At 40.1% G+C, this 144,179-nt stretch overlaps 4 protein-coding genes across 8 annotated transcripts; 2 read left to right on the forward strand and 2 right to left on the reverse strand.

Annotated features, from left to right (window-relative positions):
- Positions 1-34,714: 34,714 nt before the first annotated feature.
- On the forward strand, positions 34,715-99,866 carry hdac7a (histone deacetylase 7a). 4 transcript variants are annotated; one of them, XM_084366028.1, is made up of 26 exons: positions 34,715-35,017; positions 53,474-53,542; positions 75,542-75,732; positions 75,909-75,999; positions 76,615-76,735; positions 76,975-77,075; positions 77,591-77,713; positions 77,955-78,064; positions 78,751-78,852; positions 79,358-79,529; positions 80,092-80,297; positions 82,682-82,882; positions 83,699-83,924; positions 84,500-84,633; positions 85,041-85,161; positions 85,626-85,675; positions 86,295-86,402; positions 87,730-87,785; positions 88,220-88,307; positions 88,495-88,614; positions 88,734-88,831; positions 95,055-95,173; positions 95,608-95,741; positions 96,278-96,359; positions 96,500-96,638; positions 96,741-99,866. In XM_084366028.1, the coding sequence occupies exons 1-26, from the start codon at positions 34,999-35,001 to the stop codon at positions 96,781-96,783; spliced, it is 3,024 nt and encodes a 1,007-aa protein (XP_084222154.1). In that variant the 5' UTR covers positions 34,715-34,998; the 3' UTR covers positions 96,784-99,866. The 4 variants fall into 4 exon arrangements, with proteins under 4 accessions (XP_084222154.1, XP_084222155.1, XP_084222156.1 ...); XM_084366030.1 differs by lacking the exon at positions 34,715-35,017 and adding an exon at positions 51,743-52,353; XM_084366029.1 differs by lacking the exon at positions 53,474-53,542.
- Positions 99,867-106,022: 6,156 nt separating this feature from the next.
- On the reverse strand, positions 106,023-106,841 carry LOC311264934 (twist-related protein 2-like; the record flags this gene model as incomplete). Its single annotated transcript, XM_084366158.1, has 1 exon — positions 106,023-106,841. The coding sequence occupies exon 1, from the start codon at positions 106,668-106,670 to the stop codon at positions 106,023-106,025; it is 648 nt and encodes a 215-aa protein (XP_084222284.1). The 5' UTR covers positions 106,671-106,841.
- Positions 106,842-116,376: 9,535 nt separating this feature from the next.
- LOC311264773 (uncharacterized protein) lies at positions 116,377-136,196 on the reverse strand (the record flags this gene model as incomplete). Its single annotated transcript, XM_084365872.1, has 8 exons — positions 135,895-136,196; positions 135,544-135,796; positions 133,841-133,895; positions 133,550-133,581; positions 131,276-131,506; positions 119,810-119,945; positions 117,535-117,545; positions 116,377-116,435 (listed from the first exon to the last, which is right to left on the reverse strand). Exons 2-8 carry the CDS (start codon positions 135,560-135,562, stop codon positions 116,377-116,379), a joined length of 543 nt encoding a protein of 180 aa, XP_084221998.1. The 5' UTR covers positions 135,563-135,796; positions 135,895-136,196.
- Positions 136,197-140,738: 4,542 nt separating this feature from the next.
- On the forward strand, positions 140,739-143,207 carry LOC311265523 (uncharacterized protein; the record flags this gene model as incomplete). 2 transcript variants are annotated; one of them, XM_084367270.1, is made up of 5 exons in its annotated part: positions 140,739-140,872; positions 141,367-141,495; positions 141,923-142,021; positions 142,516-142,686; positions 142,878-143,207. In XM_084367270.1, exons 1-5 carry the CDS (start codon positions 140,864-140,866, stop codon positions 143,205-143,207), a joined length of 738 nt encoding a protein of 245 aa, XP_084223396.1. In that variant the 5' UTR covers positions 140,739-140,863. The 2 variants fall into 2 exon arrangements, with proteins under 2 accessions (XP_084223396.1, XP_084223397.1); XM_084367271.1 differs by lacking the exon at positions 141,923-142,021.
- Between the last annotated feature and the right edge of the window lie 972 nt (positions 143,208-144,179).

Here is a 144,179-nt window from a genome sequence, read left to right on the forward strand (position 1 = left end):
CTTAATTCAGATCTGCACCCAAACTTCTGGCCAGGGTCCCATCCTCCATCCAAGTTTCATGAAAATCCAGTCTGTAGTTTTTGTGTAATCCTGCTGACAAACAAACCAACAAATGGACAGGAGGAAAAAAAAACCTCCTTAGAGGAGGTAATAAAAATTGTTTGCAGTAATTTGAAATCATTTTTGTTTGGAGTAGTTTTTTCCCCCCAGGATCGACACATTCTGGAATTTAAATGTCTTTTTTTTTCTGTGAGCACCACGAGTGAAATGCCTTTCATCTCCGTTGTATTTGTCTAACATTGTGAAAATGTTGAAGAGAAAGAAAAAAAAGGCCACAAGTTACAAAAAAGAAAAGGAACGACAGAACATACACACAATGCATTAATGTATCCTCAGTTTAGTTTATTGCCTCTAGTATCCATCACAGACCCTCAGGCTGTCCCTTTGTTTTTAATCATATAGTTGAACATAGCATTTGAACAATTACACTCAGTGAAATAGTGTTTGAATATTGTGCACATACTTGCGTTTGGTCAGTGGAGGGTGCTAACACGCTACTGTGGTCATGAACATGAGCGGAGAAACTTGAAGAATAGGTCACTGTTTGAGTGTGTGTGTGTGTGTGTGTGTGTGTGGATGCATGTGCATACAAAAGAAAGTACACAATTGCCCTAATTTCCTATTTTAAATGGCTTCTTTAAAAGTCACAATTTAAAAGGTTTAAGATGATTCTTTATCTGTCCCATATTTCTGCTTTGACAGGATGTGGATTTATGAGTACAGACCAATAAAATGTCACATTTTCTAAAGACAGGTTGGTCATATTTGATGAGAACAAAATTGCTCAATTATATCCATGCAATGGATTTTTGAAAAAAAATGTTCTTGTGTAATACTGGATACTTTTAAAAGCACTTCAGGCTTTTAGAAATACATCAAATTAAACAATCTAAGAGGGACAAACTTCTTGTAGGCTGTTCTGCTTTTAACTAAAATACGAGTTAAAGCTGTGACTTTCTGGGGGGAATTATCAATTGATACATAAAAGTTTTGTCACATTTAATTTTGCTAAACATTTAATGGCTCCTTTTATATTACAGCAGATCTGTTGGGAAGCCTTCTTTCAATGTATACTTTCTACTAAATGAGGTGTGTTGTTGGGCAGTTTTGTTGTCATCATATACAACGACCTCGCTTGAAACATAAAATTCCATTAAAGATAAAATTTCAAAAATACACCGTCTTTTTCTGCAATATTTCAGATTATAACAATATTAAAGGGGCACTGTGTAGTTTTGGAGAAGAAATTCAAAGTCAGAATTTTAATATTAACAATGTTAATTAGTTAATAATACAAACTCAGGGACATTTATATTTTCCATAAGTGAATAAACAAGCTGTTCTCAGAGGAAAATAAGCTCCCCAGATCACTGTTTGAAGCTAGAAAGGTGGCAGGGTCCGCCAAATATAAAAAAAGTAAAACAGTATAAAACTGCGATGTCCTTTAAGGTCAGTTTGTTTATTTAGTTCGTGTAGGCATAAACAAAATTAGATCTTTCTCTTCTGTTTAAAACATCTCCTTTAAAACTACGTACTGCACCTTTAAACTTTTTAACGATCCAGTAGTTCTGTACAAATCACTATTATTTGACTCAGAAACAGAAAAAGTGATACTCCCTGTTTCTAAAGGATGTAACATTCACTTTCCTCCTGATGGTTTGTTGGTTTTCTTTCCCCCCTTCTAGTGATAAGACAGCAGCTGCGGTACGATAAAAGCAAAGAGAAGACGACAGCCTGTTTGACATGATGTATACAGCACAAGATCGATGGAGCTCAGCATGTAATAACTCAACAAGAGCTGGGAAAAGTGTAAGAATCATTTCAGAGCTCTCTTTGATTGCAGACAAATGTGACACTTCCTGATTTACACATTTTCTGACGAACCCCACCCGGCGAGCAGGATGAAACAAACGGCCGAGAGTTATGTGCAGACCCTTACATGACCCAGGGCTGGTCGGCAGGAGGATGACAGAGTGCCTGGCCTGTCTGTGATGAGAGTCATCCAAACAACATTAGGACAATTTCCTCCATGTGACCCTGCTGGAGACGCCTCACATGCAGATCTTGGGACTTCTTGGAAAGACAGACAAACAAGGAGGGATGGTAAGAAAGAAGAAGAGGAGGAGAGACGTCCTTGATTGACTAATGGAGTTTTTAGAAAGCTGATGTAATTACTGAGTAGCTTTAAATTTGACCACTCTCATGACAAAAATGGTAAAAATGTTTTGCCTGCTCTGAGTTTAGTGAGTGTGCTCCTTTGTTTATGTTAATGACACAGCTCCTCATGCTTGGATGACTGTGTTCTCATGCTTGAAATAAACTTCGGCGAGGCTGCCGTCAACACTTCCACTATATTCCACCCATTGTGGTTCCCATAATGACTGCTTCTCCCATATTAAGTTCTCCAACCGCCGACCAGATGCTAATGGCTCACGCTGCTCTGTGTTGATTGACTATTATCTCACTGGCTTTCACGGCTCGTATAAACAGAGTTACAGTTGGGATGAGGCACTGAAAGCAAGCGTCTGAAGTGTTACTAGTCACATTCCTGTGTAATTAGTGCACGCAGTGGTGTCGGGAAACTGCTCTGACGACGATGGTACGCAACGCTGCAGCAAATCAGGACTTGATGAAGTCTGACTGAAGTCATTTTAAGAGACACATGAGAGACGTGAGTGATGTTTCATTCAGCTATTATTGTTGTTATAAGTTGTTTGCCTTTTTTCAAAAGGGAGGGGCACATGTTGAATGCCAGCACCAATGCTGGGATTCAAGATCTTTGAATTTGACCATTTTAATACCAAAATCACAGAATTTCTGTTTTTGTCAGGTTTGAAAAACCAACAAAACCTGATTGAGACACCAACGCTTTCCTCTGAAATCCAAAATATTACTTATTAGTTAAAGGACGAGACTGGAGTGATTCTGTGTTTCTCTTCTTTTTGGTAACTCCCAGGAAGTGACCAAAACCAACATTATCTGCACTCACATGGACCCTAATGTTCCTCTAATAATCAGAATAACAGCCCAGTCGGAATAAAAATGCCTCATGTAAACAACTTAATCTGAAGAAACTGACCCAATTCGGCTCAATCTGAATGACTTTTCAATCAGATGGAGAGGGGTGGTGTCAGGGCTGGGTTAAACAGACCGATTACCGTCTGCAAAATGTATTTTTGATATTTGGTACACAAACAAAATTACTTAGATGCCACAATATTATTATTATACTCATTAATTGAGTTATATTTTAGCTTATCTCTTCATATTTCACAATGCTAAGGTTGTGTGTTAGTCAAACCAATAAATGAATATATAAACATTGAAACAATGTCTCAAATTGGAGATTCTTTCAGATGTTGGAAATATTGTTAAAATGCATGGTGAACAATATTTAAAGTAGGCAGTTCTTTTCTCCTCTGTCTGGGCCCCCAAGTGGCAATAATGCCCTAGACATGTGTCTGTGTCTGGATCCTGCCAAGGATCAGTAGGGAAATATTAGCGTGGGGCTAACATTAGCTGACATTGCTACCGGGAGTGACAGAAACATGGCGGTATCAAAACCAAACAGTCTGTGGCTGATAGGAAGTTTTTTATATAAAGTTATATATTGTTCCCGGGACACCATACTAATATCACATTATAATGCTCCTGCAGAGCTGAATGATCTTAGCTTTAAAGGTATAGTTGGTAATCCTGTTCAGAAACACTTTTTGTTATACTGGGTGAAATGGTCTTCCCACCCTGGGAGTAGTCCATACATAATGTGTTCAGAAAAAGGAACGAAAAAAATCAGACCTCTGTGGCAGCTGCAGGCCTGTAAAAACTCTGACCAATCCCTCTCTCGGTCCGAGTTGAAAGAACCAATCAGATGCCTTCATGTCTCGTCCTGCCTGCACCCCCCTCTGTCCCCCCCTCCTCCCTGCGCGCACTCATCACGTGTCACCGTTGCCGGATATATTCAGCACACTGCATATGGAGTTAGCAGGAGATACACACTCCAGGTCAGAAGGTGGCGGTAATGCACACCTAACAGTTGTTTGCCAACAGCCATAAAACAGCAGAAGAAGAAGAGTTACAGTTAGCAGGAGAGAACAATGGCAGAGGAAATGCAGCTAAAGTAGCACTTCCAGAAGTGATGCAGAGGTTGCTGTCTTTCTGTTGGACAGGTAATTAGTTGTTTTGCTTTGGGGGGATTTGTTATTTTCATGAAATATGTAACGTTAGCCAACTTAGCTACTTTTGTAGCTTGTATTAGCCCAGTGCTAACGGCTCTCCTCTGCCCTGCTGACGGACTGTCTGATGCGCGTTCAAGTTTGTGGGGGCGGGGCTTTGGACGGAGCCCTGACGGGAAGGGGAGAAGGGGGTGGAGCCACATTCAAATCTTGCTAGCTCTCCAACATTACCAACTATACCTTTAAGCACTCTTGAACATGCATAATGCTTTATAACAATAATCATAACTAATTACTAGACCAATGTCAATAATGCATTGTAAATAACAGTGTAATGGATTACATTGCAGTAATCCATTCATGGTATGTTAGTCCCGGTTAAAAATGTTTTTATATAATTTTACAGTGTTTTGTGTGTTGTTTTTGCATTGACTTAATCCAGGGTGACTAGATGAGAATGTGTGAAATTCAGGGCAGGGGAGTTGGGGTAGGTGTGGTCATGTGGCGACAGTGGGCGTGGCCTCCATTACATTACATTCAATGTTAACGAACAGTTAAACATATAGAAGTCCAAAGGTAATGCCAGAATTGATCATTTATGTTCATTAAGTCAACTGGCTGTCATCAGGACAAATAAACACAATGACTGTGTTGTATGCAACTGTGTGTGAATCATTATCCGTTAAATAATTTAATTTAATTTAATCAGTGCAGCGCCTACTGGATCCGTCAGGGCGAAGCTTGTCAGATCCTTCCTTCTCCACAGCAGCCCACTCGCAGCTTTACCCTACATGGCAACAAATATATAAGATTATATAAATAACTAAAAACTGCAGCAGCCATAAGTGACAGACTTTTACATTTTAAAAGGTAACCCTTCAGTCCCTGTTGTAGCCAATGGAGCACAAGAACAGTGCCCGTCTATGGAAATACTAAAGAATGTCTTATTATTTAATGTTTTATTAGACTATAACCAATCAATCAACTTGGATCTAGTCGAATTATCGGGACAAACAGGATTCAGGATTTAGGATGAAGGCTTGTAATTTGGGACTGTCCGACATTTTTCAGGATGTCTGGTCACCCTAACTTAATCACATTGTCTCCACTCTACATGAAGCAAACAGTGACCACTTATAACAGAGTTACTTATAACCAGCTTATAGTCTGTTTGTTTGTTGAAATATTGATACTTGACCTTATAAATATTCTAAAATGATTTATAAGTCGTATTTTCAATATTGATGATTAAGTATAACTAGACACACTGGAACACATTATAATAATGTTTTTAATTTATATAGACACTGGCATCATTATGAGTTATGATAATTGTGATTGTGAGTACTTATAACTATTATTATACAGCATTATAGGCCATTATAACACATTATAAGTCATTTCATATTGCATTAAAAATGCATTATAGACACAGACTTCATAGAAAGTGTTACCAAGAACTTAAAAATGTTATATTTCAAACAGATCAGATGCCTCACAGCGGGTCGAACCACTTTGTGCATGTCAAGAAATGTATACTGTGATTACATGCTCTGGGGCATGTTAACACACATCTTAGTGGAGCACTTTATTTAGCATCCATGCAAACAGATGGAATCTCCATGAAACCACAGTTTATGTGTTCGTCCGTCTCTCAGTGCTTTCTGTCTCCCCTGTCCTTTCTGTGCCATGCAGCCAAGTCCTAAAAAGGCATATGTCTTTACAAGTCCCAAAATCTAATATCTCATTCATAGAAAAGGCTCAGTAATCTCCTTAAACAGCTGGCCACCCAGCTTCACTCTGTCAGGAGTAAACACTGCTTTTGTTGGTGACTACTTCCAGCAGCGGATTAAGACACACTTGTATTTCTGGCCCCAGGACGCTGTATGTAGAACCCGTCCAAGCCCAGAAGGGAGTCACCTCCAGCATTTCTTACTTGTCTCATTTTCACATCAACATTTCCCAGAGGAGGAGGAGTGTTTTAGTGAATAAGATTCTTGTCCCTGCAGCCAAGCGTCCGACATCCACAGCTGCGGCTGCAGACAAATGGAGAAGGAGTTGTGTCGTCAGTATTACATTTATATTCACACTTCCCATTTCTCACACTTAATCAGGCTTATGCTCACATCTTTACATGATAAATGTAAGACAGTGTAACATACAGCAACCCCCCTGCTTCACACACACACACACACACACACACACACACACACACACACACACACACACACACACACACACGAACACACACACACACACATGACCAGATCCAACACTTCTTTACTGTACATGTTAATAAAGATCCAGATCTCTTTGGATGTTTGTCTGTGTCAAAATGTAACCACAAGTGTAACCAGCTGAGCAGATGTCAGTTGTTATCTGCTTCAGATGCAGCTGGGTTTCTATTTTCATCGTATAAACCTAGAACAAATGTTAAACTCTCTCTCCACAGCAGTAAAAACGTGGAAGTAGCCGTATGATTCCAAATTTCCAGAGCTCCCATTTAAAAACAAAAAAAAGCCCCAGGATTTCAGTAAGGTGATGAGTGTTCATGTTATCTGTTTCCCCTTTCAGGTGTGGTGAAATAAAACAACATGCAACATTTCTTTTATAACTTTATGACCTTTTTTTGTGTGTCTTTAACACTTTGTTTCCCCTTAAAGTTTCACCTCACAGCTGCATTGTATTTTGGAGGCAGTGGAACAATCTGTAAACACAAAACATATTATCACCTTATAAAGAAGGTTGTGTGAATATTTTGGTTTTGTTTTTTAAATTTCCGTAAACAGCAGCAACAACATGGTGATGATAATCTGGTCGGCATCTTCACCTTAAAAAGTCCCAGTCCATCAACTTTGACTGTGTGCGAGCACCATGCATCAATGACGTAAACACACAGTCCACCCCAGTCCTGCGCTCTGTCGGCCTGGAACACAGTCCACCTTTCAATTTCAACAGCTTGATCCGGGATGTTGGGGTGGAGCCAGGTCTCTGCAGAGATGTGGGCACAACAGTCTGGACCAGACATTGGCCAGGAGCAGCCTCAACTCCACGCTGGATTAGCATGGCTCCCATCCTGGTTCTTTGCCCTCTCCTCCGTAGGCAGTGATTGTCTTCAGCTCTGCTGCTCTTATTCCGAAACCAGCACTCATCTGAAACCTGCACTCTCTTCTCCAGTGCTAATAAATGTATTTGTCATTGGTAATGTTGCAAAATGTGGAGGAGCTACTGGCTGCTGCATGTGTGGCTGTTGCCTCTGCCGTTTCAGAGCGCAGTGGTGCCATTGTCGTGTTGGCGTCTATAAGACCCTTGAGAATGAACCAAACAGTAAAGGTAAACGATAACAATAAGCTAATGAAATGATGTTAAAATGCTCTGTACAGCGAAGGGGAATTGCAGATCTGACCTGTTGTTAACATGAAATTATTGGCTAATGCAGCTTTCAGTAGCTGAAAAATCTGCTTCTGCTTTTGGGAATTCAAATAAAGATCTGTGTGTTTGGACAGTTGTTGGCTGTGCAACATGTCCTGGTTTTGATAGACACCCTGGTGGAGTTATGATGGTTTTTGTTTGACATTTGTATTTTACATCTTTAAGAAATCATTTTTTTCTGCTGTACATGAATATACAGTATGTTCCTCCGTTGCTACATGCCAATTGCTCCACTTCTAAACTGCTTCCTTCTTTCAATAACCTGAATAGGGGACTCATCACAACGTTAGGAATCTGAAACTGGAAGTGAGGCGGTGAACTGTACTTTGACCTTGCTGTCTTTATTTGGAACTGAAGACGGGAAAGTAGAGGAAGAGAAAGAGAAAGAAAACAAGATGGAAGGAAACAAAGCTGAAAAGGAAGAGAGTCTAGGAAGATGATAAAAAGGAGAGGGGGATCGTGGAGGGGAAAAGAGACAGACAGAGAGGGAGATGGAGGAGGTGTCGGGTGAAAACAGGAGGGTGGGGTAGTTTTAAAACAAGGAGGATCATGGGGTTACAGAGAGAGAGAGGGGGGGGCGAGAGAGGTTGCGGTAACATTGCTGACGCACATGTGAAACACGGAGGGGAGGGAGGCATGGAAAGGAATCTCTGGCAGGGATCACCAAACCTCGAGACGAGGTCAGAAAGCCACTGGCGACATGACGAACACACACGCACACACGCACACACACACTAGAGTAATAATAACAGTAAATAGTAGTTTAATAGGTGATAATCAATGATGGGGTTATGATCATGAAGCCAAGGGGAGCGAGGGAACAGAGTGGTGAGCCCAAAACGCCCCCCTCTCTCTCGCTCTCTCTCTCTCACACACACACACACACACACACACCTTATTTTTAATAAAAAGTAGAGTGAGGGTTTGTTTCTGTGGGACAGCCCTCTATCAGCACTCCTCTGTGTGTTGATGTGTGTGTGTTTACAGCTACATGCACTCTGACATTAGCCAGTGTGTTGAATGGATTATGTTCTGGCTGTTTGTTTGACAGTCTGACCGAGCCTTTCTATTGTGCAGCTTTCCACTATAAATGTCACACGCACACTGTTTTATGTTGTATATGTTTTCTGATTTGTCCGATAGCATGTGCACACATGTACAGATGCATTTGTGTGTGTGTCTCTGTGTGTGTGTGTGCCTCTCTGTGTCTGTGATGCTTGCGTGACCCCTCGAGTGTTTTTATTTTTGCACAGGGATGTGAATACATGCATCTGTGTGTTTGCGTGTGCACTCTCCCTGCAAGTGAGACAGATAGACGGGCTCATCGGTATGTATACAGGCTGCGTATGTGTGTGTGTGTGTGTGTGTGTGTGTGTGCGGTTGCATGCTTATGTGAACATGTGTGTGTGTGTTCTGGCCAGTCGGAGCGTGGGAATGTGGTGAAGGATTTCTGTGGTATTTTTAATGTTTGTTATTAAATATTACCACAAGGGACCATGACCAAACCCCAGACACTCCTCCTCCTCCTCCTCCTCCTCCTTCTTTCTCTCCTCCTCCTCCTCAAATAACAATGAAACCAAAAAGACTCACCAGTCGGTTTAAATAAATCCGACACTTCAGAAAAAGGCCAAACAAACTAAGTCAGAACCAAAGTACGGCAGGGTGAAAAAGTCAAAATAACCAGGGTAACCCAAGAAGACAAGCCGAGAAGTAAAGCAGCAGCAGGTGGAGACGTCAGGGTGGGAATGATGAACAACAGGTCTGTTCACTCACAGGTTATAAAGGAGAGATGGAGCCATGTCATCATAGGTGTCTTATTGAGACTGAAGGTGAAGGTGTGAACAAATCGCTCAACACAGAGTTATGAAGGAGGACGTAATTCTTGTTCCAGAAGTAAATTTAAATTAATTTCCCCATAATGTAACATAACTCACACACACAGTTGAAGTAGCTCTTTTCAGTCATCAGTACAAAAGATGAACAACTGACTGAGAAAGTATCTTTTTTTCTTTTTATGACAAACCTATTAATAAGGTGCATTTTAACAAGAGACAAACATGCTGTTATGTGCAGCAGTGGACAGAAACTGAAACTGAAGAGAAAACTGATTTTACAACGCCCAGCATAATTAGTGCACCTTTGAATCGCTCCCGCTCTGATTTGCACCTCTAACCGGCCTCTTCTCCATGACAACAGAAGGGAATTGCTAATGGGTATTGTAGTATTCATATCCGTCTGCCGTGCCAAACTAAAGGACAAAACACGACCCGGCCAGGAAGTTGAAATAATAAAAAAAATACATGTATTAAGAGAGCTGGATACGATGTCTCTTCTCAGCCTTGCTGCCAATTTGTCCCAATATTCACTGGGTTACTGCAAAGAAAAAAAATCTGATATGGACTTCAGCTAATCGCCTGCTGGCTTTAGCTTCAAATGTAGTGAATAAATGTCTTTTCTCTAAATTCTCTTTTCTCACTTTTTTTTGTCTTTTTTTAGTCTTTTTTACCCAATGACTTTGTTTTTTGGTAATTAGTGTAACAGTGTCATACAGCTGCTAGCATGCACATGGTTGGTCTTGTTTCATGTAGTCTGTTATTTATTTTCAGCACATAAATCCACCATAAAACTATATTCCTACTATATTCCCACAAACTGGCGACTATGGAGACTGTTGATGCTGACGAAACACACCAGATACCACCTGATACCAACGGCTGAAGTACTATCGGCTCACAAAACTTGTTTGAAGCTGGAACCAACAGTCAGAATTCTTACGCAGACAAAAAAAATAAAAATTCGACCTGACAAACATTGTAAAATTATTCATCATGATGATGTTTTTAAGGAAAAGTGATACTTTTAGTCCTTTCTACACGCTCTGTAGATGTATTATGTTCCAAAATTCAATTTTTCCATAATTTATTATCTTACATTTCATCGCATGACAGTCTACTAGCTTCAGTCCCATGAATCACAGAGGGAGTGGAAGTCGGCTGAGAACCAGACTGATGTTGTGCTGGTCAGGTTGTAGTCATAAAAACAGGACTGGGAGTGCTGAGACGCAGCCGAAGCAGCTTTTACAGCGATAAGCAGAATAAGCAGTGAGAGTGTTTATCTGATCCTCCCTGCTCCACACTGCTGATGGCTCTACAAGATACCAACAATGTTGTAAAAGTACATTGTTGCATCACTCCAGCTGATCACCATCTCCTCGCTCTTGTCTTCGTCTATCCATCCCATAATGTGCTCGATCATTTACCAGAAGTTCACCAAGAACATCAGAGACACTGAGAATGATGATGAATATTCTCATGTGCACTTGACTGCCTCTTACAGTATGTCCCACCTACTCTGGAGTCATACATAAAAAGGAATAAAGCTTTCCTCATGATGATGAACATCTTACATTGAAGAGTTCATGATAATAAAACGGTCATGTAAACCATTTCAAAGCGCAGCACCTCATTCCTCAGACTGCAGTTTGGCTCGTCTGGCCTCAGGCTACATTGTGCTCTCTTGTCAGGGAAGAGAAGTTCAAGTTTTGGGTGGAGCCGACAGATGGAGGGATTCATACCATACAGTAAACATTTTTTTTTCCCTGCTTAACCAAATGCAGAAGTCATTATTTTCCCTTTTCCTCAGCAGAGTGCTTCCATCCTCAAACTCTCACACCATTGAAATTCAGTTTCCAGACGCTCTTTTTTTCTTTCTCTTTCTATGGTATGGTATCTTCAATCAGAAATCCAACCCAGCTCTTCCTCTTGTCCTAAACGCTTGGTATGTGTATCGCTGCGGCGAAGCATGTGGTTGATTTCCTGCCGAGGCAGATATACAGCAGATCAGAGGTCATATAAACAGGAATTCAGAAATACTCTGCAGGAGGGCCTATTTTTAGTCGAATATGAGCGCTGCCTTTTTCCTTCTGTTTTCCAGACACGGCTGATGGAAATCTTCCAATGACATGAGGCATCCTTTATTGTTTGGCACGGTTGCGATGCTTTTTTGTAGCATTGATAGGGGGCCTTCTGTGCCATTGTGTGGTCAAATAGTTCCTTTTCATCCCCATGTCCTGGTTTCTTTTTAACTTAACCCATAGGAAACCATGGTGACACGCTTGTGACAAACACTTGAAATGTCCTAAGATGGGTCTGGGTTCTTCTGGGTTAAAGGAGCACTGTGTAGCTTTGTGTGATAAGTGATTTTTTTTATTTATGCCTGAACAAAAAAAATAATATAATTCTGAGTTTGTATTATTACCCCATTAATATTGTAGATATTAAAATGAATTTCTTCTCCAAAACTACACAGTGCTCCTTTAATGTCAAGATATTTGAAGCATGTCTTCAGAGAAGTTCCAAAAATACCTTTTTAAGATCATTTTTATGCTGCACTCCCAAGTGTACTTTTCCAGTGTGTGTTCACCATGTTGACTCATGTCACAAACTTTCGACAGGAGTCCTCACTTTCCCCCATCAGCCCCTGTTTTCCTTCTCATGTCATCCATCTGTTTCCAACTTTCTCCATTCCACTGTTTGTTCTCCTCATCTCCGACTCACTGCCTCTCAGCTATCTTTCTTCTTCTTCTTCTTCTTCTTCTTTTTTTGTTGTGAGGAGCATGTGAGAGAGCGCAATCACGGAGACTCCAAGCTTTTCCGCACAAGCAGCCAAATTTATCCTCGTGGTTTTCCGCATGTTTATTTTGGGTTCTCTTGAGGGACGACATATCTGCGGGAAAACCAAACGGCCCGGAGCGGGTGCTTTCCCTCAGGGGATCATCACGGCGGCGCAGGGTAAAAATAGGAAAGTCTTTTTTGGGGAATGGAATTAAGGATTGGTGAGCATCTCCCGAGGGTCCCGCTCTCTGAAGGCTGGGACAGGACGGGAGAGATCATCACTCATTCAATCCTTTGTTTGTTTGTTTGTTTTATTCCTCCATTTCCATTCTGCAGAGCATGTGAAAACAACAATTTGGGTCTTGTTTTAGACACAATAGAAAAGCACCACAGCAGCCGGTCGCCATTTTTAATATCACTGTAATTTCTCCAAACAATTAGCACCGATGATTACTTTGCCCAAAACACTTTTTTAACAGATTAAACAAATCACTCCTCGTCTCCGCCTCCTGCCGCTGTATGTAAATCTGCTCCTCGGGGATAATTAATCTCTGTCATCTCTTTCTAAAACTCTTCTCCACTCTCCCTCCTGCTTTCCTTTCAGCTGAACTCGATGGCTGTCACTGTAGGATGTGTGTGTGGGTTGGGAGGAATTCTGGGATAGGAAAAAGCCTCCTCCGCTCTGACTTCTTGGTTTGACCTGTGTTTAACATGATGTCTGCTACGGCAATCTGCTACTACTACTACCGCTGCTGCTGCTGCTGCATTCATGGAAACAGTTCCTGTGCAGGGTGGGCGACCTGCTCAGATTGCATCAAGGGGGATGGTGGGCGAGTAAATTGTTTTCTTCACCCAGAGTCTGACTGCAGCTAACCTGCAGAAGTCTTTATAATATTTGACTTTGCTGATACTGGCCTCCATCCAGAGCTGTCGTCGATATTTTGTGGAGGTTCTTCCCTGTGAAACCTTTGACCTTTGAATTCGTTCTTCGCTTAAAGGCAGTGATGTGAGTTTTCCAACCAGTGAATGAGCATGAAAGCTCGCCTTGCCATGAAGATGTCAACACACCAGAGAGGAATGTTAGTGCTTTCAGTGGAGTTGTTTTGTGCCTCGTGTTGGTCTAAATCCTGCAGTTGAACCTTGAATATTTGCAAATATTCACCATAAAAATCATCAAATCTTTATTATTGATTATTTGTGTCAATTAAACAGTGATGACAATTTATTAACCTTGTAATTCAAATTACAATGATATGAAGAGTTGACACAGGCTCAGGTTTGGAATATGTATTCAAATATATATTCAGTAATCAATTTGTAATGTATTATTGAATATATCAAAGGTTTTTTTCTTTATTTTGACAAATATACAAATAATTGCCATTTTTCATATTAAGTAAGAAGAAATACCATATATTTACCAAAAACATTATCTAGTAATATATGCAAAATATTTGTATGTAATACTGTTTATCTTTAAATACATTTCAGTAATTATTTGTATTTTGTAATATATTCTCGTAGCAATGACAATATATTGTCATGCATTGAAATAAAATTAGATATTTTTTAACATATTATATTTTTCAGTATATGTCAATATTTGCGTGTTACTTGTCATTTCCAAGCATGTTCCTGTTTGGAGCATGCACATGACTTTCAGGCTCATTGCTGAGCTTTTATTTTGAAAAATCATCTAAAATCCAAACCTAAAAAACCCAAAAATGTCATTATTAAATGTGCACTATGTAGTTTTGGGGAAGAAATGTTAATCGGAAGAGAAAGAGCTTCACTGACTGATTTTTTTTTTAGGCCTAAACAAACTAAATGAACAAACTCTCTTTGTTCTCATCACTGAATAAACCAAATAAACAAATTCAAAATGTTAAGAATGACAAATTCTGAGTTTGAATTTCTTCTTTTAAACTTCATAGTGCCACTTTAAAGAGGTACTCTGCAGATATTACATATATCAGTCAGTTTTCTAGTCATGACAAGTACTACTTTTATACTTATACTATTTTATTATGTATTATGTGGTTCTGCAGGACATTTGGAGAAGAAGAGAAAAAAAAGAAAGTCCAATGATGTCATAGTGTGGGCATCAGGATAAACTGAGGTTGTCTCAATATATAGCCTATGTGAGAAACTAGGGATTTAAAATAAGTGAGCATTTACCAGGCAGCAGCTCGGGCCTAATGGATGGCTGCTATTAAGGTGCATTAGGGAAATGTGCAGCACTGCTGAAGTTTGACGTATATTAGGGACAAAGTCAATATTAATGCTGTCCTGAAAACCATTTTTAGGAAGAATTTCACAATGTGTCCGTATACAGTTTCCAAGACAAATATAATGTCTTTATACATACAAGCATAATAGGTTTCAACTACAAAAGTCAATCCAAATTTCAAGAAGAGCAGGAGACATGCATTCCGTTCACAACTAGCATGTTTCTTTAAATAAGATGATTGTTGGAGGACCTGAGAAAGAAATGAGGAAACAATCATAAGTCTCAGACAAAAACCTATTATTTCACATGGTTTATCGGTCTTTTGGCCCAATTTGGGTGCGGCCGACACAACGTCTCCTTCCTCTTCAAAAATAAAAAATAATTAAAAAATAACAAGTAAAATCCCCAAAGTATTCAAATACAAATATACAAATAATGATTTAATATTTCAGGTCAGACTTTGTCAGGATAGGTTCAGCTTTGATAATGAAGTTGTCCCTGAACCTACGCTGTAAATTCTAAAAGTTGGCTTTACTTTAAAAAAGTCAGGAAACTGATTTCATCAGAATTAGACAAAAAAAACGTTCTTTTTTTTTTTTTAGTAAAGTCACTTTGTCAGATTGTATTCAACATGCAATACTAAAGTGCTGGAACACTCTTAACATATATAAGCAAAACCCAGGCATGGGGACCAGTCAGTCACTATCTATTGCATAAGAAAAGTGGTAACAACAGCAGTGTATTTTCTTCATTCTTTATAGGGTTGAATCTAAAATGACAAATCATCATCAAAGTGTGATGGTGAAACAGCTCAAATCTGCTCTTTTCAGTGACAATAGTATTAAAGTGATCATGTCCAGTCTCATCTCGCCTTGTCTTGTAATTGACACTCCTAATTGCGTGGGCTGATGTCTGAGCAGACATTTAGTTGGAAGCAAAAAGGGGATGTCTGTGGTTGGTAGCTGTTCTGTTGCCATCAGCAGTTACTGGTGTGAGGCAGAGTGGAGATATTTGGTGAACTGGGGCAGAAGTGTGATACATTAAAAAAAAAAACCTCAGAAAACAGCAGTTTAAGAGTAGAAACCACAGGAACATAACATTACTTTTATGATGAACAACAGCTGTATATGACTGAAATATAGTATCGTATCACGACTGCCATCTCTCACTTTTCTTTAGCATGTTGCCTGCAAGCCACTTTATGTCCACGTCAGCACTGACCACAGCTTTCTTCACTCAGCCGGTCACTTGGGTGTGGCTAGGACTGAGCAGGCTGCTGTCACTGTGACTAATAAGAAACATGTGCACGTACACAAATATCAACAAATGTACAGACGGTTATATGTTGCACAAGAACACTGGCTCTTGGGCTCAGGCGTGCACAAGTCTTTAAAGAGGAGGCAGCGCAGTGCATTCATTTGAGTGTTTGCAGGAGAAATTCATATTCAAAACATCGTTTGGATTCTGTTTGATATACAAAGTGGTTGTGTGAAGGCTGCGGCAGTGATTGGAACCAGAAACAAGGAGAGCATAGAATCACAACACCTAGAATGAAGACGCAGATGTTCATTAAAGACTTTATATGGTATTAGAGGAGCATAATAAGCACAATGTGAGTCAACATGGCTGCTAATAATGACGTTATTGTACTTAAAGTAAAATAAGTGGTTAAAATGACCCATAAATTATGTTGTTTGACTTCTTATCAGATATTCTATTGTCATTTTGTCAAATTAAAGCTGCTGTACGTGATATTTTTCTATTAAAATAGGTGTTAAATAACTCCATATACCAACAGTGATCACTGTTATAGAGTGTTTGGTCTGTAACACATGTCTCTCCTCCTGCTCATGCAGTGAAAGAGAAAAGACATGATTGGTATCCCTGCCCCCTTTATCCAATCAGGACAGAGGACTCCATAAAGAGGCGGTCCTGTCTGCTCATGAACGTGCAGAGAGCAGGATCCTCCTGTTTGCTGCTGTTTCTGGTGATTACTGCTGCGCTTTCATTTGGAGACGTAGAGAGGAGGGAGGAGGTTGCTAACTGTAGAACGGACAGTAAGTTAGCTAAAATGACAACAAAGCTTAGAGCAGCTATAATAATTAGTGCACCGGTGGAAAAAAGGTCAGACAAGACAAGAAAACAATCTTTCTGACGGTTGAATTATCTGAGAGGTGATTGATACTATCCTCGTTCTGTCCAATATGAAGCTGGAGCAAGGAGAAAGTTAGCTTAGCTTAGCACAAAGCCTCTTTCTAAAGGTCAAAAGCCAATAAATAGTCTAACAAACAACAACATCTGTCAGTGAATGAGTATAGAGCTGGTCGGCATTCTTAACCTTTGGACAGAGCCAGAGGAGCTGTCTTTATGCTAAGCTAAGCTAACTAGGTGCTGGTCCCTTTCATGGTTTGGGTTTTTTGGTTTGTTAACTTCCTGTTTTATTCTGTAGTTATATCCTCTTGTGTCTTGTTGCCACTTTCTACTTCCTTCTCACCTGTGATCCCAGTGCTCTGTTTCCCTCCTGTGCTCCTTCCCAGTCTGATTTCCCCACACCAGTCTCACATCAGCCTCATTAGCACTGCCCTTCTTCAGTGTCTCTCGACCTGCACCTCATCGCCTCATTATTTGAGTTTGTATTCAAGCCTGTGTTGTTCCCTCACTCGTGGTTGGTGTGTCTTTATTCATACTTGTGTCAGTCCAGCTCTTCCTGTGCTCGTGTGCCTGTTCCCCTGCTCCTGTGTCCTTGTGTTCCTTATTTGTTCCTTGTGTCTCTCCTCAGTTTGTCAGTTTTTGTATTACTTTTGCATTTTTTTCTCCTCTGTTTTTTCCCTCTGTGTGTCTTGCATTTGCGTCCTTTTGTGTAAATTGAGAAAGTTCCAGTTTCATATTTACTTGACGGACGTGTGACTGATCAGTCTACTCATCTAACTCTCAGAAAGAAAGTGAGTAAGCGTACTCCCCAAAATGTGAAACTATTCCTTTAACGCAGAATGTTAACCAACAGGAATCAAATACTGGAGCCAGCCAGACTGTCTTTTCTGAAATTATGAAAGACATGAAACATGACATCCAGTGATTCATTACCTAACACAATGCATGACCTAGAAGGGAGACCAAACATTAGTTATCACATTGAAGTTTTGATTTTTACCCAAACATATACGAAAATAAACTAAAAACCAAAGTGAAAACAATATGATGCGGCAAATACTATAAAGTGAAACCAATCCCATAAAAAGTGTAATGGTAGAGTCGCAGAGACAATAAGCAAAACTGGCTGACTGTCACTAAAATGTCATTGAACTGAATCTCCAAGATACTATTGACTCCCTCAAGAAAATGGCGGTCAGGTCACCAGATAAACGTTTGATATTGTACCTTTGGTGTTGTGGTGGTGGCATGTCAGCGTAACATAACCGCTAGGCGAGACAGCTGCAAAGTGAGAGTCCAGCGTTTAAGATGGTATTTCAACATTTGTAAGCAAGCAAGCAATCATTTGGACATTCTCCATCTGTGTTAGTGGCAACAAAAAATGTATCTTTGATGATACGTGGGGACAATTTGCAGCCAAAAACTGGAATTTCCAGCCATGTCAGTGCAATAAAACTTGGTATTTTTGCAAAGACAATTTGCAGCAGTGTATGTGACGACAGGTAAGCTAAAACATTTTGTTTTCCTAACCCTAACCAAGTGGTTTTGTGCCTCAACCTAACCAGAGCATAAGCACAGTGCTGTCACAACTTAAAGGTGATAATCAAACATAACGAAACATAAAGTTGCCACATCAAGAGACTTAGTTTCAACATCAAACATATGTTTTCAACACATCTGTGGTTTTACATTGCAAACATGTATTCTGTCGATCGGGTTGGGATAAGGCCATGAAGCAGCTTCTCCACGTATAGCCTTCACAAAATAAGTCCTTTTTCACGGAACACATTTTGACATGTCGCAGCAGGAAAAGCACAGTTGTAAATAATAAAATGGACGATGGCAGAAACTCGTGGCGTTGTTTGTGCTGACTCACTGTCACACTGTTTTGACATGCTGGCACACTTTGATACAACAGAACCATTGTTAATGTTATTAGTAACACCTGGGAAATTCCTGCGATGAGTCAATGTGTCTGCTGTAGAAAGGCCGGTGGTGCAGATGAACTGAACTTGACAAAATTAGTCCAACAGGCACCACTGGGTCCCCATGCCGAATTCCATGTGGTGGCATTGAGTCAAATGTGAACAGTACCCAGCCCTACATATAGAGACACGTTTCTCTGTTCTTTGTTCAATCAGGAAAACACACTTGAGATTTGGATGACAGGCTGGAGTCGGTTGGGTCAAGTTGGTTGGATTTTTTTAAGCTTATGGAAAATATGATTTGAAGATCAACATAACGTGTATTCATAGTTTCTCCACTCACTGAATTGTTTGTTTAGCTGTTTTCATCATCTATAATTGACTCTGTCATTTAAACCTCTAAACAGAGTGGAGAGCATTCCTGGAGTTCCTTTTTTTTTACAGGTCAGGAGAAGGTCTCCGCCCTCCGACCTGGTCAGAGGATTAATGTGTTTTTAAAAGCTGCTTGTCACCTCAGATACTGAAGTCACCGGAACTACTGCTGGACAGATGTGACGACGGATATCATACCAATGATGATTTACCTTTAAATCTTTAACGAACCTCTCGATCAACTTAGACTGCAGCCTTTCAGAGAGACAGTGTAGTATCAATCAATCCTACAATCAGTTTATGAAATGCATCAAAGACCCGGAGGTGGTTTTGGGCTTCACTGGTCTAAAAGTACCTGGATCCCACAGTGAGTCCTGGTCTAGAGGACTTTAAATCTGTGTGTGTGTGTGTGTGTGTGTGTGTGTGTGCAGCCACAGAGTCAAGGTCCCCCATCAAAGAGGAAATGACTTCACGAAACCGTGAGGCCTCTGCAGTGCCCGGGGGGAGGGCTGGTATGCACACACACACACACACACACACACACACACATACACACACACACGCACCTGCAAAGATATGCAAGCATGCATGAATGTGCACAGCAGGCTGCCACACACAAATGCACAATTGCACGCGTAAAAGACACAAGCAAACAAAACAAGGCACACATGAAGGCACTTTAAACAGACGCACACACACACACACACACACACACACTCCGACCTGTCACCTCCCAGGTCGGGTGCTGAGTGTGTTATTTATTTTAGCCAGCCTGTGTGAGAGTTAAAAATGGAATGTTTCAGCTACATAAAACACTTCCTGTTTTGACGACTCCCTCACTGAGCTGTTCCCTCAGCTAAATAGTCCCAGAGCACCACGTAATGACAGTCTGACACACAGGAAGAATGTGTGTGTGTGTGTGTGTGTGTGTGTGTGTATTTGGGTCTAAATAAACTGTGTACGTTGACACAAGGTCCTCTTCTTGTATGCGTTAGTGCACATTCTCTCCACAGTGGTTGATAAGCTTGTTGTCCTTATTTGCATGGCGTGTCTGCCTTCACTTTGTGTGTGTGTGTGTACGTGTGTGTGTGTGTGTAACCAAAATAACAGGAAGAAAACATTGTGCTTCATTTGAAGTGTACCTCAGGGCGGACACTTTTATGTTACCGGACTATCATTTCCACTGCATTTACATTCAGCAGACACTCTTAAAATAGCACCTCCAGATTTTTCAGTATTTTTTGGGAAATTATATTTTCTCAACCTTCAGGTCAGGGCCCACATTTGGGCTGCACGTCCCACTGTTGCTGGACGCCCGAATGAGTCTCTTGGGTCAATAAAACAACACTGAGATGTACTGTAGATAGCCTTTACATTTTTTAGTGAAATGTATAATTAAGAGAGAGTTTATAACCCCCTGCAAGCCCTGGAGGTTCTGCAAAGGAAAACTGAAACTGCTCTTGTTTGCTGGTGCTGAAGAAACTCCTCATAAGACACTTTCTCTTTCTTTGATTTGTCTCCATTTTGTAAGTGGCAGTTTACTGACAGGGGGGTTATTGAAGCAACCCTGAACGTCCATCTGCTCCTTTCCAGCTGCAGATTGGCCACTTGTGCTGGCAAATCCCAGCTGTGAATGAATACGGCTCTATGAACGTCAGGGATGGGTGCTGGAAAGACATTAAAGATACAGTTAAAAAGAGATTTTAAAGTCATGGAAACAGCATGAATTAACTGCAGTTCAAAGTTTGTGGTTAAACAATGGTTTCTGACCCAGAGCTGCTATTATAAATTGCGATTAATCTAAGAATCGCCAACTGTTTTGATGATCGGTTCATAGTTTTTCGTCAGTTTTGGAGCACGAATGCCAACAGCAGTATATGCACACAGTCACAGCTTCTCAAATGTGGATGCTTTACTTTGGCCTGTGTAACAGTATATTGTATATCTTTGCGTTTTGACCAGCTGCTGTAAGTATTGTCTTTGTTCGAGCTAACCTCCTGTCCATTTTGCAGTTAGCAATCCCCTCCCTCCTCTTTACATGATGAACATGGAGCAGTTATCAGCCGTCATGGCAGCAAACAGGAAGATCCTGCTCTCCGCTTGTTCCCTGGGCAGACAGGACCGCCTCCTTATGGAGTTCTCCTTGCTGATTGGACAAAGTGGGCAGGGATACCAGAAAGTTTATTTTCTCTTTCACTGCATGAGCAGGAGGAGGAGAGACATGGGTTACTGACCAAACACTTTAACAATAATTACTGTTGGGATATAGAGCAAATTAACACATATTTAACTAGAAAATGATCACTTACAGACGCTTTAATTGAATTAAACGATCTGAACTCACTTTGGGCTCTGGTGGGCAATTAAACAGGGCATGCTTCATGATTCTTTGACATTTTATAGACAAAGCAGTTAATCAAACATCAGACTAAATAACATGTAGATTTCTTGATAATGAAAAATAACCATCAATTATCAGATAGAAAATAGTTGCAGCCCTGATCTCACCACAAGGCTCATTTATAAGCTGTTCTAGAGCACATGATCTTCATCACATCCTCGTAAACAGATGGAGTTTGTCTGGTTGTCATGGACTTGTAGACGTACAAATAACATTTTTCCTTAGCACTTTAAAGAGCTGCTTGGAGCCATTTTATGTTTTTATTTTCCTGTGGTTTTCTATTGTTTTAAAACAAGTCCAGTCCAAGTTTAGGAGAATGCTGCGACGCTGTTTTGCTGTGACGCTCCAGAAATGTTATGCGGACTACAAAACTTCACCCGCCTTTCCATCAGCACGGGGGTGAGTAAATAATGACTGAATTTTCCATTTTGGGTGAACTTTTCCTTCTCTTCCTTTCTCTTCTATGTTGGCCTGAAAGCTGAGGTTCAAAGTTCATTCTTGACCTTGGAGGTGACACTTGAGGAAACAATCAATCTGTTCTGGAGCTTTTGATTCACATTAAAGGTGCAATATGTAAGAATCGGCCACCGATCGGAATTTATACAAACAGGGGGCAGCATATAACCAAAGTTACTGGTTTTTGTAGCTGCTATTAGCAAGTTAGCTCACTTAGCCGTGCATCTAGAGGTCTGGACTGGAAGCTCATAGCACCAGAGTAGTGCTGGTGATATTCCTGCAACACAATACGTAGACTTTGTAGCGTCAATACTGTTACAGTATATCTTCAGATTGTGTTGATGTCAGTTCATTTTTGAATGTTTTCAACTTAAAATTCTTACATACACATTTATTATTAAAATAGGTATTAAATAACTATCCCAACAGTAATCACTGTTATAGAGTGTTTGCTCAGTAACTCATGTCTCTCCTCCTCCTGCTCATGCAGTAAAAGAGAAAATAAATTAGCTGGTATCCCTGCACACTTCAATCAGGACAGAGAACTCCATAAAGAGGCAGTCCTGTCTGCTTGTGAACGTGCAGAGAGCAGGATCCTCCTGTCTGGTGATCACCGCTCCACGTTCATGTGGTGATGTGGAGAGGAGGGAGAGGATTGCTAACAGGTGGAGCTGTTTCAAGCTGACGTGGTTGAGAAGTGCTTGAAGTTCCATAAAGATCGGGCAACTGCAGCTGCTGACGAAGGTCATACAGAGAACTGTTTTCCGAAATCAGGTCTCACGAGGCAAACTGGAAGGGGCGTGACTTCAACTCTCTATAATCTGCTCCAGAATAACTGCTAAATCTACTGAATCACAGCAGCATCGATCACATTTTGTTTGATGCAACAGCAAATTAACAAGCACAATAAATGTAGAAGATGAGAGGGTACCAAGCTAAAAGTTCTCCAGCTTGCACCTTGAGACATTGTTCTTTTCGCCTGAAGATTTATTCATCTTGCAAACCTCCTTTGTGTAAGATTTCCATTCCACAGATATGATTAAAAACAGATAATCATTTAATGGAAGAAGTCCCACATCCAGATGTGTGATCATGTGATTTTTGGCGAGATCCCTCCTGTTCTCGTTTAAATCACTCACAGGGAAAATATGAACTCCTGCAGAGACGAGCGAGCTGCTGCAGATTACATCTTTTACACGTGTGACACTGTTGACTTCTGGCTCAGTGAAGGTACAGGTGTTTCCGACAACAAAGTGTCTGATCACAGAGACACACACACACACTGCCTTTAAACCACGAGCCCACCACCAAGACAAACCAACATATAGACACTTACTATAGAGCTTTTCATGTATAGAGTCCGTGATGCTGCTGCTGATGTTATCTGCACACACACACACAAACACTACATGCAAGAAAACACAAGAATCTCTCTTTCCGTCACATTTGTCTCTCTCACCCACAACTCTATCTTTATCTTCACACACGCACACACAAACACACACCTCGCTTGACAACAGTTTGGCTCTCTCGACCCCTACACACTCGCCCACACACACAAACACACACTCCTCCTTCCCTTTCCCTCCGTTGTCTCTAATCCCTGCAGCTGTTGCTCTTACTCACACTGCTGCCTCCTCCAGACAAAACCTCATCTGTGTGTGTAGAAATGTGTGTGTGCGTGTGTGTGTGTGAGAGAGAGAGAGAGCTACAGATAGGAAAAGCTAGATTCTGAATGAAGGAGGTGGGGGAGACGTGAATGAGAGGATGGGAGATGGAGAGGCAGGAGGAAAAATCCCCTTCCAGTTTCCCCCTGAGAGAGCCTCCGTCCTCCCTTTCTCCCAGACCCATTGTGTTCCCTCTTCACCTCCTTCCTCCGTCCATCCATCTCCACATCCTCGGCAAATCCGTGCTCGGCATTCGGATATCGCAAATCTATCAGCCCCATCTGGCTTCGTCAAGTAGAGAGTTGGCTGTGTGTAAATAGTATCTAAATATATAACAGGGATATTATGTCTCTGAAAAGACGGCTGTGGTTTGGATGGAGTTCATTTCTGTCTTGCTCTGAGTGAACAGGCTGATAAAGTAGATATGTTTCTAAATTAAGATACATGGACACAGGAAATGTTTTGTTTTTAGCTCAATTTACTATTTTGGTCATTTTTATCGTCTCAATTATTTCTTTTGGCTCAATACCAGAACACTAAGTATCTGTTTTTATTCACTGCTGGCCAGTTTGAAGGTTCAGTAACACAGCATGTCACAGCCACTACAGTCCAGATCATTAAATTGCCAGTATCTTTTTTGGCTGGTGGGAGATCTTTGGAAACCCCCTCACCCCACACCTTTCCCATGTTGGAATTGGGTTGGCTGGGTCCAACGGCTTCTTTAACTTTCCAACTAGCAATCAGAACCAAGATTTTCTCCCTCTCAAACATTCATTTTTCACTTGTTACACAATTATTTCTGTCACTTTTCTTGTGTACAGTGCAACACTATGACAACCTTCCAGGAGAGACAGTCTGAAAATGGGTGTCTCCATATTTTACAATTCATTTTGTCTTTTTCTTTAATATGACAACACGCTTCAGGTGTGGCCACATACTTGAGTCCAACACATTGTCTGGACTGGTTCTTTTCAACAATAGATATGATAGTAAGAACTACTGAGCCTGTAAAACCAGTTAAATAAAGTTCTCAGTGGTGGTGGAAGTCGAGAAAATGACCTTGATGATGTGTTTGAGACCATACTTACAACAAAAAGTTTGCATTACGAACTGAGGTCATGAAGCTTGAAGATGTGGCATCAGCTGACTGAGAGGGTTGGTAAGTTAGCTGCATTATGGGAAATGTATAATCCATTATTTTTGGATCTTGATCAAGAGGCAACCTCCGGGGCTAAAAATGAAGCCAACGTGGAAGTAGCAAAAAATGCAGTACTTTGAACGGCCACTTGAGGCTGTCTCCAAAAGAGAGTCAATCGCCAAGAGACCCCGTGTTGAAAGTGCCAATCTTTACAGCAGAAATAAACATGTTTACAGCAACTGTAAATTGGGTGAATTTTTATATAACTCACTCATTTAAATTATATTAAGGCTTCAAGGATTCTTTGAGTGACAGCCTTCATGCAGCCTTCCTCAGTTCCACCCACACTCCACTCCACCTCTATGGCCATTTTTGGATTAGGCGGGAGCTTGGCAGAGTCAAGCACTACCAAGATGCTGACGGCCGGAGCATTTTATCATATTAGACGTGTGCAAAATTTGAGGAAATTCCCTCAAGGCGTTCGATCATAATATGACTAAATCAGCCAGACCAAATCTGGAGGTGGCTTGCTAGCTTAACCAATCTCAGCGACAGCTACAAGTAGAGTAGTAGCTGTTGTTAGCAATTCTTTCCTCATAAAAAGTGATTCAGAAATGAATGATGCTTATTGCATTATTAGTCCACCAGCTCTTCCTACATAATATGATACTGAGATTCCATCCCGATGTGGCCACGCTCAAGCTAGAACATTTCCTAATATCAGGTATAAATGTAATTGCCTATGATCAGATGTCCAGATAATACACCCAGATACAGATCATATTAGTGTAAAAGGGGCCTGCTGCTTCGCCTCTGACAGTCTTTTTTAAATCTGTCTCTCACGTCCCCCAACTTTATGAAGGTTCCCCTCGGTCCACTATCCTCAAAATCATTTCGAAAGTGCAGAGTCTTACCAACATTAAGACCAGAAATGAAACAACTCTAGTCATTATTTAGCCACAAGTTGATGCTTGTATTCACCACCTCTGTTTCCAGCTGGTGAAAGTGACTAAAATCTACTCTTCAGCCCATTTTTCAGGTGGTACAATGGCTTCCAGGCTCATTGCATAACACTCTGCCTCTGTATAAATCACCCACCGGTGCTGCCACTGTATCCACAGAGCTGCTGTATAACAAGTGTGTCATTTTAATGGACTATATCAAATGTGCTTGTCATATCCAGATGTCTAAATTCACAAATGCTATCGCACGGTAGACCCTAAATTACACATACATCAGTCCGTGCACATGCTACGGCACACTTTAATGCTCATTTCCTCATCACAGGGATCATAGGCTGGTTGACACGCTTGTTTATACTCAGCCATCAGTCACTGTTTGATCTCTTAAATAGGATATTAGTGACCTTTTCATTCATGTATAGGTTAATTTCCCTTCTTCTTCATTATGTTCTTCTCTGACAGAGGACATTTTATGTTCATTCAGTAATTTCCAACACTGTTTTATGACTCTGTTGCTGTTCTAAACAGCTGTAATGTGCTGGACAGAATAAACTGTCTTCACTGCCTCCATGACACTTGTGTACATCACTGGCAGCATCACGTACACACTGATGTTTGGATGAAACCAGGGTTTATTTACATTCACGTTAGGGCGTAACAACAAGCTGTTAAACACACTGAAATATGACTGTGCGGGCTGTGTACTCGAACAATGTGCTGTTGTTAGGGGCTGATTCATATCTGTGTTTTTTTATCAGATGGGTTGTCAGATCATCTTTCTGTTACACAACTGGTGCACAAACGGTGATGTCGCTTTTGCTTAAAGAACAGCACATTGTTCTTTGAACCTGGATTTGTGAATATCAACAACGTCTCCTGAGAGACAGCTCTGTCTTGATGATGTCATCGAGAAGTAAGCCCTGGATCCGCCTCATTAGGTGTGTATGAAGGAGTGCACGGCGGCTTTTGTTGCCACAGCGACAGCACCCATGGGTGATTTGGACAAATCCTCTCCTTCATAATTCACACTGTCAGTCAAATATTCAGTCGGTGGTGCAGCAGCTTTATATTGTTGATGACCTCATATGTGCTATAGGTTCTGTGTGTGTGTGTGTGTGTGTGTGTGTGTGTGTGTGCCCCATGTGGTTCACTAGTGAAGAAAAAGACATGACCCGTGTAGGAAGGCTGCTGCCTGAGAAGCCAGAACCACACCACTTAACCTCTGCATAACACACACACACACACACACACACACACACACACACACACACACAGGGTCCTCACCACATCCATTCACCGTAAATTCCCCGAACATATGGACGACATAAATTCAAACAGACCTATAAATTCTTGAGCAACACATTTCATTTTTTTCTGCAGAATTCTTCTGACTCCTCTGGGTTTGATGCTGGTTTTTATAAGAAGTTAAAACCATAATTCTCCCCGAAAAGAGAGCTGGCACGTTAAATCGAGCGTGATATTGACGAGCCGTGCACTCTGACACCGGGGGTTCAAACAGCTCTGTTACATTTTTGATAAGAAGTGAGAAGCGTGGGCTCAGATTTTGTGCTTAAGAAGAAAAACATGCTGGTGAAATGTTATTTTTGTGGATGATTATGTTCTTGATGTTTTCATTCTCCACGAAACAAAAAATGAACTGTGCAGATGTCGTATCAAAAGCTCAGTTGACAAGCACTGCATTGAAAAAATATTAGAACATTAAATGTGTGGACGTAAATACTAAAGAAACAAAGGTTAGAAATTCATAACAATTCACCTCGCCAACGTTTTAGAGGCCCCGCTTCCTAAATTATGCAGTCTTTCAGCAACTGCTAATAAAACAAGATGACAAAACAATGTGTGTTGCAGCGTGTTGGGTAGGAAGTGAGTGAGTGAGTGCTGGGAAGTCGGGGAGTATTGCATGTCACCTAACACTAACATTCTTTAAGTAGGTCAAGTAGAGAAGTGATTCCCAGCCTTTTCCATAAACCTCCTGATGTAATGCTGACCCACAAAACAGCAGCAGCTGCTGGGATCAGGGGTCTGGACCCCATCTTATCCCCTCCTTCCTCCTTCCTCCTCCTGCTCCACCTCCTCTTTGTCCTGCTGCTCCTTTCCTTTCTTTCCTTTCCTTTCCTTTCCTTTCCTTGTATTGGTTTTACACCCACATCATTACATCATTTTTTGTCTCCACATGCTATTAACTTAATCCCAACCAAGTAGTTTTAGTTGCCTAATCTAAACCATTTCCATAACCGCAGCTGTTCGCTTGTCTAAACTTGAAAGTTACCTGCAACGTTTCCTGACAAACAAACATGGATTGGTTTAACTTCATCAGTCTACTCATGCAGAGTGAGTCAATAGTCTGGGCGGACTTGTGTTGACTGAAGCTATTAACTTTTGGTTGTTTGGAACATCTTGATTTTTAGGTTTACATAACTGGACCACACTGTTTACATGTGGGTCTCATTGCAGTGGCTCATAGAGGAAGTTCCCACCCCTTCATTTGGTCAATAAACTGAGTCCCAGGTGTCCACCAGGCAACAGGTGAAGAACTTGATCGCTCTCAGAGCTTCACTGAAAGATCATTTTGCTTCCAACAAAAAAACACAACGTTAGCATTTGTTTGGAGTTGTGCTTCTGCCCGACTGGCGAATGATAATCCAACTTTAACTCTCCATTAGCCACGCTATGTACAAACTCCTGAGGGAAATATCTGGCAGTTTAGTTGCATACTTTAGCGTAGTTTAGCACACAGCAGGTTTATTAATATTTTTTACTGAACACCAATACCTGCCACTGGAAATGTGGCTGACGCAACAGATGAGAGTGAACCAGAGCAGAGAAGTAAAACCAAAGTTTGACTTGAAAGCCTCCAAAACGCTCTGTTGTCCCGAGGCAGTAATTGTGGCAAGTAATTATTTATGCATCTAACAGAAGGATTCATTTGTAGTCAGATTTTTTTGGCCATTTGCTGAATGTAAATCCATTTCTCACTCTGCTCTCTCTTTAGCTGTTAAATGCTCCACCTATAGTCACTAATTGTGTCATTCTGTAGTTAATGATGCTAGGCAGGGTAGTGTACAGTGGGTTCATCAGTCCGTTTCCTCCCCAGCCACATGCTGCTGTCAATGATGTTAATGAGGCAGGGAAGAAAAACCAAAACAATGAGTAACAGAGGCTTAAAAGCTTCACAGAGTTAAAGGGACCCGTGGAGTAAGATGATAATTCTTCATGGGTTTCTCAGTACAAGTGACCCTTTTGACGTTAAACACACTGTAGTCATTTCATCCATTGTTCATATAGAGTTATTGAATAGTGCAGCTTTAATTTTGTGTCTCAGGCAGCATGTGCTCCCAGGCTGCATATTTGTTTTATTGTTCAGGATGATTTTGTTATTGAAGTCTCTCTCATCCTTTCCCTCAGATCCTGATGAGAGACAAGAGGGGTTAATAAGAAGTTGATACGATCACCTGAATCGTCTTCTCTTATCTATGGTTTTCCCCAGCAGTGGAAATTCTAACTGACCGATTGAAAGCTAGTTATCAACTCAATCTCCGTTTCTGCAAAAACACAGATAAGTAAAAATTTTGTTTCTTTATGTTGCATCTCTACAGATCTTTACAGTTAATTTTCGATGTGTCTGTTGTCACAATGCTTATTCTCTGGTTAGATTTAGGCACAAAAAGCACTTAGTAAGGGTTAGGAAAACGTTATGCTTTTGCTTAAAATAGTTTGCCTGCTTTGTTGCCTGTAACTTCACCACCATCCCCTGCACCTCCAGATATGAAAGCCAGGTGATAAACATGCAATGTGAGCGTGATATGACAATATGGTACGTAGCCACTGACACGTATGGATGTATAGGTGGTTTGCAGAAATGTTAACTGCTAACAATTTAATCCTGGTGACTGGGCTGCTAGTTATGGGCTTTTTTCCAAATATCTTTACCTGCTATGGGAACATACATTTCTTGCTGCATCTGATTAGATTAACTTGAATCTCATTGTAAAACTGTACATAATCTTATCTGTGACTTGGATGAACAGACATTCTCATTACTATCTGCATTACCATGTAGTGAATTTCCTTTTAAAGGGAAATGAATGATTAATCTTCCTAGTTGTGGATAATCTGAAAGGCTCTAAATTTACTGTCTGAAGGTCGTCGTGGTGTTTGGGGAATCCTGTGATTGACAAGACGGTCCATTGTCTGTGAATTGTTCTGAGTGTTCGGCCTCTGTATCTTGTATTTCTCTTCCTGACAGCGGGACTGATTAGTGAGACTGAGCAGACGAGGCCCGTAACCAAAACAGAGGAGGGGAGTTGGAAACACACAACACAGCGAGCTCGCTCACTAATCAGTGTGTACAAGCATCACACCCACATCTGGAGTCATCTTTCCGTGTGTGTGTGTGAGCGGGAGACAGCGAGTGTGAACAGGAGTTAGTCAGAGAGACCGTCAGAAAGGTGTGTGACGGTTTGTGTGTATGTGTGCGGTTAGGACAAAGATTCATGTGTCTGTGGTTTGTTGATTTTGCACAGAAGTCAGAGGGGTTGCCGGTTTAATTCCTGCTAATGACGTCAACAAAGGCAACATGTAACCTCTTTGAACTTCAAGAGGAAGTGAAAAGAAACATTAAACATTATGTGTGTGCGTGTGTGCGTGTGTAGATACATAGCTACCCACCCCTCCAAAGGGACCTCGCCCTCGTATTCAGTCATTTTAATGACAAACATATTCTCTGCTTTTGGACACACACACACACACACACACACACACACACACACACACACTTTCGTTCTCTTTTTCAACACACACTCATTCACACACACGCATGAGGACACACACTCCGTATGTTTTCCATGCATTTGACAGTGATGCACAGCATTGTTTTATTTGGCCAAAATGAGACTCAGATGTGTTGAGCGGGTCTGATAAACAACCTGCAGCAAGCCAGCCGCTTCATCAGGCTGCGTTTCACTGAATCAGTGGAAAAGCCTGCAGATCTGACCTCTTGCCTCAAATTAAAGCAAGGTTTTTTATTGAAATATTTCATCCCCTGGATCCAAATGAGACTCCAGTGTCTCACTGTGGGACCCACGGTTACATATTGCTAACTTGTGTTCTTGTGGGACCTGCCAGATGCAGGCCGGCAAAATATTTTGGGTTCGTAGGTCCAGTTCAAGGAACCTGGGAGGGGAACAAAGTCAGCCCAACAACTGATTCTCATCATATAAACTAATATAGCTCTGCATTCTGCACCTCCACCCTGATTTGAGTGATTTTGACTCATCACGCATTGTTTTCTTTGGGGGCTGTCAGACAAACCTCCACAGAGAGAAAAAAGGCTCAGCCTTAATTAGTGTTTAGCGCTTTAGCAACTGGACTGTAAAGCTATGAATTAAAAGTGTTGATGTAATGTAAAAAATAGATGATGTTGGATGACCTTCACTCCCAGCTCATATGGCTATTCAATACACTCCGTACTTAACTTGTCACAGGAGAGCTTGCGTAAATATAACCGCGAGAGCTCCTTCAGCGTAACACAAAGTGATCGGTCTTAATGTCAAACAGCAAACCAAAACATGCTCCGTCTTTTTCTATTGAAGCAAAAAAAAAACGCACAACATCTCACTGCGCTGCAGTTAAATCTGTACTGTGTCATCGTGCTGTTAGAGTAATATTTATAGACTTTAAACTCTTTTGGCAACAACAATGAATCTCTGGCACGTGCACCATACTTGTGCAACAGTAGACTTCATTGTAACTGAACAATACGTGCAGGACATTTACAGCTGAATAGCGTTTTGAACTGCATGTCAAGCTACAGCCTGCACTGAAACTCATCAGAACCTTAAAAATAAATTACATTTTGTTTTAGGTTGGCCACATTGCGTCAACGCAGGAGAAATATAGTTTTTCTCCAAGATAAGTGAAAGTTGATGTTGGCTGTGTTGCATTTCCTGCTTTGTTTTACATCCTAGCAGTCGTCTTTATCCCCGTCTTTCACTAGTGAATTATTACATCTCATAGCGCCACCAACCACCAAATGTCAATGAAATGCATGCATGAAAATGCAATGAGACTCTCCTTTCATTTTGTAGCTAATCTTTGTCAGCATCAGTTGTTTGTTCAAACTGAACTCAAACTAAACTGACAAGGACCACAATGGGCTACATGAGCCTTGGCAGAAAAGTCATGATATTATCGAGCTGAAAAACCTTGTACTGAGGTCAAGGAGCGTGGCTTGGTTACTTTGATACAGAGGACTGCCTTTTCTTTGCTTATCATTTCCAACATTTGTGTTATTTCACCGCAATTTTTTCCCAACCACAACCTAGACTTAATTGTCTCAAAAACTACTGAAAGGGTTGCCATGAACTTTCTAGCTAGTGTGGCTTTAGACTCCAAATCAAACTAACTTTTTCATTTTTGTGCATGAATTTAAAAACTATAGACATAAGATCTGAAAACAAATTAATCTTCTTTTTTAATGGGTTTTGCAAGAAACTGACAAACCCTCATTAGTGTTGTTTATGGGGCAATAACATTGTAGAGTACTTATTAAGCATCATTGAATCTCTTAAAGCAACATTATGTAACAATTTTAACAGCTTCATGTGGTGGTTGGGAGAATGGTGTCACTGCCATTCCCACACCACGCCTTGAACACCTGTTTTTGCACTATGTAACTTGTGTGGAATGATATGATCTCCTGCATAGCACTAAGTCAGATATCGCCAACTATGTTGGCGAAACTGGAACATATTTAATGGAGAAAATGTTTTCTGATGTTTTTCCTGCTGCTCTGCCCCCGTTCGCTGTAATTTCCTGATGAATAACAGCTTTTCTTATTGTTTAATTAACCACTGTAGCTGCCATTAGCTAGTTAGCTGTGCAGCTAGCTGACTCTGCCTTGACCACACTAGGAGCTCGGAGCACCAGGGGATTGTTGGTCTTCACATCACTAGCACAGGAGCTTTGTACAACCAGGATCAGTTGGTTTCAAGGCCTGAAGCGGACAATGCTGGCGAGGTGCAGTGCTGGAATGGACACCAGAGCTGGAGTCGGGTATGCGGGCTCAGCAGCCTCTATAGATGTCATGACAGAGTCAAAGAGACCAAAAAGGGAGTTAATGGAGGAAACTAAGAAGACAAAAATAGACAGTGATCGAGTGGGAGGCTGGACTTGAGCTAATTTGAGATGGACTTAGAGTCATATGTGAGAGCTTTGTGGAAAAAAAAGGCTGCAAGACAGATGCTGAGGTAGACCTGTTACTGTTGGACAGTAAGTAATGTTAGCTGGAGTGCTAGTGGTTGGGATGTTTCACTTGCTTGATGTAAGTAACATAATTATAACAAATGCACTTAGACAGCTGTCCAAGTCATAAAAAATACCGATTCTTGCATAATGCTGCTTTAAATCATTTTATCATTTGGGTGATCTGACATGCTGCTAACCCTAACCCTTCACCTTTTCCAGCTGAGATGGTCCCTCTCCACCTTACATCTTCTTTAATTGGTCTTCTTCTACTCCATCATACTACTGCAAGTCACAAACTCTTCAAAGTCCCTTTGAAGGTCCAATTTGTAAGATAGTTGATTGTTGAGTCAGAACTCATCAAATACTGACAAAACTCGACCTACCCGACATGCCCGACCTACCAACCCAAAGCATCAGTATTTGACGAGTTGGGAGTGAGACTCACCAATCAAATGTCTTACAAAGTGGACCTTTAAGTCAATGTTTAACGAGTAGAGAGGAGTATGGGGGTTAATTGGATCAAACAGCACCATCAGAAAAAGAATCAGGGTAAGAGTTGATTTGGCACGATTTGATGCAATCTGATGCCTTTGTCTTATGTGACTCATGTTTTGGCTCCAGTCCAGTAGGTGAAGATTTACTCCCAACACAGAACAGCTAAAGATCTCAAGAACTGGACTAATAAATAAGGTATTGATCAACAACTCCATCAACCCCCCACAGATTATTGAAGCTCGTTTTTGTGCAAGCAGCTTGTTCCCTTCAACAACTGCTTAATCAGTTCCTCCTTATGCACTCACACACACTCACACACACACAAAGATTGACCCCGGGGGGAGGAAATTGAATTAGCAGGGTGTAATGCAGCTCCTTGTGTGTGTAATCAGAGCAGGCTCGGAATACAGGGCCATTGTAAGTCAATGTGGTCGGAGTCGGAGAGCCAGCGACCGCTGGGGGAAGCTGCCCTTATCACTAGATATGATTACAGCCGGGGGAATGTGTGTGTGTGTGTGTGTCTGTGTGTGTGGTGGTGTGGGTGAGATTTGTGTGGGAGTCATGGCTGACTGATTTCAATGGGAATGTGCGTCTACATGCTTGTGATGGAGCGAGCGTGTGAGAGTCATTTCTAAAAACTTTGGAACGGTGACGAGTGCAAAGAAGCTCAACGCACAAAAATAACACTGACATTTCCGACATTCATCGCCAGACACCCAGCCGATCTTTCTGGATTTGGGGTTTTTATATCTTGTGCTGACAACAACAACAACAACAAAAAAGCCCTTTCTGCTCGTTGTTTCCACTATCATTGTTCTTGGCGGGCTGCAGGCTGTGTTTTCCACGGTGGATGTCATTGTTTTTCACTGTCTGTTAATTATTTTTGTGCTGGTATTTTGCCTCCTCCTGATATAGTGTTTCCTGCTATTGTCTTATTCTACCAGGCTGGCTGACTCTGGACTTAAGCCAGCCAGTCCCTCCTACCTTAAAATACACACACACACACACACACACACACACACACACACACACACACACACACACACACACACACACACACACACACACACACACACACTCACTCACTCACACACACACACACACACACACACACACTCACTCACTCACTCACTCACTCACTCACACACACACACACACACACACACACACACACGCACACACAATCATGACCATGAAAACACACACACACACACACACACACACACACACACACACACTGCATGATCTCCCTCTGCTCTCCCTTCCTCTTCTTGGCACTTGAGAGAAAACACAAGAAGTCAGTGATACGGCAGACCAACTGTGTGTGAGTGTGTGTGTGTGTGTGTGTATGTGTGTGAGGGAGGGAGAGAGAGAGTCCGCCAGTCAGTTCAGAGGGGTTAATCTCTCTCTCTCTCTCTCTCGTACTCTCTCTCTACCTCGATCTCTCCCTCCCTCCCTCTGTTGCCTTTTGTTGCGGCCCCTCACTTTCTCAACACTTGGACAGAGGGAACTGATACTCTGCCTGTGAGTGAGTGTGTGTGTGTGTGTATGTGTGTGTGTGTAGTTTGGGTGTCCTCACCACTCTCGAGATCTCTCTGGACTGAACTGTACGTGAACATGACTGACGGGACTTTCTAACGCGCTCCTCATGCTGAATGTTCACACCACAGACTGGTAAGGCAGCGGTTTGCTCGGGAAAGTTGTCTAATTTCAAAAGGAGTGTGGAGATGAGTGTGTGTGAAAATGCCACTTTGTGTGTGTGTGTGTGTGTGTGTGCGCGCATGTGGGAAACACTTGTCTGGAATGCAACAGGTCATTTGTAAATCTGGGTTTTTCTTTATTTGTGTGAGCTGAGATTTCTTGTTTCTTTGAGCGATGTGAAGATGTGAAACGCTTCTCTGCCCCTTGCTGTCTTTCTCCTTTCCTCCGCTCCCCATTCCCCCTCTTCTGCCCGGCCCAAGTTACTCAAGTTACCGGCTTCCTCCTGTTGTTATGAGCCCCGTGGTTTCTATGCAGCACTCTGAGGGCGCTCCCACGCTCTCCCAAAGAGAAAGAAAGGAAGGAAAACAGCGATAACCATTTCAGAGCCACAAAAGAAGTGGGAGAAGCATGCTTGGTTTTGCCCCACGTCCCCTTCTCGGCACCTTCGCGCACGCTTTTGTCCCTTTAAAACTAAGCAACTCGGGGGAAAAATGTCCCTGTCTTTTGCATGGCTGGTTGGCAACTTTTTTTTTGTTTTGTTTTCTGGACAAAAGTTTTCTCTTTTCTTCGGAGGTGGTGGGGTGGCCGAGGTGGTGAGAAAATTGGAAACAGAACCACCCACAGTGGAAGTGAGTCAGCCCAGCATTTAGTGGTATGTTGACTTTGGAAATGGCAAGGATTGGAGGGGGGGCTGGTGCAAGGGGGGACAGATGAAATTGTCAGAAGAGGAACAAACAAAAAGTGTCAATTTGTTCATACTTGCTGCTGAGGGTCCCTGCAAAGTGGGAGGTGGAGTTGCGTCAAAGGAAAGAAGAAGAGATTGACAGAGAGGAGAGGAGAGAGGAGGTGGAAGCCAGAGGCTGTTTATAAAGGGAGGGAGCGGCTTGTGTCCATCTGGGACAATCCCAAGTGCTGAAAGCTTCCCCACCCTGATCCCAAACATCTCCCCCCCTCTCTCCCTCTGTCTTTCTCGTTGTCTCTCCACTGCTCCTTCACAATAAGGTGCACGCGGGTACATTTTGGTTGCAACCTGCAAAATGCATCCAACCTGATGCATTCTTCTTCTTCTGCGGACACATCCTTTCATTTTCTTGTCCTGACAATCTGTGTCACTCTCTGACTCTTTGCTCCTCTCTCCTTGCCTGAACTTTATCTGCCAGCATGCTGCATGCAGTTGCTCCTAACAACATGAAAAACTCCACAAGGAGTGTGGGGACGCTCCTCTTTTCCATGTCCACGTCCACGTCCACGTCCACTATAGTTTCTTTAGTTCTTAATCGCCTGCAACATAAACATAAACAGATAGCTGCCTACAGTTGTTTATGCTCCCTTTAAAAATCTGCAGTCTTTACTTTTAAAGGGGCAGTATGTAGTTTTGGAGAAGAAATTAAAACTCAGAATTTTAATATTTACAATATTAATGAAGTAATAATTAAAACTCAGAAATATTTATTTTTTCCATTTGTGAATAAACAAGCTGTTCTCAGAGGAAAATAAGGTCCCAGAACACTGTTTGAAGCTAGAAAGGTGGCAGGGTCCGCCAAATATAAACGAAGTAACACAGTATGAAATTGTGTTGTCCATTCAGTTTATTCAGTCATGAAAACAAAGTGAGTTAGTTAATTCATCTCTTCTTATTAAAATTCCTCCTCAAAACTACAAAGTGCAGCGAGGATGTAAATTCATATCAAATAAACACATTTGCAGAAAATCAACATTATATTTGTGTTTTTAGGTTTATCCTGCATGACACAGGATTGTACTACATAGTGTACCAGTGACCGAAACAGTTAGATTAAATGCATTTTAAGAGAGACTTGTTAACTTTCATCATTGTTAGGGGATCTTTCTGTATCCTGCTGATTGAGTAACATCCTGTCTGATAACATGTCAAAATAAAATGCCCCATAAAATTGCTTCAGATAGCTTGTTATCCCGGATGACATTGGCCGAATGTTAGTTTTGGGAAAAAATGCTCCAAAGCATAACAATCAACTAAATGTCTTATTTTCTATAATATTTAAATATACCATTGGCAACATGTATATAATAATGCATGTGGCAGAGATGGTAAGTTTTAATTTTAACACTTTTTGTCGCTTTTTGCACTTCTCCACAAAGTCCGGGCATTTATCCGGTATGACATTTTGACTATAAAGTCTTATAATTCTGTAACTTTTTATAATACCCTCAATATATTTTTATATGATTTCATAAACATACATCAATAGATTCAATACAAGTGTTTTTTAGAAGCATTCTCATTATTTTTACTTTATAAAGGGGTTTTGGACATCAAAATGCACGTTGCATCATTTGGCCATTTTTGTGTAATGTAAACAATCCTACTGACCTGCAGCTAAGTGTTAATGATGTGACACAGCTGAAGAAAGAAGTAATTGGTGGTTTTACATTGACTGCTGCAATGTATATGTTGCAAGACGCCATTGGTTTCTACATATGCATATCAAATGCTGTCTATTGCAGTTCAGTGGCTAATATAAACCAGCCAAATGCTATTGTATTCTCCCAGAGGAGAGATGACGGCAGCCAAACAGCTCAGCTCACATAAAAATATCATTAACTAAATCTTTTATATCATTGGAAATGCAGTAAAAGCCCGCTGGAGACGTTTTACACATGTTCTCCTCCTCATCATCGTCTTCCTCCTGTCATCATTTACTGCTTTCTTAGCATTTTCTGCCAGAAACAAAAAAACAAAAAACAAAGAAAAACAGAATAACTGGTGGACACAGCCTCTCCCTTTGTCTAGCCTGCTGTCCACCCCCGTCTCCTTCTCCTCTTCCTCTGCCTTCCTCTCTCCGGACTGCGCTGCCTGTGTATCCAGCGATAAGGGGACAGCGACGGTAGCACTTCCTCTGGTCACAGGAAGCAGGAAGTGTTGATTTCCAATGCAGCCTCTCTGGGCAAACTCTGCTCTCGGTCCGCTGGGATCCTCATCACTTACACACCAGCTCGAAGTTTGGATGCAGACAAAGACATGCATGTGTTCTGTGTGTGTGTGTGTGTGTGTGTGTGTGTGTGTGTGTGTGTGTGTGTCACCTGTCTGCAGACAATGACTCCACTATATCTTTGCTTCCTGATGGTTTTCATGGGAAAGCACCTGGGAAGCAGCCCACTCTGTGCATCTTTGACCTCAGGGTTGGCTCGCAGGTCACAGGATGATTGGCTAATTATTCCTCTAATCACAGCAAATGTTTTGTTATCTCCCTCTTTGGCCACGCAGGTCGGGGGTGGCGCTGTTGAGCTTAAAAAAACACAAACAACCATTCATCAGTTAATGGATTCCAGTTATACTGCAGAGTGGGAGGGCTGGGAGAGAAAGGGAGGGAGGCTGACATTAAGAGAAAGTGGGGGGTGACAAAGAGTAGGCCGTCTGAGGGCAGGAGCCTCCATCTAATGCTGTTGTTTTTAGCCTAAATGAGAGCCTTACTCCTGTTTGTAGTCAAATCAAGATTTCCTTGTGTTTGGTTTTCAAGTTTGTACGGCCAAAGCAGTGACATCATCACTTGTGCTCGGTATCCTGAAACAGGGAAAAATATGGCAGAACACACCAGAAGTACAAGAAGAGAAAATGGCACTTCATTCAGGAAACAATGTTGCCAACAAGTAATTTCAGGCTCATTGACAGATTTATTTCTCTTGTCCAAGATAGTATTAGAAGCGTATTCGTTTTCAGGACATGACGCACACGAAGTGCACCATGTCCAGAAAAACAAGTGGATTTATGGTGGATGGATCATTGTTTAAAATAAAAGGGATTTAGGAAAGAAGCCTGTCAGAGAGAACAGGGAGGAACAGGGTTGCAAAGAGAGCAACAAAGAGCATATACGGCAGTTTTCTAAACACACATCGTCTCCGGTCTGTTTCACATGTGTGGTTTCTACGCTGAACAGCCTTAGTACAGTGGAAGAGGAGTCAGTGGCCGCTATCTAAATGAATATGGAGAGAGCCATAACTTCACTTTTAATAGTCGCCTGGACATTAAAACTGCATTTATAGAATCACCGGTCAAATCTGATTAAAAAACGCTTAAAAAGTTAAATGACTTGACACAGTTTCACGCTTGAATTTCTTTTATGGCTCAGTCCAGAGTGCCATAATGTGACACCCTCAGCTCATCCCACCAGAGAACTTGGAGTAATGCAAATTTAATGTCTAATGTTTGAATAACCTCACTTTTTCTTGGTAATCGTGTGCACTAGCGTTATATCCTGCTGTCCCAGGCCTATTAGAAGTCCGTCCGCAGACGCACAGAATCGGTTGAAACACATCAGTGCAACAACAGGATTGGCTGATATGTCTCCGATTCAGCCGTTTTAAAGCAGAAGAATGGCTTTTGGTCGAAAGGGGTGGAAATGTGTCATACAAACACCATCTCTGGCATTACTGACATTTCTTTTCCATATGCTTAAAGTGGTTTGTCTCTGCTCTTATAACGTCTCTGGTGACAAGAAAACAGATATAGGTGTGAAAAAATAGGGTGCGGTGTCACTGACTAACCAGATTCAAAATGTTGCTATGTAACTAAAACTAAACTCCAACTAAAAGCCCAAAAGCCAAAGAAATTCAATTTGCTATAATGTTAAAGGTGCATTATGAATTAATTCTAGTTGAAAAAATTCAGAAAATGACATGAAAATTATCAACACTGTGTGAAAAATAACAGTTATGATGTTAGGAAGTCTCTGTATTGCATTGCAGAGATATCTACTGAAATTAGCTACATATAGCGGTTACTCTGGTGATATGCTTCCCCCTGTTTGTTTTCTTTATGGATTTAATAGGTTGCCGATATTTACATATTGCATTTTACATTAAGACAAGGAAAGGCGTTGAACCATCAAACGTTTAACACTTTTACTTGAAAAGTAACTGATTCATTTGTAATCAAGATATTTGAAAAGTTAAGGTGTCTTTTTTAGAAGAACTGGACTTTATGACTGGTCCTTAAATTCAGTGGACGGCATATTGTGTTTCTGGCTATGTTCGACTTTAAGTAAGGGTAATGGACTTTTGGGGCTGTCGCAGTGCGGCAAATGCTTTGAGACAGAGAAACAAATATAGAGGATCTGAGGAGGGAGAAGAAGGCTGGCAGCAGGTTGAGTGGGAACAAGGAAAGGAACAAAGAGGAAAAGGGAGGAGGGCGAATTAAAGTGACACCTGTGAGTGTGACTGAGGACTTAGGAAGGAGAGAAAGCAAAGTTGAGAGAATACGAAGGGATTTGGGCGATTAGGAAACGTTGGAGATGTTGAGCCTAAACTATGAGCGGGTCAGGAGGTCAAGAGGGGTGAGGAGGTCAGAGTGGGCCCAGCGGCTCTACTTAGAACAGGATATCCTGCGAGGAAAACCCATCTGTCTCTCTGTCCCTCTCGCTCGGTCTGTGTCTTAAGTTCCCACAGTGGAGAGGAGAGGTGTAGCCTTTCACTGAGAACACCAGAGAAAACACAAGTTCCCGACTGAGAAGCTTCACGTACATCAATCATCGGCGGCAGAGACAGATAGCGGCAATGCACATCTGATGTGCCTTATCATGAGAGTGTATAAAGTGTTATAGTGTGGGATGATAACTGTGAGTTTTCCATCCTGTGCTGATGTTTGTTGCTGTTTTCATCCACTCACTGCAACAGCCAAGATAAATTTCCCTGCAGGGACCGAAAGTTTATCTTACTGTATCTTATCTTAGCCAGACAGACAGTGTGTGAAAAATATGAAACATCCCATTTATTTTTGAAATGTACTTAGTCTTCATGTTAATATCAGCATAACTGAGCCTGGAAAAATACTGCCATCCAGCTGTGGTACTGAGTGCTGGAGAGCACAGAGGTGCCTTCTGACAGGGTATCTAAGGCCACAAGAATTTCCTTTAACTTTCCTTTTCTTTTGGCCCCGTGACAACAACAACATTCAAACTCAAGTGTCACCAAACAATTACACCACGATGGCAGAAAAATGTCAAGCTCTTCTAAGAAAACCCTGCTGTGGTCTGTCAATCTTGTCTAATAACAGGAAACAACCCAAAACACACGATTTTGGTTTTGTTGCTTCAAAGCTGCAGACGTCTGACAGCCAATGTCTTTGTCACGTGTCGAGCGAGCGGCGTACAGTAAAGGGCCCAAAGCAGAACCACCAACAAACAACGTCCCAGTGTATACACTGATAACCAGATTAGCATTGCTGCATCTCTGCAGAGGATTAAACAGGATCCATAAGATGATCAGTGATTGGTCTTACCCCTGACTTACTTGAGGTCGCTGTAGAAAAGCAAACAGTTCTGTCATTTGAAGGCCAACACACATCACACAGTGTTTTTTATGGACTCAGAAGCTCATTAGGTGAGTGACTAGTGATGCCTCATTGTTCCATCAGATGACTCAGAAGGTGTTTCGTTCCAGCTGCAGTCATATTTTCTATGCACACTTTCAGATGATGTCTGAATCCATAGCACCCATGGTTTTTAATGGTTATATTTTGTATTTGTCGTGTACTCTGAATGCAATGTCTTCATTGTTTTTGTCTGTACGGATTGATTTGGTTGCAAATGAGTTCCCCCATGCACTTGGGATTAATAAAGATGCGTAATCTAATCCAAACGACATGATCTTCTAAAATAAATATTAAAATTATGACAGAAAATGAACAGCTGAAGCAAAGAGATTTCATGTTTTTGATTTGCTCATGGCAAGCGAACATCATCATACAAGGATACTTCCAGTTTATTACAATTAAGGTTTTATTGACATGATTTTTGCTGTCATTCATCCCTGTGAAGCTCCTGCAGCTGCTCTCTATTAGTTCTCTAATATTTTGTTTACATTCTCTTGGATTTTGTTTCCCATGGTGCGCAATTTCATCTGATACAAGGTTATTGAATAGGGAAAATACAGGTCTCAGAGCTAACGGTCAGTTAGCCAGCGAGTTAGACTCCATTAATCGCAGCTATTCCATTGAGATAAACTGAATCAAGGCTGCAAACACATCTTTTTTCCACTCACTATTATCTCTCCTTATTTGACTGACTGGGAACTCAAATCACTGACCGTTTTTCTCTCGTTAACAAGTAGGTTACCACCACAAACCTGTTACGGTTACTCAGAGGGATTCTGCTGGAATAAACTGAATTGTTTTAAATTCATTGCTGAAATCTGGGAATGCTGCTACATTGCGGGAAAGAACTCGGCCAGGACGAGAAACACAAGCAGTCAGATCATCACACAGATTGTAAGCAAACCTCCAAACTTATTAAGATGAGAAAACAAAGATTAAAACTATAATTACTCCCTAAACTGTCCTCTGCAAACATCCATCACAGTTTACAGACTGATTTCCTTCTCTAACTCTGATCCACCATACTTGCCACAGTTGTGTTGTACATCCAAATAAAGTGTTCCAGAAAATCTGTCTAAACTGCTGGCTTGTTTACAACCTGATTGGTCATCTGATCGCACATTTTTGCACCATCAGACTTTGTTGTAGGGATCTTGACACATTCCCAGAGCTCAACAATTACTCGAGCGAAAAAAATGTCCTGAATCTTAAAGGTATGATGGGCGAAACTATGAAAAATAAGGGCCAACTTGTAACAAATCAGAATTATCCTTCAAGCAAACACTCTGTTGAGGTAAACTAGCTCAGGTTGACACTGCCGAAGAAACAAGTCCACGCCAACATGCTTTGCTTATTTAACCAAGACTGCAATTACATTTGTTTAAAAATCTCTAACCTTGCAGGATGACAGGTTTCTAAAAATGTGAAGTAAACATGCTACTTGTGAGTCCATGTGAATTTTAGTTCACAAGCACTGCTCCATTTGTAATTGGGCATACTGAAGCTAAACAGAAGTCACCACCACGGTTTGGACCAAAACAAAATATCTGTGGGTGTGACAGCATCCTAAAAATGTGAAAAAGGTGCAGGAGAATCTGGCCTCATACAGATTTAGCGTGCCAGCTCGATCTAACTTCGTTCTGACACGAGAAAAACCAGAAACAACATTATTACTTCTGTAATTTTCAACGATATTCTGAAGGAGTGTCTGACTTCCCTTCTCGGCTCGATGTGTCAGACAAACTTGAGCCTACTAATGTTTTCCTCCTGTGAGAAGCTTTATGTTTCCCCCTTGTGCAACAGTTACGCCAAAGTAGTCATTACTCTCCCCATACACTCAATCACATACTCACTCTGATATTCTCACATTCGAGTGCGCTGCTAAGTGGGTGATATTTTCCGTACGGGAACATTAGCTTATTTTTTTCCTACCGATGGTCTGCAGTGACAAAAGCGAGAGACCGAGAGAGAAAGAGAGAAAAAAGAGAAAGAGTGAGGGATTGAAAGCGAGAGATAGGGGAACGAGAGTGCAGAGCTATTTTTGGCCCGTCTGGGTGTTTTCCTACACACACACTCACGCTTCTCAGCCTTGTTGTTGTTCAGAATGGTGGGTGTTAAGAGGGTGAGTTTTGATTTGATTTGACTCTGTGTTTTGAGGGTTCGTCTGTGTATGTGTGTGTGCGCATTCGTGTGTTGATATCCCTGGGATTTTCCTGCGGTTGCTATGGTTTCTTGCTGTGTTTTGAACAACTTGCCATAACTCCAAACATCCTTAGGGTGTGAAGGATCCTCAGCCCTTCATTATGCACTCTGCGTGTGCTTTGGCTGGGGTTGACCTCACTTCACTCTCGATTTAACCAGATCAAATGTCCAAACAACCATCTTCAAATCTTTCTTTTATCTCCGTCTTTGCTGTGGCGTTTCTGCACGACACTTCCCAGAGATCTCCTGTCAGTCAAACAGTCTTTGGTGGCACCGGTTGCTTGGATTTGTCTGCTTCTGTTTCTGTGCAGCTCATATTCATTTTCAATGCAGTGCAATGCGTGCTTGTGGAGAAAAAAAGTCACATTTCTTCTTCATTATACCTCTCAACACGGGTTAGTGATGACACCGATGCTCTGTTGTGGAAAATGTCTGTCAGCGATCCATTGTGTTTCTGCGGACTGTACATGTCACCAAGTCTTTCGATGTGCCGAGTCTTTTCAGACACTCGCTCCGTCGCTCTGTTCTCACAGACACATACATACCGTGGAAACATTTTGTACAGGCTTGTGTCTTTAAATAGTGTACAGTTTGTAAGGGAATAAATGATCGTGCCATCTTTGAGTTTCCTTTTATGTTTCCGCGGTATATACGGTATAATAAATATGCGTGTGTTTGGATTAATGTGTTTAGGCATACCATGTGTGCAACTTTTTCATTTATGCTAAAATGTATCCGCGTTATCTTTAAACCCCCACACAACTGATACAATGGTAATATTTCTAGGGCATGACGGAATTTTCTTTATGGTTTGTTTCGGACTTATCTTAAAATACAATATCCTAAGACTAATTAGACTATTAGGACTAATACAATCGATTCATCTAATTTAAAAGGTGTTTAAATTAAAAATGAGTGTGAATAACAAACCACTCCAAATACATACAAGTAACCAATTTGGGCTACAAAGCTACTTTAACCATATTGGAATTATAGGTGAACCCTCCTGAGTTGAAAGAGTCAGGTTTTCCTGTTCTTCCCACTATGACATGAGGTTAATGCAGCATTAATCATCTGTTTTTTGTGTCAATATGTCCTACTACTATTAATAATTACATTAAAATATACATAATGAATTTATCTACAGTTTGCTTTTAATATGTACTTTAAACAAATGTTTGCAGTGTACTTTCCTGCAAACCACAGATATGTTGAAACTTAACATTTCTTGATGTTGCAACTTTACAGTTCTCAGTGGTGACAATACTGTGCTTTTTTTTTAAAGATTCTTTTTTTTTTTAAAAAAGCCTTTATTGAGATAGAGCAGCCCGGAGAGATGACAAGAAATAGGTTGGTATGCGGCAAATGACCACAGGTTGGAGTTGAACCTAGGCTGCTGCTGAGGACTTCAACCTCTACACATGGGGCTGTGCTCTACCAACTGAGCTATCAGATTGCCTAAACAATGCTGTGCTTCTGGTCTGGTTAGGTATTGGCACAAAAATCAGTTGGGTTGGGAAAAGATCATATTTCGCTTACCTGCACACAAACACTGCTGGAAATTGTCTCGAGGTTTCATCTTAATCATCCTGTTTTGTTGCCACATACTAATACTAATATGTTCTGATGTCTCGGGCTTGGCAGCCACCTTGCTGTCACGCCACCACCACCACCTCATATACATGTCATGCATGGAGTTATGACACAAGTTTTAAAAATGTCGATATGACGCGCATGAAAGGCATCTGTGGTTTGCAGAAACGTAAAATGCCAATGTCTTTTTCTAGCGACAGAGCTGAATTTAAATGTTTAATAAAGACACCACTTTGCATGAATTCCAGTAAAGTTACAGTCAAAGTAGGTGTCAGTTACTGTTACTCAGATATGATAGCTAGGCTACTTACAGTACCTAATGAACTGGCATATTTTTCAGTCACAGATACTGCAGAGGACAGGAAGGGGTGGGGTAGGTTCAGCTTTGGCTAACTGCTAGCTTAAACTTGATACAGCTCTCTTGCTTTAGTTGTGCTGTGCAGTAGAAGTGATGGAGAGTGTCGTTACTGCAAATTTGACTGTTTTCAATGAAATTATACATTCCTACGACAAAATAATGTTTTATATGGTAAAACAAATGCCAAATAGTATACTTCTGGCTCTAACTCAATTGGTAATTACTACTTTTTGCCGTTGTAGGGCCAAACTGTGAGCATGTCTTCAAAGAGCTCCATCTGTGTTGGCGAAATCTGTAATTTTCTTCAATCCTGCATATTTGCTGCTTTAAATAACTTCCGTGTTATCTTCCATGAAGCAGGACCGTCACACATGATTTGAGCGTGTACGTGCCAATGTGCAAAGTCTCTGTATTCCTGTATCTCATGATCGTCAACTGACCGCCACAAGACTGAGGCAGACTACTGAAATAGCTGTCATACATATTTTCTGTAGAATGTTGCAGGTGTGAAATAACTGGCACTGAGATTTACTGGCAAAGAGAAACTTTGAAAGGAAACCCAGCTGCATTGAGAAAAGTTTTGGGCGTATTTCAGTCCTGTAGCTGACCACACCCTGATTCTCTCTCGCAAGCACACACACACACACACACACACACGTAAACACAACTACTTACACACAAACACACGGTTGTGTGCATATATGAATATCGGTATGCACAAAAACAAAAACACACAAATAGAGCTCGAGCTTTTCCTCCCAAATATTTTCCAGCCTTATTATTTTCATCCTCTTTGTTCTTGTGTTTACTCAGCCCACTAAAGATAATAAGTCTTTTCCTCAGTGTCTACCCTGCCTTCATCTTCCTGTCTCCCTCTTTCTATCTTCATCTCGCTCCGGATTCCCCTGCTCTCCTCCCTCCTCCTCCTCCTCCTCCTCCTCCACCTCCTTCTCCTTCTTGGCTTTTTCTTTCCTTCACATCATCATCTCTGTTTCTCCCCCTCTCCCCTGCTCCTTCCTTCTTTTTCTTATGCAGCATTCCTCGCATTCCTCTTGGCTTCTTAGGGGGAAGGACCCCGCTGGCAGACCGAGGCCAAACATTATTACAGTGCTCTCAGCCTCTCTCTCTCTCTGTTTCTCTCATCCCATCTCTCTCCCTCTCTTCCTCCTCACTCACTTTATCTTTCTAATCCCCTCCCTTGTTCTTTCTCTCCCTCATTTCTTCCCTCTAAAACCTCTATCCCCGCTAATAACATTTTACAGATAGTGGCTGCTTGTACTTTAACTGTGTTAAAACAGCTTACTGAGACCACTGTGTTTCATAATTAGTGGAAATAAGGGTCATACCCTTCTCTGTTACGTAAAACAGGCTCATTCATGTTTATACAAGCGCATGTGCTGTGTTTTTTAACAACGACACACTGTCTGCACATGGGAGATAAAGTACCAGACACACAAATGTTCGCAGAAGAGATTAAACACACACTCTTGCACTCACAAAGACTTTTTTCTTTATTAAAGTGAGTGTGTTTACCGGTATCTCTCAGTGTGTCTGCGTGTGTTTGAACGTGTCCTAAATTAAGTTTCATTTGACAGTAGATTTCCGCTCGATGAGCCTAAATTGTGTTCAGATTCCTGTTTTTATGACCTCATTATGTTGCGCACAGAGATACTGCGTCACTAAGGAGAATTGAAACAACACACACAGATTGTAAATGAAAGCCGTACGCCAGCTGCTTTAGTTTTATGTGCAGTGTACTGAAATAGAGACAATTTGACAGAAACGGAAAAAAGATTAATGGTTGGATACATGATATGATGTTCTCCAGTTGATATCAGGAATGAATGTGTGTCTGTATGTGTCATGGGTAGGCCTGGGTATCATTTGAAAATGTACTGTTTACGTAAATTTGGAAAAGTGTTGCTACGATACCTGTTTTGACACAGATATGAAATTCTTTTTAACCGCTTACTTCGGGAAATATAGGCGTATGTTTCTCCAAAACATTTCTCTTTTTTCACTGAACAAAATGACCTATATTCACTTGCCTGCCTGAGTAAAATGGTCTTTGTGTAACTTAACAGCTCTCTTTATTTGGTTAAACAGACACAAAAGTACTGAAGGTCACCAAAAAGTGCACCAAAACCCCAGCGTTTTCCCTCGAACATGTTTCATTTCAGTTGAGTTTTGCAGACTCTGTTGTATGATGTGAACGATGGCTTCTTGTGTCAAATGTTGTGTCGTAGCAGGAGCACATTTCTGCAGATGGGAGGCAACTATGTAGCACACATTTGACCACATCCTGCCCCATGTAGTACTGACAAAAAAGCTACAGTACATACGTCAGAGTGACTGTTTTTAACTGTGTCGTTTCAGTATAATTTAAATCAAAGTTTTGACTCATCATCTTTGTGAAATCTGATGTTGATTCCAAGATTTTTGCACCGAAGCACTGACCACACATGCTGATATTTGTTTTTTCATAATTTATTTTGACTTTGTTGAGTTGCATACTCATAAAATCATTTTAAAAGCATTTTGTTTTGTTTATAATCTACAGTCTACAAGTATTCAGAGCAGAACTAGTTTTCTTTTTCTTTTCTCCGTAAAAGGAAAACTCTTTTTAGATGAAAAAGATGTTTTTTGTGGAAAATACTAACTGACCAGTGCTGGACTGTGTGAGTGTGTGTGCGTGTGCTTGTGCATGTGTGTGTGAGTGTGTGTATTCCTCTCTCCCTGTGGGCGGTTGCCTGCTGAGCAGCTTTTCTGTCACCCTGTGGTTTTGTTATTTTCAGCTCGAAACCGGATGTGATTCAGACTGCATGGTAGATTGTGTAATTGAATGGTATAACCACACACATGTGCACATAGACACATACGCGTATGCACTTGGACACACAGTTTTTTGCCAACGCACATAGACACATACATTCACAAACGCACATAACACAGAAAAAAATCAAACACACACAGCCGCAGTTATGAAGGTCTATACGCCCACACACCGAGGGTTTCTGGGAACGTTGCTGGGTCCCCCCCTGTTCACAGAGGCACCCGAGGGTGAGCGAGCGGACGATGGAGCACCACCAGCAGTAGACACGCGCTTCTTGGTTTCAGTATTGGTCTGAAGCACCAGTTGTTGACCTGGCTGACACTGAGATCGGAAAAATGGATAAAACACAAACACGCTTGTGCTCTGTGGAAACAAAAGGACGGTTGAAAGTGGGGAAAAACACTGAGAAGTGCTAGTGAAACTCATTAAATGTCAGTTTCTACCTGAGAACATTTTAAAACCGTACTATGCAGATAGAGTTAATTTAAAAAAACAAAACAAGGACAGGGAAGAGTGGTGGACAATAAAAAGTACCTACGTCTCTCAATTACGCAAAAATAGATATGCTATTGGGAATAAGGCAGTAATTATGACTAATTACTGTAGCTCTTATTGTTGTAATTTTTTTATTCTAATGTTTCACTGAGAATTATCATTTTGAGATTAAAATCTGCATTAATTCAAGTATTGGTTTTGTGGTGCAGGACGTGCATTGATTTTTATGATGATACAGACTTTCTGATGGAACAGAGAAAGGACCGAAGATGTATATCTTGCTGACCACACTTCAGCATATGTGGCGTGACGTTTGAAGAATCTCACAGTATGAGTGGCTGCTAACAGCACACAGCCTCTTGATTCTAGGAAGACTCTGGACGAGAAAAAACGACAAGGCGATGGTCCCTGCGTCATGTAGGCTACCACAGAAACGTATGTGTGTGCTTTGGCTTACACAGACAGGATTCTCTACTTCCTCCCTACATGTGCTCGGGGTGTTCTAGAAAACAGCGAGTTAATATGTGAAGCTGCAATGACACAAAGCTGGTGAGATTACATTGTGTGTTACAGCAGGTGTGCTTTACAAAATGTTTCAACCTCCAGTCTTACAATGAGGAAAACATCAATATACCCGCTAATCAAATTAATAATAATAAACTATACATTTACAACTATGATGTCAATTATGACTTGACCTTGTTAAGGATTATATCAGCTGACAAATGTGGCAAAGGCTGCGTTACCTTTCACCACATCCCTGGTTTTACAGTAACTGTTGGTAAATCTTTACCTCAAAGCTTCCTCCTTTGTCTCTGAAGACTCTCAGACATTCTGTAGTAAAGTATCTTTAGAACAGGTTATGTCTTTATATGGTCATGCATTAAGTTTACTGTACTCATAGTTATCAGGGTATTAATATGACATGAAACAATAATTAAGTGTTCATAACACTGTAACTTTTATTGACTCTGACATATTATGCTAATTTTCATCTGTTTTAGCTCCTGTCTCTTTAAGGCCCCCCTAACCAGTCTCCTCTAATTGGTCAGGTCACACATGCCTGACCTAGCACCACAAACAACAACAGAGCAGCTGTGCTAAATCAATTCTTACTCAGTTAGCCGTGCATCTAGCAGTCCAGACTGTGAACTAGGAGCAGTGGGGGAATGTTGGTGTTGACACTGCTAGCAAGGGAGCATATTACATAATCTCCTACGATGTATGAGAAATTTAAGTCACAGTTTTAATCTCACAGATTACAACTCTATTGTGGCTCGGTTCAGGGCTTACAGTGAATGACATGTACAGTAGCGAGTAACAATAAATGACATTGTGATTGGGCCCACGGAAACTATTCCAAACATTTCCTCATGAGAGGCCTTTCAACAGGCTTTGTTCTACTGCTGGTGAGGATGTGAAAACAATGTTGAGGAGTGTGTATTATGATGTAACTTAGTGCGGTTGTTAGTGACATGTTGTACAAGTTGATCTTATCTAGTGGAAGCATGCAAGTTTTGATATTGTTAAAAAGAATATTGCAGTGGTGTTGAATGTACTGAAAGAATTTTAAAGGAGACATTTTCTGCTTTTTCCTCGTTTTCCTTGTTTCCTCGTCTTGAAAGTTGAAAAGCCCAAAGTCTGCGCCAACTGGAGCTCCTCTCTCCCACAGAAAACACTGCTCCTGAAGTGCCTGAAACACCTCTTCATTAGTCCTGCCTTTGATTCAGTGACTTCTCGACATCACACTACTGTCACAATCTGACACATTTGTATAATTTATGCCTATATTCAGAGTAGAGGTGAAGCTAAATGGAAGTTGAAAACATGACAGAGCCGACCAGACTAACGGTAAGCAGTGCTGGCTCAGGCATGTGTGAGCTGACCAATCAGAGCAGACTGGGTATTTGGGAATGGGGCCTTAAAGAGACAGGAGTGAAAGCAAAACGTCTCAGACAGAGGGGGAATACAGAAAACTGACGTAGTTTTTGAGCAAAAAGTATGTAAACCTATTCTAGTAACCCAAAGTCAAATTATGAACCTGAAAAATTTGCATTATGTCTCCTTTAAAATTGTCCAAACATCAAATACAATTTTAAAGCTCCCCGAGTTTAACTTATGTTATCAGTCAACAGGGTGTGTTAAAGCATCCATTTTGCAGTTCACTTGTTGATTTTGTTTAGTGAAAGCCTTTAATTGTTCTGTAACTTATCCGTATATTTGATGTATTTGGGGCACTGTTTGAGATAGCTGCTGTGATAGGCACCGAATCGTGCTCATGGGCAGGAAATCAAATTTAAAAAGGAAACCAAATTAGGTTCAAATGAGGACTTTTGTTTCATGAGAATGCGGTTTTGTGCAGAAACTTTTATCACATTCTCGTGGACCCCAACCAAAATAATATTTTTAAAATGGTTTCATCTGCTAGTCATTAGCTCAGTTGGTACATGACTGAAATCTGAGGTTTCCTTGTCCTGACCTGCATTACAGACAGAAACCCAGATAAGGGGGAGAAAGATCTGAATACATTAGAAAAGACTATCCAGTGCTCATACTTGCTGTGTGTTATGTCCTGTAGAAGCTCAGGAACTATTACAATGGACAAATAGTTGCAGTTTATTACAAAGCAGACCATTGCAAGTGAGTACTGTGTGTGTGTGTGTGTGTGTGTGTGTGTGTGTGTCACATGTTGGTCTGTTGCTGCTGTTTCATCCTGACTGACAGAATAAACATACTGACTGAAACACCGAGTAGACTATTTGTAATTATTTGAAACATTTACTCATGAAAACGTTAAAATAGAAAATATCAGCAGAGACATGTGGAGCACTCGAAGCAAAAAAATAAAAATGGGAAGTTCTCAAGTATGAGAAAAGTGAAATTAAACTGGCTCACATCTCTGTGGAGGGTGTCAGGCCCATCAGAAGCTCATCACTCTACAGCAGCCCTGGTTTGGAGGTTTTTGACAGCAGATGGAGCCACAGTGTTACGGCCTATTATTTTAATTGACACAAGTCCTCACACTGGGGGAACAAAGTTAGGACTGTTGACCAAGTTATAAGGAGCCGAGCGCGGATTGGCTGCAGTGTGCACCCAATGGGAGTCAGTCAGTGCGGGAAAACAATAGTCCTGAAGGTCCGCGTGAAGTCAAAGCTATTTTTGGTGGGACCCGCCTCGCTGGCTATTTCTGTCAGCAGGAGAGCAGAGCTGAGCTGAGCGGAGCGGAGCGGAGGGGAGGGGGCAGGACTGTAGGGGCAGGACTTTTTCTTTTCTGCAACTTGCCTCCGATAAGACTCTCTTCTTACCCTCCTCCTCCTCTGTACCGTGCAGCGCTGACAACACCGGCGGCGCTCACCATCACCTCCCGTCGGCTCCTCGCTCTGCTGGATGCCCGAGGATTTGTTTAGCTGGATTATCTTCACACGTTTGGACCGTCTCGAGAGGCTTTTTTAAGGTGTTAACCGGTTGTGTCTGACAAGGTAGGAAGCGCTGCTGGTGACAGGGCCTGACGAGGGAACAGCTGGGGAGTTCGTGCAATGTGCCGGACCTGTGAAATGTGCTGTCGGAGATATGGCTGGTTAGCTACCTGCGCAGGTGTTTTATTAGCCGCTTTAATTGCTCACCAGCGCTTTAAAGTGAAGTGCGTCAGAAAATAACAACTGTTAACTGGAGAAAACTCCACATAGAGTTACTTTAACTTTCTTGTAGCGACAGAAACGTGTTTGCAACTGTCTTAAAGTCATGTTTTAGTTATTATTTAGCATAGACACGCTATTACTGGAAGGATATTAGCCTTTAAACAGCCTATAGCCGGTAGATAAAAGTGTGACGAAGTATGATAAACTCACTGTAATGATACAGAACTGAAAATCTTTTCCTTTCTGTTTGTCTTTTTTAGGCCAATAAAGACAATGTCTAGTTGAAGCTGTTTGAGGTCTGTGAGTCTCAAACATGTAATTTTCTTATCAGACATTTCTCAGATATTCATCACGTTTACTTTTGGCCCTTGTGTTTGTTTTTTGCTGCTGAGCAGATGTTGACCAGCATCATAATTCAACAGCAACAGGTCTCTCTCTCTCTCTCTCTCTCTCTCTCTCTCTCACACACACACACACACACACACACACACAACTTGCCTCTTCTCTTATTTTGCCTTATTTGTCCCATTTGTGTGCGTGTTTCATTTCTGCAGGCCCAACCTGCCGCTGCCATACACACTCTCTGATCTTTTCTGATCTAGATCTGGGTTAAATATTAGACATAACAGGTGGGGGTTACATCACAGAGCAGCTCAGCTTGTGCCCAGCCACACCCATCAGGTGGCTAACTCTGCTAATACAGACCTTTAAGGAGCATTAAGTCATGTATGACTTCTATCTTCCTCTGTTGGCTGCCAGCAGGAATTACAACAACTCCTCCGGGGCAGTTTATGGTGTGCTGCAGTTGACATTTTTCACAATAAAACAGGAGAATTTTAGACGAGCAGCAACATTTTGATGTTGTTTGGTGCTCATGAGCTGCCACCAGTCAATATAATTTTGTCCACATTGTGTACATGAGCTGCATTTTGCTCATTTATTTTCCTGTTTGTCTCCACAGATGGAATCAGCACCTCTGGTAACATCATAAAGACAGAGAGGAAGGACGACATATTTTTCACAGTGGCAGGTACAACTTTTAACCTCTCTAGAAACTTCACTAAATACCAGCTGTAACTTGAAAAGCAGTTATGTTGTGAGCATGTAATACTTCACTTAAACCTGTTAAAGCTGCGCCACATCCGTCAGCGATGAAACATTCATGTGGAAAAATGCTGCCAGTCTGCTCAGGACTACATTTTGTCATCTTTACAGCTTTTTTTTACGGCATACACACACATTACACGGCTTGGGTGACAGCAGTTTTTCCAGCGCAGAATGATCTAAGCTGTTTGGTTCTCAGAAAAAAGTGCAGTAAAGTACAACACAGGTGTTGGCCTAGTTTGAAACACATACTCGGTTCGCTGTGTTTTGCATGTGTGGGTTTGCTGCAGGTCATGTAGAAGTGTAGTTTGTCATGTGTCATAAAGTCCTACAAAGATGTGTGAATGTTAAATTTAACTTACAATAATCAAGCTGTGAATTATATGTTTATAAAACCTTAATCCAGTCCTGAGTTCTAATTAGTATTTCAATTTCATCTCCATAGTTGTGTCATTCCCTTTTAAGCAGAGCAAATCCTTGAAACAATCCAAACAAACATCTGGAATAGTTGAATTAGTTGATCAATCAGTTAGTTGATCAAAAGAACGTGAGTGGCCAACTATTTTGATAAATGAGTAATCATTGCAGTCATTTTTCAAACAAAAATGACATTTGCTGCGTCCAGCTTCTTAAATATAAGGATTTTCTGCTTTTCTTTGTCGTGTGATAGTAAATGAAGAGTCTTTGGGTTTTGGCATGTTGGATGAAATTGTGATGAGCATTTTTCACAATGTTTTGACACGTCATGTGTGTGAAGATTAATCAATTAATCTTAAAAATAAAATAATTGGCAAGTTAATTGGTAATGAAAGTTATGGTTACTTGCAGCCCTAATCACCAATTATGCAAATATTTTACTTACAAATTTAAGTTGCAGTTTTTTTTCTTTTGTTACATAATTGCTGCATTTTCATTGTGAATGTGGTCATGGTTAGACAGTGAAAATCTCCCCTTTGACTGCTCGTGTGATACAGGATGTGAACCAGTCCTAACCCTTATATGCTTATTTCTCTGCCTTGAGAAAAATCGATGACTACAATGAGTTACCTTTCCTCATGATAACCATAAGTTTCCATCATGACAGCAGTTACAACTCTTTATGGTAAAACTTATCTCTGTTCTCATGATGTAAGGAACTTTAGAAAGTTCGCAGCACCTCAGCTTGGTCAGTGCTGACTCACATGGGAAACACTCAAAGCTTTCTTCCTCAACCCGAGATCAAAATGTATTTGATCCGCTGCTCCACCCATCAGAAACGAGTCACCCGGCTGTGTCTTTGTGTCCTGCCTTTTGGTTTAGATTAGCGTTCTCCGCTGTGAAGCATGCCTGTGTGATCACACTGTGTAGGATTACAATGCATGACTCTCTGAATGGAAGCTGGCTCTTGCTGTGCCAGGCTCCGCTGACTGTATGCTAACCAAGGACTCGCTATGTGCCCTGTGTGTGTGTGTGTGTGTGTGTGTGTGTGTGTGTGTGTTTGTGTGTGTGTGCCTGCCTGCGGAAAAACCCGGTGAGGTCATGGCAATGGCTGTAGGGTTTGGTTACATGTGTGTTGTCCACACAGGGCAACTGACACTGGCTTTCTTGCCTTTGTCTTCCTCTCTAATCTCCATCTCCTCACTCTTTCTCTCTCTCTCACAGACACGCACACATACATACATATAAAAAACCCCACATTAAACCATTTTCACTGCTGAGTGCCCTGATGCCAGGCGTCTCTGAAGTTGTAGGCTGCTTAGCAGTCTAAGGTGGTAGCAGACTGTGCCAGATGTGTATAACACGTGAAACCACCATTTTAAAAGCCTCTAGAGCTGAAACAGCCCTTTAAACTACACATGACTGCTATAATAGACCTGCAGGCCAACAGGATTACTTCCCATTTATACTGTAGTAAGTTCTTCTGTTGTAACCTTACCATGCCTTTTTGACACACAGAGAAAATAAATCAACAGATAAAAACACTGTCTACCTGAAGATGACTTAATCTTCTTTATCTCCTATTGCAGTTACATGAAGAGGACGCAGTTATACACTAGTTATGAATCTTTTTATAGTACCATGAAAACTCTAATCACCAAGACCTTCAACACCGTAGTCACATTCCTGTCCTTCCTCCTGCAGCAAATACAAATCATACATATATGGACAGAATATAAATATATAAATATTGTGTGTGGAGTAAATTCCTTGGTCAATAAAATGGTTCTTATCAAGAAGGAATTAATTCTGTGGTCACACGCACGCTTGTTATCTTTGTATTCCATCCACATTCTGTGTCACAGTTTTAACAAGTCACAAGATGGAATTTTCAAATCTTGTTTTCCTCATAACAAGTGAAGAGAGTCAGAAAATAACTTTTGTTTTCAGTGTTTTTATTTGAATCAGCAGATGTTACATTGAAACAAGCCACTTCTATAATTTCCACAAAAAATAAATGAAAATGATTTGATATAATACTGTTCTTCGAACAAATTCACTGTACAGGCAGATTTTCTTCTGGACTTCAGGACTTGCTTTTTCAGGCATGGACACATTCAGCAGGCCCACACTCTCTCTCTACTTCTTTCTGTTTTTCCCCTCTAAATGTTTCTTTCATTCTGGCCTCTCCGGTTCACTAAACTGAGTAGGGAGACACTTCAGGGACAGATAACAACAGGCATTATTGTAATAGCTGCAGTGGAGATCACATATCCTCTTCCTGGTCCTTGTTTTCCAAATACTCTGGTCAGCTGATCTGGGCGCTTTTCTTCCTTTTATCAGTGGTTTCTGCTGAGCTGATGGAGGAAGAATAAGTTACAGTAGATACAGTGGAAATGGTGGAAGTGAAGAAAACATTTATTTAGGGCTGCAACTAATTATTAATTGTATTCTAAAATAATCTGTTGAGTTTATACTCAATTCATTGATTAATCATTAGGTCCATAAAAAGTAATAAGATAGTAACAAAAAAACCAAAACATCACTTTTCCCAAAGCCCAATTTTCATGTCCAGCCAGCGGTCCAAAACTCAAAAGATATTCAGTTTATTATCATAAGAAAACCATCAAATATTCACAATTAAAAGGGTAAACCAGTAAATTTTTGGCTGTTTTTGTTTTGTAAAACAACATTAACAGAAATAAATAAACAATTGATTAACAATCAGTTATTAAAATGGTTGCTCGTTAATTTTATGGCATTCAATCAATTAATTTAGAATAAACATGTAGCGAAATTATTTTAAAAAAACGATTGCCATGTTATTGTCCTTTTTTGTTTTATGTTAATATACAAGTAAATGCTTTCATATATTATACATTTATAGAAAAAATGTCTGATGACAAAAAAAAAAATTGTAACAGCATCAATGCAGAATGTGTGAATGAGCTCCTGTTGAATGAACTCCTGTGGTTTAATGCGCTTACTTTTGTCACTAATCTTCCTCACTTCTATGTATGTCTGAGTAACCTGAGCTCACTTTAACATTTAATCAACAGGTTTAGAGTTCATTGCCTACAGAGGTAATATATCACTAAACAACATACCAGAATGGTAACACTGCTGCAGCTACTACACTATTTATCCAACACTAAATTGTTCTTCATCTTGAAATCTCCAGTGTGTGTAGCGTTTTTGTTCCAAAACAGTAAGAAGTCATTAAATCTCAGCAGGTCCTGCCCAAAAACTGATGGACTTACTAACAACTATATTAACCTCTGCAGATATATTGTGGTCATTTTGAACTCTGGGGTCCCTTAAAGCCACTCTGCAGTGCAGACACAGCAGTCGTAGTAGTAACGATAGTAATAGTAGACGGCAAAGAAGGAGGCGGCTATTTTTGACCTGCTGAACAAATGGCTCGATTGTCCTGCCTTTAGGAACGTGAAATCACTTGATATGTCAGGGGTAATGTTATATAATACCCTCCAAGGGGCCCCATAATGCTGTGTGTGTGTCTGTGTGTGTGTGTCTGTGTGCGCAGTTTTCTCCCTTTCATGTCTGTGAATTGTGTGAGTCTATGTATTTTTCTGTTTCTCTGTATCAGCCCGAACATATTTGGTGTAAATGGGACAGAGAGGCTGTGTCTGAGTGTATGTGGTGTGGCCTGAGGTAACATTGTCCTTAATGTTTTATTAGTGTGTCAAATCAATTCATGTTGTATTAACCTTTGAGCTAAAGGCTCCTTGCTGTGGTCAGCTGGGTAATTGGTCTCTTATTGGCCTCCAGCCGCAGCCTGTATCTCCCTCAGGACGTCTCTCTCCCTCTCTCGCTCTCTCTCTCTCTCTCTCTCTCTCTCTCTCTGGCTCATATACACAAGCACATACACGTAAACACACTTAATCCTATTGAAATTTACTAAAGTCGATGGAATTATTTTTGTAAGGATTTACTCCTGTGGCATTTGGAGGGAATTAAAACCTTTTTAACCTCAGTCACACCCACCGCTCCAGACCAGAAGCCTTGGATCTACAAAAGCATTTTTGAGCCTCAGTGATTTGTGTTTTACCGTTTGCTTCTATCACAAAGCTTTTTTTCAAGGCACTCTGACCAAACCTTACTCATTTAGTGAGTTCCAGGTTCCTTTATAAAAATATTATATGTTCAACAAACATCTGTCAAATTAAAAATCCTGCTCATCATTTAATTCAACTTTGAAGTTGTGTTCCATATGTAGCTCTGTCAGGAATGCTGATCATCTTGCGCATAGAGGATGTGACAGTCTGATATGTGATATCTGATAAAAAGCCAACACCGGCCACACACATCAGTCTAGCCCTCATCACAAGTTTCCCGAACCGGACTCTGCTCTGTACTTCGATATTGTCCAACCTAAAGCGCAGCACAGAGTAATGGACGGCTCACATTCACTCCAGATCACCGAGGTGGCTGACACTGACCTCAGATCAGATAGCCTGTTGTTATAGCGCACATGTAATAGGATCTCCTCCCATCTGGATGGACCCCTGACTTTACATCTGACTGAGAGTGTTTGTGTGCATGTGTTTGTGTGTGTGATGAATGGTCTCCAGTGGCATTTACAGATTCAGGCTAATTTCAACAACTCAATGAAGCGGAGGAAGACTGAGACACAATGCATGTTTATTTAATGTGCGTCTGTGTTTGAGTCTGTCTGTGGATGTGTGGACATGATGGGGTGTTGTGCGTGTGTGTGTGTGTGTATTGGAGACGCCCTTTTAAGATGCGCGTATAGTTGGTGCAGAACACAGGAGAATACTGAAGAGAGCAAAAGTGAGAACAGTTGGGGAGTAGATGTTGCACAGTCAATTGACAATTGGCAAATCACAGATGTGCTCTGAGGAATCCAAGGAGTCCAATATCACAAGGGGGAAGTGCACTAGATGCACAATGATATGCATGCAGTGATTTATAACAGGCTGTCTTTGTAAACACACTGCCCACTATAGATTGACAAGCGTGAGGGTTTTTTTTATGTTTCCCTATTGGTGATGAAAAAAATATATTAACTCCTGTCATGACACAGCCAAAGTTTACACTTGGCATATGCCTAACTAATGTCTGCCAATATTCAAACCAGTCACACTGAATGATTTGTTGTGTTTGTGGTCTGAGAGACTTGATAAACCAGGTCAGGTAGTTGTGTAGTCTGGGTTAGTGTTATTTCTGCTGCTGACTGCCAATTCTCACTGGAAACAGAGGGAAGTAGAGTAGAGTGAAGGGCAAGTAGCAATTATTGTCATTTAGTGTGTTGTTATACATACATACATCTCTATAAAAATTAATGTAGTAATAAATGGCCATCACATTTTCAAACTGCTTGTTTTGTTCAGCCAGCATTCAAAACCTCAAAAAGATATACCATCATAGACAAAGACAAGAAAACCAGCAAATATTCACATTTGAGAAACTAGATAATTTTAGGCATTTTCTTGGTAAAATGAGAAAAAAGATGAATATTTTATCAAATACTCATCACATCATTTTCAACATTTTTTGACTAATTGTTAGATGTTCGCCAACTTGTAGCTGGAAGAAGGTGGAAAGTGTCTTTTACAGTTCATGTGTAACAAAAAATAATTATTAGTTTTCTAGAAACTCGTCCCATTTCTAAACACTGAAACTGTCCTGTCATGGCATTTTATTTCTGCTCCATGGTCCTGCACATTTTCAAGTGTTTGTTAAACCCGTTTGCATGTTTCAGTATCAACGTATCGTCTGTTGGTTTGTCTATAATTTTGTTTATATATGGATTTTTTTGTCTGTGTGTATGTGTGTGTGTGTATGTGTGTGTGTTTTCATCCCTAACCAGAGTGCAGAGCATGTGCAGGAATGTTAATGTCTCCTTCCTTTGTTGTCCGTGCAGACAGCCGAGTGTGACTGTGCATATTCATGAAGCTGCCTTCCTGGAACATGTTAACTTTTACCAAGAAAGAACGGCGATAAAAAAATAAGATGTAGAAATGGAAAGGAAGAAAGGAGCAGATAGAAGGATTCACAGTAGATATGTATAAAATATAGTGTATATATAAATAGAGATAGGGGAATGGAAAGACAGAATGGTAACAGAAAAGCAAAACAAGAGTCAGAGGCAGATGTCAGAGTCCTGTCAGCAAATCTTGTTTCACACGCTTCAGTTCATTAATGTTTTGCAACCAAAGTTGTTTTTCTATGTTAGTTACTCTGGCAGTCAACCACCTCGAAGTGTTGATTATAAAAAATCTCAATGTGTAACTGGTCAGGCAGCCCAGCAATTCATCTTGGAGTCTGTTTTAAAACAGCTGAAAGATTTGTCATTGAACTTTCTTACTAATTTTTTCCCTAATGGGAAGACTCGTACAAGACTCGGACCGCACAGTATTTCTAGATGGGTAAAGAAAAGATGGTTGTTGAACTGAAATTGATTTGGGAACCTGTCTTCAATACTCCCTTCTTTAAAAAGGCGTAAAACCTAATCAAATGAACAACTTTCTAACACGAGTTTAGTCTAACTTTGCCAAATCGTCTCGTGCCTGCAGGGCTGAATCAGACTTCAGCAGGATAAGCAGATATCTACTTGTTCTTATCATCAGAAAAGCCTTTGCTGCAGATTGTAGTACTTTTGTAGCTACCAATCTCCCCACCACTACCACACGCTATCAGTATATCAGTCACCACTGTTTTCATGACTCACTGTTTTCACCACTGATAACCAACAAGATATTTCAGATCATACAATACTTTCCCTTGCCGTATTGCAAAATATTTATGAGAAGAGACTTAAGAACAGACACGTGAGAAAGAGTTGAGTGGCAGTAGCATTTGTTTGCCTCATCTAGCATTATGTTCATACGTAAGAAGTGTGAGTGAGTTGTGAGTTGTGATGATCAAGGTGGACTGGTATCTGTGACTGCATGTGATGTGTGTGCGTGTGTGTGTGTGTTATAAAAGATAAAGGGGGAGATCCCTTTAAGTGAGCTGCAGTGTTGAGTGGCTTTATCTGTGTTGGGAAATCTGGAGAATGTGTTTGATGTTAGGGAGAGCAGGAGTATGTGTGAGTGTGTGTGTGTCTGTCAAAGAGAGAGGGAGCTTGGACAGAAGTATAGAAATATTACGATATAATAATACAAGTTAATTTGTCATCTTACATGTTTGAAGATACACTCAAACCGTGAAGTTCTTTTTAACGTCTTCATCCCTTGTAGCTAAAACTGCAGTGCTTATAAACTACATGGGTTTGTCTGAGCGAATTAATCAAAAGCAGGTGTATTTGTAATCTTGTGTATACACACCATGTTTTTTATTTAACCAAGAGTATAGTCTCTTTAAGGTTAAAAACCTCCTTTACGAGAAAGTCATGGCCAAGATGGGCAACAGCACAACTAGCAGTTGCAGACATGGTAGACAGTATCCAGTGTGTGTGGGCATTGTGAAGATGCATGCATGTACTGTAGTTAACGTCATTGTAGTCCAACACAGACATAAAAGTGGCAGCAACAAGTCTCGTTTTGGCCTCGAAGGAAGGTGAAGGTGTATTTGCTGGAGGAGGAGGGGTTCCCTCATGTTGCACTGGGAGCTGCCCAGTATGACCAGTGCTGCTGTTGACAGTTGAGCAGCTGTATAGCGGCAGCTGGAGGAAACGTTGCTTTGCCAAAGAGCATTTCCACAGTTCTTGTTCCTGTCAGTTGTTCCATAAGACACACATTCCTGATGGGTTCAACATTCAGAAACATTAGTGGATGCAAAGCACACTGAAGTGTCCACGGGCAAAGCAGTGAATGCCTTTCAGCCTGATACTGATCTGTTACTGATCCTGAATGTTGACCTCCCTGTGGGGGACAGCACCAAAAAAAAAAAAAACTCAACAGTGAGGCAATTATGCAACATAAAGAAACACTTCCTCCTCACCTTTGTTATGATTCAGAGATGCAAAGCAATAGATCACCTGTCTGTGAGACACAATACTTTTGTCCACCCAGTCATGGTGGCTGTCACTACTCATGCTACCTACTTCTGTTTGAACAAACAAGAAACAAAATGTTTTCTCACTCTTTGCTGTGCCAGAGGATTATTCCAACAAGGACATACACTGGTGTTTTGAACAGAAAAGTAGGATCATTCTTGAACTGGAAAGGCTGAATTTCATCTGAGTACAGTCAGATTTGTAAGTTGATCAAAGCTTCTGGTGTGTTGTGTTCAGCAGCACACATCAGTTTTGATAAAGACAGGAAACAGAGATGAGAATGTCAATAAAGTCTTGAGTGGGACTCTTAGCTTTGCCTCTATTGTCTGCAGCAGAAAGAGGACTCACTGTCATTTGTCAAACTAGACAGCACACCTGGTGTCTCCGACAGAAAGAGGTTTGTGTGCGTGTGTGTGTGTGTGGGGGTGGCTGTAATGAATGAATTGTTATAAAGTTTCCAGCTTCAGGCAAATTGCAACACTGAGTCAAGCGAAAGATGACAGGGACACATGGAATGTTTATGTAGTGTGTGTGTCTGGGTGTGTGTGTGTGTGTGTGTGTGTGTTATGTAAATGTATCTATTATTGGCATGCAGAACTGGTGGAATCCTAAAGCACCTGTTTAGTAGAGCCGGATGTAATTGCTTAGATTCCTCTTTGACGAGCTCACATGACAGCCATAAATCTCTTTGCAAAGAAAAAAAAGCAGCAGGTATGATGAAAACAACATTGTTGTGATTGACTGTGTGTCAAACATGACTTTTGTCCAGATTTTTACCTTGATCCTAAACTACAAACCTTTTAAAGACGGTACTCAGTCCAACCAGGTAAATACCATTGTAGATTATAAAGAGCCTCTACACTCATTGTGGCCTTAGTAGACCAGAATGCATTGCAGAACATGGTCAAACTCAGATCCCACTGGATTTAGCCTCTGAGGACAACGGCAGTGTTTCAGGGCTTCTGCTGTAGCCAGTGGATATACGGATAACAGATATCCGGGCCAAGACTTCCTCTTCTGTGCGCTGGCCATTGTTTACAGCTTGATTAGCAACATGAGACACAAGAATGGAGTTGAGGTTGAGAGACGACTCAGTATATCTGCACATGAATGCAAATAAATATATCTTTTTCAAAACTAATGAAAAGCTTAATCGTCATCAGAGATACCCTAGAGATAACCCTAACCCATACAGATAATGCATTCATATGAAGATATTTGTTTATACAGAATAGAATATTGTGATCATCATACCTGCTAAACATGCTATCGACAGCAAAAACTGCTCGCGTTGCCTGCAGACTATTGTTCTTTAATGGTAGCTGTTACTTCAACTTTCTTCAGAATCTCTTAAAAACGAGAATAGAAATGCTGATGATTATTCGGTTTTGCCTGAATGCATCAGGTATTCTGAGAAATATAAGTTACCAGCAATCAAAGTATAGAGCAGTGTGAGTGAAGAAGACTTCATGAATAAAGTCCTTATATATTGAACATGATAGATGTGTCTGAGGAGCATGGACTTTTCTGTGATTGATGAGAACATAAAATCATCCCTCCTTTTAAAGGAGGCTCACATGAATTCTCGAGCCAGAGATCTACCAGAGACACGTGGATGATTTAGGTCTCTCTGGTGTCCTCACTTAACCCTCCATAGATGTTAGCAACAGCAAAATGTTCTCACTTAAGAGGGTTGTCCTCGTCCTGTTCCCCTGTAATGTGCACACCGACCAACACACACACACACACACACACACACACACACACACACACACACACACACACACACACACACACACACACACACAAACAGCAGAGGGTAGTTCTTAAACGTGTCGACAGCCACACACACTAGCATTTACACTTGAACACTCAAGTATGCACCAACAGAGCAACACCATAAATATAGAAATAGTTTGGCGACAGTTGTAGGCAGGCGGGCCTACTCATACACACACAAACACACACACACGCATACACACACAGAAACCACAGTCTGGCCAGCTGCTATTGGAAGACGAGAGGGTTTGAATGGGAGTGACAGCTGTGGATTCCTCAGGATGAAGGAGGGAAAAAGAGAGATAGGAGATAGATGGAGTAAGTGAGAGAGGGAGTTGAGTTGGAGAAGGAATGAGTGTGTGTCAGTGAGAGCAAGAGGTGGAGACAGAGCTAGAGCCAGAATGGCAAAGAAAGAGACGGAGAAGAGGAGGAATGAAAAGAGGTAAAGCCCCATAGGAATATTTTGATTTCTTTTCTCCTCAAACAGATTTAGATATTTTAGCGTGACTTTTTTTCACATAATAAGCAGATTGAAATAAACGTATAGAACCTGAAACGTGAACTTTCAGTGGGTACATATAATATAATGATACCTTTTCATTAGTTCACTGACAGTATTTATCTACATTTGTCTGCATTTCCTTTAACCAAATTACTTGAACATCTTAAATTGTGCATAAACTGAACAAATATCTGATTAAATAATGACTAAAGACTATGGCCAAACCATGGTATATGGTGCTTCAGTACTGAGGGGGAAGCAGCATTGAGGTCTGATGGGAGAGAGACGGAGAGCTCCCGGAGTAAAGAGCATGTGATCCTAACTGTCAGTACCAGACTATTCATAGAGATCCTGTGTTGCACAAGACTGATTTAGCAACTCTGAAGATTTTTTTCAGTGAATACAGGCTCACCTCCTGCACCTTTTTACTCTATTTGAGCAATAATCACTTCAATACTGATAAATCTATGTTTCCCTACACTAATACTAATTGTTTAGTATAAAGTGAGTCAAACTTTATCAATAAAAGTGTTGTGCAAAACTATAGATGTTTTGTTTGTGCCTGGGAAAATGCTTTGGTTCACAGGAAGTTTTATTGTTCCAGAAGAACAGATCATTGTTTTGAACAAATCGAGGAAAAACTTGGTATTATCATGAGCTGCAACACCCACCATGGTTATACAAAGAAAACAAACATCACCACCAAATGTCATCAAACAGAACATACTGGGAGAAAGATGTCACATTGCTGCAACAGGTTAGATCGACAGGTGATCTCTGCAGAAATACAACACCACTACACTTCCCAAAGTAAAGCATAAAGTAGCCTTGCCAAAGCAGTCAGCTAAAATGACCTATGCTGGGATATGCAGTAGTAGAAATAGAAAAAAAAAAGCCTCCTACAGCCTGGCTGGGTGCAGTCATGTCCTGGGGTCTCCTGGTTGCTTGTCAACCTCATGGAAGTCACTGCATCCAGTCAACAAGTAGTTCTACTTGTTGATAGACCCCCGTCTTTGTCTGGCTAAAACTAATTTGATATAACTTGTCAATTAGTGAGCTTTAAAGATTCAATTAGGAAAATCGTTTCAACAGAGCCAGGCTACCTGTTACTACCCGTTTCCAGTCACTGGAAGAAAGCAGTTAGGTGTATTTCCTAAAATGTAATTCAATAGTGTGTGAAAAAAGAAATTGAATTACTTTATCATGTATCACAGCCATGTTCTTGACTTCTCTAGGTTACAAGGTAATTTATTCACAAATGGGTTCCTCCAAGATTATCAATGTTATACTTAGGTATTCTTGGATCTAACTTCCTAAAGAGATGGATGAAATACAATTTAACTGGATTGTCAATAGTTCACTTAGTAGTTTTCCATGCTCCTGTAATGGGTGTGTTTGTGAGCGATTGTGTGTTCAGTACATTACTGTGTTGCCTTCAGGGCCACTGTTAGTCATTAATCTGAGTCGTTAATGGATGTCAAAGACCTCAGCATTACACTAAAGCCATACATTGAGAGGAACAGGGAACAGTGATTTGGGTCTGTGTGTGTGTGTGTGTGTGTGTGTGTGTGTGTGTGTGTGTGTGTGTGTGTGTGTGAGTAAAAGGGCTGGAGGGCTTCAGAGAAGCCATGGTTGTTTTGGTTTTATCATGTGTTCCAGTGGGACATTTAACTGCTGTAGGGCTCAAGGGCACTACGGCAGCAGCGTCACAACAACAGCAGGGGGAGGGGAGGGGAGGAAATGGGAGTCTAAACTCAGCTCTTAAACAGGAAGCCACCCTGCTTCTCTCATTGTTGTGTTTTTATAGACTCAACTTCCTGCCGGCCTGACCACCCCCGTTACCACGGTTACAATCCCTGTTGTTTATGGGATGGATTGTAAAGATCCTGCAGTGTCAAGAGCTGATGGTCATCCCTGGACAAAGTGCGACAATTAGAACATATGTAGTTTAAGAGCTGAAGTGTTCTTGTTGTGCAACAGGGTACTTAAGCTAGTGAAGTCTAACAATGGTCTCTAATATATAATAATAATATCTAGCCTGCACATTTATAGTTTCAGCCTGATTTTGACTACATTATCTCATAATTTGCTTTCAGTCTGTCCTATTTTTACTCCTGGCACATTTAAAATAAGTTAAAAACTCCTTAACAAGCCTTTTCTGTCTGGATTCTACATAAATGCCCATTTGTTCTCAGGTAAGGTGCTTCTACTGTGTGAATGAAATGATGAAATCAACAGTTTGGTGTCGGACAGCGTCAACAAATAGAGGTACAGATAGAGAGAGGGGAGGGAGGAGAAGAAAGAGACGGAGTTAAAGAAAAGAGGATGTGGCCGACAGTAAAAGATGACTGGAGGGGAGTGGAGCTCTCTGTCTAATTATAGATCCTGCTGTGAGCTGGCTGAGGCAGAAGTGCTACTGGGGTTTTCACATAGCCGGATATTTACAAGACAAACACGGGTATGTGACTTTGACTTTATTTATCATTTACTCTGCGTGTGTGCCTGTACGTGTGCAGTTTGTGGTTTATATCTTGGGAATCTGAGCTGAAACCTGTTGTGTCAAAGTCATTGGATCTTACTGTGCACTAGAAGCCTGCCGTGGTGTGTGTTAGTGAATGTGACAAACTGTGATGGTCGTGCCCGGAGTTGCGAGAGAGATAGAGAGGGAGATCTTGTGTTAATTAATTCTTCTCTGTCTGTCTCACCCATTCTCTGATACTGCTACTACACTTGTTTTAACAGCAGCAACACCATGCAAGAGATGTTTTGTGTGTGTGTGTGAGAACATACTGACCTAACAGACAGCAGTCTTGGATGTTTATGGAAACTCAGTGAGGACTTAGGAAACTGGACCCTTGCTGCATTATACATCAACCTTCCTACGTTGCTGACACACACACACACACACACACACACACACACACACACACACACACACACACACACACACACACACACACAGACGCACAGTCTTTTCTGTCTCTCATGCCCACACACACACACACACACACACACACACACACACACACACACGCATGCCCATACACATGACATACAAATCCATACTTACATCTTACATCAACACTCTTATCCTTGTTCTCACACATGTGATTTCCATACAGACGGTGACTTTAAATGTATCTTTTAAAGTGAATAAGACCATCTGCTGTGGGATTGGTTGCAGGAGGCCACTGACATCGGCCTGTCTGTTATTGCACTGTAACTTTGTCTGTTTTGAGATGGCTGCTATTTTGGGTTTGTTTAGTGTCCCACATGTTTGTTCCTATGGGAAAGCTGCTGTACATATAAGATGCCAATGTTTATCTAGAAAAATGTTTTTAGAATGGTACCACCATTTTAAAGTATTTGAATTTTTTTTTCTTTTAAATGAACAAATTGAAATCATTGACAATTATGTTTTTTAGCATTGACATAAATTGCAAATTTATTTAAGGTATTCGAATAGAGGAAGGTTAAAAATGCAATTTCAGCACAAAGTTCAGTGTTTGAGTTTCTAAATCAGGAAGTGAGGAATAGTAAAATCTTGGCAATATACAACTGTACAGTTTGGCATGAGTTATTCCCATACATTTTGAGTGGTAGCCCATTGGCTCTGGACTTTCAGTCCGTCTCAAATTTAAATTTTGTTCCGGTAGGGAAATAATTAGTGCTACGATGATTAGGCCAACAATCTTGATAACTGATTGTGTCAGTGAACATTAGCTGGTTTGCTGGTTGAATATTCTTGGGTGGCAGTGGTCAGACAGAACAAGCACTTTAATGAGACCTTGCTCTTGGGAAATTGTGATATACATTTCAAACTTTTGACATTTTGTAAACTAAATGATCAACGAAAAACACAATCAACTAATGAATCACACGGTTATTGTAAGTTGCAGCCCAAGTAAAAGTGATGAAAGACAGGAAACTAGATTTAGTTTTAAGTCAAATATAAAACCTCAATATCAGCACTCTGGTTTGCTTAATGTTTTTGGTTAACTTATTTGCTAGAACTCTTTTCCTCTGCATGTTAAAAAGTGACTCTGAGAGCTGACCATTTCAAATCCATCCTGCTGCAGTGTGTTAATTTTGTTTTGCAAATTATCTCCTCTTGCTTAAGAAAAGCCAGACTTGAACCTGTGGCTTTGACCCTGCGTTTGTTTGCTTTAGATGAAATGGGAACTGTTTTCTTTGGCAGACAGCTGGAAAGACATGCTGTAAACTTGGATCAGTAATCCTCTGGAACGACTACTCCTGGGTGTGCACATGAACACCCACACACACACACACACACACACACACACACACGCTCATGCTTGTAAAGTGTTCCAAATATGTGCAATCATTTCTGAATTGACAGGACCAGGAAACAAATCACATGGGCATGTTTTTATTGCAGGGGCATAAAGTTAAACATAAGACAGAAGTGTCGGGTTGCTGCTGCAGCTTACACCCTGCAAACAACCTTTTAACAGACACGCACACACAAGTAGACATAATAACACGGATGCATGCCTCTCCAAGCTTGATGAGACGGGGATGAAGGGAGTGATAGAGATGGAGTCAAGAGGAGAATGCTTGACTTTCTCAGCTATGTCAGACTGTCCTGTCAGTCCCGCTGCTGTGACCTAATGTTTCTTACCCCATATTCCCTCCTTCATCCCTCCTGATTTTCTTTCAGCTTCTTTTTTTCCCCTGTCCTCTCTGTTTTCCTCTTTCTCAAACATCTAACAACCCTGCATGTATGTTTCCCCTTCCTTAAAGGGCCCTAATTTACATCAAAGTCTTTTTTTGTGCTAGCAGCCTCACAGATACGCCAAGGTAATGACATCTTTATCAACTGAAATTAGTTGTTGCTTTTAAAAGCCATAGTGTGATTTAGACACACTCATGCACACAGTACAGTCAACACAGAAGAAGGCGTTGCAGCTATATTTGGACATGTGACAAGACGCAAAGTGGTGGCGTCTTCTCAGTTGGTTGTTGACTAGTGGCACTACTGACTGTCAGCTCCCCTCAAGTGTGCAGAGAGTGACTAAACTTATCTGCAGCATGAGCAAATCATACTTAAAGTTTTCTGTTTTTCTGTTTTTATTGTCTATTATCATACTTTTGTTAAATCATATTTCACTCTGTCAAAATCTGTCCTCTCCAAGAGGAGGGAGTGAGGGAGCGATGAAAATAGGAAGAGAGAGAGAGAGAGAGAGAGAGAGACCTTTGTATATCCTTGTCCTACCTGTCAAACCAGTCCTGACTAAGCAAGTTCAGAATAAAGAAATAGAAAGGGGAGGAATCAGTAGGAAGGGATTACCTAATTTGCCAGGCCGTGGGATAGAATGTCAGTCACATGCATGTACATTCACACAGTATTTAACAGTGTCTGTACGGAGTACACGTGCCTTATCTACCTAATGTTAAAGATAAATGAGCACATTCCCAATGGTCTCTATAACCAGACAGGCCGTATCATACCGTGTCGTTGGTGATTTCCATAATGACACACTGACATTTCCACATGTACGTGTACAATAAACTTATCAGTTTAGTTTTTCTGAGCATTGTTTCCAGAGGAGCTGACTGTACAGAACACAATTGTACCTGTGTGTCATTAAATCCAACTGAAAAAACATTTTAGTGTCAGATACTTTTGTAATCCTTAAAACTGGTTTATTTGGCAACACCTTTGGCCTGTGGTGGCTGCTGGTAACAATGATCGCGTTTTAATAACACCAGTCCGTCCAAAATATACAGCCTGAGCAGCTACTCCTTCTGGAATACAATAGAAGAAGAGAAACTGGTACAGTCTTTCCTTTAAACTGTGGGCTGACATGTAGGCATCTCTTGGTTTTAGTAAAGAATAATATAGCGACCATGACATCCAACACTGTTATCCTGAACTCTCTTCTGAATTTTGCATCCAGTCTTGTACATGCACACATCCTGTCATTTTGATCAGCTGTTCATTGATACAACTCTGTCATTAACAAATCTTTTGAGCCTGGCTTTTATTTAAGGTAGCCCGTCATGTTTTATCATGGTTTTTTATACCTTTTTTTATCCATTGTCTTTATTTATTTTAATATATTTTATTAACTTTTATTAAGTGCAACACTTCTTTTTGCCTTATTGTTCTAATTCTTAAAGATAGATGGATAAACTTTATTGTCTGTCACGAGTGACAGAAATTCTACTTTGACAGGCTCGTATAAAAGAACATTAAAGACAAGCATTAGAAACAAATGTTAAAAACAACCTTTTTATTGCAATCATGCTAAAAAAAAAAGGAGGAGGGGGCTCTGTGAAGAAGTGTTGATGCAATATGCAAGGCTAGGCCACCTGTTGAAATCATACTTAAAACTTAAAAATGGTGGCAGTATGTCAAAGTAACTGCTAACTGCTGCCAACTGTAGCTGCCATTATAGCTAGCTCAGTTAGCCATGCAGTTTGCAATCTGGACAATTCCTGTGGCATCCTGATCCACACAAACCTAAAAATCTATTGCAACTTGAAGACACAGTTGATGACAATCCAAAATCAATGCTTGTGTCAGTTTTTAAGTGGAAGTTTGTGATATATTTCGATAGTGATCCATAATTGTTTGAAGTGCAGTGAAGCCCTGCTCCTTCTCAACGGCAGCAGTGCTGTGAATCCTTCTGACTTTAATACAGAAGCTTTGAGTTTAATTATTTGAGTTTCCTGACAGGTGAAGACTTTCTCAAGGCAAGCATATAATATTACCTTGTGCTCTCACATGGACCTGCTTAAATGTATGTGCCAACATGTGTGTTCATGCTTTGTGTATTATTCTAGCGCATACCTTCCCAACTCTACTTGCACAGAAAAAATGTGCTATTTTGATTAAATCAACACAGAATCAAAACGTCAGGGTCAAATTTGTTATCTTTCTCTGAGTATGATACGCAGATGTAATGAACTGTAACATAATATCATTCTTTAAGAGAACTAAAAACATAAGAACCTCATATTACATGGAGAGAAAGATTGTGGAGGGTTTGAATGTGGTTGCAGAGGTCCAGAGACTTAACCACTACATGGTTCCTAGACTTAAAGTCATGTTGGCTACATGGGAACGCTGTTATTATCTGTTATTTTACAATAACTGAAGACATCATGTATCCACTCACTGGGCAGCAGGGGTCTTAGTGGTCAGAGAGATTATTCCTGTTTCATGTATTGCTTAAGTTTCACTACACACCAAGTAAATGCAACAAAGCTGTGATGTACTTTGAAGAAGTTGGTTTTAAAAAATGCAGTAGCTTTATAATTAATGTGTAATATTTCCCCATCAAAATGTCTAAAAATGACTACACATTTGTTATATATTCTGTTGTGTACTTCTAGTATATAATCCTAAACTTTTCCAACAATGTTCAAACCCAGAGAAACCGTAATTTTATTTAAGGGAATGGTGCATGTCATGTGGTTGCTTGTCGTTATAACTTACTGGGAAAGATCAGGTGATACGTCAGAGACATTTCTGCCTGAGTCACATCAGGGCACGAGGACAACAACTCCCATGATCCAACACAACATTATCAAACTACATCTTTTATTTGTTTTGCATTGTTTGATTGAGAGAACCCCAGCATCAGAAATGACATACAGTGTATTAACTAATAAAGCATACTCAAATATCACCATGACAAACCTCAGTACTCTCAACCATGATGATGACTGTTGTACACAGCTGATAAATGAGGGCTTCAAACATCCTTTATAACAGATTTATATTCACTACAGCATGGACGTTTTCCTTCACGACCTTATCTTTTCTGGTTTTGAGTCAATGACCGACACTCCCACTCCTTTTTGCATGCTTTACATACTTGGTATCAAACAGTATAACACACTCTTTAAGGTGTGAGCTGTGAGCTGAACAGGACAGCGTCTCTAATGAAGACGTCTCTGGGTATACAGACAGAAAGTTAGAGAATTAAAAGTTCATAAAAGCATTTTACATTGTTATCCAGTGAAAATTATCCGGTTCTTATTATTAAGTGATTTCCATTGTTTGCTGATTCCATGTCTGTAATTTCTTTAGCAACACAAGTGAGTTTTGCAACATTTTGCAATGCTGAGGATGTTTTCAACTAATATTTGCAAAGTCATAATAGCACAGTGAAGAAGCGGTCAATTTGCACTTGCTCTCAGCAAACCATAAATTAACTCCAAAGAATTGAATTAAGACGAAACATTTTGTGTGTGTGGGGGGGTGGGTGAGTCTGTGTGTGTGTGTGTGTGTGTGTGTGTGTCATTGTAGAACAAAAAGCCCTGTGTAGGTAAATGTTGGACCATGTGTGTTTTGCTATTTATAACCCATGGGAGGCAGAGAAGGATTGAGATACTGGTGTTCCCGACTTTGTGTGTGTGTGTGTGTGTGTGTGTGTGTGTGTGTGTGTGTGTGTGTACTGTAGCAGCCTTTGTTTCCTTGTATAAGCATGTTCTCCTCTCCTTTTCCTCAGAATAATAGCCTTGTTATTCCTTGCTGTCATTACAGAGAATATGTGTGCATAGCTGAGTGTGTGCGTGTGTGTGTTTGCCAAGGGATTTCTGTTATTCCAGCCATGGTCGGCATTCAGACTGTGTCTCTGTATTCGTACGTCCTAATATGGAGGAGTACTGACACTGCACAGTCAAACACACACATTTCTATATCACATGAACCCAATCCGTAATGCTAATGAGACCACAGTAACTCAAGCTCACTGTGTGTGTGCATGTGTGTGTGTGTGTGTGTGTGTGTGTGTGTGTGTATGTATGTGCGTGTCAGCTTGTAGAACCAAACCAGTGACATATCTGACTTTAGTTTCTATTCTATTCTCTTCTATTCACTCATTCCCCTTCAGTTTCCAGCGCAGCTGTTGGCATCAGGCCAAACCTCTGTATGAGTGACATTTACTTCACACATTGCAGCCTGACATCTGAGCACCAGGCACAGCAGTACGGAGATGATGTCACACAAGTTATTTCAAGGCTTGCTTTATGTGTGTGTGTCTGTGTGTGTGCGAGTTTAAAAGTTTTGGTTTAAGCGTCAAGGCAGGTTTGTGCAATAGGTGTTTGCTCAAGCCTGTCTTGTGTGTGCAGCTGTGTACAGTATGAGTGTGCCACACACAAATGTGTGTGTGTTGTGAATGTTTTTATTAAGGTTTATGTTTGGGGGTGTATTTAATGTATGAATCAGTGTGTATACATCCGCGAGTGTGTGTGTGTGTGTGTGTGTGTGTGTGTGTGTGTGTGTGTGTCACTTGCTACAGTATTATCCACATGTGTGTTCATTTTACTATTTAGTAGGACACATTTGAATGTCTGTATGTGTTTATATATGTGTTTCTGTGTTAGGGTGTGAGTCAGTGTGCATTTTGTGCATGTGCATCAACAAGTGAGTGTGTGTGTGTGTGTGTGTACGTGTCTCAAAGACAGAAACCACCCCCAGCCTTTTCCCAAGCTGTTCCCTTCCTGGATCCTGTTTTTAGCGCCGGATGAGGCAATCTTTCCCATTGACTCAGCCATGCAATGCAAATAACCTCAACAGCATGCAAAGAGCATGGAAATTCATGTGTGTGTGTGTGTGTGTGTGTGTGTGTGTGTGTGTGAGTGTTTGTGTGTGTGTGTGAGAGAGAGAGAGAGAGAGAGAGAGATCGACACACGCAGATGGAGAGAGTGAGCTTTAGTGTGAGTTGATGTGACACACAGAAAACAAAAAGACTTGTTACTGTGTGCGTGTGTTTTACAAGTTTAGATATTAGCTAAGAAAGACACATACAGTCGATTAATATGCACTAAGAGTTGTATAATTTCTACCTAGTGTGTTTGTGTGTGTGTGTATTTATTTGACCTACTTTTATTTTTTTCTATCTTTGTAGAAAAAAAAACAACCTTTGTCTTCTCCTGAATGAGCAGTGGCTTTCATTGATGTCAGCCAGTGTCATTGTCAGTTTTTAATTGTTTCCGCTGGAGCAGTTTTTGGTTCAGTATGTTGTATGGAACACTGGAGAGCCTGTGTATCATCATTTTTACCCAACCAAACTTTAGTAGATGAGATACGATACTTCTGCTCACACATGCTCTTCACCCATACATTATACCACTTACTTACCTGCATTAGTCAGCTGTAATAGACAAGTCTAGTGCCATACTGTGAGGTCGGATGTAGTGAGGGCTTAAGATGTAACACACAATATACATTTTGTAGGCTTACATGAAAAACATGTCTATTTAAAATGATACATTTCTGCTTTCTTTTTAGCAGAGCACTGGAATTTTTTATGACTAATAAATCAGTTGACTTGTATGACTTGTCAGCAAACATTATACCTTCTCATCATTCTGTCTGAAAGCCCAGGGACACGGAGGTTTTCTGTTCATTATCTGCCAGCAAACTTTATTAATTTGACTGAATAAGACTGAATTATTTGTTAACCTTTACCAACTACGGCTCCCATGAGGCTTGAACCATGCAAAGTAAAATGACATGCTTAAATTTTGCAGTACATTCAGTACAGTAGTAGATCTTAAAATATGGACAGAAACCCCACTATCATATGTTTGCTGTAAAAATAAAGTTAAAGAAAATAAAACAATTAAACAACCTTTCTTATGAGAAAATACATTTGCTGTAAGGGGCTAGTTGAGGTGGTACAGTAGAAACTGTTACATGGCTAATATTTGCGCCTGAAAGATTATGTTTTTATAGTAATAGTTTTAAAATTATTTTAGTGTAAATGTAATTTATTTTCTAGGTTACAGTAGTTGTTACTAGCCAAAAAAGCTAAACTTAGCTTCAATTGAAGGTTATTGTAATTTGGATTTAAGAATAGTAAAGTAAAGTTTACTCTGTCACAGTGTCTTCAGTTGTAAAAGAAGTCTTCCATATCTGACAGTTCACTTTATCTGACATTGAATGTTTCTGAATGGATCTACAGCAGTAATGCAACAGTATTTTCAGTTACCTTTGTTTGTCTGGCCTGCTTATATATAGTCAGCTCTGCCAGAAGTTTTTGCTGTGAGTTTTGCAACTGCAAAGTATCTGTTATGCCTGTAGACCATAATTCTGGTTACATGTTTTCTCCAAACACTGGTTCATTTTGCCTCTGTTTACGTGTGCTCATTGTTTTTCAGGTAGGGTTTCCCCTCAGAGTATTGTGTAAATCAACTGCTCTTAGTAGGGATGAAGTAAATTGACGCCTCTCTCCTCTCCCTCCCCTCTCACCCTTCTCTTTTCCCAGATTCCTCTGTGGCAGTTCCGGTGTCGTGCGCGGCCTTGTTTCCCATGGACCTCAGGGTGGGAGAGCGGGGCATGCGCCCTGGTTCAGACACGGCACTCCTCACCCCGCTGCACCCGCCATTACTCCTCTCCCCGTTCTCCCCTCAACCTCGCACCTCCTTCTCCCAACAGCAGCTGCACCAGCACATCCGGGTAAAGGATATAAAACATATACAAAGACTGATCATGTGCTAGATTAAATACATTAGGGCTTGTCTGAATAAAGACTTAGACCAGCTTATTAAAAAAGTTATTGTGCATTATATTCTCTTACATGTGTACATTTTTAATGTTGCTAAAATATGAATGTGTGCTTGTTGGGGGTTTAGTTTAATATGGAGCAGAGGAGGCGAGAGCAGGAGCACCACGAGAAACAACAGGAGCTGCAGCAGCTAAAACACAAAGACAAGAGTCAACAGAGTGAGTACATTCACACTCACACAGTAACCTTCAGCTACACTAACATGTTACAACAAGTTTCACTTTGTGATATTTTTTCTCACTAAGCTTTATGAAAAACTATTTCCACATCTCAAAAATAATTACATGCTAATCATAGCCAGAGGAAAGTCCCTGTAAGAGATCTTTATTGAAGAGTGTCAATCCACTTTGAAATTAAAGAGCTAAATATAACCTGACAAGTGGAGCTACAACAGTAGAGTTAAATATAGCTCTGGGTCCGGGCACATGAAGTCACTGGGTCAATATTGACTTGATCACTCCTAGCACCTTCTGTCACCTGTGTGTGTGCACACATTTTACACACACGCACACAGACACAGACAGCAGCAAACATAGTTTCAGACAACCAATGACCTGCATCACACTCAAATGAACCGACTATGTCAGTGTATTGTTCCTGATGTCTTTGTCATATATTTTACTATTAATCACTGATTATGTCCTGCAAGAACACGCTACATGGGTTGGTTTTGAACATTGTGCTTTGGCTTTCCTTGCTCCTCCTTTTCTGATGAAGCAGTTTGTGAGTCATTGTAGTGTTGTTTATAGTTTTTTTGTGTTATTGATTGACAGGCGCCGTAGCCAGTTCCCTGGTAAAACAGAAACTCCAGGAGGTGATTCTCAAGAAGCAGAAACAGGCGGCGCTGGAAAGAACAAACTCCAACACTCTGACTTCACCTCCTGTAGCATACAGGTGACACACACACACACACACACACACACACACACACAAACACACACAAATCAAGCACAAAAGGAAATTGATAATGGCAAATGCTTACATCTACGACATGCTGGCAATTCTTTGGATAATTCTTTGATTCCCTGTAAATTCTAAAATCTGAATTTAAAATAAATATCTGCCATATGTGGTGTGACTATTTACCCTAATGGTTGTTTGTCTATTTATGTTTGTGTGTTGTGTTTTCTCAGAAAGCTGGGCCCTGACCCCAGTTTATCCTCCCAGCCTCTGGTCTCGCCTCCATCACAGCCTTCCTCTGATGGTTCAGAAGGGACGCCGCTTCGTAGAGCAGGTAAAACATCTGACATCCACTGTCACACTTTAACTTCATCCAAGCCTTAAGCAACATTATGAATTCAAGATGACTGTGTGATAGAAATCATGCAGAGAGAGATCCTACAAAAGTCATGTTGATTTCTATTTTTTTATTCATTGACAAATATCAATCTTTTAAAACCAACAGTTGTTTAACTGTTTATAGATTTATCAATTTGTCCCACTGACTACTTCAGGCATCAGTGATCATATTTTAATAAAATGCAGTGCATGCAGTGTTGCAGCATTTAAAAAGAAGTCACACTGCTAAAGATACATTTTGCTAAATGATACGTTTTCCTGTAATTATTACAGCCAGTCACATATTTTTTCCTTTTTAACTTTCCGTATGGTCAGTTTGCAAGATTTTCATTAACTGGAAATAGGTTGAATCATCATCAGTGGTATAACAGTCAGCAACAGAGTGCAGTAAACCATGTGCACATAGTCCTGTTAAGTAACATTCTCTAACACCCTGCTTTGATTTGACAGCATCTGAGCCCAACCTGAAGGTGAAACACAAGCTGAAGAAACACCTGAACACCCGCAAGAGCCCGCTCACCCGCAAAGAGAGTGCCCCGCCTACTATCAAACACAGAGTACCTGACACACTGGGTAACAACACACACACACACACACACACACACACACACACAAACACACAATTGAATAAGCATGGTAATGCAGTATTGTTGTTTAATATGTGATCATTTCAGTAAGTCTTACAATGTTTTATCTTACCATGATAAATGAAATTGATTTTGATTTCACTGATATGGTCAAATGTAATGTAAGTGAAATATGATCAGGATGAATAATCAGATTCTAAACTCATACACTGCCTTTCTCTCTACAGACTCGTCCCCCAGCAGCAGTAGCACTCCGGTCTCTGGCTGTAGTTCTCCTAATGACAGCCTGCCCAATGAGAATGGGCTACTGCCATCTGCAGGTGGCCTCTCACATGAGGTTAGCAAAGACGCACATATACACACACCCACATGAAGTTGCTGAGTTCTTTCAGAATCCCAACCAGTGATCATGATGAAGTTGAATAGATAAAGACACCAATATAGAAGAATGTAAAAAGAAAAAAAAATGTTTTTGTATGTTATTGTCATTCAGACAGGTACTTTTGTCTTAAAAAAAAACAAGCATTTTTTTAAACAAGTAAGCACAAGTTGTTGTTTCATGTACATAAGCTGTGCCAAGACGCTGATTAATGACATGTTTAAAGCAACGACACAGGAGTACAAGGTGTTGAGTGTTTGTCAGCTGTTTATACATAATTAATTTAATCACATAAAGTCAACCTCTGTCACACCTGCTGTGGATGTCTGACTCATGATTCCCCCTTGTCAAGACGGCTCAGTGCAAAACACTAGCTCAGGTTTAATTAGACTGCATTGGTTTAGATTAATGTATATTTACTTTTTGCTAACGCATTTGGTCACTGCAGCAGAAAATATTAAGAGAATATAACAAAGACTTACTGCTTGTCTATGGCAGAGCAGAGATGTATAATGGGATAGATCACTAACACTGGTCTTAATGTTAAATTTGGTTTATTTTTTCTGTCATAAAAAGAACAGTTCATTTCAGCTTTGAATCTAAGTGCGTTATTTTTGTATAGTAACAATGTTTGATATTTCCAGGCCCAGAAACTGCTGCTCAGAGATGGCACTCTAGCTAACTTCACCATCCAGAGTCCGTCCACTCTGCCCACCATCACACTGGGACTACCAGCCAACGCCAGGGTAAACACTGAAATGCAGCAGATGTCTATCATAATGACTCATTTATGCTTTAATAATGATGTTATAGATACTTATGTCTTCAAACAAGTACTGGACAAAATTACTTAAGGATACATTTGCTAAGATGCAGTGCCTGTACAGTGTAAAAGTGAACTTGAAGAAGCTCACGTAACATCCCATGACTTGAAAATCTCAATGAGTTGTGAGAATGAATGAAATCTACCCTCAGCCATATCCTGTTTTAAACGGGAAGTACATCAAATAAAGGAAGCATGGTGCTCTAAAAATGCTTTTTCACTATGACACTGAGACTTATGAGCACTGTATATTTAAATTTAACTTAACTAGGCAGTTTGTGTGATCACGTCACCTTGACAAAACTGGTCCATTTCTGTCAACAGACTGGTAAATATTCTACATATTCTGTGTTGTAAATTAAGCTGTGATAAAACGTCAGACAGCATGTTGTCTGTAGCTGTAAAGTTGTTTAACTGTCTGTGTGCAGGCCGAAGGAGAGCTGTCCCAGCTGAAAATTGGCCGGGTGCCTGTGGTAACAGCCGGAGGCTCGTCGGTCTTCCTCCCCCTGAGCAGAGAGGATCAGGCTGGGCAGCTGAATCCTCACCTGCCTGTCATCATCCTGGAGCCCTCTGGACTGGTACACACTCCACTACTCACTGGTGAGACACACACACACACACTGACACAACTACTGCAGAGATGTACATGCATATTCACACTTGCAGCCAAAAGCTCCTCAGTGTTTTCTGCAATTGATTTATATCTCAGATAAGGATTGTATGTACCTGAAAAAATGTTCAAAATATACACAACCAACCTGTTACCGAATAGCCACAGATATAACCATATACATTTATCAACTTCAACGAAGCAGTGATTTCACAAGGTCTTTTGATTTTATTGTCTGAAATGTTAGAGCACCACCTAGTGGTTACATTTATAATAGTATATTTTTCTTCAATCGGTTAGCAATTAATCTACTCCACCACTGTTCTATTTAGACTCCTTTAATCCACTTCAACAACACATTAGAAACATTTTATATGTGTTATAGAATTAAAAGTAAACAATATTGTAAAAGAAATGATAAAATTAAACACATTATTCAATCAGTTTATAAGGCATCAGGAACAAGGTTCACACCGTTCTAGCTATGTGTTTCTGAGTAACTGTGTGTGTGCTTACATGGAACTCAATATTTGTTGCTCTTCCTCTGACCAGTTCCAGGTCTCGACTCAGTCCCGCTACAGTTCGCCTCCCAGTTAGATCACCTGACTCCTGGAGGCAGTCAGACCCACAAACCCCTGAGCAGGACACGCTCAGAGCCCCTCCCCCAGAGCCAGCGGACCCTTCACACGCATCTCCTCCAACAACAGCATAACACACAACTACTCGAGAGGCTCAAACAGCAAACCCACCTGGGCAAGGTACTGAGAAGTGAAGGCACACACTGATCTGTATTCATGAAAAAGAGACTAGGGAGACTTGATTTTACAGCTAGTACGTATTCCACACAGATATACACAATACATGAAACAACACATTCATGGCCCTGCCTGTATCCCAGTTCACACTTATACAAAGATTTGCACTCACAAAGATATGTTCGGATCTGTACAACAGTGTCAGTGAGGCAGTTTGTTCAGGGCTGCTGTGCCAGAAGAGAGAAAACTTGTGCCAAGGTGAGCACTTCTTCATTTTGAAGTCCTGTATCTATGACCAACTGGCAGAAATGTGAAGTGTGGATTGAGGGGATGATCTTGGACTGAGTCTGTGGTGAGCTGATAAGGTGGAGAACAGTGCAGAAGGTGGAGAACAGTACAGCATGATGGGTTGAACAACAGGAGGTGGGGGCAACAACCAGTGTTTTGGGTTGGCGTATTACAAAGGGCCTTTTTTTGGGGCAAGTTTTTCCTCACTCGAATCGAGGGTCGAAGGACAGAGGGTGTCGTCTCTGTACAGATTGTAAAGCCCTCTGAGGCAAACTGTGATTTGTGAATTTGGGCTATACAAATAAAATTTGATTTGATTTGATTTGATTTGATTTTGTTGGGATAGTTAATGGACAGCAGTTTTTTCTTCAGTTAATTTTGTTTTGTCTATGTTTAGATGGAAGTAGTTATCAGTGCACCATTGTGTGAAGTGAGAAATTGTGTTTTGATAGGTCATTGAGTAGTCCAAGTATGGCAGTGTCATTTGAGTATTTGAAGTACGTGGTAATGGGTGAAAGGCTGTTACAGTTTTTGGTGATGATGGTGGATGATGTTTTTTGTGCCTATTCTTACAGCCTGTGAACCCAGGGGATGATAAGTGGATGGATTTTGAGACGGTGACCTTTCTTTACAAGGAAAGTTACTGTATATATTATATTTATCTTTATTCTAATAGTTTTTATTATGTTTTTATTCAAATTGTTATTTTAGTCTTCCAATATCTCTTTATTATTGTCTCTATTTTTTGAGACTTACTCTTGTGCTGCTACTTATTTCCCTCTGTACTGCTGTGTTACCTGTGAATTTCTCCCAAGGGGGATCATTACAGGAACATCTTATCGTATCTTATCTTTATCATCTGGTGGTATGTTGAAAGCAGAGCTAAGGTCAACAAAAATAATTGAAGTGAAGTTGCCTTGTGATACCAGATGTTGACGGATGGAGTGGAGGAGACCTGTCACACCTGTCACTACCTCTACCACTCATTTGACCCTAAATGCAGTCTGGTAGAGGTCCAGTTATGGACTGATGGCTGGCAGAATAGTGTTGAGAACCTTTTTTTTATAGGAATTTTGTAATTATTGGAGTGAGTGTGACAGTGCTTGGGTTCTGATGGTTGGGGTTTTTGCGGGAGCTGGTAGGGCTGTGTATGTTTTCCAGAGAGTCGGTATTGATGGTGTCCTGTCGGATTCCCAGAAGATAAAAAGGAAGATGGGAGAGAGCTCCGTGGCACAAAGTTTGAGCACTCTAGCTGGCATGCCATCTAGCTCTGCTGCTGTGCCAGGTTGCACCTGCCCAGCAGCTGTTGGTAGCAGAGTGGTTATGGATGTCAGATGGTGTGAGGAAAGTGAGGTCTGTCATTGTGGAATATGGTCTTGTCTTGATTCACAACCAGCTAGAGTTTTAACTTTATGAAAGTTTGTTTTATGTATCTAGTCTCCAATATTTGGAATGGGCCTTGACCTAATGTAATTTATAATCTGTCAATTGCTTTAAAGGCCTGGCGTTGAGATGCCTTCTGTTTTTCTCTCTGGCTCTGCTAGATATGGGAGGTGATCCAGGGTTTGGAGTTTGGATATTCTCTGAATGTTTTTTGTGGGCTTGATGGTGGTAATGCAGAACTCGATCTAGTCAGTGATAACCGAAAATCTGTTATTAAGTTTGCCTCTTAGTCATTTGAATTCATAAATTCATTTTCTGAGGCTGTAATTACATTACTGGAATGACATGCTGGCTTATGCCACGTTTGCATCAGGTCATATTCAAAGCTGCATCCTGGAAAAACTTTTTCAAGTGAGGCTCTTGGTGAAAGATGTATCAGCTCTGAAATCGCAAATATGGTTGCAAATTCACTGATGTTGGCTCCAGTTGCTCATATCAAGTCTTTCAGAAGGTATACTTCCTGCCATGGTAGGTGACTGTCAACAGCTGATAGAAAACCCCAGTTGACTACACCAGCAGAATTTCTGTAGGCATTCACAAATAATTTTGTTTGCTTGCATTTTTACGTCTGGGCCACCGTGCCACCATGCAAATCCTTGGTTTCATATTTGTTTGTGTATTTTTGCCAACTTTAATGTGTGTATGTGTACTTGCAGCTGATGTCTAAGTCCGAGAAGCCCAGACTGCATCAGATCCCCTCTGAGGATATGGACTCAGAGGATGGTGGCGGGACGTCGCCCACAGAGCCAACCTATCAGAGTAGAGTGAGGGCAGAGTCACTAAGGGAGGCGGAGCCAACAGCATCCAAGAGCCAGGAAGACCAAATGAACCTGCAACATGCACTCATTCTCAACCAGGTTGGAAAACATATCATACTTTTACACATGAGATACACATGAACACAGATAAAGCAGGTAGACAGATGGAATAAAACCATTCACCTGTTCTTCACCCAACAGTCCTGTAGATGGCATCCTAACACTTTTACTTGCATGAATGTAGTTGGTGTTGCATGGTTTTGTGGTTTGACAATTACTTCAGCATATGATGACAGGGTGCGTGTACTGTAGAATGAGCTATTACTCTTTAAGAAAGGTTAACATTGATCGGACAAACCTTACAAGTCAGGAGTCAGACTTTGTTAGAAGATGTGACAACTTGAAGCAACAAAAATACAGATCAATCCAAACAAAGGCTTCAGTGGTGTTTTTAATGTTAGCTGTAGGAAATGAAATGATTAAATGGTTTTAGTAACGTGACTTTTAAGAAATAGATCAAAGTCAAAAATGACTTCCAGCTTCAAAGCAGTACACTGGATATTGACAGACTCAGACTGCTCTTGATGGTACAGGTCAGATCAGAGGGGCCAAATAAAACAAATTCAGATTTTATTGACATTAAGCTGAAGGAAATTCTGTGACTTCCAGCACTTAATATCAGCCAGAATACAAATCACTTGGTGAGCTTCAGTGGGATGTACAGCTGCATACCATATGTGTGACAAAAGAACTGAATGTTATGAGCACAGATATTCTCCTTGGTTTAGACTTTCTACTTTCTGCCATTTCTGTTCTGCACTTTCTTCTCAAAAACTACATGCTGATGATATTTGCTTTGAATTATATCTATGATTTGACTGCGTTTCATCTTTATTATCCCCACTCCTTCTGTAGTCATTGCTATGGGAACAGCAGAAACAGCTGCAGCAGCTGCATCGACAGATGGAGACCCTGGCAGTACCCATGTTGCGTGGCAGCAGCGGGGTTGGTAGTGGGTTGGGTGTCCATCGCCCCCTGTCACGTACACAGTCATCCCCAGCCTCCACCTCTCTCACTCTGCCTGAGAAACCCCTGAGCCTGGCCACACAGGATACAAGCAGCAAACCACGCTTCACCACTGGTGAGTTAGACATGCTTGTACAATATTGTAATAGGTATGTATGATCATAGTAGTAATAAAAATAAGAATTTATAGCCAACCGAAAATTATATTCCATACACTTTATGGCATCAAGCACCATGCTTTTAATAGCAATGGTAAATGTCACAGTTCTAAGTTAAGGAAAAGCTAAAATGTCCCCAGAAGGAATAAACAAACATGAAGAAGAAATGTGAATAAAAATGACTTTAATGTCTAATGTGGAAACTAACCTAACGTTACAAATAAACCTAATGTTTCTGATTGCATTGGAAAGTAATAAAAAATAAAAGTGACGATAAACTGTGGGAAACTGAAGTGAAGATCCGCCAAATGCCAATAAATATGTGAAATTGTGTATATAACTGTCAAACAGAAATCATCATCCAGATGCAGCCGGAGTAAATATTGAGAACAATGATTGAAATTCACTGTTAGCAGTTCTCTTTTGGCTTCTAATGTAAATGTACTGTGCAAAATGATTAGATCACATTTTTCTGTGTGTGTGTGTGTGTGTGTGTGTGTGTGTGTGTGTGTGTGTGTATGTGTGTATGCAGGCCTGGTGTATGATTCTCAGATGCTGAAGCACCAGTGTACATGTGGAGACAACAGCAGTCACCCAGAGCATGCTGGGAGGATACAGAGCATCTGGTCCAGACTACAGGAAAGAGGCCTGAGGGGACAGTGTGAGGTACGACAGGAGACTTATACACACAAGCACTGGCTAGGCTAGTCTGGTATCAGTAAGTCTGTTGTGAACCACTGATTTTGTCTTGTTGTTGTTGTGTATGGTGTATGGTCACCAATTTTAAATCATCCATTTCATCTTGATCTAACTTACAAATGATTTGTCTTTCTGAAATTAGAAAGCTTAGGAGTTTACAGGTACAAGAGTTTCTGGCAGAATCTGTCTTTGTCTCTGTTCAACATAGTAATTCATTAATTGTAATTCATTACATATTCTGCATTATCCATGTGCATATGATTCCTTTTGTAATGTCACTTTGTCTGGGCTACAAACTGGAGGTGTATTGTCTTTTCCTACAGCATCAAGTATTGGAGGTGAGAAATTCAAATGAAAATGTTCTGTTCATACAGAGTATTCGCGGTCGTAAAGCCACTCTGGAGGAGCTGCAGTCAGTCCACACAGAGCGTCATGTGTTGCTCTACGGCACCAACCCGCTCAACAGACTGAAACTGGATAACCGCAAACTGGCCGGTACGCTATTCCTCAGACCGATAGATTTAATCATTCTGAGCCCAACCATGTCATTTTCAAGTGATTTAATAATGGACATGAAAGACCTTCCTTTTTAGAGTAAATATGATCAGGAACATATATACCAAACAGTGTTCCAGATGTCCAGTCCTTCTCAATAACACAACATAAAATTGTGTTTTACAACTCTGACAAAAATTGTGTACATATTTCTGTCCTTGAACTATGTTAATTAATTTAAAAAGAAATTACAAACATGTGAAGGTGGTACATAATGGCATGACAAATAGTTTTCTCATACCATGAATACTCTTGATACAATAGATTGTGCCAAGTCAGCATATGGCTTTTCTTTTCATTAGCCGTCTTGGCAAAACAGAGTCACGTTGAAAGGAATAAGACATTAAAATGTAATTGAATAAATGTATAAATTTACAGAAATGTTAATGTTTCTGTTTTCTCAGGAATCCTCTCTCAAAGGATGTTTGTGATGTTACCATGTGGGGGTGTAGGGGTAAGAGAAAACACGCACACACGCACACATGCACACACACAACTCTATTTTTGATCATACTGTAATCTTCCAAAGCTCATAATGATAGTTATACAATACAACACAATCAGTGCGTTGATGAAAGACTATATCGTTTCAAAGAAAAGCAACAAAGTCAAGCGAGAGAAAATTACAACAAAGACAGGATATTAAAGAGGAAAAGAGAGTTGGCTTGGCCCAACGTTAGCGTTTGCCTGACAGTCTGTGTCGGACCATGACAACTCAGACTAATGAGAACAACATGTCCATGACCAGGGATAAAAGAAATGCCTCAGATTTCATTGTCCGAGCCAGATGGACAGTAATGCCAGTTTGTGAACAAACAAAGGGAAGAAAAAACAGAATGGAAAGGAAAATTACCGACAATATGGATCTGGCCTTGAAATGGGAGAGTCAAACTGACATTTTGACTCTTGTGTCACAGCTGAAGATTTGGACATCTCTGCTATGGACAAAGTCTTCCGTTTCCTTCAGGATTTTAGACATAGTTAGGCTATATACAGCATGTATTATAAATATTTCCATGCTGCTTCCTGTTTGTTCGTTCTGTCATTCAGTGTCCTCCATCATTTGTCTGTAGGTTGATAATGACACAACCTGGAATGAGTCGCACACGTCTACAGCATCACGCATGGCAGCAGGCAGCGTTGTAGAGCTGGCCTTCAGAGTGGCCAAAGGAGAGCTAAAGGTGAGTGTGAAAGAGCCAGAATGAAGGGACACAAGGAGAGCCACAATATCAGAAACGTATGGATGAAATGGAGGAAGGGGATGCCACAATGCATTAAAAATGTAATCTATTGGAGTGTAGCTGTATTGTTATTACTGTCCTGATGGAAACAAAGACAAGTAGGAACCTCCCCCATGCAAAAACCTGTATTGACTAAATGCAGATTTATCATCTCAGAAGATAGGAGTAGCAGTGTTTTTTGACTTAGACATGAAAATTACATTTGCAACGTTATACCCATGCACACAGAGTCACTGCTTTTCAGGCACTGGGTCACGGGCCAAAAACAGCTTTGGGAACTCATTGTTATTGTGAAGTAATTCTGGAGCTTGTATCCACTGCCAGCCATGTTTTGTTCCTGTTTGTCAACTAAAAGGTCAGAAAGACACATCAAATTAGAAATGCATCCAGCAAAGAAACCTCACCCTGCCTAAAGGAACTACTAACCCACTTCAAAGATGAATGGTTTTCAGAAAAGAGTTTTCCTGTGGCCACATCATGGCAAAAATTCTCTTCCTTTTCCTCTTCACAATGATTAAAAGTCTGGCATAAACATGAAATTGTTCTTTTTTATTCTAAATGGTCAAATGTAAAAATACAATTGGCAGGAAGTATTTATAGCTGACAGCTTCAATCCAGTTTTAGCCCAAAACAAAACAAAAATGATCATGTGAAACAAGGCAGGCAGGCAGAGAATGAAAAACAATAAACACCACCCTAAAGCTCAGTCTATACTGAGCAGCGATCATACACAACCACAACACTACAGTACAACCACAGTACAACCGCCCCACTGTTGTTTTTAAGCTATACATGTCATAGGGAATGTATACAGAACAGGATAATAAGTATCTTGAATGGCTTCCATTGTCTTTACATCGTAAGAACTCATCATTTGATGTTGTGTATCCATCAAATGTTTAACTGGGATAGTAAAGATGAAGTTGACTCATGTGGCTGGATGATTTTTACTGGGTTAATTCAAAATAATTTCATACACTACATGCATTGCAGTTGTAAAATTGAAGAATGTAACAATAAGGGAAATGTACTTCACTGTAAACAAATCAGGAAACATTACTTGTTGTCAAGTGTTTATCTTTGTGCCTCAGACCTGTCAATCAATTTCTAAAATACAGGGGTTTTTTTTTCTGAGAAATATTTTTTTTCACTTCTCTATGTCAAACCTTTATCTAACTATAAAAGCCTTTAATATTTAAAGATTGTAGTTTCTACATTTGAAGTTTCTCAATGTGTGAAACACTGATTAATAAAATCTTCTTCACAGAACGGCTTCGCTGTTGTCAGACCGCCAGGGCATCACGCAGACCCCTCCAATCCAATGTAAGTGTGTGTGTGTGTGTGTGTGTGTGTGTGTGTGTGTGTGTGTGTGTGTGAGAGATTTACATGCTCAGCCTGACCATTGTGAATTTTCCTGTCCTTGCTGCACTGTCAGCAGCTTCTCAGTAGAGGATATTTATGACATGATATAGAGAAAACACAGGGACAAAATAAGGAAGATTAATACTTTTTTGTGTTTTTTGTGTGTATGTTGTTTTTGGACTACCAATCTTCTTCTTATTTATCCTGAGAGCTACAATCTTGTATCAAGAACAGACAGGTGTACACGGAGCCTTTCCAACATTCCCATAACTGTTCATCATGTATTATACAGCTGAGCAAAAGAAATAAGAACTAAAAGAGACAACTTCAGTATTTTTTCTTTCCTTAGAAGTTTAGTTTAACTCTTTTTTTTTCCTTCTGTCTGTGTCTGTTAGGGGTTTCTGTTACTTCAATTCTGTGGCCATTGCCGCCAAGCAGCTCCAACACAAGCTCAGTGTCAGCAAGATCCTCATCGTTGACTGGGTAAGACAGCTCTGGCTTCATGCTGGTGTTTTCACTGTTGTTGTTCATATTGATGAAAACACACTCACTGTAATAATCCCCTAATACTCTTTGTAGAGATAAAGCATGTCTGTGATATTGATTGTGAATTTATGTCCGGTAGCATTGCTATCTATTATATTAATGTATCCCCTCATCCTGTTTCTAGGATGTCCACCATGGCAACGGCACCCAGGAAGTGTTTTACAGTGACCCTAGCATCCTCTACATCTCTCTTCATCGCTATGACGATGGAAACTTCTTCCCTGGCAGTGGATCTCCAGCTGAGGTGGGTGATGTCCCCGGCACATTGAAGCCCATGCATGATTAGAACCTGACAAATAAAACCTGACAAATATTGAATCATGGAACGAATGGAATGAAATGCAACATGTATTTTTGGCTTAGGTTGGTTCTGGAGCAGGTGAGGGCTTCAATGTGAATGTGGCGTGGACAGGAGGACTGGACCCACCCATGGGAGATGCTGAATACCTTGCTGCATTCAGGTTCAAGCAATTACTGCTCTCTTTTAACACTGCAAATCAAGTTTATAAGATAAGATTGTGTCATATTAGGGGAAATACCCAGTGTTAAGCGTTGTTAAGTTTTTTTACAGCATTTATTCCAAGTGTTTGGAACTATACTGCAGGGGTGATCACCACCTCATGTCGCTCCAAAATCTCCCATAGGTGTTCAGTTTGGTTCAGATCTGGTGACTGCAAAGGAGAGAGAATATGATTTAAATAATTTGCATCCTCATAAAAGTATTCAGTGACGCCTTGTACTATTTATGGAAATAGAGCTGGCCAATAACTATATTATATATAATATATATCATTATTTACAGTATCATGTTATGGCATAAGTGTCTTTTCTTGGATTTAAAGGCTGCATTTCAGTAATGATATAATTTCCTGAACTTACCAGACTGTTCTAGTTGTTTTATTACTTGCCTTTATCCACTTAGTCACTATATACACATAACTGATGATTATTTATAAAAAAAAAATGTTTAAAGTACCAATAATCATCACTGAAGTATTGTTGCAGTGTCGATTTCAAGGACGTTGGTTAAAAGATATCATGATATTTGATTTTGTTGCCCAGTCCCATTTATGAAGTACCTTTAAGGAGATTTCATTACATGCAGTATATTGTGTGTCTTGACATAAAATATTGACATATTGTTTTAAGGCCATATTCCCCAGCCCTATGTTGAAGTACATGCATTCATTATGGTTCGCCACTTTCTTATTTAAATTTGATTTGTCACTCATTTGTATGTTTGTGGTTGTCAATTGACAGAACTGTACAGACACATTGTACAGTTTACAGTACACTACCAGTTCTCAAATGAGACTTCCAAACAGAAGTTTAAAAAGCTTTTCTTGTGTATTGAATCTAACGTAGGGAAGTTGTTGCAGGGCATTCATGGAAACATGGAAATCTTCTGGGTTGTGTCTGTGATAGACAACAGAAAGTGTAAAATGGCTGACTCATGCCTTTTTCACTTGATTTTGTCTTAAATGGTGGCCTGCAAGTTATTTATAAGGACATAGCAGCTCTTTTTCATTAAGGATGGAGCAAAAAAAATTTCCATGATCAGAGAAAGTGAACAAAAATAGATGTTTTCTTCCTGTTTCAACGTGCTCTGAACATTAGCCCAATGCATATTGAAAGCAGATAGTTTATCTGATTTTAATTCATGTCTTGGATGTGAAATCTAGTAGATTAGACAACAGTCAGTCCCAATAGTTTTGCCACCAGCTGTGTTCCAGTTTTAATTGATCAGGATAAGGATATTCATTGGAACTTTAATCAGACATTTCCCTCATTTCCTTTACACTGAGCCACAACAAACATACTTAAGCTGAGCCTCTGATCAGCTTAACATTGCCTCTGACGTACTTCTTGCGTAATTAATAATCCTTGTCATTTGGAGAGCATGTGTCTGGCGCACCCTTTTTCCAATAACTTCAGATGCTTTACAGTAAACGGTCTCAAGGTCTTGTGTTTGACAGATTGCAGACCGTTACTTCCTGCTTGTGGGTTGGATAATTGTGATCGGTGGGTGTTTGGCACCAATAAAGTTTCAGTAGTGTGGGCTTTTTGGTTGTCTGGTGCATCTAACCCCAAGTTAACTGTGGCAACCGCACGGTTACTGGAAAAGAGGCACAGTAGCAAAGTCACAGACTTTGATTCACGCATATGTTTATATACAGTACTTGTGCACAAACACACAAGTTCAAACGCTCAACATAAAACGATCTTCACCATTGATCTGCCTCAGTGTTTTTAGCTCCTGTCATTACTGTGTATCTCCAACAAAACAAAAGATCCATTACAATCAATGTGAGATTTATTCAAACATCTGGGGAGTTTTGGATATCAAAAGGCAGAAACCCTGATGCTAAGGAGGCTGTCCTGCCTTTTTAAGTCTTTTTGAACACTGATTCCCTGCAAGCACTTTGTAGCATGACCCTGACCTCTGACCTTCCTGTAGAGCACAGCAGCAGAAAGACAGGTTTACCAATGAGAATGACTCAGAGCAGGGGGGTTGTGCACCCAGTGTTTTTGAGGAGGAACAGTTCACCTCCATTGGAGCGGCATGTCCGATTTTGCCTACACTCAAAATTTACTTGCAAGCTGAGCAAGAGTGGTTAGATTAGGTTACGTCTCTGGGGGGATAGTCAAAGCATTTGGTTTAAAAGAGAAAAAGTGTAATATTCATCTGGCTGATGGTGTCAAAATCCTAAATGGTCCTGTAATGTAGGTATATATTGGCCTTTCGATAGTGACTGGAGAAAAACAATTTTACTGGATTTAGTCTGAAATCAAGTAGTGTCTCAGGTATCTGAGAGTCTGAGGAAAATAATGTAATGTAGCTTTGAGTGGTGTAACATTTGATGTTTGCAGATCCATCTGCTCATAATTTAGATTCACATGTGTCCCTCCCTGTTTTTTCCTTAACATCAGAACTGGACAAAGTGGTGAGTGCAGTGGACGAGGTAATGCTGGCTTCAGTGTTCTGTTTTTATGGTGAGGGACCTCCCTAAAGTTTTTGGACATTTCTGTGTTCTCTATGTAGAGTACATCAAAGAGAGATGTTTGTACCTTCCAGAGCTCAATATCATGATAAAATACGGAAAAACATTTTTTTTGTTTTCAAATTTAAAACAGAAAATGTTTTGACAAGTATTTAATGACAAAATTGAATTGAACCAGTGTCCAAAGTCATCAGATCCAGGGACAGCTGAGAGGGATGTGCCTCCTCAACTTCAATGGGAACGACAAAACTGATTCAAAGTATCATTTTTATTACATAATGCCAATCGTATGGCCCAGTTTTCAGATCTGGACCTAATAGAAGTTCTAAGTAATCCTCTGTTTGTTTCAATCTGCCTGGAGCCCCAGATGGTGAAAGTTCACCACATCAAGACTTTTCACATCATTGTCTGCTCAGTTATAGAAAATAATAATGATTTTAAGATGTGATGTGATCCCAGGTTCCAGATGAAATTTAAGCTGTACGCTATAGAGACTCAGATTTCTACCAATGCGATCAAATAGAAAAACAGAATCCGTGCCATTTATATGTACAAGATATAAGTAAGCATTTAGGTCACTTGATGCCATTGTTAGCTCATATATAGTTAGATTTATGACAGGAAATGTGGTTCAACAGACAGGAAATGGCATGCAATCTGAGCTGCAATGATTAATCAATTAGTTGATTTGTTGTCATTTACTAGAACTATGTTGATAATCGATTAATCATTTTGAGTCGTTTTTTTATGAAAAAAGTCAAAAATCTGTGATTCCAGCTTCTGGGATGTGAATACTTGCTGGTTTCTTTACTCCTCTTTGACGTTTAACTGAATACCTTAAGGTTGTGGACAAAAAGAGACATTTGAGGAAGTCTTCTCTGCCTTTGGGAAACATTGATCACGTTTTACAGATCCAACAACTAGTCAGTTAGTCAAGAAATTAATCAAGAAATTAATCAACAATGAAAATAATCGTTAGTTGCAGCCCTGCATGCATCAAAGGTAGACTTGAATAATTACCTTGTCACCATTTTAGCCACTGAGGTCACAAGCTCACAGTACAGTTTAACTGTAAAGCGCCATATAACATGCAATGTCTCAATGTCGTACAGACCCAAAACATCAGCGGTCGCCAAACTCTAATTTGACATTCGGTAATTTAAAATAAAAAGATCTTTTAAATCTCATCTTTTTAGTGCATGTTGTTGTCCAGAGCATAGCTGCAGCAAAGGTGCAGAATATGTAAATAAATGCCCTGCATTTGCTGAGAATGAAAAGCTGTTAATATTTTGTGCTGTTTTGAAAATAATCACTAATAATCATTGTGATTAACCTGTGGGTCCACATAATCTATTTTCAAGCTTTAATGGAGAGGCACTCTGCCTTAACAGCTCAAAAACAGCATTTTTCCTTTCATGCAGTCCAAATCTAAAAGGCCCCTCTCCTCCCACCCACCACTTCCACACCATGCATCCGCTTTGTAATTAATAAAGTTTGCAAATGTTGAACGGTCAGTGGAAAAAAAAAAAAAAATGCAATTAAGTGTATAAGCCATTTAATGGCATACATTTTATGGGTTAAAGTTTGTGAGTGCTTCAACTTCAGAGGGGAGCTTTGCTGCATTTGCACCTTATCCTTCACCCTCAGCCGTCTTTTTTTCCATCACCTCGACCCTCACCACCACCACCACCACCACCACTCCCCCCTACACACACACAAACACATTCTCCCTCTGCCTCTCCTCCTTTGATTGATCTTTCATAAGGAGGCCCCTCCTCTCCTCCGCCCTCCCTCCTTCCCTCCATCTTTCCATTAGTATGTCTGTAGTTTCTCTCTGGGGGGAGCCTGGCAGCTTTAATGGGTCTACAGGGGAGGTGGGGCTGGGTTTTGCGGTTAGGTGTGTGTGTATATGTGGGGAGGAGTGAGGAGTGTGTGCAAAATGTGCTTCATATCCACAAGACTATGATAAAGTTTTTGTTCATGGATTGATATTATTTAATGAATAAAAATTCCCACCAACAGGAAGATTATTTATTTATCACGCATCTGTATATGTGTGTGTTGTGCGTTTGCGTGTATGTGCTCATACTGGAATGCGTTTTATGTGTTTTATCTCTGTGTGTCCTCATTTTTGTCCATGAGCTCATGTTGTCCATCTGCATGCAGTCATGACAGCAGTATGTGTTTGGATATGTGCGTGTGTGCTCGAATATGTGTGTGTGTATGTGTGTGTATATGAACGGGAGGGAGGGAGGTCTCCAAAGTCCCCAGGCAGAATAATGAAGGTAAATGGATCCCAGATGGACTGTTTTTCCTCTTTTCTCTGTGTTGTCAATGACGTGAGGAGAGTGACAAGCCTCTAATGGGAAACAGACTCACACACTCAGGCTTTGAACTCCGCCGACATCATCGAGCCGCAGCGTTGAGCCTCTCTCCGCCTTGGGACAGCACTGCTCTCTTCCTGACAACAATAGCATTAAGCAAATCTTCATCTGTTTGAAGTCCACACATAACACGGAGCAGCTATAAGAACTGACAAAACAATATGACTTTGTCAAGCAGACTTGTCTAACTGGAGGCTGTGCAGCTTTTCCAGCAGAGAAACAATAGTCCTTTGTCAGCTCTGCTTGAGCTGTGAGTCTGGGATCAGCAAACCTTGGTTTCACTTGTCACGTTAACAACTTCTTTAGATTTGATCATAAATATGTGTCATCACCAGGAGACTGCCCGGCTTGATTTGAAACTGCTACATTTCACTGATGGTCTTACTGAGCAAACTGATGAAATATATCAGAGTTAAAGTCCAACTATCAGCAACTTTAAATAAACTGAGATGTGGGCTGCAACTGGTTGTGAATGTGTAATATGATTGTTTGGTCAATGTGCTTCTTTTAATAAGTGTACTTTCCTCTTTCCTCTTACTTCCCATCTTGTTCAACACAAATGCATTTTGCCAACATGTCAGCAGTGATTTAACCTTGCTGCTTTAACACCAAGCGACTTACTAAACACCAAACCCAGCTCTTCTCAGTGATGTCTCAGTGGTGATGTCACTACAGCAATATTAACAGTAGTTTTTTCAGTGTAACAGTAGTAAGTGTTGCTTTTTGACAGTTGCTGCAAGTTGACAAGCATTGGCCGCAGAGTTTCCTCTTTTATAGCTTTCAAATAGTTGGTCAAAACTATGTATGTGGACGGGTAGAATAGTGTTGATTTGAGTCTCAGAGTCCAGATTTCTTAAGTTGTCATTGAGACTTGTATAGGAACTCTCTCTTCCTTTGACTAAATGACCAGTTTCCTCTCCTTCTGTTCTCTGAGTTGAACCATATAATTAAGGCTCGAATGTGGACATATCAGAATATATCTGCGACACACGTCATTTAAAATGTTGGATTTTGTTTGTCTCCGCAGCAGTGTGTGTCTGACCTCTTAGGTGTGTTGTTATAAAAAAATGGGTGCATGTTACAGCCAGGAGATCACACAAACCTGCAGCAGAACAAACGCAGCAGGCTTTTCATTGGAATTATTGGTTAAGTGAAAAAATAACTAAAAATTACACACTGGTGTTTTCCTTTAGCCAGTGTTGTGTAATATATGACTTGTGTCAACCTCTGTTGGCAACCAGAAGGAACTGCAACAGCACAGTGAAGTGACAGTGGCCTGTGTGATTGTGTGTTGACAGGTCTGTGGTGATGCCCATCGCTCAGGAGTTCTCTCCGGACGTCGTCCTGGTGTCAGCTGGGTTTGATGCCGCCGAGGGAAACCCCGCTCCTCTGGGAGGGTACAAGGTCTCCGCCAAATGTAAGCACAGTGCTCTACCACAGACTGCATAGTCTCCTCCACTCTTTACCTCAGAGTCTCGTTTTTAGCAAGGGATACCAGTAAGAACTTTATGGTCCTGTGGGTATTTAGAGATATTAATAGATTATTACAGCTCCTGTCAAGCGTGGACCGAAGAGCAGCAGTTGTGCCTTCTGCTGTAGATCCCTGCATCACTGATGTAACCATAATTATAGTAATCAGTAGTTGGTATGTTTCTGTGGGAGGCTCCACAAGGTAAAAATATACATTTGTTTTCATACAATATTGGAAATTCTAACATAACTCATTTGGTAAGTCTTACAGTAAGAGGTCTCATGCTAAGCTTTAATGTCTCATGCTAAGCTTTAATGTCATTGTTCACACAACATGTTAACGTGTGTGTGTGTGTGTGTGTGTGTGTGTGTCCACCACAGGTTTCAGCTTCCTGACCCGCCAGCTCATGTCTCTAGCAGGAGGTCGTGTGGTTTTGGCCCTTGAGGGAGGTCACGACCTCACAGCTATCTGTGACGCTTCTGAAGCCTGTGTCAGTGCACTCTTGGGCATACAGGTAAGGCATGCTGGAGTTTTTGTTAACATGTCTGTTTAACAGGCTCATCTGTTTATTTAACAGATGAAGGAATTGTATGTATTCAGTGCTGAAATGCTTCGCAGGCTTTGTGGAATTTGAATTTATGGAAATGTCCGACATGACAGAAAATATCAGCGAAATTTAGAGATGGAATTTGTTATTTTTCTCCTTTTTACTTTTCTCAACTAAAAATGAAGAAAGTGCTAAACAAATAGTTTATAGAAACACTTAATTATGGAATACATAGTTAAGTGTAATACGACCTACTGTAGAAAATATGCATTTTTACATTCACATACGTCTATGGACTCAGGAAGTATCTGTACTTTTGGACAGTAATTGAAGTATTTTTTTATTGTTTTGCTGTGGATAGAATATTGACCCTGATAACAATATGAAGCTGAATATCTTTTATTATATCTCTTTAGTCACTTCTTAACTAGATATGTAGCCATTGAAAAGATGCCAGAATGAAAGAAAGCTGATTGTCCCATTGTTGCATCTCCGTTCTGTAGGACCCACTGGCAGAAGAAGTCCTGCTCCAGAAGCCCAACCCTAACGCAGTCCGCTCCCTGCAGACTGTCATACAGTTACAAAGTGAGCAGCACACATTTCTGTGGTTATTTTGACGCTTATTTATTTCTGTATGTAATCCTGCTGAAACCAAACAGCAGCCACATCAGTGTGGTGTTGCATGATAACAGTTACAGTAACCTGTATGTATGTGGGTGTTGCAGGTCAGTACTGGCAGAGTTTGAAGGCCTACAGCGGATCAGTGGGTCTGTCCTACCTGGCTGCTCAGAGAAGAGACTGCGAGGAAACAGATGCCGTCAATGCTTTGGCCTCACTCTCTGTGGGAGTTCTGTCCAACAAGAGGTACGCACACACACACACACACACACACACATTTTCACGCCTGACGTTGACACTAACTCTGCCAGCTCTCCGCTCACATCTGTTTCTCACCCTCTCCTCCAGCATCCCTGACGAGCCAATGGAGCACGACAGTGACTCCATGTAGAAGACTCTGACCAATCACCTCACAGAACTCACTATCAGGATTTGGGCTGCACCTGAAGCCTCGGATCTCCTGCGCTGTCACATGACCAATGAAGGGGATGTGTTTGTAATGCCACTGAGCCCCGCCCATCTGCCTTAGTCACACACATGCACATCCACCGACACACCATGCTGAACCTCCTCAGACCTGCCGCATGAGCACCTCAATGCTGGTCACCACTCAGCTGAAGCCAGCAGCACTACCTGCAACTGAGAAACCTTCTGAAACCTCACCAAAGAGCAATACCAGAAGATTTGTAATCGACTTTTCATGTCTGCTGACTGACAGTGGATTTTGTGTGTGTTGTTGGAGGTCCAGTACCACAGCTCTGTGACCACAAACCTTAAAAGAACAGACAGAATTCAGAGTCTAGCTCTGATTCTTCTCAAAGCACTATGTACCAGCAGCTGTTTTGTTGCCTTAACTTTGCCTTAACATAAGGACCACCATCAGGTTTCAGATGGAGACTTTGGATTATAAATTCCTTTCTCTTCTGCCACTTTGAAGCAAAAGTAGACCAAATGGGATGCTAATGGCAGAATGAACCGATGACATCAGGTGAAAGCATATATATGCATACAGCTGATTAATAAAATGCAAAAAATTTCAACAAGAGGAAGTGGCCACAACACAGAAAGGAAGAATATGGAGATTTGTCTGTTTTAATGATGTCATTACACACAGTTTAACCACTAAAGAAGACAACAAAGAACTGGAGTGAGAAAGCGAAAATGAAGACACAAAATGGACAACTGTGGTTTTGTAGAAACATAGAAGAGGCAAATGTCCTTGTTGTTTTATTGCACTGTTCATTCCATAATGTGAACCATAAGAAATTCCAAAGCTCTGGGAAAAAATCCAACTCCTCTCTGTAGGTTATTTAATAGTTTTTTGATGATCTGGATGATGTTTCTTATACGTTTCCCACTCTTCTTCTGAGATGTCTTATGAAGTCTCTGACTCACTCTAAGGACACGTATCGGCCGAAATATTGACGAGTCAGATTTCCTATGAAGTTAATCTGCAAAGTAGGCAAGATTTTAAGAGCAGGATATCTTTCACTGCTGTTCAGTGTCTTAAATGCACACACGTACACATACACATGCCTACACACACATGTACAAAGCAATGATGAACTTTTGATGTACCACTAGTATTGAATACTGTATCATATTGTTTATATTAGAGACTAAAGGAGCGTTCATTCCACCACTGAGGACCATTGTATTGTTCTTATAGTAGCAATAATGTTAATGCACTTAATGGACATCACCCAAAGAAAACTGCCTTAAATTAGCCTGCACTTGGCAACTGTATGGAAGCAACACAAGGGACCAGTATGATTACTGCTCTTACAGCGACTCTACTTTGAAAAAACAATGTTTGAACCTGTGGATTCAGGTTCACATCATATATGCAGACTTTTGTATACCGTTTGTTTTGATGATGTGTACAGTGACCTGGCTTGGTTTGAATGCTGTTTTTAGGAGTTACAGGCTTTATCACAGTCTAATTAAGAAAAAAGTAAGGTATTGTCTTTTGTGAACTTGAGTGTTTTTCCATAGTAGCAGCTCTTACAGTCAACGTAGACAGTGCCACGCTAAACATGTCAGTCCATCATCTGAGCTGATGTTTGAAGTCGAGGTCATGTTGCTCGTTCATTTAAAGAATTTCCTGACTGCCCTGTTATACGAGCACGTAAGGGCTCTGCATTCCAGAAGGGAAAAATAACAGGATCGTGTTTCTTAGTTTGGAGGTGTAGCAAAATACGGCTTGTTGATGCACACGAGGTTTGATCTGTTTAGACTTTGGTGACCAATACTAATGTTTTTAGGGTAAAGCTGCAGATAGTCGAGTCTAAATGTTTAAATTTGTGGCCAGACTTATTTTTTTTTCAGGGTGCTACTTAAAAGCATCTAGACACTAAAACTGAGACTAATGAAATTCAGATTTGACTAGTTAGCTGCTTCTTACAAGGCTTTGTCTGAGAATTGTTGCTTGAGAGCTTTCCTTTGAGATTTTACATCCATGATTGGATTTGAAGCAGCACAATCTGATATTTCAGCTCTTCTGAGCAAAGATTTGATAAAGAGAGACTTGATTTGCAGCGTTTGTAAAAATCCAGATAAATACAATCTGCACAACGAGTTAATATGACCAACCGAAGGAAGTGTTTTCAGTCCAGCATTCACGTAGGAAACTATGAGTGTTGAGTTTGCTTGAGTCAGACCCTGGGCATCGTCTGCCCAACAGAAGGCCTCTGAGCTTTGATAATAAACAAGAGGACAGTGGAAACCAAAAGTGAAGACTTTGCCATCGCATTGCTGTTGCCCCACTGCTCCATCCCAGTAGGAATTATTAAATAGGTGTTCTATAATGGGTGCAACTGTAAAGTGTGTCATTAATTTAGTGTTGTTCATAGTGTTCTTAACAGCAAGTGACGGCATTTAAACTATGCTGTGTCTCTCTTATACAGCGTGCCCAGCCGGTGCATGTGGTGTCTATGAAGTAAATGTTGTCTATGTGTGAGTGTGAGAGAGAGAATGTTAGTGATTGCATGTGCTTTGTTAATGCATCTGTAAGTGTCAGAGTGTGTGTGTGTGTGTTGTCCGTCAGATACTGTAAATGACCTCTCCTGTATTATATTCCCAGTGGCTGTTTTTTTAGTCTTATGTAGAGGCCAGTACTGCCTCAACTCTTAATTCCCTTTATTACTGATGTCATTTGTACCTTCTTCTTAAAGAAAGACACTGTAAATAGAAACTCCAAGACCAAAATACACATGACACACATGTGCCTTGACGCATTCAGTAGTATGTGTATTGGTAACGCTTAACTAACTGGACTTACAGTAACTCTGTATCTATAAACATGACATTGAAATCTTTGTTTCATGCTATTCTTGATTATTTACCTACATGTGTTATCACATTTCCTACCATGTTCACATTTCCTACCATGTGTATGTATAGAAAGATTGTCTATTTTGTACTGTTATTTTTGTCTTTTCCTCTTGATTAAAAAAATAATTTCCAAGTAAAAGACTCTTGCTGTCTTGCCTTTTTGTCCAGCCATCATAATATAAAAGCTGTTGTTTGCAGATAACGTGTGCGTGTATAACAACAACTATTTGTTAGTAATTTAAGTGAATTAAGGAAGAAGAAAAGGTTATTAGAAAAAGAAATGTTAAGTGTGCTTCTGAAAAGTTATGTCAACAGACGTCAAAATGATAGCAGCAACTATATGAAAAACAGAATATTACCAGGTTGGTTGCTAACTAATGCTGTTTGTCATGTTATTACTTTTCTGACTTTAAAAAAGTTGTGTCTCTACAAAACATATTTTAAAGTAGCTTCTAACTTGCTGAGTTAGGAGAGACTCCTTAAAATGCTGCCAGAAAACTCAAATAAATATGCATGTCTGCTTCAGCCATCATTCAAAACCTTGTTTTGGTATATTATCAGTGCACATGGTTCTATTTAGGGTTGTCCCTAACGACTTATTTCCGAACATTTGAATGGAAGATTTAACTAGAGAAGTAAGAAAACAGTCAAAATTGAACACAAATTAATCTACAATGTTAAACATTGTCCGAAAAAGTATTGCTTGTTACATCCAAGATGCAGCTAACAACCAGTATTGTTAACATCAGTAACAACCGCTTGTTTTTTTTTAAAATAAAGCATTATTTGAATAGGAAGACCTGCCATTTCAGTGCAAATGATATCAATATGTATTTTAAATGTGTACACTGATAAAATAATCATACACTGAACTGACTACTATTTTCTAGTTCATACATTTCCCATCTTTTCTGTGAATGGTAGACCTAATAAGTAAGTAACCACTTGGACTCATTGTTATAACCTTTTTTTTTACCTTCCTTTCTCTTTTTTTAATCTCATGTGAGCACTTGGGTACATTTCTGTTTCAATCAGACTGTCTGTCTTGAAAGGATGTGAAGACATACACATATTTACCATCTGTTCTACATGACATTAATGCAGCATTGATCCCAGCTGTGTGGTCTGCTGGTGATAACTGTTCATCCTCTTAGACCAGTCACCTGTTAAAAACTTCCACAGAACAAGCAAACCTCTGCACTTCATCCAAGATAAAATTGAGGCTTTAAATTTGAAATAAAACTTGATTGCACTTAAACAATATAGTATACACTGCAGACTATATTAATCAAAATTTTGAGCCATGCAACAGCACTTCAGCACAGCACGTTATTAAATAGCCTTCCCTGTAAAACATCTACTTAAACCCTGTTCTTAAAGTCTCTGCAACTTCTGTATCAGGTTAAGATTCTTTTACTGAAAAGAAAAAGGCTTCAGAGCCGTGGCTCACTTGCTTGGTTAGGCCGCTCCTCAGGACTGCGTGGGTGTGATCTCCCTCACTCTGCTGTTAGCTTTGTCGCACCAGTTAATTCCAGACAATTTACACCTTTATCGCTCTCATTTGCACAGCTTGCTAACATCTTGTCATTTCCATTACAATTCAACCTGAGCGGACCTGAGCATGGTCACCAAAACTAGGAACACTCTTGTTTAGGTGTGAGCAGTGCCTTTTCAATAGTTGCACCAGTGTTTTGCATGTTTTTGCATGAGAATTTAATAAAGCTCACATTACCGTTAACTGTTTCTCAAAGCATGCTTTTCTGTTGTAGAAGAATGGATGAACAGAGCACTGGTTAAGTTGACGTAAAGTTATAGCTAAACGTTACATGTCTGTACTAATGGTGAAGCCACAAAAAACAAGGGTGCTATGTTAACCATGTCAGCAGACTGAAGAGAGCATTGTTGTTCCTATATATGAGGTCTCATAACAGTTATGTGACTATTAGTTGATTTTTTTCTTTTTCATCCTTTGACATCATAAAATATGGCCAACACTGATCAATGTAGTCCTGTCATTCTATTTCCCTGGTTCAGTGTTACTCTAACCTCGTGTGAAAGCTTTAATGATTGAACTCTTGCTAAACTATCAGGATACACAACAGTTAACCTGCAGGCCACTGTAGCATAGCTGAAAAGATCAAGCTACAACTTAAGAGTCTAGGTCCAAACAGGCTATAAATATTCCCAGAGCCCTTAATTGCACATTAACGTGTTCTTGTGGAGGAATTAACTGTTCCTGACTGACCAGGCGAAGGCACACAGACCTCATTAAAAACAACAACAAAAAAAAGAACCGGGGGAAGGAGGAAGTCAAGGAAAACAAGAGAGACAGTTTAACAAGAGAGACAGGAGACACAGAGGGTGTGGTGCCAGTATAAAGCTTTTCACCGTTCATCATCTGGTTTTACCAGAACAACACGAATCTCGTGAACAGTTTGAGGACAGCTTTTATTTTTAAGAAAAATAATGATGTGCTGTATGTATCATACATCCAGCTCTCCAGGGCTTCTCCTGCTTGTGATATTTATATCACAAGACAGTAGTACTGTATCAGTGTCAGTTATTTTTTTCGTAAAGCACCACATGTATATACTTCAAGTAAATGCTCCTCTCTGTCGGTAAACTGGTGGACAACAGACAAATACATAAATCACTGTCCGGGTTGAAAGTCTGGCTTTAACTGCATGAAAAATAGCTGGAAACACAAATTGTGAACACAAATCCAACCTGTTTTGTCAGTTTCATTGTGGTAAATGACATATCTTTGTTGGTTGAGTTGGTTCAGAGAAAAGTCCTCTTTCCCCATGTCAGTCTGCATCCTGATTAATATTCCTATATGGTCCTTTTCTCCCGAGGCTGAGGTACCTAAACAGTTCCATTTGCATCAAAGTCCATTAGAATAGCAGAAGTGTAGCACGGAGCAGAGATGTGCAGGGAGGATCACAGTCACTTTGTTCAGCAGCTAGGAAGACAAGAAGGCAGGTGTGTTACTGTGGTATCCACTTGTATTCATTAGAGGGTAATGTAGGGTCCATATTAGACACATTTAAATGTATTCATCATTGGATGTTGGACAATTTTTATTTTTTTATTTTTACTCTTTGATTTTGTATTCGGGACAAACTGCTCCCAAACAACATGGCCATCAATAGACCATATTCACACGGTGGCCATTTTCCTCGTCACGGTGAGGGTGGTAAGCTCAAATGTCGTAATGCTGTCTTCCAGGTTTCAAGTCGTATATAAACGTAGAAAATCTCACGTATTGTTATCATTTGACTGCTTCCTGATTGATCAGCAACTGAAAAGATAATGGATCATGAAAATCTGGAGGGCCATCGGGCTGTATTTCAATGTAAAAATACATATTTGATAGCCCATTACCTTCTGTAAGACAAGAAATAACAGCGAGCTACTGTTGGCATTCAGCCACTTCCATGCTAACGTCACCATTTAATGGTGTTACAGGATACGATAGAAAAGGCCCAAATTAGTCCTAAAATAACCCCCTCCCCAAAAAAATCCAATATTTATTTACGCCTGGAAGTGAAACGCACTTGATGTCATCAAGAGTTAATGTTAGCTATGAACTGGTTGAAGGCTAACGTTAGCTACTTGTTTTACTTGAAATACGGCCTGATGTCTGGCCAGATTTTCATTATCCATCATCTTTTCAGCTGCTGATCAATTGGGAAGTGGTAAATTGATAGCAATTTGTCAAAGTCCCTGCGTTTATACGACTTGCAAGCTGAAACACAGCAGCATTACACTATCCCAGCATTCAAGCTTCCCACCCTGACGGTGTTTGCAGAAGAAAATGGCCGCCGTGTTTACATGGTTTACGGCGCCACAAGAAGAAGAAAGAACTTATTTTGTTAATTAATTTCAACACTGGAAGAAATGAAATAGAAATAAATGTATATTTTTGATCATAACATCCTAACATTAATAGACCAACACAGATACAACTTCATTTAAATAACATAATACAAGGAGATGCATGGACATTGAACTGAGAGGTTAATAAATGCACTTCAGGTTACTGCTGATGCTAAATTTGTCAATTTCCACACATCATCACTGTTTGATACCAATGAGCAGCTGTCATACTGTCTTTGTATTTAGACAAATGCTATATAAATTTAATGTGCACTCAAAAAATCATCTCCCTGATCCTTAGAGCCAGCCACTCAAACTTTAAATACAAAATACACAGGGGCTGCTTTTCACTTTTGGCCCCAAACTGAATTCTTTTTAAATGTCAAGTGTCTTCTAACATGTCAGTGAAGGTTAGCCTTGTGAGACCACACTGTGCTGACTGTGGGGCTCAGTAAAATACTTAATAAGTCCTCATGGTAGCTGGAAACATTAGCTACCTCCCTGGGACACTGTAATGATAGGTTGCTGGGCTTCATGCGTATTGGCAGTGAAGGGAGAAGTGGTTTGTCATGGATATGTATTGAATACAAATAGTCTGTCATCCTTCATCTCTTTAGAGTTTGGTTGTTTATATGAAATGAAAGCTAAACCTTGCAGGTGATGTTTGTTTGCTTTGCATTAGATCTTGTGCAAGAAAAAAATTTTAGTGGTAGGCAACCCTTTAAAATGACGTTATAAGCCATGTATTGAGCAATTATTTATTGTTAAGCTGCAGCTGATGTTTATAATACTTAATAAATGGTGACTAAATAGTGCATAGTTCATCTATAGACATTATTTGGATGACTATTATTAAGTCATAAACATTTACAATTGTTTAATAAATGAGAAAACAGATTTCATTGTTTGTTAACCTTTAAATAACTATTAGCTAACGTTTAATTAACTATAAATGTACAATTTATTAATGATTGTTATAATTAAGTGTTACTCAATGGTATGATAACACAAAACTGACTTTTTATCGCTGTTTTGCATGCAAAATTTGGTAATTATGAATATTCACTTTTAAAGAAAATGGCACTGTTGTTCAACTCCAAGACATGGGGGAGGCGTGCGTTTGTGTGCATGGTGTGTGCGTGCGCGGCTACACCTATGCATGCGTGCACGTTTGTGTGTGTATAAATCAGCTCTCACCTCCTCCATCACTTCCAGTGGTTTATGGGAGCCCAGCAGGGAGCCACATCAGCCTCCCCTTTGATGGTGACACACATGATTCATGGCTTTTAGAGGCCGTTTGTTTTCATTACGCCTCCTCGTCAGCGCACTGTAGCTGCATCACGGCTTCGTGCAACGCAAGCAAGTTTGGGCCAGAACGAGAGGAAAGAATTTCAAGAGGAGAGTTTTTTTGGCACTGGAAGAAACAAAGGGGCTTGGTTTGGGTATAAAGAGGAGAAACTTTAGTCAGGATGACGGCTGCCCACGGCTACTTTTTCCACTGTCGCTTGGGTTCAGAGGTGGTCAGGGTTTCATAACATGTCAGGATCTTGGAAAAGTAAGAATGGAAAGGGTACGGAAAAGTCAAAGGTCCAATCTGTCATGAAACATCCATTTTTGTCTTTCCAGTTCTGTCTTTCTTCCAGTCCCTCCATCTGCATTCTCTTGGTTTTTGCACTTTATATATTGTACAAGACTTTGTTACACTTGCAAGCCTGAGGCAGAAAAGACGCTCAATAAAAAACATGAAGTGAAGTTTAAATGTGGCCAAAGTATGCATGATGATGGCGATAGTAATGATGATGATGATGATGATGGCAGTTAGGGTGATAAAATTAAGGGTGCTGCTGAGGATGAAACCAGAGGTCAAACTTGAGAACCTGAGAGAGCTGATGGGACAGAGGGCTCTGTGCTGTCATGTTGAGGCAACATTTAGGACAGGACGTCCTCCACCATCAGACTGTTGAATGAATACTGAATGATGTCCAGCTGTTTTTGTCTCTCACCTGTCCTGTCCTTCTTTGTCATCTATGTACACAGAGTGCAAATGTCTAGGAATCATACACTGAACACACTTTCCCTGTTCTAATACTTAAATGTTGCTTTTAACAAGCAAAACAATAGAATCACAAGAGTCCATAGTTACATCTGATATGCTGCTTGACAGCAAGAAAAAGAGTTTCATGAGGGGATAGTGGCTTACAATAAGCTGTCTAAATGCTCATATAAAACTTCTTCTCATCATAGTCTTTCATCAGCATTGCAGCAAGCAGATGATCTAAGCTGAGGTGTGAAATAGTGTCGACCATGAGCAGATGTCTCCTCAGCCCTCCGTGACTTGTAAGAACATGTCCCTTTCATGAGGATTTATCATCCGTATTAGGGTGACAATCAAAAGACAAACCTTGCTTTCAGTTCGGTTTAGTGTCCAGCAGACATGGTAGACCAAGCTCCCTCCATCCTCCAGACGGAGAAGGCATAGCTCAGTCTCTCATGGGCCAGGTAGTTACATCCAGCCAGCTTAGTGTCCATGTCATCGCTCTGCAGAACCTGGTACAGAAAGTCAATGTAGCGTGATGCCAACTTCAAGGTCTGGATCTTGCTCAGTTTGTCAGAAGGCAGCGTTGGGATTATCTTACGCAATGAGGCAAAGGCGTCGTTGAGAGATTGTGTCCGCTGGCGCTCCCGGATGTTGGCAATGACCCGCTGGCCGTGTGGGTCCTCGAGGGGTGAGAGACCTCCAGGACTAGGACCGGGGACAGGAGAAAGGGACGGGCCTGAAGAAGGCAGCCGATGCTGAGGACTCTTCTTGAGTCTCTTGGGTCCAGTCGGGGTGTAGATCTGGATGTCGTCCCCTGGCTTTACCTTGCCATCGTCTGCTGATGTGGTGGGAGAAACTGTTGAAACCTGATCCTCCATCTGTGAGCCCATCTGCCGTTTATGCCCGGTGACCCCCGGTGTTGCTACAACGACCGGACAGGCGTTAGAACGTAGTCGTCCCGTGTTCTCCTTGCTGGAAAGCACCCCTCCCTCGGAGTGGTCATCGTTAGACTGCTCCTCCTCTCTCATGCTTGGCCACGTTTTTCTTCTGTCTTCTCTCTCCTGTATGTGTATCCTTCACTCCGTTGAATATCTCCAGTGCTTCTCTCTTTCTGTCAATATGTCTCTCTCCTCTCCCACTCTGCTTCTTTCACGCAGTTTTCCTCTCTTCCGTTTCTCTTCAGGAACTCCCTCTGTTACGCTCTGTGTTTCTCCGGCCCTCTGCTGTGTTGTTCTTCTTCCCCAACAGTTGTGAGATCTACACTTTGTCACATCTAAGCATACCAAGCCAAAATAGGCGAGTAATCAGCAGTCAGTTTAGGATTGCAACAGTGCTTCTTCATCCACAGATGAGGAAACCTGCCAATGATCTCTTCCCAGTCTCTGTGAGTGTACACTGCATCGGCAAGCCAAACTGTTCTCATGTCCCGCTTCTGTAGCTGCATGTGAAACAACAGCAACCTGAATCTGACTTTTTAAAGGGAGGGAACCATGAAACTTTCAGCTGCCCACCCATTTAACTCACTTATTGGTCCGCAGGACGTTTTTTTGGACAGCTGAGCTTAAAACAACAGGAAGAATGAATCTTAAGCGATTGGTCCGATCAAAGCGACGAGGCGGAGACAAAGGTGTGTCGTACAGCCAACCAACTTGAACCGTTGTGACGTTTTCCTCTTGTCATAGAAGTTGCCCAAGTTTATAGGTTCCAGATTTCCTCCAAAGCAAGTCCTACCATCCCCCCTCTTGCTGCTTGGTTCTTCATCCCCCCCTTCCTCTCTCTCCACAAATCAGCACCATCAGTCGTTGCTTTCAATATAGTTCAGAGAAGAGCAAGAAAAAAAAAACTCTAAAGGAAGCTCCACAAATGTTTTTGTTTCTGGTTTGAGAATTCATCTAGATTTTTCAGCCACATGGCATGTCTGCTCTGTAAACAGAGAAATATGATGATTTTTTAACACAACACATTCCAGGCAGATGGAGTAATGGTCAGAGACTTAGGTAATCATTCTTTCATTCTTTGTTTTTTGCTGGGTAAAACAAAGTGATACTGTTACAGCTGTGACAGGTCTGCATTCATTCAAGATGAAGATGAAGGGAAATTACTGGAACCTAACAACATAACAAAATAGAAATTTACAGTAACATTACTGTAACATCACATCACATCACTGAAATTACAATAACTTAAAATAAAATAAATTGCTGTAACATTCCTTTCACGTAACACAATATAACCGGGATTACTGCAACATAAAACATAACATAACATAAAAAAGTGACATAAAAGAGATTATAATGTTACCATAACACATCATAACATAACGATGATAGGAATGACTATAACATTGCTGTAACATAACGTAACATAACATAATATGACACAACATAATAACATAAAAGAGATTACTGTAACATTCCTTTAACATAGCATAACACAACATAACTGAAATGACTGTTACATTACTGTAACAAATAACTTTAACATGACATTACATTATAGAAATGATTGTAACATTAGTGTAACATAACACAACATAACATAATAACATAGAACAGATTACTGTAACATAATAACAATTTCAGAAATTACTGAAATGTTGCTGTGACACAAAATAACATATTGGAGATTACTGCAACATTCTCTTAACATAACACAACATAACACAACAAATATTAATGTAACATTCCTTAAACATAACATAACATAACATAACATAACATAACATAACACAACATATATTACTGTAACATTTCTTTATCACAACATAACATAACACAAAATAAAATACTGAAACATTTCTGTAATATAACATAAACAGACATAATTTGGCAAATAACCAAAACAAAAATAATTGTTGGTGTTCTATGAATAAACAAAATCAAGATCTCTTGAATAAATAATTGAAAATATTGAAAATATTACAAGAAAAAGCACCTCTTATCAAAATACAGTTCTTCTTGTTTGTGGAACAACAGAGACAGTGTGTTTTATTTAACTGCCAGTGACTTGGCTGTAGTATCTCAGCACAGACCTGGAGGGAGGAAGGAGCTGGCATTCAGTCAGCACTGCAGCATTGAGCTCTAATCACAGTATAAAGGAAAGAGTGAGTGGATAAGGGAGAGGCCTGTGGGACATTTTGTTTCTTTCAACCACTTAGCTACATCTCGAACAAACATCGGTCCTGGTCCAACATGGACTTTGCTCTCTAAACTTCTGGGTGAGCCTCCAGCATGGCCCACAGCCACACCCCCACAAAAGAATTGAGTTGATTGTTAGCGTTTTGTTTTTCAGAGGCAAGATGCTTGCCTCTGATGAAAACACTGTAGAGAAATTATTTTGTACAGGCACTGTTAGGATACAGAGCTGGAAAATCTCAAAGTCTCTCCTATGAGTCAACTCAAAGATGGCTCAAGTCCACAACAAGAAAAGAAACCTCTATTGTCTGACCACAGATGATACCGTTTCTCTTCACACGCCACTGCTCACCATGACGGTGTTTGTTTTTCTTGGCACAACAATATTTGCATTCGTATGTGGAATATATGTAGTTCTTCTTCTTCTTCCTCTCCTTCCTCTCCTTCTTCTTCTTCTTCTTCTTCTTCTTCTTCTTCTTCTTCTATATCTTCTTGTTCCTCCATAGCCTGTACAAATCCAAGAGAAAAAGACTCCACATTGTACCTTGTACCATGTAGCTTGGTACATTGGTATCCCCGCATCCTATACTAGGTCTACACTTCTCTCTTGACCAAGGCCCTGGTCTTAACTGCAACTGGTGCCTGATGGTGATTTGTACTGGGGCTGCCCACTGCCTCCAAATAGTTAATGTGAAAAAACACATTAAGGATTTCCCATGGGGAATAATCATGTGTAAACTAAGCAAAGTGTTGAGTTTTTGAGTTCTTTATAGCACTATGCAGCAGGGTTTTTAAGATCAGGGCCTTGTTTTGTTTGTGCCGTATGAAACACCCACAACCACTCGGCAATGCAATACACATTCCTGCAGGTTATATGCTATTTCCCTAATCAGTTCCCAGCAGACATGCCAAGTAACAGCAATGCACCAGCAAAGGCAGGGAGGAGGACTGCCAGTCAATGTTCATATGGTTGTAAACAATGCAGAACCATTTATACATTTTGTATCATAAGGACAGAGATGCTTTTAATATGTCTGGTAGGCCTCCAGGTTTAATGTTGTAATACTGACAGACAGTCAAGAGAAACTGTATAGGCTTTAAGATTCATTTGAAGCCAACTAGATAATGAGTAGGAGGTTGGATCAACAGTTTATTCAGGTTTTTTGTATTTGTACTGAAGTGTTAGCTCAGCTAGCATTAGCTTTGTTGTTATATGAAGGCCGTTTTGCTCCGGGATCCTCACCAGTATGTTGGCAGTAAGGCTGAGGCTAACACGGATCATGATCTTTCTCTAACGTGTTAAGTTTGTCGTTTAGAAGTGGTTCTTGTGGAAATTAATGGTAGATGTGCTAAATGGAAGCTAAAAACACCAGCAGAGCTGACCTGAGTAGCGGTCGGCAGTGGTGGCTCAGGCCTGTGCGAGCTGACCAATCAGAGCAGACTGGGTACTCGGGAGGAGGGGCCTGAAAGAGACAGGAGCTACAACAGATTGTCTCAAACAGAGGGGGAATACAGCGCTGCGCAATTAAAAAAGAAGACAGTTTGAAGAGAGTATGTGATAAACACCTTCTCAAGCTTTATGTGATAAAACTAGGCATACGGTCACATGATCACATTAATATTAACACAATCATTGTGGTGTGAAATATTTACATTAGAAAGCCAGAGTTAAGGTAACAGTCCTTTATCTCATACAATCCTGCCAGTTGCTGTGGAAAGTAGTTTCCATATACTCCTGTGCACAGGCCACTGCCTAACTGGCTGATCCCTTTTCATCTTCCTCTCTTTAAACATCATCAGAGCGAGCGTCCTCTCTGTGGGCGATGGGACACCTGTGATAGATCACAACTATTTACATATCACAGCTCCCTTGAAACTGTTCCTTGCTTGCTAAAAATAAATAACTCAGAGCTACAAGAGTGAGTGATGGAAAATGGATATCAGGTCTTGATATAAACACGCGTATATAAAGGCAGGGGAAAGGGGAGGGGCGGCCCGCGCTCACAATGCTTCGTCTTGTATGGGAAGGCCCCCCAGAGGCTGACTGCGTCTGGAAAAAGGGGAAAGAACACCGGACCCTGTCTGTTTGAACTGCACGCTCAAATGAGGACTTAGCATAAATATTTCCACGGAGAGAAATGGGAGAATGTTATCACATGTGGAGCTTATATATACACACACACATGGCACAAACACACATGCTTGAAAATTCATGGGTTTATTATGTGGCACGCATTCACAAAGACACACAAATAGAGATCCATTGTATAAAGCCAGTGATTAAGAAAGTTAGGAATACTGAGTTTGTGATTTTATATATCCTTTGAACAATTTTGGTATAACAACAGCTCACTGAGGAAAGTTGTATTAAGTATTGCAAAATATGCTTCTTTAAAATATTTTAAAAGACTGCCCCAGATCTAATCAAATACATAACCTGGGATGCAGCAGTGTTATTTGGCAGCTATACTTGTTGTTATCTACAGTAAATGTTTGTCTGCTGGTCAGGTGAAAAAGGCTGAGGATCAGGTTCTGAGCTGATCAAGAACAGGGACACAGAAGGTATAACTTCCAGTAAGCAGCACCCAGTGGCTTTACTTTACAGTAAAAACAAAAGAGTGCAACTAAGGAGAGTGTCTGTAAAGGGTTAATTTCAAACATAGCTTGTGGATAATCACACAACACTTCATACCATCATGCTTTAATGACTGTATTGTAACGTTTTCATTGGTTTACACTCTCTGCTATGTGCTGCTTCTGCGCACGGCGGGGGAGCTGACGGTCATCTGCTGCGGCTGGTATGCTGACTATGGATAGGTACCTCATACAACCCCAAATCAGAAGACCCAAACTATCACTTTAAGTGTAGCAGAGCTTTGAACCATTCTTATCACGGTTTATATAACTGTCAGAAATTAAATTGGCAGAGAACACAGAATCATCTTTCAGGTTCTTCATGTGGGGCGATAACATTTTGTGCTCTATTGAAAGTAAATAAGTCAAAGCTTTAAAATAAAAAAAATCACAAAGTTCTCTGCTGTGTACACAGTTCTGGTAGATAAACAGCAGAGGACGCTACTCTCCACGCAATGCAACCCTCACAGATCTACAGTATTTGGTCTGTTTAAAAGTGTGTGGCGATTAACTCTTTACTGTATTCAGTGCAAGAGTTACAGGTGCAACAAAAAGTCGCTCTTTCTGATTAAAACGCCAACGCATTTACATTTATCAATCTTTTTATTTATCAAACATTTACAGGTCTTGTATAAAATATTACAATGAATGTATCTCACTTGACAACATACAAACTGCACAACAAACTGCACAAATAGACACATACTGTACAGCAGCTAATGTACAACAGGTTAAAGTAGACTGTGAACCATCAGGTGACATTGTAAAAGGTTCCTCACAGGACTCTGCTTTGGATGATTCTCTTTATTTCTGTCAACATCAAACACATACTATTATGTTGAACACATTCTCATACTAAAATGATTAAATAGGTCAATTGTAGGCTTTCCGTGGTCATCTATGTTCCCGGTGTTACAAGGTGGTGGACCATACACTGATTATACGACTTGCCCCTCACCATTGTTATGATTTTTGAAAAGTCAATACTTAGTAGTAGGTTTATGACGGACGCTTCAACTAGAAACTGCAGCAGGTGTGTACGCTTTGCAGCAGCAGCAGGGCCAGCAACAGAGTAGGAGTCATATTTCACTTGTAATGTGGTAAGAGTAAGGAGAGAACAAGATGATGGTGGAGGATTTGCTGTCAAAGCGAAAAACAGAGGCACTTATTTGGCAATATTTTGAAGAAAAAAAACCCCACTGCAACTAAGCAATCTGATAAGGAAGGAAAAGGAGTTGTTTTGCCTTGCTGAGAAGTTGGAGGTGGAGGCCTGTTGCCTGCGGCTCTTCATCAGACAGCTAACTGAGGCTGCTCCTTGTTCCATTACTCCCACAGACTCTATAAAACTATTCCCTGACAAATTTATTGTGATGCACTGTCTACAGTTGCCAAAGATGAGCGTATTTGCCCAGTAGATGCATTTTTGATGAACGATAGAGATAAGTGTAAAAATGGAACACATTGCATTTCCTGCTACTAGTCTACTTCATAATAAAAGTCAACCCATGTTTCAAAAGGTAAATGCTATTAATTTTTTAATACAGCTGCAAAAATTAATTGCAGCTGTATTAAAAAATTAATAGCATAAGAAATGTTCGGTTTGCCTATGCAGTAAATTAAATTGTTCTTGTAAAAAGCACAGTGTTACCTATCAGTAACACCGCTGTTGTCACAAGGTTATTCGTCCATGGGAAAACTTGCGTAAGCTCGCCCCTTTAAAACCCCCAAAAAGTATATAATCCCGGATTTGAAATCTCATTGGCTACATGATTCGTCAATCATCAGGTAGCTGGCATGTAAAGTAATTGGCTCAGGAGAGAGGGGATGGAACAAGGAGTGGGTCTTCTGTCTAAACAATCACTTGTTGGCTGTTGTAGGGTCTAGTGCGGGCAAAGACGCTTCCAACTGGTCAAGTAAGCAGTCAGTAAAATGGCTGCCATCTATGGCATTTTGGAGTTTTTGGACATAATAAAAGCGGATAAAAATGTACACATACATACATTTTGTCACCATTTTGTCACCATTTATGCATGGAATACTGCGTTTTGATCCAAATATCTTACTAATATAGATCTGTTGGACATTTGGGAATAGGAGAAGACAGCTTTTGTTGGATTTCGATTCACTACCGAAACACACAGAAGATGCTTCATCGCTGAGTTGTTTTGAGCTATCATTGGTCAGAAATGACCAGGGTAACAAAACCCGCACCTCCTTCTTTGTTCTGTCTCGTCCTCTGTTCTCTCACCCGGGTCTCTCTCTTTCTCCTGAATTAAAAATCTGCTGAGACCTGCCGCCTGCAGATCCAGCAGGCTTGAGGAACATCTTTCGGCGGCAGCAACGCGAGGTCCTGCCTGTTACCTAAGTTTAGTTAACACCAGCAGCTGTGATACAAAGCCTGCTTACTAACTTTGCAAGTAAGAGAAACGAACCAAGTAAGCACAGGGCTAATTACTTTCCCCAGCTTGGCATCAGCTAATGAACCGCCAGCATCATTGTCTCCAGAGACTGGTAACATTGGCGAAGATAGTCTGTTCACTGGTCGAATGTTAATGTGATCTCTGTGTAGTCAGGTTATTGTTAGTTGGTTTTGCTAAGATGATGTTAGTTAAGTTCTGCTTCACACGGACTGAGGGTTCTCAAGTTTACCTGAACCAAAATAACAAGGCTAAGCTTTCTAATGATAGATGGCATGAGAATCCACTAAACTCAGGCGTAAGCTTAGTCGCTTAGCTGTGATTGCATTGTTATGTACATGAGGCAGTTAGACGACTGTGAGGTTAAGAGAAGGTCTGTATTATTCTGACCTTTAGAGTTGAACTGTTTGTTTTGTTTTGGCAGAGCAATCAGGTCCACGTGAAAGTGCTGGTTTAACTAAACTAAACCGCAGCTAAGCTACTGTAGTTAGACAGTAAGTGACTGAACAGCCCCCATATACCTGTATTGTATATTTATTTATGTATGTATGTATGTTTGTTTATTTGTTTATTGTTTTGTTTTTTTATGCAGTTGTGGCACATGAAATATTTCCATGTCTGTCCATTCCTCAAAACTTAATCCATAGAATGAAGACAAATCCAAACCATAACAAATAGCCCCTGGCATTTAAACATTACATAGGTCCCTACAGAGTTTCCGGACATTGCAAAAATCAAAAAGGTGAAGACAAATAAAATGTAAAATAGAGGAACCAAGAAATCACATACACAGTCCTTTAACCTCCATGGTGTGAAATGTAAATACAGCAGTTCAAGAAAAGCTTGAGCAGGAACTGTAGCTGCACACAGAGCCGTGAAGATCCCTGACAGCCCGCTGTGGGTGCATGAGGATAGAAAAGCTCCTACAGCTGCTCCCACTGTAAACCCAAACCGTCCTGCCAATCTGTGCCGGTCTACATCAGGCCAATACTGGTCCGTTACTGCCCCTGCTGCAGCAAGAGATACCCCTGCTGCCCCTGCCACTCCCATCAGAGCTCCTATAATGGGACCTGGACCCAGCACAGGTAGACCCAACCTTATGACACCTAAAACTGCTGAACCAGTAGCTGCAGCAGTAGCACAGATTTTACCTGCTCCACCCCTTTGCCAAGCCACAAATAATGACATTCCTACAGTAACCGTCCACATCATAGAAGTTAAAACTCCAACAAAAATGGCCTCTACTACAACACTGTTTGTGTCTGTGGATGTTGGGGACTGTAAGGCAACAATCTGCTGCCCTGCAATGTTATATATATCATATATGGTCAACATCATACCTACAGTTACAGTCGTTATTTTGCGGAGACATGACTCATTATATTCCTGTGCAACTATTATGATAGGAATTAAAACAACTACAAGAATGAACCTACTTTGAAACACAAAACAAAACAGGTATGTATTGAATACAGCCACGTGTACAAAAATACAAACAAAACATAAAGAATCCCCAGGTGAGGAGGTGACACACACCAGAGCGATTGTTGTAAACAGACTTGTCACTCCTACTTGAATTAAAAACCACAGGGAAATAACATTCAAAGTCATGGACAGAAAACTTTCTAAAGCGAGGCCCAGAAGGCATCCAGTTGCAGTGACAACCATGAGATACACTGGCCCAGCCACAGCCAGGGCCTTCCCCCTCGCTGCTTCACCTTTTCTTTGAATCACCAGTGAATAGGTTGATAATCCAACATAGGTACCTACAGCTAATGACAAGACTGAAGAAAGAACACCAAACATTAGTGAAAATATGGATATTTGAATGTCATAGTTTGAATAATTGCTGTCAATGTAACGATCAGTGTAATTAATTTTTTTCCCAAACTGGTCCATGAGTGGTTTGGTGTCAGCCAGAAGCTCCAGGGACTGAAGCAGAACGACTGCTGTCCCTCCCAGCAGAAGACCTCCTGCAGCTCCTGACACCAGTCCAATGCAGAAGATGGAAATGACTGGTGCCAACCCTGAAGACAAAGGGACTCTCATTAATTAGACAACACATGTAATTTTATTAACTGGACATGAGTATACCAGGCCTACTGTTACTGTGTTAAACATGTAAATAGCTGTATTGTTGGTGAAGAGTGCGTACTGACTTAGTTAGGACTCAAAACACTGTTTAGGATGGGACTTGTTGGTCACGACGTTGGACCTGAATTGAGAATTAATGGCCACATGAGCTTGTCCTACCTCTGAGTTCCATTATTTTAAGTAAGAATACAAATAAAACTTACCAGAGGTAAAGCAGGCAGGTAGTGTTATATTTCTGTAATAAACAAAGAAATAAAAATGTTAAAGTTGAGAAATGGTGAGTGCCAAGAAACAGGACTGCTATCACCTGTAAATCATCATCAGTTTCATTTATTAATATTAAATCTGTAGATAATTATCCATTCATTTGCTAAAGACAAAATATCTTCATTTGCATTTCACAGTGTCATGTGAAAGCATTAGAAACTTCTTTTACTGGGATAATCAACTTTAGTTCACCTGTTGGCCCTGCTGTTGTCCCCACTGTCAGGAGGCATCTCAATGTTCAGCTGATCTGACAAAACAAATAAAGACATTTATACAAATGCAAGAGAGAATTTTACATTTATCAACCCCCTTAACCTGAAACCAGAGTATTAATCTGCACAAAACCCTGTTCCAAAATGAATATCATATTAAGACGCTGTCCAATACACAAGACACTCTGACTGCTCAAGCCTTGTATCAACCTCAAATAAACTTTAGAATATATTTTTTCACAGAGGGAGGACTGTGGATTTTGTCCATCACTTACATTGGAAAAACACTTTCACTGGTCAATATGAACCAAACACTGCACCTTAACTGTTTTAAGACAGACTTGAAAATTTGTAAAGCTAGAGACCCAAATCTCAGCAGTGTGTTGAGACTTAAAGGAAGCTCACCAGTGTCAGGTCGGTCCATTGTTCATAAAGCAGCTCACAGATGACAGCAGAAGTTAGTCTTCAGTTCCTAACTTCCTTTTCTTCTTAGATCTTCCCAGCTCTAATATGAAGGTCCTTTATCTGCAATATTATTCAAATGTGGTCAAATACAATGGAAATCCCTCACTCTGTGCTGTTTTTGACTCTTTGGATAACCTACAGTATGAATCAAGCTCTGCGCTGTTCAGTGGTTTTTGATAAGACAAAACTGGCACTTCAACCTTCTGGAACAGGAACATTCCCCAGCTGTGACTGACTGTGACTGATACATGTCAGTCAGAATCAATCGGCACGTCATGCTGCTCTTCACGCTTTCATAGGTTTTAATTGTACGTTATTGTCATTGTTGAAGAATTAACTGACTCATGGAACTAAAACAGCTCTCTGAGGAAAGTTTGTTGACTGTTACTAAATATGGTACTTTAAACTTTTTAATGACACTGCCCTGGATCTAATCAAGTTCATAACCTGGGACACTTAAAGATGGAGACATGTAAAACACGCTGGAGATGATATCTAGAGTAAATGTTTGTCTGTTGGCCCAGCGAAGAATGCTGATGGTCAGGTTCTGAGTTTGTTGATCAAGAACATCATGATGTACTAACTATATTGTAGAATATAAGTATCTTTTTTAACAGTTTACAGTTCAGAGCTCTGAACTGTTCCTGTAACTGTTAAAATGTTATGTACCTGTATGTATCCTGGAGAAATTAAAGTGACACAGGACACAGAAATATCTTCTTTATTTGGAACAAGAACATTTTGTATTCAGCTGAAATAAAATGAAATAAAACTTTAAAATCAAAAGTTGCACATGTTGTCTGCTGTGTTCACAGTTCTAGTTGATTGACAGCGGAGGACACTTCCCTCTAATGTAACCCCCACGGACCTACAGTATCTGGTCTGTTTGAAAGTGTGTTGGCATCTGCTCGTCACTGTGTTCAGTGCTAGAGTTGTACATAACGCTGCGAGTGCAACAAAAACCCTTATTCTGAGTACAAAAATACACCTATGTCAAGTAACAATTGCACAAGTAATGGAAGTTGCTATTTTGGATGAAAACAAAAAGCCCACACATTTACAATGATCAGTCTCACACTCATAGGTCTTGTATAAAGTATTACAGTTAATGTGTCAAACTCAAGGAGCACATACAGCAGCTACTGTACAGCAGGTTTTTGCGAGGAGACTGTGAACCATCAGCTGACGTCATAAAAGGTTATGATGTCGATGTCAAACACATACCATCACATTAGAGTTCTGGTTGAACTGAACACAGTCAAGCTCGTTAAATACCAAGTGACAGAGGAACTTATTCTTAATCCATTAAATCACAACTTGGAGAAAAAAAAGATGTATACATGAAAACAGAATGTTTGAAAGGTCATAAACAATTTGTCAAACAGTGAAGAAAAATAATGTATAGGTATGAGCTATAAACATTCCTTGAATATAAATACAACAGTTTACGAAAGGCCTATAACCTTCCCTGACAGCCCTCTGTTTAAGAAAGCGACAGTTATTAATAAATGTATCAATAATAAATATAGAGTTATATGTGTTGCTAATGGAGCTGTTGCTCTGTCATTAGCTTAGTTAAAATCAAGGTTTAGGACAGGTGGGGGTGGAGGTTGTTTGTTTTGTATTTTATGCAAATATGGCATGTTTTTCCATTTCTCTCAATCTCAGAACAGAAACAATTCAAGAAACAATATACCAAAACATTAATGCATATATTGTAACTACGTAAAACAGGCCTATCATACCAAATTCCTTGAACATCATGCAAAAAAAAACAGTGTAGGAGAATGACATAAGGACTACAGGTATAAGGAGGTAAATACATGAATACAGATTAAACCCCCATAACGGTAGTTTAAGAAAAGCTCCAGCAGGAACTGTAGCTGCACACAGAGCCATGAACATCCCTGACAGCCCGCTGTGGGCACATGTGGGTAAAAAAGCTCCTACAGCTGCTCCCACTGTCACCCCCAACCTTCCAAACCATCCATATCGGTGTACTACTCGTTGATACTGGTCTGTTGCTGCATCTGCTGCAGCAAGAGATACCCCTGCTGCCCCTGCCACCCCTATCAGAGCTCCTATAGTGGGACCTGGACCCAGCACAGGTAGGGCCAGCTTTATAGCCCCTAAAACTGCTGAACCAGTAGCTGCAGCAGTAGCACAGATTTTACCTGCTCCACCCCTTTGCCAAGCCACAAATAATGACATTCCTACAGTAACCGTCCACATCAGAGAAGTTAAAACTCCAACAAAAATGGCCTCTACTACAACACTGCTTGTTGTTGTGGATGTTGGAGACTGTAAGGCAACAATCTGCTGCCCTGCGATGTTATAAACATCTGAGATGATCAACATCAATCGCACATGTGTGCCGGTTAGTTTGAGGGAATGTGGTTCTTCAAGTTTTTTTGACGCTATTATCATAGGCATCAAAACAGCTCCAATTATGAACCTCATTCTTACCATCATACTCACTAGAAGTGTTACAAATACAGCACCTGGTGTAAAAATCCAAAATAAAATGAGAGTCTTATAAGAACATGATTTAAACCACACTTCAGTAATGAATGTAAACAGCCATGCTACTGCTACTGAAATAACGGCCCACAGCGAAATACTACCATTAAAAGAGATGGATAGAAAACTTTCTAAGGTGACACCCAAAATGTACCCAGTTGCAGTGACACCCATGAGACACACTGGCCCAGCCACAGCCAGGGCCTTCCCCCTCGCTGCTTCACCATTTCTTTGAATCACCAGTGAATAGGTCGCTAGTCCAACATAGGTACCTACAGCTAATGACAAGACTGAAGAAAAAACACCAAACATCACTGAAAATATGGATATTTGAACATGCACTTGTTCGTTATTACTTTCCCACTGTAATAATTCTTTTATCATCCTTTCCAGGTAGTTATCACTCAGAGAGAGTTGTTCTAACTGGTCCATGAGCAGCCTGTTGTCGGCCAGAAGCTCCAGGGACTGAAGGACAACGACCGCTGTCGCTCCCAGAAGAAGACCTCCTGCAGCTCCTGACACCAGTCCAATGCAGAAGACGGAAATGACTGACACCAACCCTGAAGACAAAGAGATTCTCATTAGTAGCAATATGAAAGACAGCTCACAGTGTGTACCATCCATTCTGTACTGTGTCATAGAAGGTTTAAATATGAATGATGCATGACTTCACTTCAACCTCTTGATTTTAATGAGCTTCATATAATAATAACTAATCATATAAATGATCATATATTATATGATACTAATCATATATATTGAAGAGTGCATTTAGACAAAACACAATGTTTAGGACATGGACTTGAATTGTGACATGCTAAGTAAGTAATAACCTTGTCCCATGAGTGCCATCATTTTAAGTAAGAATACACATAAAAAGCCTCAAATTAACTTGTAAAGCTATTCTTTTAAGGCAGAGACCCACATTTGAGGAGGAAGTTAAGGTTTGAAGGAAGCTCACCATTGTCAGGTCTGTCCATTGTTTATAAAGCAGCCCACAGATGACAGCAGAAGTTAGTCTTCGGCTCCTTTTCTTCTTAGAGCTTTCCACCTTTAATTCCACTGTCCTTGATATTCAGTGGTATTATTCAAATGGTCAAATACAGTGAAAATCCCTCACTCTGTGCTGTTTTTGAGTCCTCAGAGATGGTGTCAATCAAGCTCTACACTGTTCATTGGTTTTTGATAAGACGAATGCTGAACCAGAACTTCAACCTTCCCTAACAGGAACTTTCCTCAACGAAGATAAACATCAGTAAAAATCATTCAGCACTTAATGCTGCACTTTGCAGTTAAATAGATTCTATTATACACTTAGAAGAAAAACTGACAAACTTGTGGAAGTAAAACAGCTCTCTGAAGATATCTTAGATCTTCCCATCTCTAATATGAAGGTCCTTTATCTGCAATATTATTCAAATGTGGTCAAATACAATGGAAATCCCTCACTCTGTGCTGTTTTGGTTTCATAGGTTTTAATTGTACGTTATTGTCATTGTTGAAGAATTAACTGACTCATGGAACTAAAACAGCTCTCTGAGGAATGTTTGTTGACTGTTACTAAATATGGTACTTTAAATGTTTTAATGACACTGCCCTGGATCTAATCAAGGTCATAACATGGGACACTTAAAGATGCACACATGTCAAACACGCTGGAGATGATATCTACAGTAAATGTTTGTCTGTTGGCCCAGCGAAGAATGCTGATGGTCAGGTTCTGAGTTTGTTGATCAAGAACTGGGCTGTCACAGACAGAAAACTTCCAGTAAGCAGCACCCAGTGACTGCACTGTGCAGATCAAACAAAAGAGAGCAGCTGAGGAGAGTGTTTTCAAAGTTCATTTGGGGTCACTACAGAGGCAAAAACAGAAAATACTTCATAGATGATCACACAACCCCATGGACTATAGAGGAAATTTTGATTTACTAACTATAATTGCATAATATGAGTATCTTTTTTTATTAGTTTACAGCTCAGAGCTCTGAACTGTTCCTGTTACTGTTCAAATGTTTTATATGTAGCCTGGAGAAATTAAAGTGACACAGAACACAGAAATATCTTTGGGTTCTTTATTCGGAAAATACATCTTTCAACTCAAATGATGCACAGAGTTGCCTGATGTGCACACAGTTGTGGTAAATTAACAGTAGAGGACACTGCCCTCTATGCAGTGCTAGAAGTGAGTAGAACAAATGCACCTAATGTCAGGTTGTAAGTGCACAAATAATGGAAGTTGTTCTATCTGATGAAAAACAAAAAGCCCACACATTTACAATGATCAGCCTCACACTCATAGGTCTTGTATAAAGTATTACAGAGAATGTGTCAAACTCCAGTAGCACATACAGCAGCTACTGTACAACAGGTTTTTCCAAGGAGACTGTGAACCATCAGCTGACGTCATAAAAGGTTTTCATTTGGACAATTCACTTCATTTCTGTCCACATCCAACACATACCATCGCATCAGCAGACAATATCTCACAATATGTTTGTACAAATCACTTGTAAATGTCATTTGATATTAAAACCCACATTTTAAAAAAAAACAGAAGATCACTTGGCCAGCTCAGCTACATATATATGCTGACACAATTGCGTGTTCATTTGCATTAGGTTGAGAGAAAAGCAAAGGAAAGAAGATTTACTTCAATCTTTGATGTCATGGCGGTTAGTTTGTATAAGACCTGGAACAGTACATAATAAATGTATCAATAATAAATCTGTACATATACATGTGTGTGTATAGGGCTGTTGTTACATAGTGCACCTTAGAGAACTGGTTTAAACAGGAACTTTGTAAGATATGGCCAGCATTTTACTTTAAAACATTAAAAAAATTACCCAATATTGTCAACAGAGTGTAAAGAAACAACAGTGTTGAGGTTATGTCAATGACTTTTTTTGTATTGTGTTGCAGAGATGTAAGTTAGCATGCTAACCAGCCAGCCCTGGCTCGTCCTGTAACGCAATATTGCTTTGTACCTCAAGAGGTGATAATCTGATCGTCCCCGTAGTTTCAAAACAAACTCAAAGTGTTAGGAAAGGAGATTTTTGTTTACACCTGTTTTCCTTACTAAACAGAAAAGTAGAACCATACACTCTCTAAATTTATCCTAAGAAAGACAAGCTTAATGAGGAGTTACGCTGCCCCCTACATTTTTGAGCTACCCTCCACATCAGGGCTATATCTTAAATTATGAGCTACTATATTGACGGAATGGATGTTATATTGATTATATTTAGAAATACAAAAAAGGACATTAAAAATACAATGATGGAAGAAGACAGACAAAAACAAAATGCTGTCGACAATGTTCTCAAATTGTTCTTCAAATCTGCAAAGAGCAGTCACAACTGCACAACTGTATGTATGTGTGTGTGAATGTTATATGGGTTTTCAGGCATGTTGGCATTGACGGGGATCAGTTTTGAAAGGTAGCTAAAATGCTCGTGTTGACTGAAATAATTTTAATTTCTTTTTAAAATCCCTCTTTATATTGAAAAAGTGGACGTATTTTGTCCCTCGTATGTTTGTCCACGAACCAAAGGCTCAACAAGGCTGTGTGGGTAGCTAATATCAACACTGTATACATGCATATCCACAAAAACACATACAACTCCCTGTAATGTGAAGATGATTGAAGAAAAGCTCCAACAGGAACTGTAGCTGCACACAGAGCCATGAAGATCCCTGACAGCCCTCTGTGGGCGCATGACATTGCAAAAGCTCCTAAAGCTGCTCCCACTGTCACCCCCAACCTTCCTAACAATACATAACGCCCTACTTGTGGTCGATACTGGTCCGTTACTGCATCTGCTGCAGCAAGAGATACCCCTGCTGCCCCTGCCACCCCCATCAGAGCTCCTATAGTGGGACCTGGACCCAGCACAGGTAGACCCAACCTTATGACACCTAAAACTGCTGAACCAGTAGCTGCAGCAGTAGCACAGATTTTACCTGCTCCACCCCTTTGCCAATGCACAAATAATGACATTCCTACAGTAACCGTCCACATCAGAGAAGTTAAAACTCCGACAAAAATGGCCTCTACTACAACACTGTTTGTGTCTGTGAATGGTGGTGATGGTAAGGAAACAATCTGCTGTCCTACAATGTTATATATATCATATATGGTCAACATCAAAGGCACAGTTACAATGTCTAGTTGGATGGAATGTAATTTTGCTTCTAGAATTGCAGGGATAAAAACAACTACAAGAATTAACCGAATTTGAGAGAAAAAACTTAATAGAAATGTAATCAGTGTAGCAGCTGGTGTTAAAACCAATAGAGTGATTGGATAAAGACATGGCAACACTGAAATAAAAAGCCACAGCCAAATGCTAACAATTAAAGTCATGGACAGAAAACTTTCTAAAGTGAGGCCCAGAAGGCATCCAGTTAGAGTGACAGCCATGAGATAGACTGACCCAGCCACAGCCAGGGCCTTCCCCCTCGCTGCTTCACCTTTTCTCTTAATCTCCAATGAATACATTGAAAATCCAACACAGGCACCTACAGCTAATGACAAGGACGAGCAAAAAACACCAAACATCTCGGCAAATATGGATATGTGGATGCCATGCACTTGATCCTTACTTTCCGATGGTAAAATTTCTTTTGCTCTCCGTTCCAAATAGTAGTCATCCATCAGGTATTTTGCTAACTGGTTGATTAGCGTACTGTTGTCAGCCAGAAGCTCCAGGGACTGAAGCAGAACGACTGCTGTTGTTCCCAGCAGAAGACCACCTGCAACTCCTGACGCCAGTCCAATGCAGAAGACAGTAACTGGTGCCAACCTTCCAATCCATCCTGTGTAGAACCATCAGCTTGAATTTAAAGTAAACACTTGCAAGTCCGCCGTGATTTACATATCAGTGAACCATGGTTTCATTTGAACCTTCTGTGTTAAATATCAAGACTTGGTCAAGAAAAAAATGAGTTAAAAGTTACAAATGACTGTAAATGTGTCACAGGAATTGACAAGGCACACCTATAATTTTATACATTTTAATTGAAAGTACTGTAATGACAGAGCACTTATCAAAATGACTGTTAATCTGTTAAAAATTGCTCTATATTTAGTGAAGAGGGCATATTGGCCTGTTCAGGATTCAAAAAACACAATGTTTAGGACTTGGCCTTGATTTGGGACCTGAATTGGATTTTAGGCAAAAACTTGAGACCTGTGACTTCAAATCAATGAATTGACCGAGGGTAATGCCCAATGCTGGCCAGTAATAAGAATCTAGATTTATGGCACTTTGGATTCGGCTTCATCTTTCAGACCCAAAAGCTCAATCCAATTCAATTATGTATACTGTTTATAATACACACAAAACTTACCAGATGTAACAAAGGCCGGTAGTGTGATTTGTCTGTAATAAACAATAAAATAATAATGTCAAGGGTGAAGCAATGTGTAATTTAACAGAAAATGTGACTTTTTCAAATGCAAAGACACATATGCCATCACATGCATTTCAGAGGGCAAGAAAGAAAGAAAGAAAGATGTTTTTTGTCTTTGGACAGATTTTACAATAATATAATATAATATTAAATAATAATAATATTAAACACTACTTTAAAGAATTAAATGGATAGTATATTTGATATATGAGAAAAAGACGTTAAAAAAAAGAAAGAAAAAGAGGTACTGATAAAAGAAAAAGAGGTACTGGAGGATTGGCTGTTTAATTGTGTACAGACTTAAAATGAGAATAATTTGGTAACTGAGATAATAAACTGTCTGTCTTCAGTTCATCTGTTGACTCCCCTGTTGTCCTCTGTGACAGGAGGCACCCGAAGGCTCAGTTGACCTGATAAAAAAAATAGGACATTGATACAGAAGAAAGAGAGAAAATTACATTTATCGACCTCTTTTGCCATTATCCAGAGTGTTAATCTGCACAAAACCTTTTAATTCAGTTGATTACAGTTGGGAACATAAAACTACTACTACTGTGCTATCTCTAACTCAGAAGTTAAAGTAACCTCATATTGACTTTGGAAGATATAATTGCAGTGAGTGAGAATAACTTACATTAGAAGAGCATTAGAACAGGTTTCTAAATGGTCAATATGAACTGGAAAAAAACTTCATGAATGTTTACAGCAATATAACCCTGCACCTTAAGACTGACTGTTTGAGACTGATCTCAGCAGTGTGTTTAGACTTCAAGAAAGCTCACCAGTGTCAGATCGCTCCATTGTTTGCAAAGCAGCACACAGATGACAGCAGAAGTTAGCCTTCAGCTCCTTTTCTTCTTAGATCTTCCCAGCTTTAAATCCACAGCACAGTCCTTAAAATTCTATGCTATTACTTAAATGTGGTCAAACACAGTGAAAATCCCTTACTCGATGTTGTTTAACACTCTTCAGATACAGTATGAGTCAAGCTTTACAGTACACTGATCAAGGGTTTTTGATAAGATCTATGGTAAACTGGAACTTCAGCTTTCTATAAGAGGAACATTCCTCGGCTGTCATCAACAAAAAAAAACGTCAGTCAAAATCATTCAACACTTCTTGTTGCTCTTGTTGCTCTACACACTTGCACTGTGGAAAGGCGGTTCACTATTATTAAATATGTTGGATCTAATCAAATTCCTAACTTGGGGCACTTAAAAACCAAGACACATAAAACACATTGGGGTTGACTATGCCAGGCGGCTTTACAGTAAACGTTTGTCTGCTGGACCAGTGAAGAATGTTGATGAGGTCAGGTTCACACACCCCTGTCTACATTGGTGGAGCTGAGGTGGTGCAGGTTCAACAGTTTTAGGTTCCTAGGAATCAACATCACTGAGAAACTATCATGCTCATCACACATCACCACCCTGGTGAAAAAAGCACAGAAAAGGCTCTACTTCCTACGGAAATTTAGGAAGGCTTAATTCTGGAGCCAATTTCTTGTAAACTTTTACAGAGGGGGCATTAGAAAGCCTCCTGAATGAAAACATTGCACACTGACATTGTTTGTGCAGGACAGGAAGGATACAGCGGGTGATTAAAACTGCCCAGAACATCATGGGTAGGGGAGACTGGGGACAGTTACAACACTTTTTACATTACTCTCAGTTACTCAGAGGCTATTTGGACTAGGCTCACCAAATCTTTACATATTAAACCTACATCTGTCTGCTAAATGCCCATACCATTAAAAGATGGCTACATATAACATATCAATCACAGTATTTATTTGAATAGAGGAATTCAGACATTGCAACTGACCCCAAACCTGGGGGTGAACAAACAGTGAACAAACAGTGAACTGTTTTAGTGAACAAAATTCACATTGTTTTAAAAGTCCAGTGAATATAAACTTTGACTTTAAGTTTTGTTAAAGGCACACAAATGTTTAAAAAATAAGAGAGCAACACTCGCCTCTTCCCAACAAATCTGCTGCCTTGTGAACAATTCCACCAGCTATCATTATGATTGCCTGTTCTGTTCATCATGAGCAATGAAATATATTAATCGTGCCTATTTTGAACTAAAAATCTTCATAAATACGGTTGTGTGGTCTGTTTTAATATGACTAGCCTAATTAGCAGGGGGACAGTTGCAACAGTTGCAACCGTCCCCATGGTATCAGTCATGACAAAACACCACGTGCTAGCTAGCCACACTGACACATGTAAACCATGTCATTTAATAGTCAACAAAACAGTGATCCAAACTAGGTAGGTTTGGATAATTCATACAAAAGATCAGGACGGTATGACAAAAATACAGCTCATGAAAAAAGCTAGTTTCATACCTCCAAAACAACTTTGTCTTGATAGAAGCAGGACCAGATGCTCAATATGGCCTCTCTCTTCTTGGTGTCTTCTGGGTGTAACTGAGCATGCGCAGTGTGAGTGTCATCACTCTAGCATGTTTCTGATTGGAGAAATAAGGCTTGTTGCAACCGTCCCTTGTTGCAACTGTCCCCAGTCTCCCTACCCATTTACCCAGCATCAGTGACATTGGTCCACCCTGTTCCCATCTGGCAGAAGAGTATCCACTTACATGCCACCAGACAACAGAGCAGCTTCATTTCTCAGGTTGTGAGACTCTTCGACCTGATGCCAATGTCAACATTCACAGACTCACAGACGTTGAGGCGTGTTCCCAGTAAGTTCAGGGCTGTCCTACTGTCAAATCTTTTTGGCGACTCTCCATAAGTCTGCATTTCTGCAGACTGTGGCTTAGGGAATTACCCACATTTCATAGCTTTGTAACGTTTAAATGGCAACCCAGTCTCACATGAAAATGTGTAATAGCTACGTTGGTCCACAGGGCAAAATGTAGTAGTTTCACAATAACGGCGCTTTAATTGTGAGATGTCTAGATGTCTTTTTTTCCGGCCTATTTTTTTCTATTGCCTGCGTCCACGTCACGTGACCGTCAACTTTCTGGCTGCGAGAACAAAAAACATGGCTGCCATTCCTTTTATTTCGAGTGAAAAATGCAATATTTTAAGATAGGTATTACATTAAAATGTGTTTTGATTACATTTTTATCGAGAAATATGCACTTTATTTTCATAATCCTCGCTCAGTGAATGTATGTGGTCTTTAGTTTGTTTGTTTTTACGAAGACGCCAGGAAGTTGTGACGCTGCTACATTGCTATGGTGGTTTCTATAGACACTGCTATGGTGAAAACCATGGCTTGAACGTTGTTTGTATCGTTTTTCGCTTTGTGTAGTTTTCTGGGCTGTTCCATTATTTGTGTTCTTTTATGTAGCTGTTTGATGCTGCTCTTTCAATAAAAAACGGTGATTTTACAGCGCCCCACAGATGACGTATTTTTTCTTCTTCTGTGGATTTGCGACAGCTAGTGTAACCTGGACGTCGCCATTGTTTCGCCAATTTTAAATGTATGCATTTCAAACCTTACCTACCACTATGTGAGAGAGAAATGGGCACTTGGTCAATTTATATATATATTTATAATTTAATCAGTACAGTAAATGTTTTGTGTCAGTCCTGACGGCGGACCAGAGGACCCGCTACCCGGAAGTATTCTCCTTATTGTCGAGTTAAATGATATCTAAACATTATCACAACACAAAAACACCAAAGTGTTCTTGAATGAGAAGGAAGTGACATGTTGGATTTCAACACTACAAGAAGAAGAAGAAGAATCAACTAACTGCTTATTTAAACTATTTGGAAAGGCTGCACTGGGTCTAATTAAATTCTGATCCTGGGACATTTAAAGGCAGTGTGTCTTCGTCAGTGTGGCTTTTTATCTCCCGGCTGACATGACACTCAACACAATATTTGGTCGTGTGAACCCTCAGCTGAAGTAAGAGAACAGAATCAGGCACAGAATAAAATGAGAGAAAATAAAGTCTCTGGGTTAAATTACAATACCTAAATAAAAGATGAAAAATCCCTGCATTAATAAAACATTCACCTCTAACAATGAAAGAAGCAATATGAGCACAATCAGACAAAAAGTGTTCCTAGTTGATCAGTCATTTTCAACTGACTTTGTAATATTTAGACATTGCAGTAAGCGGGCGGGCATTGCAGCATGCATCATTAATTTTGTACAAAACAAACAAAATCTAAATTGTGTCTGATTGAAGAAATAATTCAACCAAAAATCATTCACTTCCTGCTAATATCAGTTTAAAGTCCACTGAGCTGGCAGTTGGGGCTGACAATATGTCAGGTTGCTTCACACAAGATATAATTACAATAAATGTTTGTCCATTAGAATTTAGATGATCAGGTTTTGAGTTTGCTGAACAAATACTGGGCTGTCACAGAAGATATAACTCCTAGTGAGCAGCACCCAGTGGCTGTACTTTACAGTAAAAACAAAAGAGAGCAGCTGAGGAGAGAGTTTCCAAAGGGTTTCTGTCACAGACTTGGCCAAGGAGCCACGTTTATTCTCCACTCCTTGTGTTTGTGTGTCTCTCTCAGTTTTTGTGCTGAATTGTGTGTCCCTGGGTGTGGCAGCTCAGACAGTCTCTGTTCGGTTCTGTTCTTCTCTGTTCTGAGACTCATCACCTGCCTGCTCATTTCCACATTCAGACATCACTTCCGCCCACTTAGCCCTCATTAACTTTACAATCCTGTTCATCTTGCTCAAACCCTGTCTGTGTGTCTGTTCTGCTTCTGGGCTCAAAATCTCTGGTTATAGCAGTTATGTTCGGGATATCTGTAGAAGGATCAACAAATAATGAATTATGAAGAACATGATTGACTAACTCCGTTGCAGAAAACAAGTATCACTTTGTTTTACTCTCTGCTATACTTCAGCAGGCAGTGAGTGAACCGTTACTGTAGCCTGGAGAAATGACAATGGCACAGGACACAGACTCTTTTTAAGGTCTTTATTCTGTACATTTTGTAATGAAGTTGAAACAAACAAAATAAAAGTCAAAGCTTTATAATAAAAATTTAAGTTAGTATTGTTTACCAGTGTAAATAATACTTTTGGTAATGTTGTGGCTGTGGCACTAGGAAAACAGAGAAAAACAGAGAAAAAAGAAATGCAGATTCAAAGAGGTTGGGAGGTTGAGAACAGAGGTGTGGGGGGAGTAGGTTGGGTCATGTCAGAAGAAAACCCAGGGAGCTCAGCATCCACAGTGCCTGACCTGTTTACTGCCCTCGGATGGATGGACACATTCCAATGTTTGTGAATTTATTTATTTTTTTATTTGTATTTTATGCAATTGAAGGACAGATATGTTTCTGTTTTTATCTTAGACGAAATCCATTCACAGATCCAAAAATCATCCCAAAAAAAGATAAAAAATGAATTAATTATAAAAAAAACAGACATGCCTCCATGAAAATTTGAAGGCATTATATAAAATAAACCAGCATAGGTAAATAATATGACAGCTACAGGTACAAGGTGTAGATATAAACGCTCCTTTGACAATGACGTGGAATGTACAAACAGTAACAGAAAGGCTCCAGGAGGAATTGTAGCTGCACACAGAGCCATGAACATCGCTGACAGCCCGCTGTGGGCACATGACATGAAAAAAGCTCCTACAGCTGCTCCCACTGTCACCCCCAACCTTCCAAACCATCCGTATCGGTGTACTACTCGTTGATACTGGTCTGTTGCTGCATCTGCTGCAGCAAGAGATAGCCCTGCTGCCCCTGCTACCCCTATCAGAGCTCCTATAGTGGGACCTGGACCCAGCACAGGTAGAGCCAACCTTATGACACCTAAAACTGCTGAACCAGTAGCTGCAGCAGTAGCACAGATTTTACCTGCTCCACCCCTTTGCCAAGCCACAAATAATGACATTCCTACAGTAACCGTCCACATCAGAGAAGCTAAAACTCCAACAAAAATGGCCTCTACTACAACACTGTTTGTGTCTGTGAATGTTGAAGACTGTAAGGCAACAATCCGCTGCCCTGCGATGTTATAAACATCAGAGAAGATCAACATCAGTCGCACAGTTATAGTGTGTAGTTTTAAGCGAAGTGATTTTTGAAGTAAATTTACAGCTACAGTCACAGGAAAAAAAATAGTTACAAGACATAACCTTATCCTCAACATAGAACCTATCGTAAATGCATCAAATGCTGTAGACAGTGTAAAAATGATACAACCTATAAATGCAGAAACATAAGGATGAACGATCCGGTTAATTATGTTAAACGATAGTAATGCTGCTACTAAAATTATAAACAGCCGAATAGCACCATACGAAGTAATTGATAGAAAACTTTCTAAAGCAAAGCCCAGAAGGCATCCAGCTGCAGTGACAACCATGAGACACACTGACCCAGCCACAGCCAGGGCCTTCCCCCTCGCTGCTTCACCTTTTCTTTCAGTCTGTTCCCGTTCTGACAGTGAATTTGTTGAAAATCCAATAAAGAGACCTACAACTACTGACAATATTGAGGAAAGAACACCATGGGTCACTGCAATTACTGATATCCAAATACCATGCACTTGTTCATGATTTGCATTAAAAAAGTGATCACTGTCATTCATAAATGTTTCTAACTTGTCATTGAGCGTTCTGTTGTCGGCCAGAAGCTCCACGGATTGAAGCAGAACGACTGCTGTCGCTCCCAACAGAAGACCTCCTGCAGCTCCTGACACCAGTCCAATGCAGAAGATGGAAATAATTTGTGGTACCCCTGAAGATAAAGGGATTCTCATTAGAAAGAGGAGGAGGAACACAAAATTCATAACCATAAAAGTAAAATTTGGAGCACAGCTATAGGATGTTTCAGCGTCCCATGAATTGAATGGAAAAGGGCAAAGAATGCCTCATTAACATCAACAATACTTATATTAATGGGTTGTTGACATGACATGTATTTTTCACTGTCACAGAAGATAAAAATGAATATAATTAGTATTCTCGTCATTTAAAATACAGTAAATGGTTAAACATTCATTTGTTTTACATGGACCTGTTGCTATAAAAACTGCTTTATAAAGTCATTTTTTTAATTTTTGAGTCAAATCTCAAAATTGTCCTATGGCGTGACTGTCACATGCATAGTTAAATAAATTACAACTTTTATAAGTATTTGTTAAAAAGCATAAAATGTTTAGAAATAAGTCAGGCATAATTTTACAAGTGTTGATTTTAAAAATCACTTTTTTCATCCATATATTTCTAAATGCATAGGAACTTGATACATTTTGTCACAAAAAAACATGTCCTTCAGTGTGACACCTTATTCTGATTTTAAATTAGGCAATTCCATGAACAACTTTATTTAATTGAAGGACCCCATTCAAATTCCTGTTACTGAAGCCTCCTATGAAGCCAATGACATGAGTACATGGTAAGTTCTTGTCTCAGCATCATTCAAATATTTAACTTTTTCCGAACCACTATGAAAGTGTTCAGTTTTGTTGTCCTTTGGTGTGACGTCACCAAATTATATTTTTCAACATAAAAACTGTACATAATTATGGAAAATTATACAAATGCTAACTGCTAAGTGCTAAAGACAGGTTGGCTAGGAATGGCATGGTCATTAACTCACACAAAAGGCTGAAATGTCCTTTAGTGTGACAGATAAAGGTGTCACACCGAAGGACAAATATGTCACACTGGAGGACAAGGTCTCTTTAAGAAGCATTTTAAACAATTAAATAAGATTTTTTTTTTAAATAATTTTTATTCCCTTGACCATTTTCAGTGTTTTTAAATGCAATAGCTACATTAAATTAAAATTAATATTAAAATTCTGTAATTAAAATATTTTCTGTTTTGTCCTTTAGTGTGACATAATGTCCTATGGTGTAACACACATAATAGAACCAAAAATGTATTTGTATGTCAAAAAATATCTTAAAAAAAGGTTGAGTATTGCATTAGGGGATATATAATCATCATTCACCTTGAATTATTATAATTTTTTCAGCAGTTTTGAAAGGTTGACATCAAAGTTGGACTCGCATTTATTGCATTTATTGAAAACGTTCAACAAGTCATGGGGAAAAAATAGCGTTATTCATAATTTCTCATCAAATAAATAACACTATATGAAAATACGTGTCTCACAATTAAGATGAATCTGTCTCATGCTATTTGTGTAGTATTTAAGGTTTTTTTCCTTAATTTTTTTACGTCACACCATAGGACATATTTATGGTGCAGGTCAGAGAAGATGTTCAAAAAAACAGTGAAATAATTGAAAAAGTTAGTGATCACTTATATATTCTCAAATATCAGATTTCAAACTACATGAATATATATATATTTTCTTCAAAAAATGTGTTTTACAGAAGAATGATTTTTTGCTTCTTATTTGTCAACAACCCTAAAACACAATCCCACTCATAATCACCAAAACCTTTCACTGTTACATGCAGTATCAATATTTTATGATGAAACATAAAGTACATTTTTTTTCCCTTTATGTTGATAAAAAAAACCATTTAAAAACATGAGCCAGACGACCTTTACATTTACTTCCAAACTTATTTGCTCTTGTAAATTAAATATAAGTCAAAAACAGGATTAGATATAAAGACTGTTTATCACTGAGTGAAATTGTCAAATTACAAGTTAAAAATGAACAAAACACCTTGTTTGAGACATGGATTTGACTTGGAACCTGAATTGGGACATCGTAGCTTAAACTTGACACAAGAGACTTTTACAATTACTTTGTCCATTTAGTACCATTATTTTATGTTAGAATGCACATAAAACTTACCAGGGGTAAGGAAGGAAAGTAGTCTGCTACATCTGTAAAACACAATAAAATAATGTCAAGGTTGATGCAATGTGTACTTTACATGCTTCTTCATGCAAACATGGGACTGCCACCAGAATCATTGTTCACCGTTACACAGGGGAAGTTATCCATTCATTTGCCTGCTGCTTAAATTCTTCAACTGATTTTGGGCTGAAAGCATGACAGTAGTAGTACTGAGACAAAGACAGGTACTTGAGGACTGACTGTTTGATGGTTTAGTGAGTCAATAGCTTAATAGTCTATCTATACCTGTTGACCCCGTTGTTGTCCTGTGTAACAGGAGGCATCTCAAGGTTCAGCTGATCTGACAAAGAAAAATAAGACATGTTGAGACAGATAGAGAGACATTTATAACAAGTTCCAGGGTATTAATCTGCACAAAACTATGTTAGGATCAGAATCAGAATCAGAATAGGAAATACTTTATTGATCTCCGAGGGGAAATTGTTTACGTTACATATATAAGACTATGTCCAATGGACATATGATTACATTTGGAAACTTGTAACTACAGTTTTTTAAATAAATGGTAGGGCAATTGGGTCAGGTGCAATGTGCACCAGGTGGCATACAGAGGCAGGGACCTGTGCATCCTGAATCCGGCATTGCAGACTGGCTCTAGGTATGTGGAACATCACTTCTCTGATGAGGAAGGAACCGTAGCTGGTGTGGGAGGTGGAGCGTTACAAAATACATATAGTTCACTGCAAGTCACTGAGAGAAAGGCTCTACAGTGTACACGTGTTTTGTGGACTTGGAGAAGGTATATGACCGTGTCTCCTGTGTGTCCAGTGGGGAGTACTGCTGGAGAATGGGGTACTCATAAGTTAGAGCTGGCTCCGTATACTTGTGTGTGCATCATGTTTTTTGTGGGTCTGGCTGGGTACAGGTTGTTGATTAGCGCATATTTTAACAGGTTGGGCAGGGTGGGTTGGCTCTCATAACAGATTGGGTTGGTGTGGGTATTAAAAAAAAAGAGCCATGCATCACTATTACATTGGGTCTTGGGACACTGCAGCCTTTATTCACTGACACACACACTTATCTTTTGTGGGTATGGAAAACAAATATATTGTTCATTATCCTACTATCAATTACAAAACAATTACATATCTTAAGAGTGACTGGTCTGAACACTTCAAGCAATGGTTCTAAATGCTGAACAGCCCTCAGAGAATAATCACCCAACTCTACAGTTACTCAGCTCATGGAGCAAAGTTTTAGTTTACTGTTTTGGTTACTGGAAAAACAAGGCAACTCTTTTGGGTTTCAATTGCAATCCAACTTTAACTTAGCCTATGTGGGCACAATTGCGTAGATGTTGCGTATCTACACTTTCTTCTGCATACAGCATACAGATTATTTCTCTAATGTTGTCAAAAAAATATAATCATAATCAGAGTCAGTCAGTGGTTAAAGCAAGCAAATTAAGTGGACATACATTGAAGTTTTGCAATTGCCTGCAGTGATTACACTGCACTCTGTTAGCTAATGAGGTTGTAGGTCTGTCATTAACTTCAATGCAAATCAAGGTTTGGGATCTTAAAATACCTTTAAATCTGTTAGATGAAAAAAATGACGTGGTCTCATAAGGTAAGACTTTATTGATCCCTTACCAGGGAAATTCACTTGTCACAGTGGCTCAAGTGTCATTATCATTATTATTACTTTTATTGTTATTTAAATATATTTTCTTGCACATGTTTGAGAGTTTATTTCTTGACTGTTATAAAACATATTCTTTTACAGAGCAAGAATTTTGCCCCCCATCCCTTACACTGGAGGAACATTAAAAGAGGTTTCTAAATGGTCAATATGAACAGGAGGAGTGTTTATGGCAAGCAAACACTGCACCTGAACTGTTTCAAGACAGACTTGGAAAATTGGAAAGCTATCCTTTTAGGGAAGGGACACAATTTTTAACAGTGTGTTTAAACTTAAAGGCAGCTCACCAGTCTCAGATCGGTCCATTATTTGTGAAGCAGCACACAGATGACAGCAAAACTCTTTATCTTCTTAGATCTTGTCAGCTTTAATTCCACAGTCCTTAAAAAATGTCTGATAATAATCAGTTGTATTACAGAAATATGGTGAAAATCCCTCACTCAGTGCAGTTGTTGACTCTTCAGATACAGTATGAGTAAAGCTCTATAAGACCTATGCCAAGCTGGAACTTCAACCTTCTGTGACAGGAACATTCCTCTGCTGTGATCAACAAAGATAAACGTCAGTAACAATCACTCAACACCTCATGCTGCACATCGCAGTTTCATAAGTTTCAATTGTATACAAAGAACAGTCACCTAGCTGTCTGCTGGATCAGTGAAGAATGTTGATGATCAGGTTCTGAGTTTGTTGATCAAGAACTGGGGTCTGTTTCACAAAGCAGGTTTAGTGAAAACTCTGAGTCTGTTAACCCTGAAATGAGGGAAACTCTGAGTTTTCCGTTTCACAAAGGGAGGTAACTCAAACCAGAGAAGGAGGGGTAACTCTAGCCTGTTTCACAGAGAGAGGTAACTTAAGCTCTCGGTCAGTTACCATGGTAACATGCTCTATGAACCTAACCTGGTCGGGACCAGGTTTTTCTCAACAAACCTCGAGTTTCTCTCTGTCTCTGCCCTCTTTCAGCCACACGGTATTTGATTTCCTCATTCATTCAGTCAGCAGACGAGTTTTGGCGTAACATAGTTCTGCCGTCTGTTTTTTGAGAAAATCATTGCAAAAATCAGTCAGTAGGCGACATTAGAAGTTACATTAGGTGGCGACTATTTTCACTACCATGGCATGTCCTTTTGATAATGATCCCGTGGATGAAGGTGCAGCATTACTGCGCAGAGAATTAAATACTCGTCGGGAGATGATTATCAGACCGCACATAGATGTCACAGTCCATCATTTACATACACAACCTAATCCGTCCTTACATTTCAAACATTACCAACCGAAGTCATGCTCTCACATCCCAGCAGATATTGTGTGTTGCGCTGCGCTTTTTTGCAAATGGGAGTTTTTTATACAACGGCGGAGATGCAGAGCACTTTACAAAAGTAAAAAAAAGTCATGAAAGGGAAATAAATATTTTTATGAATAGGCTTAGATAGTTCTAGGCATATTACATTTTATTAAAGCACTTGTGTCTTGGGGGGTGAGCTCAGAGGATGAGCTCCCTCCAGGCTTAGGCCCGGCTCCTCTGCCTCTGTTAGAGGTGGCGGTGCTGGGCCACCACCCGTTTTACGGGCATCTGCTTTCTTTCTGTTGGCTGAGTAGAAGTCTGTGTTAGTTTAAATAGGCTTAATTCTTTAACAGAACATGATATAGATGAGAAGACAATTATGTGTGTGAAAACAGCATTATGTTGGGGAAAAAACAACTGTACAGTCAAACAGCCACTTAATATTTACTTTACAATGTAGAACATGATCAAAAGAGGTACCCCCGTGAGATTATGCTGAGGTCTTACCTGTTTGAACAATGTTTTTATGTTTCATCTTAAGCTGCTTACACTTCCTTCTAAAAACGTGCTCAAACTCACCGTATGAGCGCATTAATAAAAAAAACGTAGCCCTCCTCTTCCCCGTTGCCATGGTGACTCGTCGAATCGGGGCTCCACTGACGCTGTCTTTTTAGACTTGTGGCGCACGCGCTAAACTCCAGGTGAAACTACTCCGAGTTGATCAAACTAACTCAAATCAGCTGTTCTGGAACCGAAAACTCAGAGTTTTCTATCTCAGAGTAGATCAACTCAGAGTTCAAGGTTAGACTCAGAGTTTGTTGAACCTGCTTTGTGAAACGGACCCCTGGGCTGTGACAGAAGGTATAACTTCCACTTGCGTGCACAATTCTGGCAACAGCAGAGGACACTGCCCTCTATGTAATATTACCCTCACAGATCGTTGACAACATACGTACTGTTCAGTGCATCACTCCAGGAGAACAGATGGACACATACATCAGCTACAGTACAACAGGTTTCCAAGAAGATTTTGAACAGTCAAGGTGACATTATAGAAGGTTTCTCGCAGGACTTTGCTTTAGACAGTTTCTCCATTTGTGTCGACATCCAGCAAACACCATCACTTATGGCTCAGTCACCTAACTAATACATCTGACAGGCTGCAGTGTGTAACATACATCCTGTACTGTACCATCACAGCTGTGGACTCAAGTCAAATAAGCAGTTTGAGGTGATAGTGAGATTATGGAGCCCTGCTCGACTGGGGGAAAAAAATCCTAGAAGAGCCAATTGTCAACCTACTCTCATGTAAAAATAGATTTTTCAAGTTTGGCAGAGTTGATGATGTCAGAAATGAGTTCAGAAAATGTTGTATAAATAATACATGTGTAATAGCTAAGGAGCTAAGTTAGTCTACAATTGGATTGGATTGGATTGTACTTTATTGTACTTAATTAACCACGCCATGACAAGCTGTAGCAATTTTCCTGTACCGCATTTAAATAACTGCTTTTAATTTATCAAAAGAGATAGAAAACATTGAAGTGAACACAGTAGACATATCTACCTATAAAATAAAACCACTAAATGTAATATTAAAGAAAAAAAAACCATCTTTTTGTATGAATATTAACACTTTCACATGATAAAGTTTTAAGGAAATAATAATAATCCTTCTTGAGAAAATCTACAGTCAAAATATCTTAAAAAGTGTGTTTTTCAGATCAGAAGTTATATTTAGTGCGATCTGTGGCACTCTGCAGGACCAGATGACTTGTAGATAGAACTACATTAATGCCACACAGAATCTGAATTTGGTTACAAGAAAGTAAAAACTAGTGGAGATACTATCATTATTTGATCATTTGATTACTGTAAACACTCTGCTACAACTTATCCTATCAGTTATCCATAGGGGTTCTTGGATGTTCAGGACAAATTTCAAGCCAATCCAGAGGAAAATAAGCAATTGGTGAGGCTGACAATACACATACAAAGAATAAAAAAAATGATGAAACTTAGCTCCGAGCACCAAACTTCAAAGTATTTTGGAGTACAGCCATAGGATCCTGTGAATTTCATAGAAATCTTTAAATAAAACTTTTTCAGAAATTACATGAAAGTGTAAAGTTCTGAATCCTGGGTGAGTTAGCATGTAATAACTATAAAAAGTTGAATATACTTTTACATAAATAATGCATAATCCCACTCTTGGATATTGTTCCAGGAGCTGGATTTGAAGGAACAAATTAAATATATTGCCAAGGATCTTCTATCAATCAACATTTTATGATGCACTCAATACATCAAGAAGCATTGTTTACTCATTATGTTGATTAAAAAAAACCATGAGCCAGACGGCATCATACTGTATTTGCCTCAAAACATATTAACTGTTTATTAGATTAGATATAAAGTCTGCTCACCAGTGTGTAAAAAATTGGCAAATGACAAGTAACAAATGATTGTGTCACTGGAATTACCATAGCACACTCACTACATTTAAGATTATTTTAGGTTTCCATATACCTCAATTAATTTAATATCATTAGTCTTTTTCATTTCTTGAGACTAGTAATTCATTTATCTTGATCGTGTTATTATTCTTAGAATTTTTTAAAATAAGGGCAGTGGAGCAAAATCATGAGAAAAGGGACAAACCTAACTAAATAACCGTACAGTATATGATACAACAAAGTGACTGGGGCTTCTACCATATCATAGCAGCAGATTTAAGCGCCACCTGGTGGTTGATGAGTAAACAACCTGACTCCAGACTCACTTTTTGTCAGCATTTCACCACTGGTCAAGTGTGTAAAATTAAAAAAAATGTGTCTTAAATTTAGTGAAAGTGTTATCTAAAAATTAAGCAGACAGTATAGACAATATAATGATGCCAAAAATAAATACATAAAAATCTCATTTAATCTCGGTTTGACAGAAAGCACATAAATGTCCCTTTTCCCCCACATTAGGCCACGCAAACCATATGCTTATGCTGTATTACCAGATCTTTAGACAGAATTTCATGTTTTAATCTTATGTTTACTGAAAAATTATAGTAACATATGCATGCTTCTGATTCAACTGTCCAGCAAAGAATGTGAAGCTGCAGTTAAGTTAATTAAATACAGTGACTAGTATATTTACTAATTAACCAATGCAATGAAAGCATTACCAAGATCAATGAACTAAATAAAGATTTACACAATTCTTGATTCGCATTGTTCTGAGTAATAATGTCTGTCCGTCCGTCCGTCCACCGTTCCGTCTATCTGTCTGTCTGTCTCAGCAGTCACCTTGCCCCTGGTGTAACGAGCTCACACTGTTTGAACTTTGACACTGACTGACCCTTGTCAGACCAAACAGGCCACTGGAAACACAATTTGGCACAACTGTCAAGAAATAGGACTACATAACCACGCAGCCAGCTGGTTATTTAACAAAATATGTCATCTGATCATAATCTGAATATGTTCTAGATCAATCAATTGATTGTTTGGTTTGTAAACATAAATCTGAAAATAGTGATGAATGGTGTCATCATTAGGCTACCCAGAGCCAAAAGAGACATCCTCACAATGCTTTTTTGGTCCACACAGTATAGAACAAAAAATTTGAAAAAGAATAATTAAAAGGAAAAGCAGCAAATCGTCACATTTTAAAAACTCAAACAATTAAATGTCGTTAAATGCAAAATGACTTTAATGATCTAAAACAAGTTGAATTTATTTTAATTATTCAATTTCCTTTTAATGGACTGATCATTTCAGCTGTAGTACTTGAATAACAGTCCAACTGTAGGGAAGTTTCATTCATATCCAAACACCATATTTCTTTGTATGTTTTGTTTGCAAAAATCTTTTATATTTGTACAGTAACTCGTCTCTAAAGCTGTCAAGTAACTGTAGTTAAGTGAAACATTTAACTTCCCATGTACTTCAAATGTGTAGCCAATAGTAGTTCAGTAATTACACGTAGTTACATTTAATCAATACTTAATCAATAATCAATCATACGTGCTATGAAGGACAGGAGTCGTTGAGATCACCATGTTGTTGTTAGCGTCATTGCTGCACGTTCGTGCTGCAGCGCGTCGGTCTACGCTCGGACTCATGACGTCAGACTGCGTGACACCATGGTGACCACCCGCGTGCACGCGTGCATCATTTGAAATAACGGTATCATCAAACATTTTCCTGTGAGACTCGGAAAGAGACAGACAGAAAAGACTTTCACACGACGATTTCTGAAAACGCGAGTACATATCCACATTAAAACCATCGTTCACATCACTCCAGACCTGCCTCCACACAGTTATGGAAAAAGTATGACTTTTAACACGTATTTTCTGTCTCTTGAGTTTTAAGCTTTAGGTCAAGGCCTCCTCTGTCTTTTAAACGTCAGCATCCTAAAATGTAGAGACATTGTTGTAGTGTGGTGTAATGCCAACTTAAGTGTAAGTAACTGGGTTAAATGTGATGCATTTAGCTTAAAGGTTTAAGTATTTTTCTGTGCAGCAGACATTCAAGCCTATAAGTAGTTGTTTTAAAGAAAAAGGCCTGTCTTTAATATATTGTCAAGATTTCTTTGAACTTAAGTCTTCATTTCAGTCAGTAAAGTCTATGAAAAAAACAACTGCTTTGGCTTTTAATATTTCATGTGTATAGCTACATGTTTATTTGTTGTATGGAGTAGGATCAGCCCTGGCTAGCATCTTTTTAGCAATAGAGATAAAGATAATTAAGACAAATACTCAGGAATATAAAGGGTTATTCTTTGTGGGAATGTGTAATACATTGGTGTCTGTTCTCTCTAATAGGAGAAGGAGGCCCGTCCTCACTCCACTTCCTCAGCTCCTGCTGTAGAAAGCTGTAGAGACCCACAGGCTGGACTGAGCTGTGTTCTGAGGGAACAGATGCACTCAGATACGCCTCAGATGGGTCCACAGGTAAGTCCTACAGCTTCTGGGCCATTTTGTTTGATTTGTGATTAGCTTTTATTGTAACGACAAAAGTAAAGAAAACGAGTGGAGAAAGTAGCTTATTATTGATTAAGATGTTGGGTATATAGATACAATAATTCAATACTGCCTCTTTGCTATTCCAATGTTCATTCTTTTGTACAAAAACCGAGCAGTGTGGGAACCATTTTAACGCTCAAAATCATGCAGTTATGCACTGTGTTGTTGGTTAGCCATCAGCTCTGATGTTGATTACTTTTAATGGCATATTGGCTTGTAATTTTCCCAAACCTCGGCCTCGCCCTTGATGTGGTTTCACAGTGTGGACAGAACTGGGACCTTTGTGTAATGTTGAACTGTACAATGACCTTTACAACTTGCACGACAGAAATATTTATGTTCGTGTTCGTTTCAGCCGGCAGGAATCGATACCGAACAAAACAGGTCGGTAAACAGAATTCCGTGCGGGTGGACGTTGCGGCTTTGCCGTTGGCACCTTGCGCGTCAGCAACAGGTAAGTTTATCCGGATTGATTTTGCTGTCGTACTTTATATGTCACTTGCTCTTGTACCGTCTTCAATTCTCCCGTTCTTCTTGTTTTCTGTCTCAATTCCACACAACGTGAAACACAGAACTTATTTTCCCTTCATTGGGTTGTGGTATTGAATTACTTTGGTTTGACTGATGCATAAGCTGGTCCCATTTCTCAGGTCCATTGCCTCTCCGTCAGCGTACAGCACTAACTTCTGATTTTGCTGCTTGTTGGTTTGAACATGGCGAGGCTGCGCTGTATCTTTTTCATTTTCTGATGGTTGTAAATGGCCTCCGTTACCTTAACCATTGAACACCATCACGATTGTTGTGATGTCGTGAGTTTATTTGCATAAAGTTATTTCCTCTGCGTCTAATAGAATTGTTTCTACTGTCCTGTTATTCAGAGTACCAAGAGAAAAGTTACTGTGATCGTATTTTGATGTTGACCATGATTTTCTCCACTTTCTTCAATAGGCTCCAGCAAGGACCAAGAGAAAGAGGGAGGAGGAGGACAACCTGAGCGCTCTCCTGGAGCCTCCAGAAAAGAGGTCCACTGTTGAAAATGCTGCCCTGCCTATCAGCCACCCTGCACCCCGGCCATCCACCTCTGCGCCACCGATGAGCATGGATGGTGTCCTTTTGGGGGTGAGCAGGCCACTCAGACATCTCCAAAATTATAAACCACGCAGAAAATGTCCTCTTTTTACATGATTTGTAAAAGTGATACTTTTACAAATCATAGCAAATCCCTCAACATTACTAAATGCAATGCTTCTCACTCGACACACACCGTTTGATGCGATCTTTCATCTTTTCCCTCTTTCCATCTCTAACAGGTCGAGGAAAGGACAAACCAAGACTGGGAGCAGGACAACATTGTGAGAGCCCCCAAGGAGCCTCTGGAAAACAGGTTCAGAGAAAGTAACATTTTCCTCACAGACAGGCACTCCAGTCCTCCCCCACAGGTAAGCTTGGAAAGAGAAGGGGAGCAGGAGGACAGCCTGAGACACCAGGAGGGTGAGGATGATGTTGTCTATGTTGACGATGTCATGAATTTGCCTCTCTGGCCTGAGCCCTACCAGACCCTGTCTGACGCATTCATGTTCTCCATAATGTTGTTTCTAGACTATAGACTTAACTATTCCCCATACTCTCGTGAGATGTGAACAGGCTCACAGAAAAGTGCCTCTCAAAACATATCTACAAAAATCTTTCAACTCTTCAATTTCCTCCTGTGCTTTCATCAAAAAGTAAAAAAAAGTAAAAAAAAAAAAAAAAAAAAAACTTCTCCCCTCCTCTCCTAATGCTATCCTCTTCATCTCCTTAACATCTTGACTTTCCTCCTGTGCTTTCATGAAAAAACAAAAAACAAAAAAAAACCCTCTTCTTCTTCTTCTTCTTCTTCTTCTTCTTCTTCTTCTTCTTCGTCTTCTTCAACGTTCCTTCTGACCTTATTTTGCATTGAATCTCAGCTCCAATAAGCTTTTATTTTGATTGGCAACTTATTCTCATATCTTACACCTAAGCTTTCATTGAAAATTGTGCAGTAACCTTTATAGGAGTAGTAGTAACAGATGTAGTCATAGCAGAGAGAAAGGTGGTTTTGGAGGGTCTTTTGGCAATCTTCCATTCAAACTAGTGTCCTCAAACAGTGCTTATTTCCATGTTCCACCAAGTTGTTTTCAGTTTATTTAATCTAAATATCTTAATTAATGAGTAAATAAAATCAGTACACACACAATCAGGTAAAAAAAACTTTTTCTTTAACATGTTCGCTCCTGAGCTCTTTTGGAGAGAAATAGTAAAAAGACAGAGAGCTTACAAAACCTTGGTTATTTTCAATAGTTCATAAGAATTGGACACATTTTGGGGTTTGTTACATTATAAATTTAAATATGATCTAGTGTTAAATATGTTATTTGATGGGATATTGCCAGAGGGTTAGGGTTAGGGTGGGTAAGACCCTCCTCAACCCCTTTCACACTGTTACTGAGTTACATTACTTCATCATTTCTATACACATCTTTGTTCACATGGAAACATTTCCTGTGTTTCATGTTTTTTTTACTTAAAATAGCAAAATAATTTAAATAGTTAAAATGAAAAGTAATTACGAAAAGCATCCACACAGTCCGATA

This window comes from Pagrus pagrus, assembly GCF_965226575.1.
Source record: "Pagrus pagrus genome assembly, chromosome: 11".
Lineage (NCBI taxonomy): Eukaryota > Metazoa > Chordata > Actinopteri > Spariformes > Sparidae > Pagrus > Pagrus pagrus.

Excerpts from the sequence above, each read along its gene's own strand:
- hdac7a (XM_084366028.1), top strand. Across the intron at positions 78,853-79,357 it reads GACTACCAGCCAACGCCAGG|GCCGAAGGAGAGCTGTCCCA; the intron begins GTAAACACTGAA and ends GTCTGTGTGCAG. Across the intron at positions 83,925-84,499 it reads CAAACCACGCTTCACCACTG|GCCTGGTGTATGATTCTCAG; the intron begins GTGAGTTAGACA and ends GTGTGTATGCAG.